Raw genomic sequence first — 125,281 nt, 5'->3', positions numbered from 1 at the left:
GTTTTGTGTTTGGATCGATGGTTAATCTTGCTAATTACGGGCTCACCATAATCTCTTAATCTCTTTGATCGAGTTCAATGTAAAATCCACAATAGTGGGGACTTGCATGCAGTAGGGTTAGTTGTACTGGTAACTAAAATAAAGGTACGTTGTCCGTAGCTATTGTCCGCCGATCAATTAGTTTTTTCAAAATAAGTTATCAATTAGTTCTTTAAGGACGATCCGAAAAATAAACGATTTTGTAATTATATTGTAATGAAAAATGAATATACGTCTAATAAAAGTATCCTTGAAACATGTAAAATGTGTAAGAGAAGTTCGAATACAGTAACATGATGAACGTTCTAATAGTGATGCAGTGCGTCAGCAATATCGCCAGCATTTTGTTGTAATCAGGCTGCTAATCACTATAGTGATAGCATATGAAATGCCCGTATTCCCTTCGATTTAGACACGTCTTGCAGGAAGAATACTAAACAAATCAAATATAAAATATCTAGAAGCATTTGTTTCATAGAACAGAAAAGAGGCAGTGAATTTGGAATTAGTGGTGTAGTGATGATCATAAGAAGGAAATAAACGAACACAATAATTGATACAAACTGTATAAGACTAGCTAGGGTGAGATCTTAAAAGTGAGTTATATTGTATAAGAATATAAGAAAGAGGTCTCGGAGAGGAATTGATTGGTGGCATTTGGGATCCTACTCGACTCCACAGATCCAAAAGAACAAACCTTTTTACACATGGAAAAGCAACAAGTTCAACCATCTTATTGAGAGACTTTGATTCTTTGAGTTGGTTGAATCAAATCTTGTAAGACCATAGCGCATTAGATTGGAAAGTTATTGGGGTACAAAATAAGAGCTGTTTAGTTGACCAACTCAAACTTGCCAAGTGATCACTTAATTTGATGCCCATTCCAAAACAAATGTCAAACCATCTTTTTATTTTTGTCTCTTTTCCAATGTGCTTAGGAGAGATTCACATGTGAGGGAATAGGATTATAGCAAGTACTTTTCTTAGTTTCTATAGCATGAATAAGGTATAGAAGTTGGTATATGTCCTTTATGTTGATAAGTGATATATACTTTTGTTTTCTTTTTAATGGAAAGATGGTGGGATTATGTGAGATATTGTTCAACATTTTTGCCAAATTAGATTGATGACACTCATGACAGAAAATAGGTAATGAGAGTGAATTTTATATAATTATATTTTCAGGTGTCAATACAAGATGTAAAACACTTTATCCTGGCAAGTTTTCAAAAATCTACAACTTTTTTGTACACTGCTTTAGTAGCTACGAGTTTATATGAATGATATATTCGTTGATCGTTCCTATTTTAATTTTTATACAACAATGGGATTAACAGAGTCTTATTACCTCTCTACCACATTGGTTTCGTCTCTAATCCCTCCAATCTAGTGAACATGCCTTAAAGGGGGCGATAAACCAACTTAAAGAACTCTAACTTGAAGTGAAGTAGTTAATGACTGTGTTGAGTTCCATTTGTTAAAATAAAGTTGATACCCTATCCAAAATATCTAGAGAAATAAGTGTAGCAGCCTAGCAGGTAGTAGCAAACCATGAAAATGCATATATGTGGACCTAAAACTCTAAAAGGAATATGTGTTTAGAGATGTGGATGATCGCCCATGATCTTAAGGAATCTTCTTCGGCCCGGCCATACTAAAATTTTGAATTTTTTCTAGTCATTTATAGTTGGTAGGCAATTTTAAATTAAGATTAGAAAATAATAATTCAAATAATTAGATCACTTTACAAATAACTCTTTTGATATGTTCCGAAACAAACTAGCTCATACATGTACAGAAGGTACGGATAAATTGAAAAAGAAACTTAGAAAGAAGTGAGAAAATATAAAAAAAAACTTCGAACTCAAAACTTTGTATAAACATGACTTTGTTTTTTTTTTAATCAAGGAAATAACTTTATAGATAGAAACTCAATAGAGTTGGGTTACAATCATATTGTAACACATCCAGATAACATTCATGGAGTGTTAACAAATTTCTAGAAATTTGTTTTAGCTAGCTTAAGGCCAGAGTGGCCATTACATACCCTTCCGCTGCCATGTACAAACAGAACAAAAAGATGTGGTAGTACCCACGGTGGTACATAGGGATAGGTCCACTCATTTGATGTTTTATGCTTCGCCATTATAGAATAGCTTGAATTCTCTTTTAGTACTACTCTAGAAGATCCAATAGTATCACTGATGCCAAACATACTCGGTTTCGGTTTTAGTAAACCTCCAGGATCCCAAATACGATACCCTAGAGAGTTAGAGTCCACCAATTGGGCCCATAAGATAGCCCGAGTCCAACATAGAGCCTATAGTTGAGTCCACTTCCAAGCCCATCTCCAATTAGGCCCCAAAACTGTGCTATGTTTGGGCACCCAGATTGGTTTGGGCCTGAACACGGACTTGGGCCCCAAAACTGATTTGGGCACCCAACCACAGAAGGGCACCCAATCTGCAGCCTCACCGTCACTGCCTCTCCCATCCGCACACCTCACCGTCGTTGTCGCTAACACTGCACCGTTAGACTTGTGGGTCGGCTCAACGCTCCTCTCCATGATCTGCCTCACAACCTCAGGCAGTAGATTCATAGCAAGACCGACCTGCCATTCCATTGCCGATGTCGTCAATCTTGTTACTGACCCTGCAAGACGCTACACACCGCCTGTCACCACCTTGCCCTCAGTCGACGCATAATGACGCGCCGCCTCATCCATCAAGCTAGGCCAAACGAATCCGACCGGATCTCCATGCCCGGACTGCTGAGACTTGAAGATTCCGTTGTGATCGATCGGAGATTTGAGTCGCCCTCTCCTCGGTCTGATTCGCACACCCGGATCCCAAGTGCGCCAATTCCCGATCTCAATCAGATCTGCCTGGCAATCCCCTTTATTCTCATCGAGTTTCCATGATCGAGGAGTTGGGCATGGTTGAGCGATCGCTGGAAAAAAGCGGCATTGGAGTGTAGGTACTAGACCGCAGAGCGTGGAGAACCAGTCGCCACTTAGGACGGAGACCAGAGACGATCGCCGGAATGGAGAACCATAGCCCGGGCGGCTAGGTTTTGGAGAGAGCCACAGTCTCATTTTAAGTAGTTCTAAAGTACAAACAATTGTTCAAGCCGTATAAACATGACTTTGAATCTTTTATATGGTATTATAATAATCGTTGTATAAAAAACTTGCGCAAAATGGGTCAATAATGATCTCAACTTGTACTTTCACAGGCTAATACAAGCTCCATGTTACAGTTAAAGCACTGTTAGTTAATTCCATACCTTTTTTCTGAGATAATTTGAATTAGCGTTCTTGTTCATTATTAGAAGACCCAGGCCATCTTCCCACATCGATTTTCTACACAGTGGACTGCTACCTTGATCATACTGATCCAAACACACTTGACACCAAAATTGTAATTAACAGCGTCATTTTCTTTCTGCGTATCACCTACGTTAAGTAAACGCCTTTGTTTTGTTAACATTGTCAAAGACAAAAGGTCTAATTATCAATCAAACCCAATTTAACCTCTCCTATCTCTTCACAGCCACCACCTCCAACCCTTCGATCTTCTCTCTACAATGGAAGAACCACACCGGCATTTCCTCTCCAGCCCGTTAATCATTGGCCTTCTCGGCGTCGCAGCCGGAGCCATCATCGTTGCAATATACCACTGCCTAGTCAACAACTGTTGCTTCATCCAAAGCCGCATATCAAGTGCACAACAAAGCGAACAAAGCCAAGTGCTTCCGACTACCAACCACAACAGGACTATGAGCATTCCCACAAACACTTTCCCTGAGCATTTGATCCCGACTTACAGATACACCAAGGAATGCAGAGAGGGAATGTGTGCCGTGTGCTTGTGTGACTTCTCCGATGGCGAGGCGATTAGGGTGCTGCCCCAATGCATGCACTTGTTTCATGTGGGCTGCATTGATATGTGGTTGAACTCGAACACAAATTGCCCCTTATGTCGCACTGACATTATCCCTCGGCGCCAACATGTTACAGTGGAGAGGATCGAACCTATAACCTATTCCGATCCTAACTCAATTTCTCAACCTCCGCTGCAACACGTTGTAATACCAATTTTGGGTGGGATTATCTAGGAGCTAGCTAGACAGATGGTTTCTTGCTGGAGTTTGAAGTTGAACTTGCAATCATGGACATGGATGGCTTCACCATCAAGTTAAGCCGTTTTATGAGTGGGCCTTTGGTTAAAGGAAAACTGGGCCCTATTGTGTAAATGTTTAGTCGATGTATATACTTTTGGTCCTTTCTTTTCTATGCCTTCTTTTCCTAGGCCCTTGTACGTACTCCTTTTTTTTTCTTTTAAATGAAAACTTAACCGAGTGTATTTTATTAAATGAAAAGAAAGTTACTAAGATAATGGAGGTAGGACATGCTTAAAAAACGCAACTATCCTCCTATAGAACACACATTAACGAAACCAAAAATTAGAAAGATCAAACGGTCCTTATTACAATAACTCACCATAAAATCTGGAGTTGAATCCCACCAAGTAAAGCCATCTGATGAATTATCATAGTCAGCAAGAGTATCAACAACTTGATTGCCTTAATGAAAAATATGGCTAGATTTGAAATGCATTTGAGAGATACAATGCAAGCAATTGCTCCACTGCACATGAAGCCTCCCTCCAAGGCACTAGATGAGGAAAACGGAGAAAAATAAGAATACTGGAAGAATCCACCTCCAACCATACATACTTCCTATTCTAACTCAAGCTAGTTCAATAACCTTAATGATCGACCTCTGTAGCCACATAACTAAGGATATCAAGAGTAGAAGAGATTGCACCTAAAACCAACCCTCTGTAGTCTCTATCAACACCACTATAGCTAGCCTGATTAGAGTCCATTTTTCATGCACCATCAGTATTAACTTTGATCCAACCAATAAGGGGAGTTAACCAATTTAATTCAATAATTCGAGACGCCCCACGTGGTCTGCATGTAGCACCTATTCTTTTAATTACAAAAAACTCTTGTAAATTGTTGAACATGCAACTGAAAGACAACCGACTTGAGGCTGCAACATTTCTAGAAATTAAATGGCAAGCTTGTGACACACTAACTTTAATACCATCATAACCAGCTCGGTTTCTACTATTCCAAAGCTCCTTTAAGTTTTTTTTTTATTATTTTGCTCCAAATACAAATATGAGATTTCATTGCAAAAATTATCATTCTCTTTTGAGTTCTTACCACCCAACAATGTACGATAAACTTTTTATGAGAATAAATGTACACTTCTAATCTAAATTAAGCCACTACATTAATATTCTCAACATGTGTTTCTTTTCATTAAAAATTTAATATCGTCCAAATTAGGGTAAAAACATACCTGCAATTACAGTATCTGTAGCGGTGCAATTATGAACATCGAACAATTTGAATACGTGATGCCACAAATTTAGGACCCCTCGATGTGAAATGTAAAAATCTGACTTCGTCCCTACTCATAGTTGCAACCCACCAAACCCTAACCCCCGGTGGCATGTTCTCTTTCTGTCATATTCTATTTTTCACTTGAGCAGCGCCCATCTTCTTCTTCATGGGCTCCTCCAACTATGGTAGCTAAAATGGCATCCTGTTCCCTTTTACCACATTGGAGGATTTTGTTTGAGCCCAAAAGTAATTTTGGCAAGATCCTTTAGTGGATTTAGCACAGCGGGCCGATACCTGCGGCCCAAAAATAAGCCTACTCGGGTTTGGGTTACAGCTTCACCCATTCCGTGATCCATGAGGAAAACGAAACCTTATTGGAATCGGGTAGCGGGGATTGAATAGGAAACTTCAATCAATATCCCTTCTATGACAAGGAACAGTCGAAACCCTAGGTATATATACCAGGTTTCAAGGACGAATATAGGACTCTCTAAAAATTAATCAATCCCAGCGATTACAAAGCCTCCCCGGAGCAAACCTTCAACCTCGTTGAAACCCGGTGACCGCCCGCCAGTCCTAGTCTCTCCATGTTACACCCCACACTTGATATACCTTTTTACCGAGTTACATGAAATTCTTATTGGTTACCGTTCACGATTTTAATTTTAACATTTAGGGGGGGTGGTTAAAAATTGACTTTTTATGAGTTATTAATTTGAGAAAATTTCATTCATGAAAGTTGTAGAGGACGTTAAACCGAGCGCGTGCATATGTGGTACGTAAAAATCGGAGTTCGTATGTGGAAGTTATAGCTTAAAATGTGAAGTTACTGTTCATGGTAACAAAAATATAAATATGGAAAGTTACCACTGTAGGTTTCCATTTTCGGAAACCCGGTAACTCTCCCTCTCTCTTCTCCCCCAACCCCTTCCCCTTTCGGCCCGAACTGGTTACCTCTGATTTCTTCCTCCTCCGGCCGACCCACGACGGAATCCGGCTACCCCCAGGCTCGTCTCCTCCCCCTGGTCACGCTGGTGCCCTTAGTTTTCGACGATTTGGCCGGAAAAGCTCAGATCGAAGCAAAGATTGCTCCGGCTGCAGTTTTGGGATTTCGCCGATTTCCGGCCACCTCCGGCCACCATATTGACATCGAAGGTTTGGTTTTTGATGGTGATCATTTCCCCTAAGGTAGTTCGTTCCAATTTGCATTGTAGAGGTTGAATTGATGATTTTTCATTTCTAGGGTTCTTGAAGCTTCGGGGCTTTCCTTCACCGGCTTGATTCGACCACTTCGAGGTAAAATTGGTTGATGTTGTAGTTGGGAAGTTGATTGGGCTTGTTGTGTAGATGCTAGTGCCGGAGTTTGGTGGTCATCGGAGGAAGTGGCCGCCGGCGCGTGGTCCCCACGCGCCGCCACTGTAGGTAGCGCGTGGTGGCGCGTAGAGCTGTGTTTTAATTGTCGTTTTAATCCCATGTACCCTATAATGATTGTAGAATGTAATGCATGAAGTTTGGTGGAAATCGGAAGATTTACGATTTGAGTTAATTGGTTAACTATTGATTTTCGTGAATTCGATCACCGAATTTCTTTCGAATTCACTTTAGAATTTATTTATCGATGAGAGATTATTGTGGGAGTAAGGATGGATGTTGTGGAGAGTTGAGGAGTTGGATTTTAGGAAAGGGGGGGGATGTTTTGAATTTCCAATTATAAGTATTGTAGAGTTAATTCCGTCCTGTGAATTATATATATATATTTATTTATGAATGTTATTCGTACAGGGCGAGAGGAGTCTTCGTACGAGGAAAATACCGAGCGACGTCAGGATTGAGCATATATTGTGAGTGGACTTTTATTTTTCAAAGAATGATGCATGCATTTATTTAATCGGTTCCGAAGTTATAATTTATTTATCAATTTACTTTCTCGAGCATATGGTTATTTCGGAAACGGTTTTGGTTATTTGATTAATTGAAGATTTTATGGCGTGCGGGGTCACGCCATTGGATTATGCCTATCTTCTCTTATTTATTTATTCCCGATGTGATTTCCGGATTTATACTATTTATTTTATATTTATATTCGGCGATTTGAGACTATAATGAGAATTCGAGGAAGTAAAACTTTATACTTCTTTATACCCTATTTATATTGGGAACTGAGATGATCTTGGCGTGCGGGGTCACGTCTTTATACACTTGGATTCTTATTTTGTGAGATAAGTGGGGAAACTATACAGATTTATTGGCTTTCGACGATCTTCTTTCTCACCATACGCGGGTCATGTGCTTAGGTCTCCTCCTCACTTACTTTGTGTTTGTGAGTGGCAGTGAGGTAGCTTTCTCCTCCTCACGTGGGTGGTAGTCGAGGTAATGTTCTCCTCCTCGCACAATCTATGTGTGAGTGGCAGTCGAGGGTAGGTAGAGCCTGAGAGGCTCCATTCCCGTATGGTGAACTCTCTTTCCCTTATCCTTTTATTGTTGTTATTGACTAGCGGGGCTAGTCGGTTTTTCTTGAACGGAGCTACTCGTGGTTTTCTTAATTATTGCATGCATCGGAAGTTTTATTGAAATAAATGTGGAAAAGCATAAACTCATTTTTCTTTTCAATTATTTATTTTTGTCCACTCACGCTAACGTTTTTATATACTTTTCCCTGGGCCCTTCGGTTTCAAATGCCCAGATTGCAGTATTGCTGCTCGGCGTACGAGAGTGAGCCATAGTGACCGCACCTGCTTCCGTCATCACATTCTGTAGGTTACCTGTTTAGCCTACTGTAATCCTTGTCCATTTACCTTCCTAGAATGCTCTGATTACTATGGGATATGTGACCTAGATTTGTTTGAATTATATTTGAGGTCTATGACCTAACTTTGGTGATTGTGGTATCTTTTACCTTTTGGAGATTGTATGATGTTATTATCTTTGTTATGGGATTTGTTGAATTATGGGAGTAGGGTGGCTCCAGGGGTTGTGGATGGATCTTTAGAAGTGAATTTTGTTTTTCCGCAGGTTATTGGGTTGTCCATTTTTAGGGCAGGTTATGCCGAAATTTTCGGTAAACCTTCTTTAAAAGTGGGTCCCGCAGGGCCACTTCGGATTCCAGGGTGGAATCCGGGGCGGGTCTTGTCACTCCAAGAGCCGATTGTCAGCATCACCAGATCAACCCGGCGACCGTACTTCCAGTCCCAGTCTCCCCAGGAGCCGACTGCGAGCGCAACCGCCACCGTTACTACCAGCGAAGCTAAAGTCACGCTTTAGCGCAACCCGTGCTTTCTCCAAACTTCCCAGTGATTGCTCTGTTTAGTCTACAATACTAAGTATCGATTCGGTGACGCGAAGAGATCACACCCAAAGTTCTTATCCGTAAGGCAGAAAGTCCTTTCCCGGAAGGCTAGAGAAGAACCTTGTGGCGAGGTTGGTGCTCTCCTCGTCCACAAACGCTTGAAGAAGAAGTCAGGTCAAGGGACTACCCCGACGACTGCACCCCACGGTGCTGGCACGCCTGCGCACACGCTCAAAAGAGACAGTTTGCAAGCCAACTGGTTTTTGCGTCAAACAGATTTTTTTAACGTTATAAAGATCGAAACATAACGTAAAACTACGATTCCAACCAGTGGTAATTTACCAACACACATTCTACCATCATCATAATCATCGCGATAATAACTGCAGTAAAACATGGAGCCATCACAACATTAATCTACACTAGTCTTCAAAACCCCACATACCAATAATTTGGCTTTCCAAAACTTCCAAACAAAACACCACCACAGCACAGCCCATTCCAAAAACTTGAATAAAACTCCAAAACCTCCCTCACCCACCTCTTCTGTTCACACACTCTTTCCCTTCCTCTCTCTCTTTCCCATCATGGAGAGCTCACCGGCCATCCTAAACAAACCACCCCCGCCCTTCCCGGCGCCACCGCGCAGTGTCGACTTCTCCGCCCTCGAGTTCATCCTCGGCCTCCTCGCCGTCATCACCGTCCCCGCCTTAATCTACGCTGTCTTCTTCACCGTCAAGTGTCCTCCCAACCTTTTCCGCCATCGACCACGCCGGAGCTCCACCACCGCCCCCGCCGACCCGGCCCATGCCCGGCCCGAGGTGATTTCCGACCTCAAATACCTGAAGGACGCCCACGTCAAGGAAATCGGGACCGAGTGCCCGGTTTGCTTATCGGTCTTTGCCGACGGCGAAGAAGTAAGGCAGCTCAGTGTGTGCAAGCACTCGTTTCATGGCACGTGCATTAACATGTGGCTCAAGGATCACTCGAATTGCCCGATATGCCGCGCTAACATCGCCCTCGATCGGAGTAGTAGTAACAGCAGAACGGCGGCGTCCGGTAGAGAATATCGGGATGATCTGCAACAAGGTTTGCCCGATGCATCCGCCATGGTTTGACACTTAAACCTAAATTATTTTGTTCTTTTGTTCTTTTCTTCTTTTCTTCTTTTGGTTTTGTTGGGTTTGGTGGATGAAGATGATGGCAACATGTGAAGAAGCTGGAAATATTTGTTTTTTTTTTTTTTTTTCTTTTTTAACTTTGTAGTTTCAGAAACTTACCGACAGAGTTGTAGCTGGTGAATGTGATTAGTTTTTACATGAAGGAGAACTGGGTTTGAGAAATGCTGCTAATTAGTAGTACGTAATTAACTCCTAGTTTCTTCAACTTGAAGAAAGTTATCCTCTTCCACTATCATAGATTCAAAGTTGGTTCAGTGAAGTGATCGATATGTATCCGATATAGATATAGATATAGCTCTTTTTGGCTTTTTGTCTCCCTGGTTTTTTTTTTTTTTTTTGAATAAAGGGTGGTGCGGCTGCCCTCAAGCCATCATTAAAGAAACTGTTGAATACAAGGGGGGGACAAAGAACCAAAACTCCCGATTACAATGCGCATCTAGAGAACATCCTGACATACTATCATGAGTCTCTACTGAATAACTGTATTCAACTAAGCACCAACTAGCAAAGAGCGCTCTGATGGCGACTCTATTTGCTTTGACATAGGTCACACAGCGGTGACACGACGGAAAGATAACTAGATCTGCAACTCGATTACAGCTAAGCATAATATCCATATGAGCAGCTTTCCCATCATGTTGCCACTGGACAAAACATCCAGTGACACTAAGTTTCACCCTACCACTAGGCGGCAGCGACCATTTGACCACGCAAGGAACTCGCCGCCTGCCTAGAGCAGACATTTTGCTGTCTCTGGGAGGTTGCGACCATTTGCGAATGTAAGGAACTCACCACCTACCAAGAGCAGACAAGGCACATAGAGTGCAAAAACAGGCACCAAGCCCGACTTGCCCTACACCACTACTGTAGGGACTTATTTTCAACAAAGCAACAACCATAAACAACCAACAGGAAATAAAACAACTGGAAATGAAAAACCACCAGCAAGGCCCAAAAGCAAAAACCCAGCCCAACCACCATCTCACCCAAGGACCCAATCCAGCAGCCCACCACGCCTGCAGCCAACGTCCACACCGCCGCTGCGTGGCATCCCTGTGCCGCCTCACCACCGCGACCCAACGCAGAACACCCAACAACCTGAAAAACGTCAGAAACCAGATCCAAAAACGAGCTAAGCCCTCATCGGGCTGAACACCGCCATGAGAACGAGATCTCCGCCGTCGTACAGATCCCAGATGCCCAAGAACCGCCACAACACGCAGACGGAAAGCTCCATCCCAGCGCTGCACCATGGCAGCCGTCCTCCCTGATCCCAGAAGAGGAGATCAAGGCCGATCAGCCCACTCCGAAATCGAGCCACCACCGCCAGCCCTGGAACACAACACTGCCACCTCCCAGACCGCCGAAACGGAGCCGCCAGAACCCACCGCCACCGTCGACCGCAAATCGGGAAGGCCAGATCTAGATCTGTCTTCCCCACTCGAGATCGGAGGTCTCCCCCCCCCTTCCCTGGACCGCACCTCTGCCATGAAGGCCCGCTCCTACTCACCATCGGAATCCCCTCCCGGGCCAGAACACAGCGGCGAAACGCCGTCCGCGTTCGGCCAGGAGAGAACCGCACACTCGAGGTTTTTTCTCTTTTTTCCGCGCGTGGGGCGCACTTGAGAACTTCTATGAAGCCTTTTTTCCCTGGTTTTCTTTATGTTTGGTAATTATATATCATATATTGAAAAATGAAAGGGAAGAGAAATTGAAGAGTGTTGCTTCTTGAATGGTTTTGATCATATTCTTCATGGAGAAGGAGGAGAACCCATGTTAAGTTTGATAAACCCAGATCGATGGGAAAAGTAGTGAGAGTGCATGTCATCTTTTGAGTTTCTTAATTCGGTGAGAAAGACTTTAGTGGAGTTGGTAAGTAATCATTTTTCTGTAAAATGGTCTTACCTCACATTACACGTAATGATGTTGTTTGTGATTTATTGGTTAAAAGGAAACAAAACCTTGTTTCTTGTGTGGTGCTCAAGTGTTCATGCATGGTGCCACATCCCTTCAATTTGTGCCGAAATTGATGAATTCATTAAGGTGTGATGAGTAAGTCCGAACCATTTTAATTAATTATGAAAATAGGAATACCACCGACTTTATTTTCTCAATTGATCAATTTTCTCCGTTCCAATCCTCTTTGCAGTTCGTGGTTGGAAACTTGGAACTGTTATTTTGTAAATTCTTTTATTAGTTTTTCGTTTAGTTATTTTTTTTTCTTGTCAAAATAATGATGAAAATACAAAGGGTAAGGTGAGAAGTTTACTTGTCCGTGATTAGAACTATTATTTTATTAGTTTTTCGTCTAGTTAATTTCTTTCTCTTTTCAAAACAATGATGAAATACAAATGGTGAGCGGGTGAATTTCTCGACATTAAAATGCATGATTGGTTACAACCCATGCTACTTGAAAAAAAAAAAATATGCAAGGAATTTCACAAAAGGATCATCAATTCCACATGGAGGTCACAATTGGTGGTTTATCATTGTAAAGTTCTTTATTTATGGTTCATGCATAGGTTATGGACTAGTCCCCTACTGTCGACTTTAGCAGATAGGGGAAGCAAGAGTCAAGGAACGTGACATATTCTGTATTTACTATGGGGGGAAATTTCCATTTGTCATCGATCAATCAACACGAATCATCACATATGGGTCCATTGTTTTGTACCAAATCGAAACCTTTTCTCCCGTGTCTTAGTTAGGGTCATCTCGTAATCACAGATATTTTGAATTGCCCCTTGAGTGACTTGGAAGTGTTGGCACTGCTTTGAAATTAAGTATTTTTTACGCAATTTGAGGAAAAGTAAAAAAATGTGATTAACTGTTCCCGAGCCTTCTTCGATTTTTAAGTTGTGTGACTTGAGGTATATTTGAGATTGTTTTTCCAACACTCGGAAACACTTTTGATCAATCCAAAACAGACCCTTAATTAATTAACAGCTGAACACAGACACTTTTGGAACAAAAAGATACAATAAAAAAAGACCTGCGCATCCAGGGAATCGAACCCTGGTCAGTACCGTGGGAGGGTACTATGATACCACTACACCAGATGCGCTTGCTTGTCACATATCACACTGACTAAGTTGTTAAACAATTCCATTAAGAGCAATGAAATATGACATTTTTTTTTTTTTAAATAGAAGTTGAATACATTATATCAATAGGCACAAAGAACAGAGACTACAAATACTTAAAGATAGAAAAAATGACAGGGCAACAATAAAATTCCTATCTAAGCACTGCAACTCATACAAGACAAATAAAACTCGCTTTTTAAAGTAAACCTATAAACAAAGACTAACTCGGTGTTTTATAGGAAAAAATCATCAAACTAGCTCCATCCGCGGGCACGTAATTGTGGTACGAAACTGAATGCTACTTCCTAGTAAACAAATAGGAGTCAAGTCCTCATCCATAAGCTACTTTCACCAGTCCAAGATAATTACCAATTGAATGAAAGATGACAATTGTTCTTTGTTTTTAGAGAATTATACAGCTTTGTTCATAATACCTGAATTTAATATTTGCATTTACGATATTATGAACCGTTTATATAGCAAATAGAAATAAAAGGTGCATGTGTAGATTTAGGGTGGCCATGAGGGGTGTCAAGTGAATCGGTGACCTCCAATTTGTATATTTATTTTACAGATACTATATGTATTATTTTATTAAAACTATATTCGTGAAGCGTAAGATTGGCCTAGCGGTTATGCATGTCAAACCTTTTTGGTCTTTCCATTTCTCATAATAGGTTCGAGCCCAACTTTAGTTACTAGGCTAGAATTTTTTTTCTTTTACATTGCGATTTTAATTTTCTTGGTCTTTAATTCTTTATAACCTATTCAAATATGCTGAGCCAAGCCTCAGTAGCTTGCCTAGAAGTTTTTTTTATTTGTCCAAATACACAACTTATTTACTAATTAGGGATGGCAATGGGGAGGGTAGGGTAAGGGGTTTAAGTTACCATCCCCATATCCGACTTCATTTCCCATCCCCTTACCCGCCCCAATCCCCGTAATAAGATACTGGGGATTCCCCGTCCCCATCCCCATTGGGGATTAGGTCCATGTACCCGCCTCAATCCCCGTTAACAATATTACTAATTTATTATATAAAAAATTCATACAAATAATTATGGATTGTAAAATATGAAGTTAAAATCAAACATTAAAATAAAATAAATTTCTTATTTCAATCAAGGAAAATTGACATGTTGATAAAGATCTTTTATTATAAGAATCTTCCTTTTTTTGAACATATTTATTAACAGAATTTAAATATTGACAAAAAGATGAAGTTTACATAAATATTTATTTATAAATAATATAAAAAAAAATATATATATAATAAATAATATATATATATATATATATACAGATCTTATCTAGAGCGGAGCTCCGCTTTGAAAATTAACGTGTGAAGTTCGAGTTTTGGGTCACTTTTCGGTTGCATATCCACATCTCGACCGTTCAGTTTTTAGGTACTAGTGTATAGATCGTCTCTGCAAATTTTCAGCCAAAATGATGATCGCTAAGGCATTGATAATTGCCTTAAAGCTAGTACGGTTCAGGTTAACAGATTCAGTCCGTCCATTGGTTTAAGCGAGTTAGATACCTTAACGATCATCAATTTGGCTGAAAATTTGCAGAGATGATCTATACACTAGTACCTAAAAACTGAACGGTCGAGATGTGGGTATGCGACAAAAAAGTAGCCCAAAACTCGAACTTCACACGTTAATTTTAAAGCGGAGCTCCGCTCTGGATTGGATCTGTATATATATATATATATATATATATATATTTCAGATAATTCTTATTGGGTGGGTATGGGGATGGGGATCAAAATACCATCCCCGCCCCGTACCCGATTTCAGAATTCGAATACTGAGGATCCCCATCCCCGTTACCCGATTTCCCCGGAATTTCTTCCCGTTAGGGTCGAATACCCGATGGGAATTTTTTCCATCCTTATTACTAATAGAATAAAGTATTACTAGGTATCAAAAAAAAAAAAAACCTACATGAATACTTAATGTTAATTTATACGAGATCATATTCGCTTCAGACCACAGAAATCTCATGACCGGCCATGTGTAGATTGATATGTGGAGCATATGTTAATTATTATAATTTTGTAGGCCTGGGCACGGGCCGAGCCCGTTTTGTATTTCACTGGGCCCGGGACCGAGCCCGAACAGTTCGGGCCGGGCCCATATTACGTTTTCAACATCTAGGGACCGGGAAGGCCCGGACCGTTAACAAACGGGCCGGTCCTTCAGGCTTTTCGGGCCCAACTATGAATTTCTGGAAAAACTATGAATTTCTGGAAAAACAAGCCTGAAACTATGAATTTCTGGAAAAACTATGAATTTCTGGAATGGAGAACTTGTTAAGATGTTAAATCAAATCACAAAGCAGTAAAAACTTCCAGAAAAAGCCATAAATAATCAAATATAAGCCATCACCATCACAATCACATTCAACTTAACAAATCACATTGCCCATTCAACTTAAACTCAACTTAACAAATCACACTGCCAACCAACATCAGAACCAAACTGTCCAAACTCCAAACATAACAAGTTCCAACCAACAAATGTTCCATTGTTCCGAGTTCCAACCAAACCAAACTTAACAACCAAACCAAACAAATAACAAATAACAACCTCATCTCCAAATTGCAGTTGAGCTCCATCTCCAAACAGCGACCCCAACTTGAAAACCATCATGGCAGTAGGCAGCAACTAGTATCACACATAAGCTAATTTCTGCTTTTCTGAACTGCAAGTTGCACACCAAAACAACAAATTAACAGTAGCACACACACACCAAATCAGTAACAAAATCACACCACCAAATCAGTAACAAAATCACACCACATTTACACATTAGTTATCATCATCAGGAACCAAATCAATTTGAATAGATTAACAGTAGCACAGTCACACCAAATCAGTAACAAAATCACACCACATTTACACTATAACCATCAGTAACCAAATGTCCAAATGCTCCCAAACAAAAGAACACGAATTATCACCATCAGTAACCAAATCAATCAGTAACCAAATGTCCAAATCAGTAACTAAAGAACACGAATACCAAATCACACCTTTAGAAGTAGACTTTGCAAATTTTGGAGGCTTCGCAGCAGTACTTGTAGACGGTGCCTGAGTTGTGGTTTTGTCTTGATATTCTGCAAGTTAAAAGAAAAAAAAAAAAGGTTACCAACTGAATAAGTTGTGTAGATAATGAACATTGGTAGTTGAATAATTAAAAACTTACCTTTCTCAATGTCTTCATAGAGTAGCACCTCCTCGATGGTTGGAACATACTCTAGACCTATTATTCCCGGACTCTTAAGCCAATTTTGTAAGCATATAAGGGCTTCAACACTCCTAGGAGTTAAGGAACTCCTGTGTGGATCGATTACTCGCTTGCCTGTGCTAAAGCATGACTCGGAAGCTACTGTGGAGACTTGAATGGCTAGCACATCTTTTGCCACAGCTTGCAAGTTTGGATATTTCGATCCACTGTGCTTCCACCAAGTTAAAATTTCAAAGGTTTCCCCCACTTTAGGCCTCTCGAAGGGATCAATAATATATCGATCAACTTCACACTCCACCACAATTTCATCGCTGTTCTCAAGTTCTTTCGCCCAATTATCCATCATTGCGGCCATCTTGCCACTAGCACCTCTCGTACCAGAATGCCTCGATCCATTGGTGACCTTCTCCTTTTAGTTTGAGGCTGAATTCATTGAAGCTGCATATGTATCAGTCAAGGCTACTAGCAGATCTTTGACCTTTGCTTCCCTCTCTTTAGCTTCAACCTCATCCATGCCCAACTCCGTCTTGCAAATATGAGTGAAATTTCGAAGTTTATACCTAGGATCAAGAACTAAGGCAACCAAAAGAAGCTGATTGACATCATCGATGTTGCCAAAATATTTTTGAAACTTATTCTTCATCTTCACTGCCATCCGACCCATCAACGCTGCTGTTTCATTCTCATAAGCCATTCCAGGCTGCCACAGTCCATCAATCTCACCCTCTATTGCCACAATGTCATGGAAAGCTGATTGGGCAGTAGGCTTCAAAGTTGCACTTATCCTCAATGTAACGTCGTAGAAAACTCGTAAAAACTGGCAGAAAATGGCAGCCCTACCGCCACCAGTCGCCGCACAACCACCAGTCGTCGCACCGACCTCAGTGGATGGATTCGCCGGCACCAACTGATTCCCATAAGTGGCCATTTCGAACAAGATCGAACCTTGAGTCTACTGCCTTCACTTCACAACACATAACGAAGCAACCTTGTCCTGTTATTGATCACCTCCACATTCCACCCACTTCTCAATGCAACCAACCCAATGAGCTGAGCTTCCCCGGACCTCAGACGATGCTCCAAGATGTCGGATAAGAGCCCAGAAGCATAGAACGACCAAAGAGGACAGCGGCTCCGCCGGTACCCCCGACACCCATCAAAACATCAATCCATCAAAACCCATCCAAAACTAAAAACTAAGTATACCTGAAATGTTGGAAAAAGGGATTGGAAATCTGAAATTGGGGATTGGAAATCTGAAATTGGGGGTTTTACTTCTCGTTTTACTGTTTTAGGGTTCGAAGAAAAGAGAGGCAGAGAGATGAGGTCGTGCTAGCTACTAAACGAGTAGGATTGGAAATCTGAAATTGAAATTGGGATTGGAAATCTGAAATTGAAATTGGGATTGGAAATCTGAAATTAGGGTTCGATTTTACTGTTTTAGGGTTCGAAGAAAAGAGAGGCAGAGAGATGAGGACGTGCTAGCTGCTAAACGAGTAGGATTGGAAATCTGAAATTGAAATTGGGATTGGAAATCTGAAATTAGGGTTCGAAGAAAAGAGAGGCAGAGAGTGAGAGAGATGAGGGTTCGAAGAAAAGAATTTCCAGAAAGTGAGAGAGATGAGGTCGTTTCGCTATAGTGGGGGTTCAGGGTTGTTTGAAATTGGGATTTGAAATCTCGTTTTAAGGTTCGAAGAAAATAGAGGCAGAGGCCAGAGAGTGAGAGAGATGAGGTTCGAGGCGGAGAGTGAGAGAGATGAGGGTCCGAGGCGGAGAGTGCGAGAGATGAGGAGTGGGGGTTGTGATCACCTGTGGTCAATTTCACGGTATACTACTATACTCAAATAAATGACCTATCACAGAGGGACATATGGCAGTAATGGGAGTAAGGGCTTATACGGGCTGTAATCCGGGCTTTTACGCATTAGAGATACCAGGCCCGGGACCGGCCCGTTTTATTCATAAACGGTCCGGGCCTCAAATTTTCATCTTTTTTTTTCTCAAAGCCCGGCCCGAACCCGGCGGTCCGGACCAGTCCGGTCCGGTTTTTCGGGTTTTCGGGTCAAAACGCCCAGCCCTATAATTTTGTATGAACTCATATCTTATATAATTAAGCCAATTCTTGAGTTAATGGTTAAATTTTTGAAGTACTATATATGCCCTCACATAATATAAATATTAATAAAATAAATTATTTCTATATGAGGATAAGATAGTCAATAGAGTATATTATATTTGAAAAAATTGCAATACCTCTTATGAAAAAATGAGAAGGTTCTCCAAAATTATGAGAGAAATTGTTGTAACTTTTTTAATTAAAAAAATAAAAAATAAATAAAAGCCAATTGCCCGCACATATTAAGGGTTTAGGCCATCTCCAATAAGGAGGGATATAGGTAACCTTTGGCCCTTTTTGCTAAAAAATGAACTCCAACAAGGGAATGTCTAAAGGGCTAGAGGTGGAGAGGGGGGTGGAGAGAGCTACATTTAGCCCTATGGGTGGCCCTTTAGCCCTTGGTGGGACCCACGGAAATCAGCCCAATTAAGAGGTGTGGTGCAATGCATGGTTTGATCCAATGACCAATAATTAATAACATTTGCAATCCAACGGTATGTAATTAAGCATGACTTAATATTATATATATATATATATATATATATATATATATATATATATATATATATTTTATAAAGATGAATTTTAGTTATATAAATTAGTTTCTTTTAAGTGCATGTATTTTTTAATTTATTTATTTTGTATCATGTTAATGAAGTTTATGTAATATTTTGTATCATTCAATCGGGAATCTACATATTTGCTTCCGAAATGGCACGTGGCACTTAAAACATCTATTCAAAAATGTTATTGTTTGGACCCAAAATGAACATTTTGGCCTGACAAGGCATGTGTTGGAGAAATTGAGCCAATGTCAGTGGCTCAAGCTATATATTGTCGACAAGCTCGAAATATATATTTAGAGGCTAAATAAAGCCTACTATGGAAGCATAGAAGCATGAAAAGTTAACTTTAGCACATTTTCCTACTTCGGCTAGGAGAAACCGAGCTAAACAGAAGGAGCGGCCGCCTGACCAAATAAACTCTAAATGAGCTGAAACTCTGCAGATCCATTCTAGACAGCCCAATGATCATTTCTTATGAAGAGTCCCAGAGCTAGTTTTGAGTTGAAGGCCTTCAAACAATCCGTCCAATTCTCTGCAGAAGCAAAACTGGAAAACTGGACCTGTAAGAGGTCCAGCAGCATTTCCGGCCCAACCACATGGAAGAAAGCTCTGAAATTGGGTCAGCATGATCTAGATTCATAGGGGAACATTTTTTATGAAGACATCATCGCCAGAATCTGAATTTCTGATGGAGATATACATGGAGGAATAAAGGAGCCGAAAGTGCTTCCTTATCTCCCAAATTCATCATTCCTATTAGTGCTCCACCTCCATCTCCACCTCCCTTATCTCCCAAATTCATCAGTCCTATTAGTGCTCCACCTACACCTCCACCTCCCTTATCTCCAATTAGTGCTCCACTTTCATTTGTTTAATGCCAAAGTAGTTGGCATGGTAGCCTATAAATAGAGGTTACATTGAAACACAACAAACACATTCACATTCAACAACAACATCTCTAAGATGATCTAAGTTCTCTCTAGAGCAAACCTCTCTAAGAGCAACTCCTCTCCCTCTCTTTCTCTTTCTCTTAGCGGTGATCACACTCTTAGTCCTAGTCTTCTCAGAAGCCGACTTTCAGTGCCACCAAACCCTCTGTCAACGTGCTTCGGTCCTAGTCTCCTCGGGAGCCGACGGTAGTACCGCGACCACAACGGTTACAGAACCAGCCAAGCAAGGGTAACGCCCTAGCAACCCAGCCAAGCTAAAGTCACGCTTTAGCAAGATCCAACATTTCCCGGTGATTTCGCTCTGCTCGATCTGCAATATTGAGTATCGACTTGTGAACAAGAAGAAACTTCAGCAAAGTCCTCGCCACGAGGCACAAAGAATCCCACGACGAGGTTGGTGCTCTCCTCGTCCACAATTGCTTGAAAGAAGTCAGGTCAAGGGACACCCCCGACGACCGCACCCGAACGGTGCTGGCACGCCCGCGCAAGAAAAGAGACTGTTGACCAGCTGCAGCAAAACTGGAGCCAAACAGTTATCAATAATACAACATAAATACCTCATCCAAATATACATCTTAAAAATTAATTTTTTCCTCAACAATTAATTTTAGTCTAAATTATAATGTTATTAAAATAAAATAAAATCATACAAATTAGAAAACATAATGTAAAATCATAAAATACTTGAAAGGGCTAAAATTTAGCCCTCCCTTACTGGAGATGATTCACTTGTTCATGAATAAACAATAATATTTCTGGGGGCTAAATTATAGCCTGAACCCAATATAGCCCCTCCTTACTGGAGATGGCCTTAGATACTTAAATTAAAATTGCAAGGTTGTTGGCATTTAATAGAAGGGGTAACTCGTTGTCTCGTTCCCAGTGATAAATTCACAAATTAGTCGATTTAAAAAAAATAACACATTGGAAGCCTTTTTTATCAGAGCCAATCTTGAAACGTAATGAAACCTGTAAGTTATGGGTCCACCGCGCTTTCGCTGCGCCACTTGGTTCCATATGTTATTCAAAAGAGTGATTCTTGCGTGGGGCAGCCGCACCGCCACGTGGTGCGGCAGGCCAATCATTCCCCTAGCAGGGGGGTATTTTGGGTATTTCACATTTAAAATCAGGGACAATTTCGGAACAAAGAAAAAAAATTCTGAGATTTGATTGGGCAGCCGCACCGTACACGTGGTGCGGCTACCCGCACCTAAGAATTGGCCTATTCAAAAACCCAATCAGTTAACACTAGAAATAGATTAGGTCCTACGGAAAGGGAAAAAGTCCGAGCGGCAGCAGATCCCAACCGACAATTCAAATTAAAATTTCAACAGGTATGCTTTCCCTCTCCAATAGTCCAATTGGACCATTTCCCACCTGTAAAAAAAAAAAAAAACAGGACCAACCTTCACGCCGACACCACCACCACCTCACCCTCTCCAACCGCCAACCGCCAAAATCACCTAACCCTCTCCGCTTCCTCCGATCCCAGAAAACCCTAATTCCCACACCTCCATGAAACGAACCAGCCACAATCAGCCTCAATGGCTCGTCATTCTAACCGCAACCTCCGCCCTCCTCCTCCTCGCTCTCCTCGCCCTCACCACCACCCACGCCAAGTACTCCTCCTCCGCCGTCCCCGACTTCACCTACGACCACCGCCAATTCCCTAATCCCGACCAGTACTTAGTCGACAGCGACGACGACGACGAGAACTACGGCCTAGGGCTCCCGAGGCTCCCGAGATTCGCTTACCTGATTACCGGTTCTAAAGGTGACGGCCCTCAGCTGAAGCGGCTGCTTCAGGCGGCGTACCACCCGAGAAATTACTACTTGCTCCACCTCGATCTGGAAGCTTCCGACGCCGAGAGGCTCGAGCTCGCCAAGTACGTCAAGTCCGAGAGTGTGATGAACGCGTTTCGGAATGCGATGGTGGTTGGAACCGCGGATTTGGTGACCGCGAAAGGTCCGACGGTGTTGGCGGAGACGCTGCACGCGGTTGCGATCTTGCTCAAGCGGGCTGAGGATTGGGATTGGTTTATTAATCTCAGTGCTTCGGATTATCCACTCATGTCCCAAGATGGTGAGTTTTACTAATTATGGTTCTAATTTGTGAAATTACAGATTGGTTATGTTTGCTAATTATGGTTGTTTTGGGGATTTTAGATTTGTTGCATATATTTTCATACTTGCCAAGGGACCTCAACTTCCTGGAGCACACTAGCAATATTGGGTGGAAAGAGTGAGCATACTCATTTTGGATTCGTATTCTACTATTCTAGTTCTTTGTTTCAGCGTTAGAGTTGGTGTTGGTGTTTATAATTTCTGAATGTTCTTATGCAAATGTTGCAGAAATCAAAGAGCGAGGCCTATTATAATTGATCCGGGTTTGTACCACACTAAGAAATCCGGTGTGTTTTGGGCTAAAGAGAGAAGGTCACTGCCAGCTTCCTTCAAGTTATTCATGGGTACTGCACTTTATCTACATTAAGAATTTTAATGTTCTGCGTTTATTTTAATGCCAGCTAGTATAGTAGTCTTTGCATATCCTTTACAGTTGAGTTTATGAAATTGAGTAAATTCTGTGAGGTAGCAGTGGATGCTGGCTTGTACTGATCGAGTATATACTTGAGAGTGCTAGATTTTAAGCTAAAATCTGAAATATAACATGGAAATAGTTCAACAGATCCCGTAGGTTTTGAGCTAGTGGTTGATATGCTTCAAAAACCGAACAAATTGTGTAACTTGTTTTTGAGCTTTCTGAAGAGCTTCTTTACTTGCATCATTTACCTAGAAAAGATAAGCTTACACAGCTGGAATTTCTTCAAACTATGTGTTAGGTTAGTTTCTTCCAAGAATCAATGTAATTTAGCATTGAGCACTGTTTCTCATGAAACTAGTGATTTCCAAGTTCTTAAGCCATAGGTCCTCTAATTTCATTGCTGACATTTCACAACGATTACCCTGATACTAGGATATTATAAAATGTTGTTGATGGTCATCCTGACTATTCTTTAGACTTTTAACCAGTGCAAGGCTTCAGTCTTGTCATGTTGAACATAGCGTAGTCCTTTGACATCTACTAAACAGAAATGTATACTCGGTTTTGCAATGGAGCATATTGTACCAGTTGGAGAATTTTATTGGAACTGTGGTTATTCTGCATAGTTTCCTCTCTGTGGCTGATGTTGTAGAGCCATTTTACTTTGCAGATCTAAAATGTAAACCTTTCTACTTTCAGGGTCTACAGGGGTGGTGCTGACAAGATCATTCCTTGAGTTCTGTGTTTTGGGATGGGACAATCTACCCCGCACTCTTCTCATGTATTATACCAATTTCCTGTCATCCACAGAGGGCTACTTCCACACTGTTATCTGCAACCATAAGGATTACCAGAACACGACTGTGAATCATGACTTGCATTACATAAGGTGGGATAGCCCTCCAAAGCTAAATCCAGTTAATCTAACACTGGAACATTACAAAGACATCATCCAAGCAGGAGCTCCCTTTGCCAGTCCATTTGTGAGGGATGATCCGGTTCTTGACAAAATTGATGAGGAGCTCTTGAGGAGACCAAGCGGGCATGTTACACCCGGTGGTTGGTGTTTAGGAAGTACAGGTAAAGATAGATGTTCAGTTTATGGGAATCCAGTGGCTGTAAAACCTACTGTTGTTTCAAAGAGACTAGAGAAACTGATTGTGAAACTTCTCGATTCTGAAAATTTCAGGTCCAAGCAGTGTAAATAGTCTTTGCCATGTCTTGTTTCCCTCCTATATCTTGTTTTCTTCAATTTTTTACATGTCATCCTGTACTGTGGCTTATCTTTTGGGACCCTGCTTTTGTCTAATATCTGTGCTAATAAGATGGTGCAGTGCCCATGCACATAGTTGGCTTAAACAAGCTAATCAATAGGAAATTAGGAACAGCTCGTCTATGGTCCAAAACACACTTATGTTTAAGCTTAATCTGATATGTGCAAGAAGAACTCGCATTTGAGGTGTTCCTATCACGCGATAACATGTTATCACAGAGTGAGTCGATGAAAGTTTGAAACCAGGCAACAACCACCAGCTTCATGCAATGGCTATAGAAAAATGACTTTGCCTCGTAGCGTCGGAAAATTGGCATTGCGATAAAAAAAATATATATACTAATGGCTTCGCCCGGGTTCGAACCGGAGACCTTCAGTGTGTTAGACTGACGTGATAACCAACTACACCACGAAACCTTGTTGTACATTTTTGCCTCATTCAATTATTTAACCGTTTGGGTACATGTAAACTTGGGAAGTATTCAGAGTCTCTCTGCCTTTTGATCTTTCATATTCGCGAAAGCGGGAACTCCAAGTCGAATTTATGCGCTGTAATTCTAGGGTTCCCTCCCTTCGTCGCCTCGCTCCTCAGGTCAGATTCTTCACTCTCTCTCTACTTAAACTTAACGCCTCCATTTCGCTTTTACACTCCAAACTTTACCCAACAACTTCCTGCCTCTAATTTCTTGTAATTTACTCATCTTCCATATTTTCATTGCCTTACTCTACAAAATTAGGGTTCTATTTGTTCTAGCAAATTGGGATTTCGCTTGCATTTGTATGCGTTTCTAAGCTCATCTGGTCCTCGGATCCTGACATTGAATTCAAATTTTAATAGTTAAACATACAATGTCAATTAGCTCTAATTTTGCTTAGAAACTATGAGAGATTCGTGAGTATGTGTTGCGAAATGTTATGGTTCGGTATGATCCTTGTAGGACCTTTTGTAATTTCCCATTTAACTTGCAGTTTTCTTCTTTCACTGCCAAGCTTAGCAGCGCTTGTAGACAGTAATGGAGGTTGAGTATTTCGGAGACTCTTTTGGTGAGCTATCTCGGAGAAATTCTAGCCCAATAACTCCTAGGTCAGCTCCGGTGAGCAATGCAGCTGCTTCCGAGAGTGTCCGGAGCTCCTCGAACAGTATGACTTTCCATTGTGACAATACAAGTACACCAGATGTTGACAAGTGAGTACAAGTGCCTGTGTCTCATGTAATTTTGGTTTGTTTTTCATATTCTTGCGATTGCAATACTTCATTAGCCATAGCATACTTTCAGACTTGCTTAGTTAAGTCTAACTTTCACCAGTAGGCTGTATCAAGTGGTACATAAGGCCTTGTTGGCTCATCTCTCTCATTAAGTTTATATATTGTCTGAAATGCTTTCGTTTCTGCGACAGAAATGCAGGAAAGAAGAAAAGAGGTTCAAGATATACAGCTGGAGGTCTACGTCAGTTCAGTGCCATAGGTCAGTAATTTTTATACACAAGTTAAAACTATTTCCTTCTAACATGAATAAGAGAGAAAGGTCTTCCTGCATTTGATCATTCAGCATATGCTTATATAGTTTGTCTATGGGTGTGAAATTAAGAAGCCTATATGTGTAAAAGAGTACTATTTCAAAAACTGTGGTTAGTGAAAATATATTTCTTCTTTTCTTTTCAGTTTGTAGCAAGTTGAAGAGCAAGGGAAGAGCAACATATAATGAGGTATGGTTTCTTTCGTTTGAGGGTAATAATATAGTTTCTTTGCTACAGCATTGTGGAAATAACTAAGCAATCCATTATGTAGCAATTGTTTCTGTGATCAAGTTATTAATCTTTTTCTTTGCTGGTATTGCACATGCGTTCCTTTTACTAGAATCAGTTTGGGGTTTACCTATTTGTATGAAAGTAATATATGTGATTCAAATTTAGAGGTCATTGTTCACAATTGGATTCTGTGTTTTCTTGCCGACAACCAATCCACTGCTGCAGATTAGTTCTTCCTTCTTTGACCATTGAATGTTTTAGCATATGTAATTAATAATAGTGATGTTGTTCAGGTTGCAGATGAGATCATTTCAGAGTTACCTGGAATTTACGGTGAAACAGAAGCTTTGAGTGAGGTTCAACTAGTAAATATAACTATCTACATTGTCATAATCATTGCTATTGTTCCTCAATATTCATTCAATTGTTCTAAAAATGAAATTTCAACTTTTCAGTTTGATGAGAAAAACATACGACGACGAGTATATGATGCATTAAATGTTCTTATGGCAATGGATATCATCACCAAAGAGAAAAAACAAATCCAGTGGAAGGGACTTCCAGATACAAATGTTATTGATCTGGAAGGTATTAAGGTTGGTAGATGTTATTCCTTTTTTATCACATGACATAGAAACATGCTACAAAATTTTGAGATTGGCGTGGTTTGATGATGATTTATTCCTTCCAGGCTCAGCGGGTTAAATTGGTGGGTAGGATTGGTGCAAAAGAGGCTTACTTGAAAGACTTGGAAGAACAAGTAATGAATTTGAAATCCTTGCAGTCGTATAACTGCTGTATAGTTTTTGGATGGATTTTGCTAGTATTTATTTGTGGTCTTGTGGAGTTTCACTGGTGGTTGAATCTTATTCAATCATTGTAGGAAATCTTTGCTAACATGAATTGCATTAAATCTTTACCTGTCAAATTGCAATAACCAATGGCTAGTAATGTGATTGCCCATAAAAAGGGTTAAAAACACAAACACACACACACACACACGTCTGTACTACACATTAAATGAAGAATTTGAAATTGTAGGTGGAGTTTGTTTGATCATTAATCATTTCATTGAAATTTTTTGTTTTATTCTGCCTAGTCAAATAATTCTATTGGCTTATTTTCTCATAGCCAGTATTTCTGTTTTTCTTTTTGTTGGGATCAAAAGATGGCAGATCTCCAGAATTTGATGTTGCGTAATAAGCAGTTGATCAAGAGTGGAAACAGTCGCCACAAAGGATTTTCTTTTCCATTTATACTGGCTCAGGTATATAGATCTTCTTATTGGTTGTTTGCTGGCATTATGATGGTTAGAAATCAATTTTATAGTTCTAATTGAATTCCAGACAATCTTACATTTGAAGCATGCATTTAAATTTTGTTTGCATTATTGATACCAAGTTCAAGACTCATCTCCCCATTCTACTCTTTACCAACTAAGCCAATGGGCAATGGCCAAGAGCTATGGTCCACATTATAAATTCAATTTTATAGCTCTAATTGAATTCCATACAATCTTACATTTGAAGCATATTCATTTAACTTTTGTTTGCTAAGTTCAACTGTTCAAGACTCATCTCCCCATTCTACTCTTTACCAACTAAGCCAATTGGCAATGGCCAAGAGCTATGATCCACATTATCTTGCTTGTGGATTAAGGGAAACTTAGGAACTAGCTTGGTAGACATTTCCAATGAGGCATAGTATATATTTTCATCAGATACTGCTGACCTTTATAAACTTCATTCCTGAACATGTTAATACTGACATAATCTTATTAGGCTTTTCATTATTAAATTGGTTGAAATGTGTTAGAAGTTTATATTAATCCTACTAACAATGATTACCAAGGAGTGTGCTGCATTAACTTGATAATTAGTTGGGCTGAAGGTTAACCCAAGCCTAGGCTGTAGGCTCGTCTGTTAGGTGTAGGAAGGAAGATATCCTCTTTCTCGCTATTGCTTAATTAGGAGCAAGAGATGACCTGTTGCTAGCTAGGATATGCCATCAATCTACCACTTGCTGACAGGTTGCTTGGTTTTTATGCTTTTGCTAAACAGAATTCTGTATCACGTAGAAGAAACATAAGAAACTTTTATCCTCTATGAAATAAGAAAATCTGCTGTTGTCCATTTTCCATTTGGCTGTTGAAGATTTGCCAGAGCAATTTACTAAAATTTAGTCTTACGATAAAACAGTTCAGTTTCCTGCACTCCTGTTGAAATTCTTGGTATTAAACTCAAGTTGGTGGACTAGTAGTTTTGCAAAATTTAGAATCATCTTTTCTTGATTATATGAATACTATTTCAACAGCTTGCTCTCTCATTTTGTCTGAGGTGCATAGCCTAACTTTTCACTATTTGGTTTTTATTTTAGACAAGCAATAATGCTACGGTTGAGATTGAGATTTCTGAAGATATGCAGTTGGTGCACTGTGACTTCAATAGGTATGAGTACTTTACCTGACTACGGAGACACTCTAATGCTGTTCTGCACCATAAATTTCTGACTTGCATGTGTTTGGCAGTACCCCTTTCTCCTTGCACGATGATACTTCCATTCTGAAGCTATTGCGGTGCCACCAATTGCCAGAAAGTAGAAATGTGTCTCAAAGTTCTTCAGTTTACTCGTCTTCAAGTTCTGGCATGGCTTCTGGATGCACCAGACCCTTTCTTTGGAACTCTGAAACAGAAACTCCAAAATGATGAACAGATACCGAGCTGTACAAGAAGGCCATATATGGTACACAAACTACAAAAGAAAAGGAAATTATGATATATTTGTACAAATTATCATGAGTAGTTTTAAGGTTTCAGCAAAAGGCAGTGGTATTTAACATGACCAAAGATTTGGATTTGTCTTATGAGATCATTAACTTTTAGAACCCGTATAGCTAGCATGTATTTGAATATTCAGTTTTGCATATGAGTTTTGTTGCTTTAGAATCGTTATATCAAGAAAAGTAATTAGAATATTACCTTTGTTAATCTTTGTTGCATAAGATGAAGTAAACTACATGTAGAATATTATCACTTTTAAAGTGAGAATAAATTCAATTCTTTTAACTTGTGAGGTAAAACACGATGTTTATCCCTTTCACTAATCTGAAATGGGCGTGGAGGGGGAGTCAATGGAGACCATAAAGTGTATGTAACAAATCAGAAATCTACATATATATCAACTCCATCTCGAACTAAGAGTGTGATTATTGATTTTGGTTGGTATTCTACATCCATGCAAATGTTTTAACTTTTTTTTTTTTTTTTTTTGATCGGGTTAGTTATTAGTAACTCACACACCCATGCAGTGGTATCCCAGCGCTAGGACACCTGCACCGACATTGCGGCGAAAGCCTGGCAAAGCCAGACTAATCTACTGCACCGCAGACGCACGAACCCAAAAGGGTTCCTCAAATCTGCTGGCCACGGGATGGAGCTGGGATTCGAACGCTAGACCTGGGGGTTCCAGACTAGGCCATTCGACCAACACACCACACCACGTGGTTAAAATGTTTTAACTTAGACATATATTTTTCTCTTTTACTAGAAAAGTTTTTAAAAACCTGATAATATTACAATCAAGAATATACAACTAGTCAGTGAGTTGAATTCAAGACATTCCACTTATAAAATAATCACTGATACTACTAGACTAAATGATACTGGATAACTTTGATTGTTTTATAATAAACATATAAAATGGGAAAGATTTTCATTGGACAAGTTAGTAAACTGCAAAATTCCTTTTAAACGGAAGATTTTCACTTTTGACCATGACAGTCATTTCAAGTGAGTGTGAAGGAAATGAGCAGAGATAGAGAGGGGGGGTGTACATAATATTCCCATGCAAAAAAATAAAATAAAGCAGAGTGGGGAAAGGAAGCAGACAGCGGACCGGGCTTAAAGGGTAGGTTCGTTCGGACACTTCGACTGTGCCACTCTTTTCATCACCACCACCACCACCAAAGCTTCACCCTCCCCCATACCCCCCATACATACAAGAACCACCTTTTCTTTTTCATTATCTTAATATTCATTTACAACTATTTACTTAAACATAATCCCATGCATTTCTTTTCCTTAATCTATCACCCATTGATTATTTTCCACCTTACTATATAATTTTAAATCTCAAAATGGGAGTTTGGTCATAAACTACAATATGATTCTATTCCATAACATTAAACTAAACATCAAGCATGGTCTACAACAACTTTTTCCATGCAAAATGAGGGCCACTAATCTCTTTTTCTCAAGCACATAGCACCCACAATGTCAGAGAGAGAGAGAGAAGCTTATTGATTAAGAAAGAAAAAACATCCTCTTCTTAAAACCCTAAAAAGCAATAAAACAAAAAGAGCAGTAAGTCTTAGTGAGGAGGTAATAACACCAACATCATCAACAACCAACTAGATTATTAGTATATAAATACACAAAAGCCCCCTCCTTTATTTTTGCTCCTTCTCCTCTCCTCCTCCTCATCTTTCCCCTTTCTCTTTCTCTTTCTCTCTCACTCACTCTGTGTCTGCAAATTGTTGATGTGATTCTCTCCACTACTAGCTAGCTCAGTATTATCTCCAAAAAACCCCATCAACCTTTACAAAAGAGATAAAAGAATTAAAGGGTGCCACAAGACTACAAGATATAGATCACCATGGTTTTTTCCTCCATTCCAGCTTATCTTGATCCAGCCAACTGGCAACAGGTAATGAATCCGGAGCTAGCTTAATTCTCTTCTTCTTCAATCTTTTTTTTCAAAAGCCAAATATTCCTCTTGCTTTTGTTTTTTTATCATCTAGCTTCTTGAATATACTACAGATATTTGATTTTTGCTTTCTAACAATCTTTGAATATGTTCCTCTTTAATTGCAGCAACCAAGTCCTCATCATCATCATCATCATCACTTACTATCCGGAAGCAGCAACAACAACAACAGCAACAACATCAACAACTCTCAGCTCCATCCGCTTCCGCCTCCCCCACCACCACCGCCTTCAAATCCTGGCGGTGGTGGCAGCGGGCCTGGAGGTGCGGGCTCGATCAGGCCAGGTTCCATGGCTGATCGAGCCCGCATGGCTAACATCCCCATGCCGGAGCCAGCACTCAAATGCCCTCGCTGCGAGTCCACCAACACCAAGTTCTGCTACTTCAACAACTACAGCCTCACGCAGCCCCGCCACTTCTGCAAGACCTGCCGACGCTACTGGACACGTGGCGGCGCGCTGAGGAACGTTCCCGTGGGAGGCGGCTGCAGGAGAAACAAAAGGAGCAGCAAAGGAGGAAGTAGCCGGTCTAAATCTCCAGTCAGCAGCTCGGACCGTCCCACCGGTTCGGCTAGCTCATCCGGTCAAGCAATTCCCTCCAACAGTTCAACTGGAACTGTCGATATGATAGCAGCTGGGTTGAGCCCTCAAATCCCACCACTGCGTTTCATCAACCCTTTCAATGACCACCACTTCGCAGCTAGCGAGAATCTTGGCCTGAACTACGGCATGAACTACGGCGGCGGCGGAGTAGGAGACTTGGGTTTTCAGATAGGGAGCGGCTTAGGTGGAGGAATTACTAGTACTCCCACCGGGTCGCTTTTTGAGCAGCAATGGAGGTTTCAACAGCAAACGCCGTCGTTTCCTTTCTTGAGTGGAGGTTTGGATCCTTCTCCTGGTTTGTTTGAGGGTAGTGGAGTTGAGTTTCCAGGTTATAATCAGGTGCGGCCGAGGCTACTATCGTCCGGTAGCAGTGTTGGGGTTTCTTCGCAAATGGCTTCGGTGAAGACAGAAGATCCTCACCATCAGAATCATCAGCAACAAGAGATGAACTTGTCTAGACATCTGTTGGGGATCCAAGGAGGGAATGATAGTCAGTACTGGATTAACTCCGGTGGGAATGGGAATGGTACTTCAACAACTGCGTGGACTGATCTTTCTGGGTTTAGCTCTACTTCCACTGCCACCAATCATCCACTATAAATTTAGTTTTGAGGTTTTTCCTTGTGTGTCGCAGCTTCAATTAGCTCTAGAAATTAACTCTAAACAAATTAATGGTACTTCCACATCCGACTCGTTGAAAGGGTATGAAGAAATGTGAGGATGGGTGGATGGGTTTACTTTGTTCATCTTCATGATCAAGTAGAAACCCTAGAAATGGTAGGTTTTTCGATGATTTTAATTTGTTTCTTCGCCATTGACGAGCTCAGTTTTTTTTCTTTTTCTTCCTCTTTTCATTCCTTTCTAAATTTAGTTTTAGAAGGCCTTGTATGAGCTTAGCTAGCATGTTTGCAATACTAGTGAGTGTATGAGTTTATGGAATTCAATTTGAATGAGAATATGGAACATGTTTAACAAAAGTGTTGTACTATTCTATGTGTTTGATCATGTGCTAGCTGATTCTCTGCTGGAATTAAAGTTCTTGGCTGGCATTATCATCTGATCCTCAAGTTTATAATATGCTCCAATTATTGCATTTCGATAGAATATTCAATTTGCACATCTTATTACAAGCAAATGACTCCATTTCCTCCAGAATGTTATCAATCTATGCACCGACGTAGAGTTTATTCAAAATCATGGATTCATGGTTCTGTTGCTAAAAATCAATGATTTGTTTAAACACATTGCTAAATATGTTTGATAGATTTTGTCTTTGTTGAAGAATAAATCAATCTCAGTAAAGGATAATTAACATAACTAGAATTGTTAATTATCAATCATCACCTCTAGTAGAAAATGAGGATTTCCATGAAATTTGTAATGAAGTCTTGGTCGAATTGTTAATTATCATCACCTCTAGTAGAAAATGTGTACGTCCATGAAATTTTTAATGAAGTCTTGGTTGATTTTAGGGCAATTAAGGTCATATATACTTCATAGCAGTAGCTACCTGAAGAGTAAAGTATCCAAGTGAGGCGATTTCCTTTCTTGACTTTAAATGATGCCACCATTTAATACTTGAAAAACTCACTAGCTAGCTTAACTAGTATGCATTTAGCTTGCAAGCATATACTATTATATTGTCAAAGCAAAAAGGCCAACTTTGTTTGACAAAAATTACTAATAAAAGGAGCTACCAAGCTTCCAGTCTAAGCAAGCTTAATTAGTGACTACATATCCTTGTGAGTTTTGATTTGTGTCGACCATTCTTTGGAAACTTTGAAGTGTCGTCGTTCTGGCTTACAATGTCTATGACGAACAAAAGGAGTACGCAAGAAAGACCTAGTAGGCCATCCATGTTGTGTTTGCCCTAGTTCTAATTTTAAGAGCTAGCAGGGGACATAAAGAAGCTAGCTCGCTAGAATATTGACTGGGCAGTAATGTTCGATGCAAAGAAAAGCCATAGATTTTGGCAAAATCACCGTCTTAAATCTGTTCCCATTGCAAACTTCAATGAACCACATGCCCTTAGGGAATTGGGATACCCAGTTAAGAAACTGCTTTAATATCTGTTGGACAAAGTGCCATAGATTTCAGTACGTACTTCTCGATCAAACTATTCTGATATCGTTTCCTTTGCTAGCTAGGTTCATTCCATTATGGAAGGACACAGAGAAATTTAGCAGATCAGTTTCCACTAGTCTTTTCTTTTTTGTCTGAAAAATAATGGAGACATATTTATACATCCACCGTGAGTTAAGTGACATCCAACTCTCCAAAAAACCATATCATAGCATGCAAAAATATAATCTTTTATTATAAGTAGCTATAATGCGCATGCATGTATTACTTAAATGATTGATAACCCAATAATTGGAATGAACAGAAATCAGTGATTGGCTTAGGTGCCCGCTGCATGAGACTAAGATATTGTTCCAAATCATTTTGTAATAATAGTAAATGTACTTAAGCCACAAGATGGAATATGTTGAGGCTCTAATCGATGACGATGAGATCATAAGAATCCAGAAGATGATGATTTTGGACAAGTCTCTCAAAAGACGCCAAAACGACACTCAATTCCACACCCACCAAAAATTCTATTCCATTCCATTTCATTACCAAATCATAGAATAGACAGAGCTAGATTGCTTTCCTTTGCTTTGGTCTTCTACTTTCATACTCGCCCACACTTAACAATATTAACCCGACTTTTCTTGTTCGTTGTTGGTTGCGTTTTCTATATATCTCGAGCTTTTTTGTGCAAAGAATATAAACACGTAAATTCCTACTACTCATTTTGTCATAGATTGAAGAGTCAAACAGAGAATATATGTCTCTGAGTCTCTGACCAGTACTACTTCGCTAGCAGACAAATTACTGTTTTGTCAGGTCCCCAAAACCTGACATGGCAGAGAAGATGTGGGTCCCAGTCTCCCAGACTGATTCGATGTATCGTTGGCACGCGCCTCAGAGCTGCGTGCAACTTTCTTTCTCTTGACCTAGCCCTAAGCCCTAGCTTTGCTACTTCTGGGTTCTGAGTTCTAACTTTGCTCTTTGATTTGCTACAATTTCTGACATGACACTGTGCGCTAGTCTAAGTTTCTCAGTGACCCTAACTTTTAACTTGAACTCATCAAGCATGATATCATATATATACACGTATAGATTTGCTTAGCTGGGGTTATTAACATTGAGATTATATATAATATGGCCATTTTACTTAATTGACTACCAATAAAGAATAGTGTTCTGTGTCTATATTATAGATTACTCTGAAAAGAAAATTTGGCAATGATAGTTTGGATTGCATGCATTCTAGTCTGTGATCGATATAGAATAAATGGTTCATCAAGAATAGTATTGGTTGCTTGCAGGTTAAGTATTTAGTGCGCCAGCCTAGACATTGCATTTGTCATTCTAATTTCTTCATCCTATAATTTGCCTACAGAAACTGTGATATTATGCCAAACCATACTTGGTTTTTATATTGATTTGTACAAAATCCAGTGCGCTATAGTATGAAGCATAAGAAATTAGAGCATCTATATATATCTACATATATAACCATCAATAAGTGAAAGGAAATCAATAAAGTTAAATATTGTGACGTACAATTTGACATTCGGACTTAAGATATGCTCTTAGATACAAGAACATTTGAGTTGAATTAGTTGACAACATTACGAATATGTATAAAGTAATGTTATTATAGGGTACGTAGGAATCAATCAATTACATGCGTATATATATGGCCAGACCGGACAGTTGTATACCAAGTTGGTTTAGTTAGTCCCATATTGAAAGAAAGGAATCTATGTAGGGATCGAGAGCGAATTCGGATTTGCTTTTGCAATAACCAATAAAGCATATTCAAAACCACTGTGAAAATAAAAAGAGAAAACTAAAACGCTCTCTCTCTCTCTCTCTCTCTCTGAGACAGTAGTACTCATAGAATAATGATAGCGGAGCCTGTTAGCCTCAACATCTTTCTTGGTTGTGTAGTAATCAGAAAATTGATCAGAGGAATTAGAGTACTTGAATATTACGATCCCGAAATTGAAGATATATAGATTGGAAATTTTGGCATCTTCTTCTCAGTTCTCGATCAGCTGTGAGATATATGAAAAAAGTCGCAGCATGACTGGTCCAATAAGCTGTTGTACGAACAAGTGCTAGCATTAGAAGGAATTACAGGGGCTCAGAAATCCAAGCCAGCAAATATTTGCATCTTTTTACTATATGGTACCAGTATCTGTGCCTTATATTGATGATGACCACATGGGTCTGTGTGATCAGTCATGACATGCGCCCTTCTTTCTTTCTCTCTCTCACACACAAATAACGCAGAGATCGCAGAAGCAGAAGTAGCAGCTTTCGCTTTTAACATGTTCTGTAGCTAACCTTGATTGAATATAAAACATTCATTTTCTAATTGCCGGTTAATCCTGATCATCAACAGGTAGAGAGATCGAAAGAAAGAAAGAGACCGAGATTCCAGGCTCTTGTCTGATAGATATAGACCTATCGACCGCATTCTTCACTATTAGATATAGCTTCCACATGATATACATATGTATAAATCACGCCCATTTAGAAATGCATATGTCAGCTTCGACTAAAACTTGAGGCCATTCAATCAGTGTTGTTTTACCCTTCCGGAACCAATACGTACCCTCTATCATTTTAAGTAGATTCACATCCATTTGAGAAATATAACTGTAAGTGGAGGAGCTTCTTTTTACAGCGTTCGGGCCAGTTTGGTCTTTAGCATAACATTAGATATCTGGTTATACTCATTACTTCCAAAAGTGCATTGAATCTATGAACACATCAAGGCAAATTTCAATCTTTTAGCTAAGTTAGAGTTGAAAAAATGTAGATGGATTAGTGAATACTAATTAAGAAATCTGACTATTGATCAACTGAGGAGTTTCTCTTACAACATTAATTAAGGCCTTTTTTTTTTTTTTGGGTGATTGAACAAGAATTTAATTCATAAGCAAAATTATAATTATAAGGGCCAAAATGTGGCCTCGTTAAAACCTTGCACGAGAACTGCAAATAAAAAAGAATACGACACCCCTAATTAAGACCTATTTGATATCAAGCATAAACTTAGTTATGCAATAAACTCATTAGATTAAAGTTATACGTATTGAATGAATAAATAAAACATTCACTTCGATTTTTGTCCAAGTTGAAGGAAGTAATTGGATGAGTTATAAGAAGTTGACATCTAACGATTTTGAATAGATAAGTTTGTTTATGAATATATCCATCTCCAACCATCCTTCAACTTGCACATGAATAATAAGATAATCTCCATTTTCTTCCTTCAACTTTTTTTTTTTTTTGACAAGATGAAATTTCATTAAACAACCAAACCAACGTACAACGAGGGAAGATTACAACAAAAAAGAAAAGGAAAGAAAATAATGCAACTAAACAGTAAACTAATCAGAAGCAGAAACAACATCAAAGATAAGTACATGAGATAAGGAGGAAGGAGGTTGAATATCCAATCAGCCGGACACATTTTTTTACAAGCCAAACAGGAGGATGTGTCCGGCTAATTAGCCTTCCTTCAACTTAATGAGTAATGAGTTAGCGTATCAAAAATCTTGCTCACCAAATGGCTCCTATAGCTCAAAGTTTATTTTCAAATGATCGATTTGAAGTCACTTTCCCAACATTTCCCAACTTGGGAGGTATAGCTATATATACAAATCGTGTTTATAAGAATCACGATTTAGTGCAGTTTAAAGTTAAAAAATTTTTTGAAATAATTATTGTGGCTGGAAAGTTCAAACAACTTGGGGGGTTTGGCTAACTTGAGGTTTGGGTAGCAAAACGCATGTTTGCTTTCTCATAGAAAATGTTGTTCAACGGATGATCATAATGGTCAGATTCTTATACGTATAGGATTCACTTCATTATGTCTTTATATATTATAAGCTAATGGACTATTTAATTTTGTGTAGTCTTTTGTAAAGTAGGTTGTCTTATACGTGCCTAACAAAATTAATTTTGTCCTTCAATTAGTGTACCTAGAATGGGAAAGGTTGTCCTTCAATATCATAATTTACGTTACCATTCTTGGCGGTGTGGGGTTAAATATAAAATGATAAGCCATTTATATATGCATGGAATGGATGCTTATGTAAGAGAGCACTCACTCTGTTTATGGATTTGTAACCACAGCAAACAAGGGTTTTCTCTTCGTTCACTCATATTTTATATAGAAGTTAAAAGCCTAAAAGCAAAAAGAAAAGAAAATTCTTTTGTTAGTCCAAGCTAGGGCGCGCGGGGAAAACTCTCACTGTCCATGTCACAGAGATGGATCATCTCATAGAAATTAATTGGTGAGTTTTGGTTCTGTGTCTTTTGGCTAAGAGAGGGGGAGTTTTCTATTTACAACCAGATACCAAATTGGCAATCCATTATTAAACTTATAAGTATGGTCACCGACTGTTTTACATCGACTTATAAGTTTAATAATGGATTGCCAATTTAGCATCTGGTTGTAAATAGAAAACTCCCTGGTGACGTTTTACATCGACTTATAAGTTGTAAGGAGTTTATTTCGATTATTTTCTTGAACAAAAAAATAAAATTCTTACCACACTGCTTCGTTACTCTTTAGATTTTTCTTTGCTAGTTTGCTGTTGTGGTCCTGGGCCTTTTTCTGGCCATGGTTAGTACTTTAGGTCCAATAATTTTGGAGGGAAATGATTTGTCATGGTTTCATTTATCCTGTATTTGGTTGGGGTGATCAATTGTTTTCTTGCAAAGTAAGCACTTTAGAAAGGTACTGAGCAAAGTCATAGAGAATAGGCAGATGATTCATGGTGGCGACTAGAGGGTTTTCAATGTTTCAGTTACGTCGACGAGACGGCAAATGCTGTTAATGTATTTGGATTAGATTCATGATCGATTGAGGCTCAGATAGATTCCTTGGTCTCTCTAGTGGCAATCTCTTTCTGTGTGATCTTGATCAGCATCATAGTAACATTGCCAATGTGAATTGAACTTACCAGTCCGAGACAAGCCAAGGATTTGGTAAGATCATGACCAAATCCTATGATTTGTGTTCTTACCATAGTCTCTTCCTTATTTTAGTACGAAGACCAAGAAATTATTGGGAGAGATAGATAAACAGGTTGCTCATTGACTCCTTCTCAATACAAAATTCTCGAGGAACTCCAAATTCAGAAATATACCAAGAGAATTGCTCTTCACTAAATTGTACTCCTAGCCGTCAACTTCTATGAGACACACCGTCGCCAAACTCGGTTTTGGAATTTTTAATTTTATATTTTGATTACAGCATGCCAATCGTGAGACAATAATTTGGGCACGATAAAAAATAATAATAATAATAATATTAATAAATATGAAAGTGAAAAACTTGTTGATTGATGTATAAAAGTGAAATTTGCCCAAAAAATAGTGTGTTCTATTTTTATCAAAGAGGATCAAAGAATTTCACTCCTACCCCAAAAAAATAGTGTGTTATGGCAAGGAACTTATAATATTGGTTTACACTGGCGCATGGTTTTGGACCTATTATCTTGGAAACTGATGCTATGGATGTCCAACGACAACTCATCTCTGAGTTTTCTGCTAACACATCCTTGCTTGGCCGGCTATATGATGATGTAAGGGCTATGGGAGCAGTTCAGGATATTCTTCATGTGAGTCATGTGGGTAGACAAGGAAACTCGGTGGCCCATTTGTTGGCTACCTATGCTTGCTCTATTAGGCAGGCTGAGTTCTTTTTTTCGGTTCCAGCATTTTTACAAGCTGCACTTGCAGCTGATGTTTTGTAATATGTTTAAGTGTTTTTCTTCAATAAATGGCTGACCTTTTTAAATGGCAAGGAACTTGAGTCAAATCGGGCCGAAGTTTAATCTGGATTCAAAATAAAATATCATTGAAAATTTATGTCTCTAAGGGTAACACAACATATGTGGAAAATGTCTCTGTTTTTTTTTTTTGGTCTAAATGTCTCTGCTATTGAAAATCAATTAAATACCTTGAAAAATAACGATAAAAATTAATAATAATAATATTAATAAATATGAAAGTGAAAAACATTATTGATATATGAAAGTGAAAAACTTGATTGATGTATGAAAGTGAAAAACTTGCCCAAAAAATAATGCGTGATGGCAAGGAACTTGAGTCAAATCGGGCCGAAATTTAACCTAGATTCAAAATAAAATATCATTGAAAATTTACGCCTCTAAGGGTAACACAAGACATGTGGAAAATCTCTCTATTTTTTTTTTTTGTCTAAATGTCTCTGTTGTTGAAAATCAATTAAATACCTTGAAAAATAATAATGTGAATTGATAAGTAAGATGTTTTTGGCTTTGATATTCTTTCGCTCAATCTTCATGATTGAAATTGCTTCCACATTTTTGATATTTTAATGCTTTTCGTGATGTATTGAGGTTTTTTTTTTTTTTTTGAATAGAAGTTGATTGTTATTCAATAACCAACAGCCAAATGGCCATAGCTTACAAAACTTACATAAGAATTCCAGCAAGAAAATCCGGTAAAACCTATCCAAGCTAAAGCAAACTAATTAACATCATTGGGAAGCTCACAATTAAGCAAGCCTATCCAAGCATGACAAAGCTTCGCCTCCTACGGAAAAAAATCATTCAACTAGCCCTCACTTGCCAATCACGCAATTGTGGTACAAGCAAGAAACGTCATACAAAAGGCTCATAGAAACTTAATCACACTCACACAGGCTTAAAACCCTTGCCAAAACACCTAAGCAATGTCATGAGAGGCGAACCCCCCAAATGCAGGCCCCTCTAGCCCACTCTCCACCCCAGCATCAGCTGCATCCGGCCCAATCTCCACAAACCCTTGACCCAACTCCATCCCAGACCCAGGCCCACTATCCTCTGACCCATTAGGGTTTCTCAGAAGAGAGTTTCCCGCCGAGATACACTGAGACAGCAGCACAGCACCTGCTGCAATCCTCGCCGCCGCTCCAACCATCGCCCTGCTAAGCCCAGCATCCAGCAGCCCCGCCGGCGAACCCAACATGAACCAGGACCCACCCTCATCTGCCATCAACGCACCATCTCCAGCCGCTGCCGCCAACCTTGACAACGCCGATGAACTCAACCTCGAGCCCACGAACGCCGCCCACAGAGGCAAGGCCGCCACCAATACCAGTCCGACCCCAGCAATGCCCGGCTCTAACTCCGACGCCACTAGATTCTTATCGACCCACAATCCTCCATGAAGAGCAAAGATCGTCGTCCCCTCCCCTTCACGGATCAGATCCTTCAAACTCCTCACACCGGAGATCGCCGCTGATACCACCAGAAGCCTTGCAGGCCTCTCCAGCAACAACCGGCCATACAGATAGAAGAAAGGGACTTCGATAATCTCTCCGCCCCCCATCAGGCTCGTCAAGGCCTCAGCCAACAATGAAGGAGTAGCCGCCGCTCCCTCCTCCACCATCGCAACATAATTCTCGATCAGATTCTCGGTTAGGGAGAAAACCCTAGCAGAGAGAAAAGTCGACATTTTAAAAAAATATGTATGTTATACGTGATGTATTGAGGTTTTATTTTACACCAACGCATAAAAATGTCAATACATTGTTAAATTTTCCCAAAAAGCACTATGTACAAAGAGTTTTTAAAAGAATTGGGCCAAATTGGAAATGAGTCAAAATACAATTTTGTCCAAAAATAAGGTTTCCGAGGTTCATATAAGATATTTTTAATGTGTCTCCATCATAAGAATTTCACTAAATAACATGAAAATGAACCTGGGTTATAAAAGTGAACTTTGCCCAAAAATGCGTGTGCTAATTGACTCAGACCAAAGTTTAACCTGTGTTGAAAATGAAATATCATTGAAAAATGACGTCTCTAAGAGTAATATAAGACGTATGGAAGATGTCTTATGTGTTGAAAATCAATTAAAAACCTGAAAAGTAAAAATGTGAAATGATAAATAAGATGCCTTTCACTTTGACAGTCTTGCGCTCAATCCTCATAAACCACAAACTGATTCCATATGTGATATTTTAATGGTTCTCGTGCTTGTGCTATATTAAGGTCTTATTGCGCCCACGCATATAAATATTCATCAACATAAAAATTCAATTAAAAAAAAAACGGTGTGTCGTAACAAGGAGTTTCGGCTTAAATTGGGTCAAATTCAAAATGGGAGTCAAATCACAATTTTTTTGAAGATGAGGTTTTTGAGGTTCATATAAGACATTTGAAATGTGTCTCAATTGTAGAGATTTCACCGAATAACGTAAAAACAAACCATGAAAATTGCTAAATGAGAAACATTCATGTTCGGGGTTGGGGCTTTAACTTCGATCAATAGAAAAATAATGGTTCCGATAATGTCATTGCATCTTTTAGTACTCCGGCAGAAATAATTACTTGATATAGCAAGTAATTTTGTGTCAAATCGAGCCAAAGTTTAAAGTAGGGTTCAAAACAAAATATCATTGAAATTAGTTCATTTATCTTTTGAATTAATAATGTGTTGTTTGTGAATGGAATTTAACATCAAGTCTAAAAGATAGTCTAATCTTTCCCTACAAACTGAACTTTCTCTACTATCTGGGCCTCTTAACATTTTCGTGAATCTCAATCTATCATACTCAAAATTTAGGAGGTCCAACGTTTCTAAGAAATTGGCGATAGAATGCTTGCAGTCTTGTCCAATTTGTGTTCCAATGATGTCAATTCCAATGCATATCCTCCAGTCTCTACCATCTCTAGTTAACAAACAAATTTTTCATTATCTAGATGCTCTGTAATTGACCACGGGCATTGCTCTTCACAGGAATGCACTCGTAGTTTCATAAATAAAGCTGTCAACTAATCGACCACTAGAAAATCAATAAACACTTTTAAGAGGGTAATTCAGTGACTGATAGCAGAATAATAAGACTAGAACAAATATCCTCTGCATAAAAAACCAAACGGTCTAAAACAGCAATAAAAATTACATTGTCCTTACAATGGTCTAACATTACTTCACCAAATATCCACTGCAAGACAACTACAGTTCAAAATTAAAATCTCCATAAGCTTTAACGACTAGCTCACTTCTTTTTCTCAGTGGCGCCACCACCAGACCTGCAAATGAACCAAAAACAAAGAAACCACATTAACATTGTATGTTTCACTGGAGACAAAGTTGCAATGGAAGAAAACTCTTTGCTCTCACACATATCACAGAGAACTAAAACAATTGACTGACGAAAAAAAAAAAAAGACTCTAAACTGGTGCTCCAAAAATGGTCTCATGGCCTATGAATGACCTCTATTGTAAACAACACATGGAAATATCCGAGTAGCCACTTGGGAAAGGGAAGATTGACTCAGTGGTGGCTATTAAGTTTTTAGGTTCGATTCGGCCAACAAATTTCCTCAACTTTATATCAGAAGAGGGAGCTATGTATCCTCATAGCAACTTCCCATTTCCCACACATATTAAGAAAAAATAGCAATACAAAAACAATTCCATGTTACATTCAACATTAAGAATGAGAGCTTCTGGGTACTAAAAATAAGAGCAAGAGAAAGATGGCTCAGTTCAGCGGGGTTGTCGACACGCAAATTTCTCTAGAAAGAAAAGCCTGCATTCCGGTCTGTTGAGCTTGAAATTATTGAGTCATCACTGCCATTTTCTCTTTGTCCATTCTACTTTTCAAACAAATCTCACAAAGGGGTGGCCATGACTAAACTACTAATGCTCAATAAACCTGATCCACATATTATTATTAATATTGCTCAGCATCTAAACCATTTTGGCCTAACACAAACAACGTATGCTAATCCAAGTAAAATAAACTCCCAATATTAAGCAATCCTAAACAAACAATTATGGAACCTATGAATGACTATCAGCAAATATCAACAAAACAAAAACAGATTCTCATCAAGGAATATAAGTGGAAGAATTCTGACCTCATCTTGCGAAGAACATTGGACATCTCCTCTCTCTTCTTCTTGGCCCTCTTGTGGGTACCCAACTTCCTCTTGGCGACCTTAAGAGCACGCTTGTCCTTACCGACCTTCAAGAGCTCAGTGATCCTCTTCTCATATGGAGCAAACCCAGCAACTTCCCTGATCAGGTTCCTCACAAAGTGGACCCTCTTGCTCGTTTTCTACAAAACCCAAAACCCAGTAAACAAATCACCGAAACAACACAGATTCATATGAACATTTTAGTGTGAAAAGCAGCAAAACTTTGCATACCCCTTTTCTGTCAGAAGGGCGAGGAGCCAATTCACGCTTGGTGGTGACGTGTCCCTTGTTCAATCCGACGAAGAGCCCAGTCTTGGGCTGTGCCGGAGCCATTTCCCTGCAAAAATTATCAAACAAATCGATCAATATGAGCTCGGATTGAATACAAGGAACAGGGGAATCCAAGTTTGGATGTGAGAGATAGATAGGTCACTTTTGATTCTGCTGCTAGATCTTGATCTTCAGAGAGACGGCGGCTCCTCAAGAGTGTAAACTGAAACTAAAACCCTAGTGCCTATGCGCTTTATATACAGTGTGTTTGATCCGTACGACGTCGTGTTGGAGCAGCAATTTTTATTTTGTTTAGGTTTTGCATTGCGGGCTGAATCAGTTAGTTTCTTGGGGTTTTCTTTTCTGAGCCCGGAATATGTATGTGGGCCGGTCCGTTACTTCCCTTGATTGTTGTCAATTGGATTTAACAAGCAAGCAGGTCCATGGTCACAACTCACAAGTCCATTACTTGCTTGTGGTTACTGCAACTTCAACAAATTGAACTAGGGGTCATCATTCGGCCCTTTGGCCCTAAGCTCGCCGACCCAACCCGGCCCTTGCATTAGGGTGGGCCGGCCCGACCCTTTCTCAAATAAAGTAGGGTATGGGCCATATAAAGGAAGCCCGACCCTTTTGAGCCCGCCCAATAAAGTCCCAATAGTTTTTTATTTTTTATTTTTTATTTTTTAAATGAGAGTTTCTATTCATACCTCCTAAATTGGCATTTGGACCTCCTCTTCTAAAATTTGCACAAAACTTCTAATATTGCCCTTTTTGTATCCACACAAATTTTTTCCAATACACATCTACTAGTAATATCTTTTTTCTCATCACCTAAAACCGAGGACATAGCCATGACTTAACACCATTCACCTAGTAAGCTTGGATACTCTTATTGACCTCTTTCTATTTCTTAATTAATCGTGCATTTGGAAAAAACTACAGGAGAACTATTATCAAAATCAATTTCCCTAAACCCAAAACAGGCTAGCAACATAGTCTACTCAAGTAAAAAGAAAAAAAAAAAACCACTACGAAGAGAAACCAAGATAAAAATTGACGTCACCTCCATGAAGTGAAGCAATTAAGCCAAACCAGAAACAAAAAGAATAGGCAATAGTAATTGTTTTCCGATCATTATTTTCTCAATTCTTCTTCTCTATATGTTTTGTTCTTTCTTCCATTTTGCAATCTTTAATATTCTAATCAAAGTTGCCCAATAATCCTCAAATATGGCTGCAAAGAGAATGAGGGAGGGGCAAGGAGGGAGAAGAGAATGTGCATATTTTTTTTAATCTTTTTTATTTTTCATTTTGCTCAGTTTTTTAGAAGGGCAAAGCTGGATTTTAAAACTTCCAAAAATTGCTGGAGGTCCAGATACCATTTTAAGAGGTATGAATAGAACTCTCATTTTAAAATATGTTTCTCTTTTTTCTATAACATACAACGTATCTCTTTCTTTGTAATTGATTTCTTAAGCTTTCTTTTATTTAATTTTTGTTTCCATTGTGAAACAACAATAAATTTTGAGAGATTTAGAGACATAGTTAATTGAATATAACGACCTTAACTAATATTTATAAATATTATAAGTTAATTCCAATATATATGTATGTATGTGTGTGTGTGTGTGTGTGTGTATTAAATATGATCAACAAAAATAATGAGTATTGTATTAAATATATAGTCATTGTGCCGCATTTTGAAAAAACAAAAAAACAATGCATTTCTTTTTGTTAAACAAAATAAGGTCCTTTTCGGCCCATTTCGGTCCTATTTGGCCTATTCAGAAGGCTGGCCCGACCCTGACCTTTCAGTCCTAGCGGCTCGGGCCTTTCGAGCGGGTAAGAGTTAGCATATTTAAGCCCCGACCCTAAATTTTGTTGACTTTGACTAGGCCTAACCCGACCCGACCCTAAACCCTAAAATTTAGGGTAGGGCCGGCCCTAGTCCGGCCCATGATGACCCCTAATCTAAAGCCCCTAGTATTGTTCATAAGGGAGTGAAAATACAGTTTTGCCCTTTGGTTTTCGTGATTTACAGTTTGTCATTCCCAATTGTGATCACCGTTCACCAGAAAGGACAATTTTGCCCCCAGCTTTTGACTGAAATTATAATCCTGCCACATCCTTTCAGTTTAAAAAAAAAAAAAAAATTTAAAGGGAGAACAATTATGTTTTATATTTGTAAATTTCTACAAATCATGAAAAAAGTATATCTTTTATTGTATCTCATTTATTGCTAATTTATTATTAACAAAAAAAAAAATCATATTCTAAGTAGTGCCGATGTTTTTTAGATTGCGAGTATTCATCTATTACATATGAAACTTTGAAAAAAAAAAAACAAACTCACAGTATCGGGCTAGGGCCGGCCCTACCCTAAATAAAATAAAGCTTAAGAAATCAATTACAAAGAAAGAGATCAGTTGTATGTTATAGAAAAAAGAGAAATGTATTTAAAAAATAGAAAAAATAGAAAATTATTATGGTTTAATTAGGTGGGCTTAAAGGACTGGGCCGGGCTTGGCTCCAAAGGGCTCAAACGGGCCGGACCGCCCTAATGCAAGGGCCAGTAGGGCCGAAACCAAAGGACCAAATAATGACCCCTACTTTTGATACATTTCATGAAAGCGGAAAGATAAAACACCCTTAATTTTTGGGTTTGTTTGTCTTTTTCTTTGTTTCCTCGTGATCATGATCATCATTCATCTTTCAAAAGCCATTCATGAAGGTTAGAGTAAATTTTGGATAACCACCTCACATATCAAACTATACACACATCATTGTATACTCTTTAGGTAACTGCATGTATTTAAGTTTAATTTAAGAACTCTTTGTATTTGAAAAATAGATAGGCGCCAACTATTTTTGAAACTGCGGATACCATATACATACGTCTAATTTGCGGCAATGACTTCATTTAATTAGACTCACACTTTATTGAATACAACTCCACGTGTAATTTTTTTTTTTTTTTAAACCATGAGGGCAACATTTTTCATCTCAACGTCATTGTCAAGCTCAATAATTCCAACCACCGACGTCAACAACAATGGTTTGCAAAAGAATGGTGTTTATGGCTGGAAATTATTCTATGCACCGACGGTGTAAGTGATCAAACACTTATAAAATAATCTCAACCCTTGATATTTATTATCAACTTTATTTTTAGGGGAAATGCTCATTTACCCAATTTTAGCTTAAAATTTGCCTACTTACCAAATTAACAGTTTTAAAACCCAAAACATTCTAAGGGATTATTTTCCATTTACCCAATTAATTCTTTTTTTATTATTTTTATTTATTTTTGGGACTTTTTTGCCCTCTCATTCTTTCTCACTTAGAGAGAGAAATCGTCAGATACCTTGCCGGACTCCGGTCACTAGTGGCCGGTTGCCGACTCCGGTGACGGATTCCGGCGACATGTGACCGGAATCCGGCGACCGGTTACCGGAATATGAATTTATTGCCCCCTAATAATACCCAGTAATCATATTATTGCCCCCCAGTAATCATATTATTGTCCCCCAATACTCATATTATTGTCCCCCAATACTCATATTATTGCATCCCAATAATCATATTATTGCCTCCAATAATTATATTATTACCCTCCAGTGAATTGCATAAACTCCCAAAACCAATATGAATACACTACAAGCACAATTGATCAATTTATATGCATATTATTGCCTCCCAATAATCATATTATTGCCTCCCAATAATCATATTATTGCCCCATAATAATCATATCATATCAGTTAATAATTAGTACATTAAGTCACGAATCACAAAAACTACCATACAGATTCTATTCTAGTACATAACTGGCATTAAGACATCATCTTCTGCATATTTTCTTGGTAGCATGTGGCACTGTGGCACTGTGGCCTATGGTGTGACCAAAAAAAAAAAAAATACAGGCTGTGGTCTTCATTCCTCCTCCTTTTCCCACCCACTAACCCCACTATCACCGGACACACTCATTGCTGCCACAGTCCCTGACCCATCAGCCCATTCGCTCCCATGGTTTCCAGCATAACCACTATACCTCCTTGTAATTGAAACCCAGAATCCACATTCTGATCAACAATAAATTGGTCAACCTTCACTTGGATCAAATTTTGATTGGGGATCATCCGATCCAAACCCACATCGGTCTCCTCTTTAGAACCAAACGACTGTTTCCACAATGGCTCTCCTACCGGAAACTAAACCGGAATAGCTGATAAGAACGACGTCACCGACAAAGGCAGCGCCGGTGAGACCTCTGAAGCTTTTCGTAACCGCCTCTCTTCTTCATCATCGTCGTCGTCTTCGTCCAGAAGGGAGCAGCGATTTCCTGCATCACGGAGATCTCCATCCCCAACCGGCCGCCTCATCGATCAACGTCCATTCATCGTCCGACGCAGATGGTGGTGAATTCGCATCTTCGAGACTGATGGTGGTTGGTGGACTCGGCATCTTCGTGGCTTATAGTGGTCGTTGAGAGAGAGAGAGAGAAAGTCTGGGAGGTGAGAGGCTGAGGGGAGTTGAGTGAGAGAGAGAGGAAGGGAATGAGGGCAATTTGTCAAACACTGTTAGATTTGGTAAATGAGGTTAAAAAACTCTTGGTTGAGTAAGAGTGGGCAATTTTTGGCCAAAAATTAGGTAAGTGGTCACTGCCCCTTATTTTTAATAAACAAAAAGTGTATTTAATGCAATCTAACCATTCATTCATGTTGGTGCAAGTGCACGTCGGTGCTTTGAATACTCCCTCTGTTTATGGCTCATCCTCGATCATCGTCAACTTCTCAATTATCTATCAACCAACACTCGTATGGTGATCAAAATCATACACCAAAGGCTGTTGATTTGTTCGTCACACAAAGACAAGAGTGCAAGTATTAGCACAGCCAGCCGTACAAGGCAAGCTAGCTCTACTTCGATCAAGAAGATGGAATAAATATCAAATCTTAATTCCCTCGGATCATGACACCACTCAAGTTCCAATAAACTCATTCTCCTTTCTTCTTCAGGAAGAATGACTCGGGTTGTATTAAAAGTCTTAAGGTACCTTTCAAGCTTTCGGCTAAAATTATTTTACCCTTACAGAAAATGCAGAAGCTTTCGGCTAAAAACAGAAGCCTTCAATTAAGGACCAATTTGGTTAAAGCATGGATTTGCGCTTGATAAAAAAATTTCAAAACCTTTCCCTGCCTCCTTGATTGTTATTTCTTGTTGGCTTATCAATTCAGAGCTGTAGATAATTGACCAAAACACCTAAAAGAAGAGCCTAGAAACTGGGTATAGTAGCGAGTTGGCAACCAGAATGGAAACAACACGTACGAAGAGGTCAAAAGGAAGAAAAAGCATTTGTCCATCCAAGGGAAAACAAAACACACAACTTGATCATCATTCAACTCTCCTTCATAAACAGCAAATACACTTTCATATTACTCATATAATATAGTTCTTTGAATCGGCGAAAATAATAGTGTTTAAATGACTCATTAATTTTAATCGGTTGTGATTGAGAAATTCGCATATATGTATTATCTTAATCATAAAAAAAATCGCTATAAACTTATAACAGCCCCTTTATTCTTGTTGGGGTTTGAAAAATCATATGTCCGTTTTTTTAATATATAATAAACACACACTCTCATTTTTCAATATTTCAAAGTATGTAACTGCTAAAATTTTGTATTTTTTAATATCTATCTATGGCTGCTTTGAGGTTTCAGTTTTTCTACGTATTGACCAAATTCAATTGCAGTCGTTTTTATACACCAAACTTGCTTCTCCAAAACGCAAAGTGACCAAACAAAATATAAAAAAAAAATACACAACTGGACCAAGTCTTAAATAATTCGAAAAACCTGATCGGATGGATAAAATAAAAGAACGGTGACAAATCAACATTCGCGATTCAGTAAACGCGTTGTAATTGTAAAACCCATGTGTGAAATAAAGACTTTTTACGACCAAAATATATAAAAGAAAAATAAAGAGGGATGATAAAGACATATGAAATCTAAAATTTCCGGGAACAAAATATCTGACAGCTGCTGCCCCAAGTCTTGTCACTCAAAGCCTTGCAAGGACGCGCGGTCAGCTGCCCGAAATCTCGGCGGTCAGGGTCCAAACCCCGAGACAAGCAGCGCGCCCATTACTAGTACTAGTACTACTACTACTTTTTGGATTGCGTAATTCCCATCACCACCCACCAATAGAGTGGCAGCAACAATCGCCACTGGACGGTGGCGCGTGAAGGACACTCGAGGCGGCCTTTCCGGGGCGAGACGGGAAATGGGTCAGGGGCTGAGTTGTGGAGAGCCTCGGGAGATTGGTCTGTTTGGGGCTGTGGAAAATGGGGACTTGGAGGTGGTTCAGGATATGGTGGAAGCTGACCCGAGTGTTTTGGACCAGAGAAAAGGTCGTGGCAAGCTTTCTGCTATGCATGTAGCTGCTGCTGGTGGTCAGATCGAGGTGGGTTTTGTTTGGTTTTGATGGTTGGTGTTGAAAGATTCGATCTTTTTTTGATGACCTGATCGAGTTTTGGTTTTTTTTTTGTGGTTGGTTTTGGTGGTGAGTAGGTGCTGTCTATGCTTTTGGATCGGTCTGTTAGTCCGGATGTAGTGAATCGCCATAAGCAGGTGAATGTTTAGATGATAAGACTGGTTTGTTTGGATGGTTTTTGATTGGATTTGGATAGTCTATATTGTATCTGATGGATTGGAACTGTTTTGGGGTGTGATCGGTTTAGACTCCGCTGATGTTGGCTGCAATGCATGGGAATATCACTTGCGTTAGAAAGCTAATCCAAGCAGGAGCAAATGTATGTTCTGTTTTCTTTGTGTGAGTTGTGGTAGTTTTCTTGGTGTAGTTTTTACTTGAATTACTGATCATGGGTTTTATGTGTGCGATTATTAGATATTGATGTTCGATTCCTTCAATGGAAGAACTTGCCTGCATTATGCTGCATATTATGGCCATTCAGACTGCCTCCAAGCCTTTTTATCCGCCGCACAATCCACCACTGTTGCAAATTCTTGGTTGGTTTTGCTTCTCTCTCTTTTTTTTCCTTCTCTCTCTGAAGATTGGTGTTGGTGTTTAATTTACAATTTTACATACTGTGGCACTGGCAGGGGATTTGCAAGATTTGTGAATATTAGAGATGGAGGTGGAGCAACCCCATTGCACTTGGCTGCCCGTCAAAAACGGGCCGAGTGTGTGCATGTTCTTTTGGATAGTGGGGCTCTTGTTTGTGCTTCAACTGGTGGATACAGGTGATTAGAGTTGCTTATTTTCTACTAATGTTGTGGATAATTGGTGATAGTTTGGCAAGAGATTGATGAATCTACCATATCTGCAGCTACCCTGGAAGCACACCACTTCATTTAGCAGCTCGTGCTGGTTCTTTAGATTGCGTCAGAGAGTTGCTTGCTTGGGGAGCAGATCGGCTTCAATTAGACTCATCAGGGTAACCTTCTTTAATTAGATGGTTGAATATTTGCTTCTACATTAATTTATTGGATCTTGCCAAGTTTGAAATACCATGAGATCCATATAAGTCAATACGATTATTTTCAATGGATCGTTGCGCTTGGAGGAGCCAATACGTCAATACATTCCTATTTAGGAGCGGCTCATTTTTTCTTTTTTTCTTTAATGCGTTAGTGCAGTCAGCTAGTTGCTTGCCTGTTTCATATGGCATGTTTGAAAGAATTCGATGTTGGATTTGATATATGGGATGTAAACCTCCTGGAAAAGCCTTTTTCACACTTGATTTTCTACATTGAAAGTTACTTAAGCCAATGTATGTATGCGGGCATCCATACATAATATGACTTTGAGGATATGGAGTTTACTCATTTAAATTTAAATTTTTGATCCCATCTTGTAGATCTATATCCATTAAACCCATACAAGTAACATCCTTCAATTATTAAAGATCTGCTTTAGATAAAGGGCGACTCGATTTTATAGATATGTTGTATAACATTACAAGAAATGATCTCTGCAGGAGAATCCCATACCTGGTTGCTCTGAAGCACAAGCACAGAGCATGTGCTGCGATACTGAACCCTTCATCAGCAGAGCCTCTTGTCTGGCCATCACCTTTGAAGTTTATCAGCGAACTTAATCCAGAGGCTAAAGCTTTGTTGGAGAAGGCTTTAATGGAATCAAACATGGAGAGGGAGAAAGCTATCTTGAAGGAGATAGTCTCCATTCCATCTCCTTTGCATTCAGATGTAGAGGGTGATGATAATGCCTCTGAGGTAAATGTGCCTTCTCTTTCTGCTTACTGTATTATTTTTACTGCTTGAGGGCATAGTTTCCATAATTTGGTTCAATAGAAGGAATTTAAAACCTTTACTGGCAATACACTGTTGGTTTTGGAGTTATTGACATAACTTGAGGAATGCAAGTATATGTCACAGAAAAGAATTTTTGAATGAGCAAACATTTCCATTTTATAACCTGTCATGTGGTAGTGCACTAGAAAAGTCTTAAAAGAATTAATCCATTACATTTGTTTGTCTTGCCAGAAAGGGCATATGTAGATAAACATTTGTTCACCACTCGGTTGTAATGACCTTATGCACTTTGCACAGTTAGAATCAACCATCTTCAATTAAAATATACTAGAGCCAAATCTTTTGGTAATGCATGTACCTTTCTTATTAACCGGTGAAATGTCGAACAGGCTAGCGATGTGGATCTATGCTGCATATGCTTTGACCAGTTATGCACAATTGAGGTTGGACCATGTGGTCATCAAATGTGTGCACATTGCACCCTCGCCCTATGCTGCCACAAGAAGCCCAACCCCTCATCTTTATCTTGCCCTACAGTCCCTGTTTGCCCCTTTTGTCGGACCAGCATCACCCAACTAGTCGTTGCCAATATCAAGGCCAACAACGATGTGGAGGTGGAAATGAGTCCCTCAAAACCAAGGAAATCAAGAAAGTCTAATGTCAGTGAAGGCAGCAGCAGCTTCAAGGGCCTGTCGCCTTTGGGCTCATTTGGAAGATTGGGTGGTCGCAATTCAGGAAGGGTATCTGCTGAATGCAATGAAGACATCAAGCCTTGACAAGTGCAGTTGTGGATTTGTCCTCTCTCTGAACCAGTTTGATAGTCCAGCAGATGGAGCTAGCTATCTTGAATTTGCTTGAGGAGCGAGACCATCACCGGTACGAGCATCCAACTCACCTTTTGGAGGTCTTAAATGCTATGAGCATATGAGAATATGTATGTCCTTCGGCACACCGAGTCTGCAGTTTTCTGCTTTCTTGAGTCTTGTCTAGTCTGCTTTTCTTTCCATTAAAGAAGCAGCAAAACTTCATGGGTTTGTTACCCAATTATAAATATAATTCCATATCATATAAATAAAGTTTCATTTTATCTTCCACCCCAAAAGAGTTCTTTTTTCGAATGACCCTCAAAGGGTTATATTGTTATGTTCATTCTAGTTATGCTTTGCCTCATTGACGTAACCTGAAATTTATAATGCCGTCCTCTTATACTATTGGTTCCGAAATGAATAAATTATGTGAAACAGGTTTAAGCTGCAATTTTCTTTATCTAAGATCACGTGAAGGTGTGGAACTGAGACAATTAGCACTAAATGGAATTGAGCAGCATTTACTAATCAAGAATCGTTTGGTAGACACATCCTTAATCAGAGAGCTTGTTCAGAGTTTAATAGTATAATGTACCTCAAAAGACTATTAACTGACATGAACTCAATGGCAAAGTTCTATAACTTATATTAGATCCTCAAAGAACTAAACGCCTTCCCTTTAAAGTTTAAACAATATCTCAGATGAATTTCAATACATGAAATGAGAAATCCAGTACTCATGAGATAAAAAAAAGAAAATTCCAATGAGCGGTCTTCATTTAATGAGTTGTCCACACAAACATGAAACCAGCAATGGGGTTCTGAATCCGTTTCCATATTCCATTAACTCTCTATTGTTAGATCTTGTTCCACCATTATCTGCACTTTCTGAAGCACCTGAAGCCTGAGCAGCTGCAACTACACCATCCACAAATAGGCTGTTGGCGTCTGAAATCGCCACAGCAGGTGAGAAATCGTCAGGTCCATATTCGATTGGTCTTGGACTCTGATTTCTTCTGTTAATGTTGGTACTTCCTCTTCTTTCTGCCTCAAGAAAGTGACCTAGAGAAGGAGTATTACTCGTATCCACAGCTTCAGGGGTCAGCTTAAAGCAGAGTGAAAACAACCAATGCTTGTATTTGCAACTCTTCTTGTTTTTCGAGGCTTCTATTGTCCTTCTTCCCATGCTGGATCTTCGAGAGAGGTCGAAAATGCTAGATACTCCAATGAGGCTCCCTAGTGTGATGCCATTGTCATGGAATGAAGACCCAGTTGACTGAAACCAGTTACATGAAAGAATCAACAAAACCATACCAACAACACAAATTCTTTGTTCGACTCACAATGAAGTCCGTAGTGACAATGCTCATAAACAAATCCAAGGCAAAAGTAACAACATGTATCAAGATGCTGACCTCTGTATCAAGATCTGAAGAAGCAGTAAAAGTAGGAGAGCCAGTGACCAAAGTACTAAACGAAGCCGAACCGGCAGAGAAATCTCGGCTTCTCATCAACCCAACTCTTGCATTAAGCGGTCGCAATCCCAAAGGCCACCCTTCATCCTATACTCAAAAACCAGTTACAAGGGTTTGCTTACTCTGTACCAATTCAACCAAAGCAAAGTAATGAATGACACACTAGCATTACCTGATTAGCCATAACTTTCTTTCCTCCTAGTCTTTATCTGGGAAAATGAGGCAGACTGAACAATGTACTATATCGAAACTCCGGCGCAATCACTTCACAGAAAGAACCCGCATTTCCACCGACATGACTCTATTTTGTACCTGCAGAATATAAAGAGATGGAGAGAGTAAGAAAAGATCGAAGGAGAGAATATGAAAATATTGAGATAGAGAGATAAACAAGAAAAAGAGTGGAAGTTCTAAAGCAATTTGGCCAACGGCATTGTCCACTTTAAGCACAAAAGATTCACATAAACACAGATTGTGATAGAGATGGAGTGAGATTGACGTCTAACCGTTTAGTGTTTAAAGCATACACTGGTTTTGGAGACACAGAAGATGAAGAGTGAAGACCCTCTTTTATTGATGACCCTCAAATGACCACACTAACCCCTCCATTGAAAGGTTCCTTGCTTCCATTAACAGAGTCTGCAGTTTTGCACATGCCCCATTAGGACCATAACCATTAGTCCATTATATTAGTATAGTAGAATTTCTGCTAAGGCTTTTTGTGCGTGACTATGAATAGTTTATACCAGTCCTGATCACCTGGTCAGCAACTGACCAGGGATCATTTGCTCAATCACCGTCCGATTGAAATCGGACGGATAGTTTATACTGTATACAGGAAAAGTGTACGGATATATATATAGCACTTGGGATTTCATTGGATTAAATCATTTTAGAAACTGAATTTGGATATTAAAATGAATGTACAGAATGCATTAGTAAGTAAATTGAAATTCATGTATTAATTTGTGCTTAATGAATTTAAACGTACAATGAATAATTTGAAATTCATGAATTGCTTCTATTAATTAAATACAATATTGCAATGAAACAAGATCAATGAATCTGTACTTCATTATACATACGAAGGATATCGGATCCTTTTGTGTAAAAGAGATGAAATACTATCTCGTTGTGGTTGAGTTAATTTCAAGAGTTCGAATATCTCTAATAAAATAATCATGATAATCGTGAAGAATATGTAACAAAATAGTGAGGAGGTGAAAAAAGTATTAGGGGGAGAGAAAAGAAAGAAACAGAGGGGCATGAAGGCCAATGGCCTGAAGAATCTGTTACATTAATCATGACGGGTAAAAGAATATAGCAGTTTTGGGCACTATTTTGGTGAACATAAACTGTCTCATCCTGTCTTTTGAGGACCCTTTTTCTTTTTGGTCCACAGGTTCTCTCTGTCCAGTTCAGTCCAATCTGAATCACTATCTAACACAAGCACTTGTATAACAATAATGAGTTTGAAGATCTCTATCATCCAAGTATGGTGCTTCGTATATTAACATAAACATTACCAGACCAAAAATACAAAGAAAGAGTAATTGAATAGAAAATTCTTAACGGATTCTCAATTTGATCCATTTGTTAACTCATTAATATTTTCCTAAAAATATAATTTTACCTTACATTCGACTAGAGTTTGGCCATTTTCTACTGATATTTTTTTGTATGTCCGGCGATTGGCTATAGTTTTTTGTGGTATTCTAGTTATCATTCATTCTTAAGTTGTTTTTCAAGAACTTGATATCCAAACACCCTATACTACAAAGAGAATTCGGCAGCCACCTGACCTTATGAAGAGTCTGGTAGCTATCGAATTCAATGGAGTGTAGTAGCCTGCAACCCGCTACTATACGATCTAAATCTACAAAAACGGAGGGATTAATCAATAATGTATGAAAGAATAATGGTGTAAAGGAGTAATAAGCAAATGCAGAATTTACTTGGAAATTTTGTCAAATATAGAAATTGCCCTGTAGCTATCCGTATTCAAAGGTTCTTACAATTCATTTGACGATATCCTTTGCTTTCTGATTAAATCTGGACAAAGATTTTATTCCAAATTAAGACGACCTCTTCAGTAACAACAAAGCATCTACCATATCCCACTGAATAAGAAAAGCATATGTATATTCGAGCACGATACTTCCACAGTTCCACACAGAAGAAATGTAGCACTAGTACCCAATAAGTAAAAAATCAAACCTCACACATCAAAACCTTTTGAAGTAAATCAGCTTTATAAATTGTATGATTCTCCAACAATGTGAGTAGGACCAAACAGCACATTCCAATGTTCCATTACATCAAATCTCATCTGTTGTGTACTAGCAAGATCAGAAAGCAGTAAATCTAACTACAGTAGCATGATTTGCATCGCTACCCACAAGTATAGAGGTTATACTTTTCGGAAGCTCCAAGTGAAGTTTCACCTTTTTTAGTTGTGTGTATGATTCGATATCTTTCAACTTTTTAAAGGAAAAACTTGCATAATCTCTCAGCTAACAGTATACAGTACAGACCATAAAATCTAATAGAGAAATCTTGGTTGATCATGCATATTGGTGGTCTTGACTTGCACCAGGTCTGTAATCTCCAATTCCTAGCAAGTCCTGCAAATGCGAAGGTACTCAATAATGGAACTGTCAGCACAAAGCCTCCAAAAAGTAGAAAACGAACGAATATTTACGGATCATGCATCATATGTTTGTTGGTTTATTGGCACAAGGAGAAAAAACGAAAATAACATAGATTTAAATCACTCAAGAGCCTGTCCTGTGATAATTTAATTAAATTATTAAGTCTTCTATGTATGGGTTAGCAAATAAAGCCTGGAGGTAAGTAAACAGATAGCACATGCATGGTTCTGACACTTATAAACTAGATTATCTAATACTGTTGTCATGTATCTTAAATTTTACTCCAAAGCGGACAAGAAACCTGTGTGTTTGGTGATCTTCCCAATGGGGAAGCTCTAATTTAACCCTCACAAGTTATCAGAATAAGTCAAAAAAACATCATATCAATACTCAGAAAAGGAAGATGAAACTTGATAATGCATATTTCATTTGTCCTTGATAGAAAGCAAGCTTCAAGACATATGAGAAACAATTCTAAGAAAGCACACATTAAGGGCGCATGCAAGCCATTCATGGCAGCCACTAGAAAGTTTATGGGGTTTTCACATAGCTATACAAAATGTGAATCAAAATCAACTATTTGACATGGTTGAACACTACTACTAGTACTATCCCCCAACTGTTTTTAAACTCTGGATCTTATGTTAATGAAGCTGATCCTAAAGATTACAGGTCTGTCATTTTCAATAAGCTAAATAATATATTTTTTAATTTCCTCATTTTTTCAACATAAAGATTTGCTCATGGAGCAAAGGAAGGTGTGGATCATGAGCTAGGTTTCTTCCAGCAGAGTCTTCAGCGAATGCAAGTTAATCCTACAAAAGCTACTCATCTCAACCACAGTTTCAAAGCCTCACAGATCACTATCCACAGCAACAATCACATGATGAGATATGTTTTGGGCACTGATTTCAAATCAAGCAGACCAATCAAAACAGAGAATAAAGAATCTGATCAAACCCTAAAGTCACTCCACCATTTCTTTGGAGATTGGACTCCACCACAGACATCTGGCTTGATCTTGCACCCTATTCCAAACTTCACAATGGTAATCAGTTTAATTTTCTGTCAAAATTTTCTTTAATTTCCTCTAACTTTAATTAGAATTGTGATATCTTAATTCCTGGTGCAGATGGTTGAAGAAGTCTTTGACTCTCAATTATGGGTACTTTGATCAAGGTCAAAAGAGTACTTGGTGGTGGGTCATTTTCTTTTGTTACATGAATTAGTTGGCTAGGGCCTAGGGGGAGGACTTTTTTTTTTTTTTTTGCTAAAGCTGTAAGAAGGATTTTCTGTCTTTTGTTGTTATAAATGTGTTCTACACTACAGAAAATTGTGAATCAAAAACGACCATAATTTCAATGTTGAACAGCAGGTAGGTACATTAAAGTAACGGAATTTGACAGCTCTTTCCATACTCTCGTAGTCTCATATACATAAAACATTATAGGGATCTAAATGATCTTAGTTGATAGAAGCTACCCTATATTGGTAATCACTAGATGACCATCAAGATAGGTTGAAGCTCTACATGAACAATGCATACAATGTGCAGTTGTGCAGCAATGACATCTAAACTGAGAAGTTAGAATGCGATAATGAAATTCATGACGAACATACACCAAGATATCAGTTCTCCACTATATCAAAAAAATTTAAATAAGAAACATAGGCCTACCGAGGATGCTTTATTTTTCGCCCTGGTCTCTGCTGTACTTGGAATATCATGATTTGGTTTGTTGAATCTCTTCTCACGCCGATCACATGAGCCCCATCCATCCGAGAACCTACCACCCCTATTAACAAGGGAAGCAAACATATTATCAAAATCAGTGATCCTAAATCATGATAAAGTAAGACATGACCATGAATTAGATGACTATCTAATGCTTAGATCCCAAAATTCTTACTGCATGTGTGCCCGAACCACAAACTCTGCACGCAGAACATTTCGACTCTCATCAAACTCAATGCTCTTGTCCTTGATCTCAAAAGAGAGATTGAAGTAAAACGATATCTTCCTCCAACCTGTTCAACACATAATACACCTTATGTTCAATCTAGCATCCCATTCCACATCGCAACAACAACCAGAACCTCCCTCTAAAGCCTTTACCTGACTTTTTGATATAAGTACTCCCATGAATCTTAGTGTAATCAGTTTTCTCCAAGATCTGGTAAATTGACACAAACTAATTAGGCAAAAAATATCTAGGCAATTAATTAATTAGCTCAGAAACCTAAAATTCCTAAAAGGCCAAGCAATTATATTTTCAAATCTAACTGAAATTGAACTAAGAGCACTAATCATATAGTAACACTCACCGCCATAGCTGCATCTTGATACTCCTTAAACAAAGAAACCGAAGGAAACATCCCAGACAAGCTATGCTGCACCGTCTGCACAGGATTATTATCCCTCTCTTCTCTCTGCGGATAGCTAACAGGACTACTAAACCTCCCGATTCCCGGCGACAAATGCGACTCCGGCGAAGCGTACACCGGCGTGGTAGGCGTGCGCGGCACATTTCTGACTACGGCGAGAGAATTGCCGTCGTTTTCTGACCTGGCGATCTTCCTCGGCGGGTGGAAAGCCCAAGGCTCCTCGACGACCTCGCCCTCCGATTTGGAGTCGGATTCGCCGGAGTAGGAGATCCGAGCGGTCTTGAAGAGCTTCTGCGGCGGCGAAGGGTTTGAGATCAGCGGAGACGGCCGCTGGTATTGGATAGCGAGGGGTTGGCGGGATTGGAATTTGGATTTGGAGGAGTGGGAGGCGGCGGCGGAGTCGATCACGGCCCACAAAGCCGCGTCGTCTAGGTCTTTGTCGTCCATGGTTGGAGTAGAGGCTTGGGAGCTTAGGGTTTGGAGGAGAGGCTTGGGCGTTTTTGAAGGAAGAAGATTTGGTTTGGCATTCTGAAGTTGAAGAAAGGTAGAGAGGAAGCTACAGAAGGCGCGAAAATTTTATTTTCGAATTCAATTTGGGGAAGAAGATAAAAGGATAGGATGGTCTTCAGACAAGACTTCCGGAGGAAGATGACTCCATCAGGCCTAGCTATATGGCCCAATCTATACGGCCCACCTGATCTCAGGTCCATTGCTTAACAAGAGAAAAGCTCTATAGGCTATGCTGAGTTGTTGACTCGTGGATGGCTTGCCAATAGACCAGATTTTGATTCGGATTCGATCTAAATCCGTGGTTATTGGACAGATTTAGATTGAAATTTTGATTAGTTGATCCGGTGATGGTTTGAGCTCTAATGATCGTCTTTAGTGTACTTTTTAAGATAAGAGCACTCACATACTTATATTAGTGTTTCTACACGAATGACAAGAGACATGGAGGATATTGAGCATATATAGTATGTAGTTATGTACTAATATTTCCGGATTATCAATGTTCAAATGATAATCATATGACTAGAAATTTTTTAGGATAAGATCGAGTGTAAAACAGTAAATGTCTCACACATCTACATTTTTAGATTACTTTATCTTTAACTCATATTCCTTAGACCTTATTCAATTAAATATTAAATATAAGAGATGGATAGTAAACTTGTCATTTTGATTAGTAATAATTATATCAAAATAATTGTTTTAGGAACAACTTCTTCAAATGTGTCATCGCGGTGTTGTAATCTGCAAGCCTGATACAGTTTACTAACACGCGTCATTTGACTGCAGGGTTGGCACACTTTGCTGACATGTGTCGTTGAATACAAGATCTTGACACAAATTTCTTCTTTTTGAGGCATGTTACACACGGGCAGAGCTAGGATTTTGAAATGTTATATATCTGTTTTGTTTATTGATTTTTATGTGTTGGTTTTGAAGGTATCAATTGGACTGTGTAAGAAAGCTTTGGAGGAGAACATAATCGTGTATCTGGAAACTGGTTGTGGAAAAACCCACATAGCCGTTTTGCTTATGTATGAGCTGCACCTGTTGATCTTGAAACCTCATAAGAGATTAAGAACATACATGTGTTTCTTGCACCTACATTTCTGATGGTTTGGTACGAGTACCACAAGGCTACTGCAATCAAAGAGTACCAAGATCATAAATTTAATTTTATAACAAAGAAATTGTATACGTCAAGCAAGCATATATATCAAAACTTTTAAGAAGTGGGGTCATACCATAATTTGGTAAATCATTGATTCGATTAAAGATGAATGTCAGTATTTTCGAAACTTGTATTTATAATTTGAAATAAAACTTTTTCTTGACTTTCTTCAGATAATCTTCTAAAGTTGCTGCAATAAAACATAGATATATATGTTAGCTCAAAATAAAATAAAAATAAAAAGAAGTAGGAATTTAAATTGCACGTATGAGTTAAAATAATACTGAATTCTCAAATTTCAACGAATTAACTTCTCAATAAGCATGAGTGAAATCTATGAAATTTGAGAATGAATTTTTTATATAACATGAGAAAAGAAGATCGAATACTAAAAGACAATTTAGAGAAATGATCTTTCTTACAATAAGAAAATGTCATGAGGATAAAAACATTTCAGAACACGAAGTATATCAGACGGTGGCCTTAGAATTCTCATTCTCCGATTTTCTCAAATAGCTTATTGTCATCACTCGATTAAACTCGGTTGCATACTCACATAGAATTATGATCCATTTATAGTCGAATTAGAGCGAGAATTTCGATACTTCTTTAGAAATAATTAATAATCGTATCTAGGATTAAAATACCCTTCCTTTCATATTTATAAATTTTGTGAAATATAGATATCGTTTTATTGCATTAACGGTTTTTGAAATTATCCATAATTAATGATATTTTAACGGGTTTTTAGAAAATTCTTTTGAACCAATTCATATATTGACCTTCGGGTCAGCAATTGACTTACCTACCAGTTGCTTTTTTCTAAAGGTAAACATCATGGTCAGCCATCAAGATTACTTGTGTTTGGTATGGTGGTAAGGTAGTAGGGATAGCAATTAATGATATTTTTTATAGGTTTTTAGAAAATTCTTTTGAACCAATCCAAATATTGACTTTAGAGTCAAGCAATTGACTTACCTACCAATTGCTTTTTCTAAGGCCATGTTTGTTTTCCGGAAAGTGGGCATTGGGAAAGGAAACATTTTCCTTTCCTGCGTTTGGGACAACCAAGGAAGGGAAACATTTTCCCAAAGGAAAGGAAAAAGTGAGGGAAATTGGTTCCCTCCCCCCCCTCAGGAAACACTTTCCCAAATGAAAGGAAATTGATTCCTTTCCTTTCTGGTTACCAAACATGGCCTAAAGGTAAACACCAGGGTCAGCCATCGAGATAGCTTGTATTTGGTGTGGTGGTAAGGCAGTAGGGATAACAATGGGATGAGTTGGGGATGGGGATCAGATTAACACGCTCATCCCCAAGTTTATTCTACGCCCCATCCACTCGCCGATCCCCAATAAAAATTATTGAGGATTCCCCATCCCTATTGGGGATAAGGGCTCCATATCCGCCCCGATTTCCAATAAGAACTTAATTATTCAAATTTTTTCTTCTCTTATTTTCTTATTAAGAATTAAAAATTAGAGTTTCTAATTTTTAAATACATATTTAAATGGATCTCAATCTTTATATATATATATATATATATATATATTATTTTTTTTAATATCAAGCTAAACCAATAAAGAAATTGTAGGCACAAAAATATATATTCTTGAATTTAAAAAGAAAGAAGATAAAATAGTATTGGGTAGGTTTAGGACAATATCATCCCCGAGTAAAAACATGGGGGATTTGGGATTCCCATCCTCATTTCCCAATTGTCCCCATATTCCTCCCCCATTAGGATCCGAGATCCAATGGACCCGCCACGATGTCATCCCTATAATGGAGTGACTTCCTATTTGGGAAGTCATGTGTTTGAGCCCCATCAAAGGTGGGGATTAGGAGGAGTTTAAAAAAAAAAAATCATTTCACAAATTTTATTTTCTTCAATCTCGTTCATCTACTCAGTGATTTTTTTACTTAGTTGTGTTCAACTGCCATCTCCAAAACACTAACACACTTAAAGACACTCATTCTCTCTTGATCATAGAGGTTGGGGCTATTGTGTGAGCTTGCACTCTTTCTCTCAAACGATGGCGTTGACGATTCCAACACTGTCTTATTGCGATCAAAGCTTGGCAAGCGGCTAATTGCCAGAGTGCGGTTGCAGACCACGTTTTTGGTGACATTAGTGCCTGCTATTCAGCGATTCGTGGTGCGATGGTTGAGGCGACAGGACCTGAGTCTCTATACATAGAGGCTGGGAGATTCGATTGGATCTGACTCGATGTGGGAATGCTTTTTACGGAAGAAGGCTAAACTGACTAAGAAGAAATAAAAACACTAAAATAAAAATGCTTTATTAAAATCGTGGTTATCAACTTATCGGGCAATAGATTTCCGGAAAAGTGAGACAGATTCAAAATGCATTTTTGGGCTTAAGAATTTTTTTTTTTTTTTTGGTGAAATTTAAGTGGTTCTCACCTCATACAAAAATCAAATGCATAAAATAAAAAAATTAAAAGAAAAATAAAAAAATCAAACCACAATGAAGCTTATAGCGGTAATAAGCGGTGGACAATTAAATGCAACAAGCTCCTCCTGACTTTGAGTTTGTTTTTGAAATCCAACTCCTTTTCCTTACAGTAACTATGCAAATTACTCTTCACCAATAACAATTTAACAACCGGTGTGTTTGTGATCCTCACCTTCTGAAACGCCGTAAGGCACTTCGCTCGAAACGTCGAAACGCCGTACAGGTTTCTGCGTCTCCGTCCCCAACTTCCTCGATCAGATCCACGTCGTCGTTGAGATTCACAGCTTCCTTGCCCGACTCCACAACCAGCACCTTCAATTCGTTGACCGGCCACTCGAAATCTCTGACCTCTTTCTTCAGCGACGTCGTTTCAACCTTCTTCGCGCTGCCGATTCTCGAAGACACATCCGCGAGCAGATTCAGATCCAAGTAATCGTCGAGCTTATAATTCGTCGTTTTCAGCTTCGCCTGCGACGAGTGCTTCTGGATTTGCGCGCGGCGATCTTTCCTGCAGTAAAATTAGGACCGAAATTGGTGATAATTAGATACGAATTTCAAATCGGAGAGCGTGAGGGAGTTAGGGATCGTACGGCGGGGATGATAAGGTTGAGATCGGCGGTGGAGAGGAGGCGGAGGAAGGTCGCATGAGGCGTCTCTGAATGTCATCGACGGTGGCGAGAGGGCTCGAAGGCGAAGAAGCTCTGGCTCTTTTCCTCTCTACCATTTTTGGCGGGTGATTTTGGAATTCAAATTAAGTAAATGTAATAACCGCAAATGCTTTGTCTTTTATAGACTTTAGCCCCAGTAACAGACCCTCGAAAATCTTCAGTACTTCGTTTTCTCGATAGTGGCGTGTGCGGTGTGTGGAGTGTCGTATTAGTATTCGGTGTATGAGGTAGTTTATTACTATCGAAAATTAATTTTATTGATGCAATAATGTATTGTTATACTCAGCAAACTTTTCGCAAAACTATATAAAAAGTAATAGATTGTAATTCACAAATATTTCTGATGATGAACATTTTTTTTTTCTCGATTGATTGGTGATGAGTAGCTTTGACATATGACATTTACAGCAAAATACTTTCTGGCCTGATACAAGAAAGCAACTAGTATACAAGCTAGCATCCATTTTGTGGAAAATGGATAGGTTGTTGTAATCTACAAAACTTTCTGATGATGGGAATGAATGGTTTTGACATCTTCAACAAAATCCCATTCGTGCGGTTTGATGTATTTACTTTGATCCTACTGCACCAAGGCATCTGACATAGTCTGTATACTATATTTTGATCGATGTGAGACCAACAACAGAGTTGAAAACGACCTAGGTAGGACCTCCAAAAAAACTGCCCGGCACCCTTCTTGGTATCCCAAAATTTTGATATGCCCTGATTTCACCTTCCAGAGTGGCTGTCACAATGACCAAGCCCCAAGCTTGGGTTGTTTGGCTCGATTCATGCCCAAACAAAGAGGACCAAGAGGAAGACCAAGATGATGATGCATTGCCAGAAGACATAGAAGGTGAATCGCCACCATACCTAATAGAGGAAGGGTCTGAGCTGAATGACTCGCCAATCCCAGAATCCGTTCGAGAAATTTCAGATGGATCCTGATCTTCTGGTGGGGGAGTTGAAGGTTTCTCCGCTGTCGCATTAGGAGGAGTACTAGGATTAGTGTTTTTCTCCGCTGTTGCACTAGGAGGAGTACTAGGATTAGTGTTTTTCTTTGGAAGAGGTGGCAGGAATCTCTTGCTGTCTCCTCCGTCTTGAGTAGGTGATGCAGTTCCTGAAACTGGCTGTACAGAGGAACGTTTTGAGTGCCTCTTAGAAGAATGCACAGACACAGGCGGGGGAGGGTCACCTTTTATGGTGCCAGGCCATGGGATTGCTACTGAAACATCTTTACACTGAAAATATTCATGAGAAGTGGTGGTGATTGTGCTCTTTTTTCCTGCGGCTGACACTCGAGGCTCTTCACGCTTCCATACATATACATGAGAATCTTCACTGGCACATATAATGTACTTTCCATTGGGAGTGAATGACGCTCCAATTTGACTGCTTGTATTTCGGAAACCTGTTACATATCCATGTATTATTGACCAGAATATTTTGGAAAGGAAATGAAATGGTACTGATCATTTGATTATTATATACCTCTAAACTTATGAGTGACATCTTTACCGTCCACAATCCTAATCCGGGAATCAGCAGATGTGACAAGCATTTCAGATGGATTAATCGGAGAAAACTGTTTAGAGGACGAGAACAATCATTCCAAGGGATTTAAGCAGAAACTGTTAATTGGCAAGGAATCAGAGGGAGGACAGTTACCTGGAAACCGGTGATTTTCTTTGCTTGATTCTTCTTCTTGTTTTTAATATCAATCTGGCCTTCTTGACTTAATTTACAATCTGAATTACGAAACAAGATGAGCCTTATTATGGACTGTCTGTATGAATATATTTAAACTAGAATAAAGTTCTGCAGGGTTGTCCAATGAATATACTATGTATGAAAGACTCGTACCTTCTGCACTGTACATACGACAGTTCCCTTTGTGCGAGCCAATGACGGCAGCCTGCAGTTACAAAAAGGTATACCATAACTATAGGGAAGTGAAACAATTTAGAACCATAAGTTAGTAAGAGTCATAATAAAGTTTTCTAAGTTGATTCGACTTCATATGAAGATTCCAAGCATGCTAAAGAGTACATGAAACCAGAAAAATAACATTGTGAAAAACCATAATAGAATTGAGCTGGACCTGGCCATCTGGAGTATAGCATGCAGCGGTGACCATTTCATGAAGATCAGTCCAGTCCACCACTCTTCGATCAGGTATGTCCCATAATCGAAGCTTCGCATCAAGGGAGCCGCTGAGAAAAACACTGTCGTCCAATGGATTGAACTGTATGCAAGTTACTGCCAGACCGATTCCCATGTTAAACTCAAGAAACCAAAGGAAATTGAAATAAACAAACACCATATATGCATGTATGCTGCATAATATATAGGGTCAAACAACAAAAGCACACAACAGCTGAGCAGTGGTATATAGATGCTTCTTACCATAATCATTGTGGGCAAACATCTTTAAACAACTCTTGGTCACCATATCCCATAATCTAACAGTTTTGTCCATTGAAGATGAAAGCAATAGCTGCATGTCAGATCAAAATTAGCCCAACTTCTTGTTATATCAAAGAACATGCATATACTTTTAATCATAATTGAAATTCTCATAAGGCCAGCTTCTAACTTAACTATAACAAACCACTACATTTCAGCTTTTAAATGCAGGATCATTAGATGGCAAAGATTAGGCAAAAACTGACCTGATCTCTGGACCATGACAGGTCCAGTACTGCATCCAAATGACCTTCGAAAGAGCACACAGGTTTCTCCGAGAGGGCAAACACGAATTCGGGTACATGGACATAGTCAGGAATGGGATTAGTTTTCCTAGAAGAGCCTCCCTTCCCCTTCTTCTTCTTCTCAGAGGAAATTGCAGCTTCAGAGCTAAGACACATTGATCGATCCGGATATGGGGGCACTGAGGAGGGATGCAGCGGGTTCGCATTGCTATCCATGGACATAATCTCACATTCTTGAACTTCCCACACATGAATGACCCTGTCCTCTCCAGCACTAGCAAGAAACCTAGCATCCAAGCTAAACTTGATGGTCCAAATTGAGCCCTCATGAGCCTGAATCTCCTGGCACAAATGCAATGCTGATAGCTCCTTATATGACTTCCCAGTCTGCCTAACTTTGATCCACTCCGAACCAGTCCCCGAATTAGCCTTGCTTGATTTCTGGTCCTGCGGCAGCGGCGGCGGCGGCGACGAGGCGTGTTGATCCTTATCCCCAATTAGTACACTCACAGCACTCCCCACACCTTTTATGCTATTCTTCAAGAGAGCCACCTTTCTCTTGCTCATCCTCAAACTCTTTGACACAAACGAATTGGCTCCTGCCGGTACCTTCCTCTCAATCCCGGCTTCAATGTTGACATTTTGCCGCCGCATCACCTCCTTCACCACCGGCGAGTACCCGACGGACTTCTCAAACTCGTCCATGGTCAATTTCTTCCCCGTTTGGAGATCACTAAACTTGTTCCAACACCCGTTTTGATCGTACTCGTTCACAATGAACTCGGTTCCCGTGTCCAGATTTTTAATCAAGAAGAACGCCCCTAAATTGTTGGTGAACTCCGTCGACAATGCGGCGCTGTTTTGCCTAGATCGGACGGTCTTGGTTCCTCCGTCGCTTTGAGGCGTCGTGGAAAAACACATCTTAGAGCTAGGCGCCGCGATCGCCGACGACGTTCTTGTCAGCCGTTGTTTCGAGACAGTGCCAATTACCTCCTCTTTCCTACGTTTATCGGCCGAGAAAGCTTCGATCTCTCCTTCAGATCTGGACCGTACAAGCATCACCGGCAACGGCGAATTCGAAGCCCCCGGCTCCGGCTCCGGATCGGGATCGGGTTCGGGCGCCGTTTCGGGAACTTGTATCTTTTCCCGAGAGCGAGTAGGGCAACTCGTAACGGCCGGAAAGACGCCGTTTGGGGCTTTATTCGAAACGAGGCGTCTGAAGCTGACGATGTCCTTGCCGCCGTTGGCCAATCCCATGCCCTGCAACAACCGCCTGCGGCGTTCGGAGATCGACCCCGGCGCGGCCATCCAGATGTTGTAGTCCGGCGACATCGGAGGCGACGAGGCGAAGGACGGCTCGGCGGCGGCGGCGGACAAGGCTCGCAGCACCTCGACGTCGTTTCGGACGGAGGAGACGCAGGAGGCGAAGGACATGCGACTGTCGTCGAAGTCCTCATCGTCGGAGGAGGAGGCTTCGAGGTCGATAGGCACGGCGGAGGAGATTCTCTCCCGGGACTCGAAGAAGCGGTCGTCGTCTTCTTCGTCGTGGAGGCCGTCCCAGTTCATAGCGAACGTCCTCTTACGCTCCATCTTCGGCTCCATGATCATCTCGTTGCATTTAGGGTTTCGAATTACAGGGGCGATCGAGCTTTTCTGTGATTGTTCAAAGAAATTGGATTCAGTGATTTTGAGTGAAATGAAAAAGGGATTGTGTGATTGATGAGGGTGGGGAAGAGAAAGTGGAAGAGAGAAAAATGAGGGGGCGGGTGTTAGGTGGTTAATTACCGTTATGTTTGTGGAGGCAAAGAGAAACAGTCAAGAGGGAAGGAGAAGCTTTATTTTAATGGTGGATTTCGCGCGTTATTTTTCATTTCATTCCTTCACGTCTATTATAATATAGAGGGTATTTATTACCACCATTCTATGTATGTCGTTTGCCACTCACTGCTTGCCACGTCACTGTGCTTGGATTCGGTTTTAATGAAGGCCCAAACAAGCACCGGGCTTTGCGAAGTGGAAACCCAAACATAAAGTAGCATTTAAGGTCCTTAACTCCTTAAGTTTGTACCACAAAAGGTACCCCTCTGAAGTTTTTGGATTAGTGAGTTCAACTTAAGTATAGGGGAGGGACATTCTTTCCCTTTTCAAAAAACAAAATAAAATTTAGTGCTCCTTATTCTTTTGACGAGCATACTATAGCTGTCTCTTAATGAGATCTTAATTAATTTTTTACCGTAGTGATATAGCTCGAGTGTTGAATTAGATGACGCATGTCATAGACAGAGTCATGCAGATCCTCTATGCAGACGTTAATTACTTAATTATACTAGGTGGTGATGGTATACATAGTATATATACACAATGTTTGAATTTATAATATTTTCTCTGTACTGTTATATTAATTGGACAGTAGAATCTACACACTAGTGTAGGTATATTCATTTGGAGTGGAGTACTTATGCCACATTTATATTAGGATCGAGTTGGACTTTAGTTATCCCTATTTTGCTACCCCTAAGTCTTCAAAAGATTCATTCCAATGCAAAGTGGCGAGGGATCCTATATCATGGCATTAAAGACAAGAATCATTATGTAATGAGGGTTTTAATTAATCACAAAGTCAATAGGTTTGTTAATTTAAGAAATCAATAATACGACATGTGGTGCAGCCATGTTACTGCAAATCTAACATGATCACCATCAGATGCATACTGGAAATTTGATTATAAAAGAGGGTTCTATTCAAGCGTGCCTTCACCAAATTAAAGTTCCAATAATCGTAGAGACTTAACTTCATCCTCATTGGTGTTTACACTTACACTAATGCTTCAAACAAATGAGATGGACAAATTGGAAATAGTAAAAAATTTCTTACATCACCTGAGATTCTGAGAATGTTCCCTAGCTCTTTGTTCTTTTCGCGTAGATCAGAGATATAAAGCCAAAATAGAATTGTAGTAGTCGATCCCATGTCTATTTAGTAGTTGAGAAACTTGGTGAGCAGATCGTGGAGCATGTTTGCTTAGCTTTATTGGAGAACTAAGTCTTGCTATATTATACAAACCTAACAAGAATTCTATGAGCTAAGCTAAAGGCGTTTGATTGAGGCCTCCCAAACCTTCAAATCGAAACTTGATTAATCAATTATTATCCACTAAAATGTCAAAGTTTCCTTTAATTATATGCCCATACACAAACCTTAGTCCACTATTTGTGTAGTACAACCTTTAATTTGTTGCTTTTATAAAGTTACGTAATAACATTTTATATCTAGTGTATTTCACAAATCGCTTTTTTACTCTTAAGTTTAAGAATTCAAGTAAAATTATATTACGGTATAGATTTAATTACATAAGCATAAGTGTGTAGAGTAGAACTCTTTTAAACCCTAAGCAATGAATAAATAAAAAATGTAACGATATCCCTTAACGATTGTTAAATACACCATTAGTTATTTTCGGGTAGTTTATCTCACATACAATATCAATATCATTGAAGTAAACACATAATTAGACAGTTTTATATGATCATCAAAATATGTACGTGTTTTTTATTTTTTGAGCTTTCGGAATTTCGGATTAGTGTCAAGCTCGTTAGCTCTACATCACAAACATAATTTTTATATTTATTTTGAAAATACATCAAAAACTGAATTTATGCCCATAAGAATCGATTGAAAAGGAAAATTATAGAGTAACAAAAGTTGTTACTTTTAATTAATACTCGGGTATGATTAAGTAATTAACTCTAGAGGAACAGTAACAGTAACAGCTATTTACGGTTTATAAAAAAAACTTAAAAAAGATTAAACTCTATTTAATTAACCAGAAGATCAACTATCCTAACGTTAAAATTGGCTTCTTCGATCCTCTCCATGGGGCCCAAGATCATATAGAATCCAAAGAGACTTCTTCTACGCGACATGAAGAGCAGAAGAATCTTATAGCTAAACATAAAAAACATGAAGGAAGAATCTATTCACACCAGAAAACAATTAAACGTAAAATTCTTCAGAAACTTTATTGCTTTTTATTTCATCATCATCATATCTCAGTCTCTGAGAATCCATTCCCTTTTTTCTTTAGAAAACAGAGAATAACACCTTGAGCACAAAAGAACACACATTATGTCTATCACTCTTTCTTGTTCTGTACTTCATCTTTCACAACTTTACAGCCACCCTCTGGATTGGAGTTTTAACAAAGCTCTCAAGAACAACCAAAAAAGAGAAAAGAAAATAAAAGAAAGAGAAAAAATTTAATTAATTGGGTTAATCGCAGAGTTGCGTATAATTAACTACATTGTTTACCGGAAGACCGGAAAAGTAGTCAGAATCGAACGGTTCAGACGGCGCCATCTGGGCTGGCTTTCTTGATCTTGCAGCGAAAATCGTACTGCGGCGGAAACAGCGCGTCGAATTCTTCTTCCGAGAGCTTAATCTGGATTCTCTTGCGAGAAGAAGCGCTTGGCGAATTAAGCGCTTTTCGTTTCCGCAGGGGTATTCTCGTCTTTTTCGGTGCAGGCGGGCACTCTGTGATCACGGGAATTCTGTGATTCACCGGCGTTCTGAAACCGTCGTTGTCGTGGTCTTCCACTACGACGTTTTCGCTGCCGGATTCCTCTGTGACTGACGAAGACGACGAAGTTTCGGGTGGTCCTGCTTGTCCTTTCTTGGCACCATCTTCCGTCTTGGAAATTTCGAACTTGATCCTGTCGTCTTGGGGAAGAAGACGATTGGGATCCGAAGGGTTAGCGGATTTCGGGTCGGGTTGTTTGGAATCCATGAAAAAAAAAGCTCCGCTCTGAAATTAGAAGAGATAGGGGATCGAGTTAATATATAATAGCGGAAAGAAGAGCGAACCCGGCCAGATAAGAATAGGAGTGTGAAAGATCAAATTCACCTTCTTTTCCTGATTCTATTGGCTTTTGAGAGAGAAGATGAAAGATTGAGTCTTCGAGAGAAAGAGAGAGAGGTAGAGAAGGTGATGGGTTATATGCAAATGGGTTGTTGTTGATGAACTGAGAAGAAGGGAGAGTCTGTATTTAGCAGTAGAGAGAGGACATAATAGCATAACGTCTTTGACATGGTTGTTTGAGGACTACGCTTTCCCCTTTTTTTTTTTTTTTTTTTTAAGTTTCTGATGTAATGTAGAACTTTTTGGTGCATCTATGCACGTGGCATGTTATTTGGGGACCATGGAGAGAAGAGAGAGATTTTCTCGTGGTATTTTGGACCTGAAATATCGAGATGCTTTGTTTACCTAGCAAGCAAGGCCAAACCCTAATAAAATACAATTTTTACTTCTACATAGTGTTTAAGTTAAACCCTAGGTACTCTTTAAAAAAAAAAAAATGAAGAAGAAGAAGATTAAACCTTAGTTGATAAGTTCGGAAGTAAGAATTCTATATTCGTAAAACTCACGAATCATGAATGTAATACAGCTTGAGTCAGTTGTTTTACTTATATGCGTTGAAGTACAATTTTTATAAAATGAAGTTGTATATAAATTCTACCTCCGTTAGAGCAGACAATCGAGTGCATGCATTATATAATTCGGGATGTGATATACAGGTAATAATAGATAGTGAGTACCATTATTTGGTTTTCCATTTTATTTAGGGTTTGAGTTTAGCTCACCTTTAAGACTCCTTAAAGGCTTTTAAACACAGCTTTATAACAGTAACAATATTAGGTAACCTTGTCCATTAAAGCTTGAAGCTATCGCCTCTTTTAGCCACTAAAGCATGACTGAAACCCCCCACAATCTTTCTCACAATAAGCAGGGGGTGGTTGGAACCACCGACTTACAAAGTAGGTTATAACTAATAATAAATAAACTTACCATCATATCATTCCATAACTTCCATTAATATAACCACCTACATGATTCAATTGCTATCTAGCTACTGCATATAGATCGATCACCCCGCTTGAATGGTTCTCACCCTTACAGTGATCTGAGTAATACTTACTAGTATGGTATGCTTCATGACTTGAGTTTGAAAAAAGAAACGTAAAACTTACTAAAAAGAAAAGTAAAACTTACCAAAATTATGGTTCATGAAGCACCAAATATCACTGACCATCCAGGCTATAGGTGGTGATTAACTTTGTGTGGGAATAGATAAGGTAGTAGGTCGCCTAAGCACCTAACCAATTTAGCTCAACTACTTAATTAATTAAGTCCTTGACAATTAACATAATGCTCTTCTACTCTTCATTGATGGAAAGCAACAAGATTCAAATTCAAATCTTAATGCCCAGAATGATATTACTCATATTAGAGCTATCCATTAAGGATCATTAATTAGTCATTCATCGAGTATAAAGATGATGATATTTGGTGGTGCGTGGGTGGCAAAATTAAAACTAATGGTCCATAATCCACAACGTTGATGATGACGTGACATATATGTGGGTTTAGTTCGATACTTAGATCATAGCTCATGTATTGTTGTGTCAAGTTGAGCCTCTAAATGGGCTATGTCTATGTGCTTCATACCTTGGATACGATTGTTGTTAATTATGACGCTGCTCGGGTCTAGTTGGGAGTCGGTTCCAGTAATACACACACACATGCAGTCCTTCTATGCTAAGGAGGTCCAAAAAGTTCATGTTCATTGTTGTAAATTGCAGTTTTGAATGTCTCAACGATCATCAATTTGGCTGAATTTTTGCAGAGATGATCTATACATTAGGACCTAAAAACTGAACGGTTAAGATGTAAATATGTGATCGAAAAGTGACAAAAAACTGGAAATCCGTACCTAAGCTTAGGTAAGAATGTCCTTAGCCAAGAAGGACTGATATATATATATATATATATATATATATATATATATATATATATATATATATATAGGCCCGTTCTGTAGCGGACATCCGCACTTCGCTAAAGTGCGAACGTCGACGCTTCTGCGGCGTTTCAGGCTGCGACGGCTGCTCGGGGCTTGCCGGACGGAGGCCAGAGGCATCCTACACCGTTCTGGGCAGCGATCGAGGTCAAAGGAGATCGAGATTGCAGGTTCTGGGCAGCGACTTGACCTGCAACTGCAAGGTTCTGGGCAGCGCTACAACCTCGTCGCCGGCGACTTCATCCGATTGCAGACTGGTCCGTCCGACCCCTGGCCTCCGTCGCGCCCCGAGCAGAGCTGCAGCGTCGACGTCCGCACTTTAGTGAAAGTACGGACGTCCTCTTTGGAACGCCTCCGTGTGTGTGTGTGTGTGTATATATATATATATATACATATGATAAGAGGAGAACGTCCGCACTGCCCCAAAAGTGCGGACGTCGATGCTTTTGCAGCATTCAGGTGCCGACGGCGGCGCGGGTCTTGCCGGATGGAGGTCATGGGTCAATCTTGTCCTTCTTCTTGCTGGTGGACTCGCCGACTACCAATTTGCAGTCGACCTTGATCAGGCTTGAAGTTTCAGGTGAGGTCGCTGCCCAGAACCTTCGACCTCGATCTCCATGGTGAAGTGGTCTGAGATGCTTCTGGCCTTCGTCCGGCAAGATCCGTGTCTCCGTCGGCGCCTGAACGCTGCAGAAGTATCGACGTCCGCGTTTTTGGGACAGTGCGGACGTCCGTCTCAAAACAAGCTTGTATATATATATATATATATATATATATATATATATATATATAGACACACACACTCATTTTTTTTTTCTGGCTATGCCTATGTCGGATAAGAAATTACGTATTTAGATAGTAACTCTTATATATAATGTCATATTAAGTGGCTCAATCAAAACCAACATCTCACGTTGCCAAAAAAAAAAAAAAAAAACTAATGTGAGGCAACAAATAAAAAAAACTTATCGATACATGCATGAAATGTATTTCGGCTACATGCATGAAGGTGTATGTGATTAAACTAATAAATGATCGATGGATTTCATACATTAATTGTATTGGATTCCTGATGAGTTCTACTGGAGCTGGAGGAACATACTCATTGAAGATTTGTAACCTAGGATTCTCCCCAGCTGAAAGATAGAGAGAGGTTGGGGATTTGGTAACCTTCAGCGGTTAGTGAAAAAGCAAAGTGATTTGGTAACCCTTCCGATTCAAGTTTCAATAAACTCCACTCGCGATATGATATTTTGACGAGAAAACGGTAATCCCGGCATAGCGCGCGCCTTGAGTGTAAGAGCTGGTATGGTTTTCATCATCAAGACATCAAATATTCAAGGAGTTCTTCTACTCACGCTCCTTCGGGTACGTGAAGATGACGCTCTGGTAATTTAAGTTTTGCAATTTGGTCAATAGAAATCCAATGAAATTTGTTCCTCTAACCAATTTGTTCCTCTTCAATCTGTGATTAGAGAGGGTAATGCACACAAAACACTTTACAGTCAAGTTTAATTATATAATAGTGGATGAGCATATGCTTGCTTGATCAAGCTTTTCTATAGTCTTAATCTTACAGGTAAAATTTTAAAAATGATGTTGAAATGACGCGCGTGATGATTATTCACTCTTTAGTTATCTGTAGTATTGCGAGTCTAATAGCTCTATAGAAATTCATACTCTTTGCACTTTGTAGAAGCAAGATCTATGCTCGTTAAATTATTGATTGTATCTTTTTGTATAGATGAATTTTACATAGGTCTCTAATTTATAAGAGATATGATCAATAACGTAACTAATATACTCATTGTATATATAAGAATGAATAGTTGAAATTTCTAAATATCTCTATTTAGTTAGCGTTTTAATTGAGTACTTGTTCGAGTTAGAAGAACTGAAACTTGAAAGAAAAGAGAGAAGGTCGATCACCATGGGAGGTAATAATGAGAGAGGTAGAGTAACGTACAAAGCAAAAGATAAATAAAATTATAACAGTGGTACTGAACACAAACTCGCACGGGATGAGGAATATTGTAGAGTCTGCTAATTGATATGAATGATTTGGCCAACCATCATATCTCGTGTAACACAATCAATCAATCATGTCTTTTCCTTCGACTTGCTCCAGATTCAACGCACAACATGCACCCGTTGTCTAAAATCAAACCCCACGAATCTTCATTGGACTCTGTACTTTTAAATTCAGTCCCTGCCTTCAGCCAAAAAAAAAAAAATTTCGGTCCTGCCTGCATATATTAATTGTTAGAGTACTATGAAAAATAGAGAAAAGCAGGAAAAATAGAGAGAAAGCTGAAGAATTTGATAGATCCAAGGCTTCAATTGTATTGATAGAGTATCAGGTACATGTATTTATACTACAGCACATATATCTAACTTGAGTTGGAAAATCACATTTTTACCCTTAACACCCTCCCTCAAGCTGATGGGAGAGAACCTACCATCAGATTGCATTAGAAAAGACCTAAAGACTTCAGCAACACAGTAACCTGTAATATTAGTTTCAAACTTTCAACCAGGATTAATGAGTGGCAGTGATTGCCATAGCTTCAGAGGATAAGAGGTCTGCCTACAGTTCAATATAGTAGTATCTGGAGGAGTTGCCATAAATGTGGTCACTGGAGCAGAACTTAAAAGGCCATCAACTTCAGATGTGGTAGTAATGGATGTACTTGGAACAATAGCCAATAACAGGGAACCAAGTAAGCCCATCTCAGCATTGTTTGAAGTAGTTGGGGCAGCTGAAACAGAGCCAAATGGACCACCCGAAACATAACCACATGGAACAAATTCAACAAAAGGCTCTGGTACCAGTTTTGCAGATGATACAGAAGTAACTGGAGCACTGGTTGCTTGGCTTGGATTATAGCTTACAGGTGGAGAAGAAGCTTTGGGAGCAGAAACTCTAACATCAACAACAGGGACACAAGCTTGTGCCTTTTGGTCATCCCTTATCTTGTGATCCCCTTTGACTTGATCAAATTTATTGACAGCTGAAACATATGGTTTTTCGGATGCACTGTAACAAGAAACAACATCAGAAAATGGAGAGAGCTCATTATCGCCTGCATTTGAGTTGAAGTTGCCACTGAAAGTTCTTGTATTCTGAGACTGCACCACATTGTGTTGTGACATAGGTCTATGAGAAAAGCTTCCAACATTATTTGCCTATGTCATTCCATTGTCTGAAGTTGTACCAAATTGCTGTGTAAATGAACCATTAGAGCCATTAGTGTGCAAAGCATTGGGGTACTGTAAGTATGCACCATTTCCATTATTATATTGAGCCATAAACCCACATGTAGAAGAAACACCATTGACAACTTGCTGCTGAGGTATAGTAGGCTGAGGCATGGGATATGAAGGATTCACATAACCAATAGTAGGTGAAGTACCATGCATGACATAAGGTGCCTGATTCATAGTAACACAACCATTTATGATTGGAGTACTCTGAAACATATGTTGCGATTCAAAAGGTCCATTATTGTTTATCATTGTAGCACCTTGAAAACTATGTTGAAAGTTGGTACTACCTGGTGTAGATGAGACAGGAGAACCTGAGAAACCCATTGATATATTATGAGAGGAAGGAATTATGAATCCAGTAGATGCAGGTGGCTGAACATAACCCATATGACTCATAGCAACAACATTATGACCATTATAAGCATTTATATGGGTAGTTCCAGTGGATAGACCATAAGTTGCAGGATTGATAAATGCATTTCCAATAGCAATTCCATTATGTGCAATCATGGCTGTAAGAAAAGGCAATGGTAGTGCTTTGTGCTTCAGCACAGGAGCATAAGCAAATGATCTTGATTCTTGAACAATATCAGACTCAGCATCCAATAATATTGTGCGAAGCTCGCTTAGAGATATTGGCATCTGTTGGGCTCTGATGATAGTCTTTATGGTCGCATATTCAACAGGCAATCCATTTAGGATCAGAAACACTATATCGTCATCAGGAATGAAAACTCCAGCAACAGAGAGTTGGTCCCGGACAGTTTTAAAGCGTTCCATATACTTGTCTATACTATCTTTCCCTTTATGAATTTTCTGCATTGAGGTCTGGAGCTCGAAAGCTTTGAACTTTGAAAGTTTAGCATACCTCTCATAAAGCGAAAACCAGACATCTTTTGAGGTTTTGCTCCCAACAATAAAAGAAAGAGCATTAAGGGACAAAGTACCAGCTAGTAATGTCATTAAAGCAGAGTCATTCCTCCTCCAAGCCTTATACTCTTGTGTAAGCTCTTAGGTAATACTACCCTCTTTTGTTATTTTGTATTGTGGAGGACATGGAATAGACCCATCAATGTATCCCATTAGATCACACCCTACCAACATTGACTCGAGCATAAACCTCCAAATTACGTAATTAGTGTCATCCAAGCGAACTGTGATTGCATTACTGAAATTGGATAGTAGAGAAAGCTTTAGCTCATTGTTCTTATACATGATTCAAGGTGGCAAAGGTTGAAACTATGATTCCTTTAATGTAGAAAAGCAGAGAAAATACGAATTCCTATCTTGAATAAGCAGGAGGCAACCTACTCCAAAACCTGGAGTAACTATAATATGGAAGTTAATGAAATATTCATCACAAAACTCAACAACCTTCAATAATTGGCAACAAACTTTATTTGTAATATCTGAGTAGAGTTCTTCAATAGGAGTCCAAAATCAACATATACTCGTCTCACACAAAAATACCCAAATGCAGAATCAAAGAGAATTATCCCAACATTTCAAGACAGTTCCAGTCTTCTTCAATCAAATTTCCACCATGATTCACTTAATATTTGCAAGAATCAACAAATTTCACTAATCTTGATTGGTTTCTTGATGACAGTCTGAACGTCTAGAATTCTAGGTTTTTCCCTTTTATTCAATCTATAACAAATCTCCATGAATAACTTGTTTCAATCAGTAATAGAGTGCTCAAAACACAATCCAAAGCTTCGATGTAGAAATTATCAACAAGTCTCAACAATTTTAACAAAACCCAAAACCAAATCCACGAAGATGAACTTATCTGAAAAAGCTTGAATCACACTTCTGATATGCTTGAATCATAAGCAGAATAGAGACTAAGAATATGAATTTCTTGAACAAACTAGGTCGCTGGCGCGGATTTCCCATCCCAATCGAACCTGGCTCTTGATGCCATGTTAGAGTACTATGAAAAATAGAGAAAAGCAGGAAAAATAGAGAGAAAGCTGAAGAATTTGATAGATCCAAGGCTTCAATTGTATTGATAGAGTATCAGGTACATGTATTTATACTACAGCACATATATCTAACTTGAGTTGGAAAATCACATTTTTACCCTTAACATTAATAAGGCTGCTCACACTGAGAAGTGAGAACATAAGAACCCTAACCAGAATATACCAAGCTATCGGACCCAACTTTTCATATATACTACCAATGCTTCTCAAAGAAGTGAATCTACTGTCATGTATACGCCGGATTGATCGTAGTAACAGAGCCAATTAGAATTTGATATCACGGAGCAAATATTCCTTTAAATGCTTCTCCAAGGCATTTCAAGAAAGAAAACAGAAAAAAATTAATTTGCCGCTTCCGTTTTAGAGAAATTGGTACAAAATTGCATCACTGGTGGCTGCTCGAGTTTAATAAGGAGAGGAGGCTAGGCCAGGTAGTTTTGTGGGGAGATTGATCCAACGTTAACAAGAGTTGCATACTGATACAACATTAATATATTGAAGAAGCGCGTTAATCCATCATTTAGCTTTGTAGTTCTACATACGTTGCTTTACGTACAATACTCGTGTAAGTCAAAATATAAAATATTTGATAAAATATCTCGAATAAACTTTGAAAGAAATTAAACAACGTACAAAATCCGGCAGCTATACGTGATAATTTTGTATGAATGGAAGTATCGTCAAATCAATGTTTGAGAACCTATATGCCTAATATTGATGAGCCTCACTTTTAGATTGGTTGCATCAGTTCTCTTCATTCACCTTCTCACGTTAGAACTCTATCTATATCAGTAGTTCAGTATAATACTCGTAGCCAGCCAGTTGCCTAATTCTCAATCATGAATCATCCACGTGATGGATCTAGTAGCTAGAAGAAATTTGGGACCATGCATAGTTATAAACATTGCATTAGACCTTGAATTGATTCATCCATTGCCAGCTTTTTCAAGATGCCTGGTACTCTGCTGCACAAAAAAGAAGCTTTTCTTTCTTGGAGTACAATGGAAGGGCTATTGGCATTGCCCACTATCTTATGTCTCGCTTCTTCGATGACTCACGCTAGCCCACACGAGCTTTCATGAAAGATCATGATTTTTATGCCGTTCTTGGATCTAGATCTCGAACAAACAAATGTAATCGAATGCAAATCTAACTTTCCATTCTTAAATTTGCCCCCGTATGATTTTTGTTTTGTTTTGAATACACCACTGGTGATGGTGAATTTGTGATGTAGATCCAGTATGGATCAAATGATTATCGTAATTAATGAATTCAAAAAAAAAAAAAAAATCGACTGGATAAAGATTAATTATAATGTATGTGACTTACAGATTCAGAATGACTCCTTATTGAACAAGATTAATTCTAATTTATAGCAAACTACATATACCCCCTTGATAGGATTTCAAAACACAAAAAACTCCACAACATTTGGTTTTGAACATTTAAGGACAAAAGTTTACACTTAAGGACAATATGCTCTCCACTTGCCACATGTCATGAGTTAATTTACTTTTTTACCATTAACTACTTATTTTGACTTGTAATCATTTTATAAGGATTAAATCTTACAAATAAGGACGTGCCACATGTCATGAGTTAATTTACTTTTTTACCCTTAACTACTCATTTTGACTTCTAATCCCTTTATATTACTTCTTTTTTTTTTTCCGAAAATAATCCCTTTATGTTACTTTTTTTTTCCCTGAGAATAATCCGTTTATGTTACTTTTTGCCGCCCCTTAACTACTCCTTTTTACTTCTAATCCATTTATATTAATTTTTTTTTATGAGAATAATCCCTTTATGTTACTTTTTTTTTTTTAGAATAATCCATTTATGTTACTTCTCAAAAGCAAAAAAAAAAATATCTTTCTTCTACACGTTGCTAAGAGAAAGAATCTCATACCTCACTCTCCTACTACTCTCATCTCATCGCCTAATCCTACTATTGCACTCGCTGCACTCATACTCGTCAAGTTCTGCTACTACACTTGTACTCGTGTCCAGTTCTGCTACTCATGTTCTGCTACTGCACTCATCATCGCCTAATCCTGCTACTGCACTCGTCCAATCATGCTACTGCACTCGCTGCACTCATACTCGTCTAGTTCTGCTACTACACTTGTACTCGTGTTCTGCTACTGCACTCGTCATCATCTAATCCTGCTACTGCACTCGTCCAATCCCGCTACTGCACTCATACTCGTCCAGTTCTGCTATTGCACTTGTACTCTTATCCTGCTACTGCACTCGTCATCACTTAATCCTGCTACTACACTCGTCCAATCCTGCTACTGCACTCGCTGCACTCATACTCGTCCAGTTCTGCTACTGCACTTGTACTCTTGTCCTGCTACTGCACTCGTCATCGCTTAATCCTACTACTACACTCGTCCAATCTTGCTACTGCACTCGTTGCACTCATACTCGTCCAGTTCTACTACTGCACTTTTTCCTACGTGCCGGAGCTTTTCTTCTCACTGGTTTTGTTCGATTATTTCTTGTGTCATCACCCTTTTGCACCTCCACACAGTAGCCAATTTGAACCATAAACAATGAATATCATATCATTAACATAAACCATAAACTATAAAGTAGCAGATCAATTCAATTTGAACATTAGCAGATCATATCACTGACAGTAGGTCAGTAGCCGATCATATCAAAGTAAACCACATAACCTTAGTAATACTAAATTCATGAATCTGCTCCTCATGTATATCAAAGTAAACTACAGAACCTTTGTTACGCCCCGAATCAAAATTTTCATATTTAGTTGTTATTAAACGAGGAATGACGATTTTCTATACAAATTATTTAAGTTTCGATATTTTAGGGGGCCTTAAAAGTTGACTTTTTGACTGGGTCAAAATTTGAAAAGTTTTTCTTCATGAAAATCGTAGAGCAAGTTAAATCGAGCGCGTGCATATTTGGTTCGTAAAAATCGGACTTTGTATGCAAAAGTTATAAGCGAAATACAAAAGTTACTATTCATAGTAATTAGTATACATATGGAAAGTTACTGTGGGTAGGTCAGAAACCTCTACCCAGCCACTTTTCTCTCTCTTCTTCCCCGATCTCTCTCTCTCTTTCTCTCTCTCCCCCGCGTCGGCCCTCTCCCGTTTTTCCTTGATTTCTCCAGCATCCGGCAACCAAACGGCGCGCCACCACCCATAAAAGAACCGTCTCTTTCTCCTCTACACGTTGGTACCCGTGGGTCACAGAGATTTGGCCAGAAAACCATCAATTTTGGCCAAAACCGTCACTGTAGCAGTTGTGTTCTCCGGCGAAATTCTCCATTTTCCGGCCACTTCCGGAAGTGAAACCGGTCCTATTAGGAGCGCCTCGAGTCACTGATCATCTTCCCTCAAAGCTTCTAGCTGAAATTCTCACTGTGGAAGGAGAATTTGAAGGATTTCCAAATCGGTGAGTTTGGAAATTGATGAAACTCGGTTTAGGGTTTGGGGTGGTAGTGCCGTAAATTATGATGAAACTCGAGTATTTTAGTCATTTGCCATTAAAATTGGGAATCAGGCTTGATTCATTTGCCTTTTGGGCCTTGGCTCATGTCCTTATTTGTATAAATCTTTTTGCAAGTGGGTTTTCTGTGTTTACATCTTTGGTCATGTGCTACTATGTAATTTTCTAATTTTATCCGCAGCCATCTTTGATTCTAGGATTTACATCAATTAACGTGAGGACGAGCCTATCAATTAACTTCCCTGAGTTCCGAACCCCAATTTGAAAAATAACTGATAAATTTATAATCTATATTAATTAAAGTCTCATATTTAAATGCGTAAAATGAATATCTTTAAGTGCTGTTAAGTTTTGTTTGTAGGTTGCTTTGCTTTTTATTTGGAGAGATTTTGTTTTGCCCCCGTCCCTATTACATTGACATTGTCTCTTTCTAATAAATGGAGGTATGCTTCCTTTAATAAATAAATAAAAAAGGCGTAAAATAAAACTTATGTTAGCACATATTAAATTAGATCAAATGTGTATCGATTCCAAGTGTTGAGACATAGACACATTTAGTTCACCAAAACTTAAACAAAGAAACTAACTTTTACTTGCCGCACTCAAATGACGATGGTGCTGAGGGTTTTAAGTAAAGACACGTTCAATACAATGACGTAACATTTGTAAAGAATTTGAGTGAACTTTTATGATTTATCTCAATGTTTATAAATTGGATTAAATACTTATTACTCCCTATCAAGGTTCTAAAAATCACATAGAACTGTGATGTTTCGAAAGCTGCTAAACCCTAGCCGCCTAAGGGTGGCGTTCCAACCATGGAGACCGGCGCCGGTCTCCCCTCTAAGTGAAGACTTCTTCTTCACACCCTGCTGTTCGAGCGCAATCCTCCAACGTCACTACCTCTTGACAATCACCCATCTTCAACACGCTGGAAATGATCCTTGTCAGAGCAATCTCTTCTCGACGAGCACACTGAGAGCGAAGGTAACCTCTGATGAGATGATCGTTGCAATTGAGGGTTTGCGGCCGAAACGGGGGCGACTCAAAATGGAGGTGTGGAAGAATGGGATTATGAAGACGATGAGGCTAAGGAATTCGATCTCGATCTGGGCTACCGAAATGACTGCCAGGCGGATTGATCAATGGTGGAATATCTGGACCCAGATCGGATCGGACGCGACTCGATGTGAGGCGGTCCGATCTGTGAATGCTGTGCAACGATTAGCTTTATGCCAATCTTTTGGGGGAATGCTGGTTTCGAAGGTAGTGGTCCACGATTGGATTGAGAATCCCGTCGGAGAGGAGCTCCGGTCTGAGAGTACGGCGGCGGGAAGACTGTCATCCCGGGTGCATGATACGACGGAGGTCGTGACGCCGATCAGGTTCGGTGTTGCAGAGTGGATGTCCAACTATGGTGGAGTGCCCAGAGCTTTCTGGAGGCCCAAATCCGTTTGGGCACTGTCATCCAATGGGCTTAGGGTGCCCGAAACGAATAGCAATGTTTTTTGGACGTGGGCTTTTGCATGGACCAATTGGATGGGCTCCTGCTCCCTACTGTTTCGTATTTGGGATCCAGGAGAAGGAAGGAAGACAAAACCCCCAAAGTCAAAGAAGATTGCTGATGCACAAGAATGCTGTTTTTGCTTTCTCTCCAAAGCTCCTAGCCCGACTGTTATGGGCAAGGAGAAAATTTAAGTTTTTTTTATTTTCTAAGCTTTGCCTAATTACTATGTGTTATTTTCATAGTTCTTAGGCTCGCTTTTGAATAAGTGAGCACTGGTTGTCTAATGGGTGGTGCTAGCATACCACGTCCTAGACTTGTCCTAGAGTTGGCAAGGGAAGGTATGTATCCGTGCCATTCTGGCTTGAGTTAAATGAAATTGATGATTTGGTTCAAAAAAAAAAAAAAAGGTTCTAAAAATCACTAGGCGCTAGTCGGGCGGTGGTCAAGGGACTAGCGCCCAGGCGCCTAGGCGGCGCTTAGGCTGTTTTTAATTTTTTTAATTTTTAATTTATTTTTATATCATATAAAAATATATATAAGAGTAGATATAAACTTTAAATGAATATAGGAAGATTTATTATAACTTATAAAAAAGAATAATAAGATATTCTATAAAACTATATTTTATTTTAAGATTCCAGTGTTGAATATAATCAATGAATTAAAGAGGGGAACATAGGGAAGAGTGGAAGATCAATTCATTTACTATCTATTCTCCGTCAAAAAGAAAAGAATATGTGAAAGACAAAAAAAAAAAAGGTTCTCTCTGTTCCTCTTGCTCTCCTCCCCTTCTTTTTTCGCCAGACCAATCTCTTGACCTCCCCTTTCGTCGGCCCTTGCCACCTTCCTTAATAAGCTCTCGAGCCTCCTTTGCGCCACCTTCCTCATAGAAGCTGCCGGGTTGACCTCGAAGGCTTCTCCCTCTTTATCTCCATTCTCTAACAGCTTGATCGAAATCATGAATCTCTCCCTCTCTCCCTCTCTATCTCACGATTTCACTATGGGTTGGAAATTTGAAAGCAGATCTCATTCACTCGAGTACAATATGATCTCATTGAGAATAGAGAAGATCGAATTCGTGATTCTGGAAAAAAATTTCAGTTTTCTAAACCCAAACCGCCCAGATCCGCCTAGCCCTCTAAGTCCGCCCAGATCCGCCTAGACTCGCATAAAACTGCCTAGGCGGCCGCCCAACAGCTCCGATTTTCCATTACTCGAGTCGGAGAGCCGCCGCCCAGCGCCTAGGCGACCTGGGCGGCCGAGTTTTAGAACACTGCTCCCTATACTTTGCCCCATAAAACAGTTTAGTCCAAAATGTTAAAATTAAACAAGTTAGTCCTTATTCTCTCTAATTCTCACACAATAGGTCTAAAATGACTATTTTACCCTTCACTTATTTATTTATTATTATTATTTTTTTTTTTAAAGTTTTATTTGTTTGTTTATTTATTTATTTATTTATTTTTTTTCTGCTTTTCTCTCTCCCTCTCCCCCCTCACTCCTCGGCGTTGATCTCCACACTGGCCAGTATCCACTTGCGACAACCCGGTGGCATTAATCGGATTTGGGGGCTGAGGATCCATCTTCGAGCTTGGATCCGAGCTTCTCAAGTCCATGTAGGTGGAAAAGATGTCATCTTCAGAGCCAAGCTTCTTGGAGCTGTTGGATCGATGGTGGTCGAAGGGATTCTGGAACAGATCCAGGTCATCAGGGATTCGGAAATGGACCTCCGATTGGGCACAGTGGTGGTAGGAGACTAGGAGCCACGAATGGCTTGGAGGTTTTCTGTGTTGGTATGATTGTCCATGATTTCTGTTTCTGTGAGAGAGAGAGAGAGACAGACAGACAGACCTCTGATGCTTATGGCTATTTTTTCCCTGACGAAAGCAAAACCAGTTGTGGCGATCACCGAAGAAGTGGTCGATTTGCTGAAAGAAATCGGACTGAGACAGAGACGGAGGCAGGTGCTGAACTAACACCTTCGTTCTCACCGAGGGGTCCTTCATCGTCGCCTCAATTTTGCATTCAACACACAACAGTCTTGTGAGATTTTGTTCAAGGGTCCATTCACGCTTTCTGGGTCCTCAGTTTCCTATCTCAATTTCAGTTTTTTCTCAAGATTATATTTGGCGACAGAGAATTCTATGAGTTGAGAGAGAGAGAGAGAGAGAGAGAGAGAGAGAGAGAGAGAGAGAGAGAGAGAGAGAGAGAGAGAGAGAGAGAGAGAGAGAGAGAGAGAGAGAGAGAGAGATTAAAAAAAAAGGAAATGAGGGGTAAAATAGTCATTTTAGACCTATTGTGTGAGAATTTGAGGGAATAAAGACTAACCTGTTTAATTTTAAAATTTTGGACTGAACTGTTTTACGGGGCAAAGTACAGGAATAACAAGTATTTAATCCTTATAAATTTTTACAAAGGGTTAATTATGAGTAGAGACGCATTATAAGTAAAGACACGTTCAGTGCAATGACGTAACATTTGTAAAGAATTTGAGTGAACTCTTATGACTTATCTCAATGTTTATAAATTTTGACAAAGGTTACAATGAAATAATATTTCTATAGAATTTCAGTAAACTTTAATGACTTCTCTCGCTGTTTAGAAAATTCACCAATTAATTGACACTCTTTAATTTCATGCTTGATTGATAATAAGGTATTTGATCTTAAGTGATGCTAAGGAGATGAGAACTTTGTTAGTTATGCTAAACTTTCTTAAATGTCACATTTTATCAACCTGTATCTGTGATTGTTTGAAACTAAAATGAACAATGTGAAACAAAGTAATTGATTTTACTTGAATCATTTTTGTTTATCACGTTACAGATAAATCGAACTCCTCTCGTTATCACTTAGGCTAACCCAAAATTATCTTCCCTTGAATCATTTCCACATAGTTTTGTATTCTTCTCCAAATATTTCCCACCATGTCTAATTACCGTAAATTTCCTTGTATTAGGAACCTAACGAGTGTAGTTTGGCTTGTCTATTCGCTATGGTTTTTTTTTTTTTTTTCTATAGCTTATAGGCTCGCTTTTAAGTGAGCGATAAGTTCAAATATAGTTGGTCTATCTTATATGTCACTGTGACACCTCCACGAAACCTTGTTCTGACCATTATTATGTGTCAGCGGGTGGGTATGTAATGACCTTCTTGGCATGAGTTATTATCAATGGAATTACCATTATTTCAAAAAAAGAACAAAATTCATTAATTGGCTATAAATAAAAAGAACAAAATTCACAATTAGGGAAGGGGGTAAGAAAATCCCACCAATAGAACCGGGAGTTGTCAAAGGGACAACTGGATCCACTAGAGGCCCAAATTCGAGCTGACGCGTCGCGTGGACCGTAGATCCAGTACTCAATACTTGGCGAGACCGAATTTGCAGCGCATTTAAGGCGCATTTCATTTCGGGCGGAGTTTCCATTTTCATTTCAATTTCATTTCGATCGCCAATTCATTTCTTTTTCTTGGTTTTATTTTTTCTGTTTCCAATTTGAACCAGACACCCAGAGCCGGAGCCTCTCTCTCTCTCTCTCTCTCTCTCTCTCTCACTCAAACGCGAGCAGCTCAGCCTCAAACGCTCATTCTAGGGTTTCGAAAAGGTGAATCTCCGCGCCGTTTCGATCCGAATTCGTTCATATAATGTGCTCGAAATTTCCACGTTTTGCTTGATTTGAGTGTTCGCCGTTCGGATTTTGTTGTTTTCTGGATGATTTTTGCTACATTCGGTTGGAATCTTGATATTTGTTTCTTCATCGTTTTGATTTTGGTAGATTTGTCTCCTGATCTGGTTGGTTATATGTGATGAGGATTTGGATTCTTGAATTTTTTTTTTCCGGAATAAAAATCCATGAATTAGATGCGTATTTTACTTTTGGTTTGTGATTTTCGCTTGAGATTATGTTAAGTTGGATTTGATGTGTGATATTTGTTAGCTTCAGTTTCTTTTTTATAATGCATCAATGATGATAGGTAGCAATTGCTATGCATCCTTGTGTTTCTGGGAGAGAAATGACCTATTGATATGTGATGACTGATGAATGACCGTTTAAAGTTTGTTTTTGGTTTGTAATTGAATGATTATTTGCTTTCAGGAATAATAGAAGATGGCCGATACCGAGGATATTCAGCCTCTTGTCTGTGATAATGGGACTGGAATGGTCAAGGTATGCAAACGGAATTATGTACCTGCATTTAGGATTGAGTGTAGTACATTTATCTGTATATCTGTTTTAATCATGTGGTTGCTTTGATGTTAGCAAATGGACTTATTTTGATCAAAATCTTGTGTTCTTTTTTAGGCTGGATTTGCTGGAGATGATGCTCCAAGAGCCGTGTTCCCAAGTATTGTTGGTCGCCCCCGTCATACTGGCGTTATGGTTGGCATGGGCCAGAAAGATGCGTATGTTGGGGATGAGGCTCAGTCCAAGCGTGGTATCTTAACTCTGAAATACCCTATTGAGCATGGAATTGTGAGCAATTGGGATGACATGGAGAAGATCTGGCATCATACCTTCTACAATGAACTTCGTGTTGCTCCAGAAGAGCACCCTATTCTTCTTACTGAAGCACCTCTCAATCCTAAGGCAAATCGTGAGAAAATGACCCAGATAATGTTTGAGACCTTCAATGCTCCTGCTATGTATGTTGCCATCCAGGCTGTTCTTTCCCTCTATGCCAGTGGTCGTACAACTGGTAAGTTCTTCAGCCTGCTCAGATTTTGCATTAGCTTTATTCCTTTCCAAGTAATGTACTCTGGCAATTGAATTGAGACCTAAACTAATGGTTTACTTGTAGTAATTTTGTGAATTGAGTTGGGTATCGGAATTGTTTTACTTGGCATGAATTTGGGGTATTGAAGGTTCAGCTTAAAATGTAACAAAGACAAAATTTGGTAGGTGACTGCCTTTTATATGGGAATTTCCAATAGATAAGTAGAGCATCTGCATTCATTTGGAGGTTTTATGATTTTTGGATGAATGTGAAAAATTCACGTTAAGTTTTGATTTTTTAGAATGATACTGAGCCCAGAGAATCATCTTGGTTGTGTAAATCTGTGAGTATTTGATATCATGTTTGATGATGAATATATTGAGTTCGAAGTTCTGAATAAATTAAACTCAACATTGCATGTTTGATCTATCAAATTCAGTATAGAAGTATGTCTGATCAAATTCAATATTTATTTCTTATATATTGTTTCTTATTTTCTATGTGCTTGATTGCAGGTATTGTTCTCGACTCTGGAGATGGTGTCAGTCACACAGTCCCCATTTATGAGGGGTATGCCCTTCCACATGCCATTCTGCGACTTGACCTGGCAGGTCGTGACCTGACTGATGCCCTGATGAAAATCTTGACTGAGCGTGGGTACTCATTTACCACCACAGCTGAACGTGAAATTGTGAGGGACATGAAGGAGAAGTTGGCTTATATTGCTCTTGACTACGAACAAGAATTGGAAACTGCCAAAACCAGCTCTTCTGTTGAGAAAAGCTATGAGTTGCCTGATGGTCAGGTGATCACCATTGGAGCTGAGCGTTTCAGATGCCCAGAAGTCCTCTTCCAGCCATCCATGATTGGCATGGAAGCTGCTGGTATCCATGAGACCACATACAATTCGATAATGAAATGTGATGTTGATATTAGGAAGGATTTGTACGGAAACATCGTACTCAGTGGTGGTTCCACTATGTTTCCTGGAATTGCTGATAGAATGAGTAAGGAAATTACTGCCTTGGCCCCTAGCAGCATGAAGATTAAGGTGGTTGCCCCACCAGAAAGAAAGTACAGTGTGTGGATCGGAGGCTCTATCTTAGCATCCCTCAGTACCTTCCAGCAGGTTTGTTTCCTGATTTGGTGATATGTACTGTGTTTTTGTACAAACTGCCCTTGATAGAGATTGTTAATGAAACATCTGATTTCATTTGTGCAGATGTGGATCGCCAAAGCTGAGTACGATGAATCAGGCCCTTCAATTGTGCACAGAAAATGCTTCTGATTACAATCAAGGATTGGTGGACTTCAGTATCTCTATTTGGAAAGAAAAATGCTGCTTGCATTCTTGTTCTCTGGTTTTGTTGTCCGTTTTTCTTTGCTTTCTATTGTCTTAATGTCTGAACTATTATGACCTTGTAGGCTTACTGCTGGATTATTTTGTAATTCTATTTGAGATGCTTTTATTCTCAGTGGTCATTCGGTAGCATGCTTTCATTCTCACCTTACTTTTGCTTGCTCAGTTTTCTCTGTGATTTGTCCTACTTTGATCTTTGAGTGATTGATTTAGCGGGTTTTTGACACGAAAGAGCTAATTATTAGGATGAAGAATTTGGAAGATACTGTCGTTATTATTTTCAGCAGAAGCAAGTTGGTCTTTGCTGGTTACTTCTACCTAATACTACTCTTGAAAGAATGTGCATGTTGAATGAACCTGCTCTTGTTGCATAACAAGTATGACAGACAATCTTGGTCTGTCAGGCCAGTTTTGTTCTTTCTTCTTTTGAATGATAAGTCAGTAGAAAAAGAAGGATGAACCTGGGTTGCTAAGAGGAGTTCCTTAAATGGGTTCAGAAATGTATAGATTAAATAAATGTCCATTTTGATACATTCTGAAATAGCAGAGAAATTCATCGATGACAATTTGAAGTAAGCCATTCCAAGAGAATTCCCAAGCTTTGGACTTCGAAGACACGATCGAGGTTGAAGCCTAGGACTCTTGATCCCTAGATCATGAATTTATAAGTTTGAGGCCTGAATCAGGGGCGAGTGATAAGATTGCGATGATAGGTCAAGGCCTGAATCACTAGAGTATGTCAAGATTGATTGGTGTCAACAAAACCATAATATGGCTGCAACTGAGTACACTACAGCTCGAGTTCATATTTAGCTTGATTGTGCTTTACTAGTTTACTCTAAAAAGAACAAGTCAATTTGGTATGCTTGACTCGATTAAGCCCAATTGAGAAAACAATTATCTGAGCAGATGAATATGATTTGTAAGCTTAAAATTACTTATGTATCTGATGTACATAATTATGTAGTTCTTTTAAAAAACCAAAAAAAGAAGAAAAGGAAAATGAAAAGTAAGTAATATAGAGTCTAATAGAGTTTTAGGACCTTCACACCAAATTACCGCACGTAAATCTAATGAATACAGTAGTGCATCAAGCGACTGCATAGTCTTCTGATATCTGTCCCTTTAATCCCTCTGTGGATCGCCTCTTTTCTTCTTCTATTCTGGTTCCTGTGTTGGTAACTTGGTATCTAAGGATGTTTTGTATGGCTTAGAGATTTGGGTTGTGGAGATCTTTGGATGGTTCTATGCTACTGTTCTCGCACGAGATTGATTTGGTTGGATTCTAAATTTTCGCCAGCCGATCTGGTGACGTTTTTGTGCCACCATTAGGTTTGGCTGGTGGCAGCCACGTCACTATGCCATCCTTCTTCTGGCAGATCTGCATCTTGGTTGGAGCTTGTAGGGCTATTTGGGTTTGTTTTGTTGGGTTTGTTTCTTTGGACCCGTTTTGGGTCTTTTATTTATAATATATTTCTTTTTGAATAAAAATCCTTCATTCGATCGCAGAAAAAAAAAGAAAAGAAAAAAAGAAGGTAAAAAGAAAAAAGGAGTACCAAATACAAGGCTTTTGTACAGCCTACGGTACGCAACCAATATTTTGTACAGCCTACGGTACGATTGACATCGGATGATTGACAGCTAAGTGATGAAATCTGAGATGAGAGCTGTCAACCGTCCGATCTCAATCGAACGGTGACTGACCAAATAATATTTGGTCAGTAGGTGACCATGAACGGGGCCATATGCACTAAACCGAAAGCAGAGTCAATATTAAGAAACTGGACAAGTCTACAGAGTTTGCAGAGAGGGAGGACTCGCGCCTAAGTAAGTTTACTTCTGCTGATCAACTCAGAAATTCACAATTCGAAATTCGCAGCCGGAGATGTTGTGGGGCACATTTTGCCGTCGCTGAATCCATGGAGCCAATATCACAGCCTTAGGATTTGATTCGGCTTTTACAGTTTACAGAGATAAGATGGGTAGGATAGCTGTGGCAACAATTGTGAGCTTGTGGGTAGTTCCCATCTCAATCCTTGTCAATCACATTGTTCCTGAACCTTACATGGTAAAAAGCCCCTTTTATTAATTCAATGAGAATGCTAATAGTTTCAAAGTTTTGGATATATGTGATTTTGTTGACAAATTTACGCACCCTTAATGTGTAGGATGAGATTTTCCATGTGCCTCAGGCTCAACAGTACTGCAAAGGCAATTTCAGAAGCTGGGATCCCATGATCACAACTCCTCCTGGCCTGTATGTTGTTCTCTAGCATATCGTGATTCTTTTGAAACTTAGTGTTGTTCTAATTGGAAGATAAGACATGGATGTTGATTAGTTTTAGCAAATTTGTTTGTTTTGGTATGATTGATTGAGAACTTGAGGATGATGTTGCATTAGCCAAGATTGAAATGTTTGCACTTTTGAACCTTTGCAGGTACTATCTTTCACTAGCCCATGTTGCTTGTTTGTTGTTTCCAGGCACGTCTTTCGTAAAAGCAGCCTCTTCGTTTTCTGAAGGCTGCTCCACCGCGATTCTTCGCTCCTCGAATGGTGTTTTGGCAGTGGTTTGCAGTGTTCTTGTATATGAGATAATCAGACATTTGAGACCAAATCTTGATGAAAGAAAAGCAACTCTTATTGCAGTAGTTCTAGCTATGTTTCCTCTCCATTGGTTCTTCACGTTTCTCTATTATACAGATGTTGCATCACTTGCTGCAGTGCTTGCTATGTATCTTGCGTGTTTGAAGAAGAGATACTGGTTCAGTGCATTGGTAAGCCGTTATCTCAAGTCTCTTCCATTAGTCACTGTATAATTGTTTGAACATAATGATATGATTCTGAACAACTAAGCATCACCTTAATGGACTTGTTATGTTACATCTAAATGTTTTGTCCGTTTCAACGGTGACTTAGTTTGTATGTTGTTGATGCAGCTTGGTGCCCTGGCAGTCGTTATTCGGCAAACGAATATTGTATGGATACTTTTTGTGTGTTGCAGTGAGGTTATAAATATTACTTTGGCTGGTCAAAGAGATAGGATAGGTGTTGATGACACTGACTTCTCAGTTAGGAAGAATAGTAGGTCAATTCCTAAAAACAGTGTTTCAAACTTGAGGAAACGGAAGGTCAGCAGTTCAGCAGATACTGAGATACATTCAATGCTGACTTCAAGTGTTTCTTCTCAAAGTTGCACATCAGGTTTTGTCTTCACTTGTCTAGTGAACTTTGATTAAGTTTGATGTCATGAGTTTATGTTAATTGGTTATCCCAGTTGATATAATAGACCAACTCCAATTTTTGCTTTTTAAACCAGTTTTTCATTCCCTGCCATGGATGCTTTCTTTCCTCAGTGCTTATTGTAGTGGTATTATATTGCAGGTCTTCTCAATGAAACTAAGGCCATCTTTCAAAAACTGTGGCACATGAAGTTGGAATTTCTGGTTTCTTTTAGTCCTTTTATTATGGTATTTGCAAGCTTTGTTGCTTTTGTTCGTTGGAATGGGAGTGTTGTTCTAGGTAAGCTTCTGTCTTTTTTTTTCCCCCTTGTTTTCAACTATGTAGCAAATGAATTGCCCTTTATTGCTGCTGTATCTTACTGTGTCCACATCTTATTAGGTGCGAAAGAAGCTCATGCAGTTTCTCCACATTTTGCACAGATCATGTATTTTGGTCTGTTTTCTGTTCTTGCTACGGCTCCAACGTACTGTAGTTTCAGTCAAGCTGCAGAGTTATCCCGGTCAAGTTGGAAGAACAAGTCTCTTGGTTTCTCTCAAATTACATTGGCACTAGTTGCTGGCTTCATCTCCATTCATTTTTTCAGGTTAGGCCTATTTAATATTGTTAGCTCAGTGCTTATTGATTTTAATGAGAGGATCTAGCTCAGACCTTGTCACTACTGGCATTCAGTTGGCCTGCTGGTTTGATAAAGCAGTTTTTATCTGTTTATTTTTAGGTTTGCTAGAAATTTATCTATTCTCTCCCATGTCAAGAGCTTTCCTATACTGTTTCCACATCCTGCAGTGAGTTTTATGTTACTATTTCATATGTAGTTCATTTGCTGTTGCAGCATAGCTCATCCCTATCTTCTAGCGGATAACCGGCATTATCCCTTTTATCTTTGGCGGAAGGTCATCAAAGCTCATTGGTCAATGAAGTACCTTCTAGTTCCACTTTATGTTTATTCATGGCTTTCCATCATCACTAGATTGGGTTAGTATACAGATTTTAGTCATTATATCTCACCAAAGTGGATTATGTTTCTTCACTAAGTATGCGTTTTTATTTCACTCTGGTAGGGAAGGTTCAGAGGAAGATATGGGTGCTGGCATTTTTCTTGGCCACTGCTGCGGTTTTGGTCCCAGCGCCACTGATTGAGTTTAGATATTATACTATTCCATTCTTTTTCTTGATACTACATTCTCATATTGATGATTACCAAAGTTGGCTGGTCATGGGGTTTCTGTACACAACTGTAAACGCCTTCACAATGGTGATGTTCTTGTATCGCCCGTTCCATTGGTCCCATGAACCCGGAACACAGAGGTTTATATGGTAGCTAGATATAGAAAGAGAGATGCCAAACGCTTTTTCAGGTCTGTAGAAACAATTTTCAACATAACAGAACACTAACAAGCTTTTTGAAATGGAACATTTGTTACTACTTATCACATAATATTGCTGTGATGCTGTCCCTATCAGAATTCATCACCTATAGCACAATTCTCTATTATCGTTAATATGCTGGTCCAGTTTCTCAGAAGTTGTTCATGAATCAAAATAAAGAGGAAGATCTTCCAACACAAACGAGCCCAACTCCAAAGTACATCGCAAAGCTCTCATCATATTAATATAGTGGACTTTAAAATTTTAAAAGGCCCAAGACATTGGGCCCTTAATGGCTCATCCCCAGAGCCGGCCTGCTAGTTATCATCGACTCAACCCGGTCCGATCCGAAATTGACAATTAGATAAACCGCCTATAATTTCCTGCCAAAAATAGACATTGCCGAGCGTCTCTTTTGACTGTGATGGCGGGGTCAACGGCGAACCTCAGACTCCGCAGCCTTGTATGGTGGAGAAAGTGGGCCAGAAAGGACTGGGCAATCGCCACCTTCGCCTTCACCGTCATCGTCTTCCTTCTCACTCTCATCTCCAACTCTTGGTGCGACGAGCCTGACTCCGCCGTCACCAACCCCTTCGATCCAACCACCGCCGCCGATTTGGTCGACTTGACTCTGCTGCACGACGCCGAACGCAGAGGCGCCCGTACTCAATCTCCTCCCGCCTCAATTTCGATTCTCTCCGCACGAATTGCTACCTCCTAATTCATTTTCCTCTCTTGTTTCCATTGCAGTTTGCTTAGATGGGAGTGCTCCCGGGTACCATTTCCGAAAGGGGTTCGGATCCGGAGCCAAAAATTGGCTGCTTCACATTGAGGTTTTGAGATTCAATCTTATATTCAGTTTCTTTCACTTCGTTTACATGTTTTAATAGTATTTTGAGTATTAAGAATCGGAGAATTGGTGAATGCTTTGTTGTAGGGTGGAGGTTGGTGCAATACAATAGAATCATGTTCTTTGCGGAAAAGGACTGCATTGGGATCTTCCAAGTACATGGATCGTAGGGTTCAGTTTTCCGGGATTTTGAGCTCTCAGCCGTTAGAAAATCCTGGTAATTAAAGCTTAATGTTGTAATCTGAGTCAATGTTGGAGTTGCTAACTAGCTAATTGATGTGTTCTGGTTCTACTTTTGGAGCATTCTGTAGACTTCTTTAACTGGAACAAAGTCAAAATACGGTACTGTGATGGCGCGTCTTTTGCTGGCCACCCCGAAAATGAGCCCAAGGTAAATTTATGTTTGGAGATCATGGAAATTAGCCGAAGGATTTTTTTTTTCTTTGGAGAAACTTAATGGAAGTAAGTTACTTGCTAGATTTAACATTGCCTGTTCTTTTGTTTCGTAGAATGGATCAAAGCTTTACTTTAGGGGACAGCTCATCTGGGAAGCACTTATGGATGAACTCTTGTCAATTGGCTTGTCAAAGGCGAAACAGGTATGTATCTCTGTGGTTACCAGGAATTAAAGTGTAGTTGTTAAAAAGCATGTCTAGAAAATTCTATGCATAATGGGCCAATGGTTATGACTAATACAAGTCAGTGTTTCACTCTCATTTCATGAGCTGATTCTTTCACAATTTTCTTCCACGATATATATAATTTTCAGGCATTCATGTTTAATTGAATAGTGGTCCGGTTTGGCTAATATGTATAAATGAAAATCTTACAGGCACTTCTTTCTGGATGCTCTGCCGGTGGGTTGGCAACTCTTATACACTGTGATGACTTTCGAGGTCTTCTACCTAGGGATTCAACTGTCAAATGCCTTGCTGATGCAGGTTTTTTTCTCGATGAGTATGTTTTATGTGTACTAGTGCCTTGCACCAATATCTTTTTGCTAAACCATTCAGTATGAAATCTTTCTAGGATAATACATTTGTCTGAATTCTTGTAGGGTCATATATTCTTTTCATCTAATATCTCTTTAATCATAAATTTCATAAGATGGTAGTGAAGTTGCTTGATTTTTTATTTTTTAAATTCAATCATCAGGATTCAGGAACCTATCATGCTTTGAATACTTCTCACATACTATCTTCTTTTTTAACCAATTTGAAATGCTTTCCTATCAAGCCACAGTTGGAATTTTCAAAAGTTTTGCATGCTTTTAGAAACTAATTGTTAAGAACATGTGCCTTCGTTTTTTTTTTTTCTTTCTTCTCTCCATCTGTAACGCATCTTCTGTGCTCAGGATAGTGATTGCATAAGATAAATAGATAGATAGATTTTCAGTTCTTTTCTGTTTCTGACATTTCAGGAAAGATGTTAACCGAAACCGGACCATGAGAACTTTTTATCGTGATGTTGTGGTTCTTCAGGTTATGCTCTAATCTTACTGACTTGTGTAATCTTTACTGGTACTCCGTTGTATACTCTTTTGCTAGAAGTAGTTGGTGGAGATAATATGGGATGCCTATCAGTAGTCAAATTATATTTGAATTTTTGAGAGGTGCATCTGCTTGTTTTTATTTGAGAGTCTCACAGATAGTACATGAGACTTCTCATCCACTTTGATTTAATGTAGATGAGCCATATGAAAATTAAGTTCTTTTGTTTTGCTAGATAATCCTTTAACAGTATCTTCATGGGAACTGAGGTTTAGCACAAGACTCATTATTGATATCTCTTGCTTGTTTTGTCATGCTGTCAGGATTTAGCAAAAAGTTTGCACAAGGATTGTGTTGCAAGAAAGGAACCAGCTAAGGTTGGTGTATGTTTCACCAATCAAATTTGAGAGGTCGCTAATTTTCTGCTCAGTATGATACTATGATGCGTACCAGTAATCTCCTATTTTGTGGCAGTGTCTCTTTCCCGAAGAAATTATTAAACACGTTAGCACTCCAGTGTTCCTTGTCAACCCAGCTTATGATTTTTGGCAGGTAAGTTTGCTATGAACCCAACTTTCATTTGCTTGATCAGAATTTGATTTCTCATTCCTTTATTCTTTTATCATTAGATACAACATATCTTGATACCTGAAGCATCAGATCCGCATGGCTACTGGAAAAAGTGCAAGCTCAACATCTATAATTGCAATCCTAGCCAGATTGAAACACTGCAAGGTAATTGGATATGCATATCACGATCACCACATATGTAGCGAAGGCAGGTCATATGACACTCTTAAATGACTACCCTCTCATTCATCTAATAATTTTTAACTGAAGCAGCATTGCAACTACCCATTTCTACATTTTTGTGGATTAATAAACCAGCAAAATTAACAGCCCTGCAAATTGTAATCAGCCGGAAATTTAGTGGGACTGACTGTTCTCGAACCCATGTAACAGATGCACTTTCAACTGACAAATAGGATTTATGCATTGGGAATTTGTAATGGTTGTATGATGAAGCATAATTGTAAACAAAATATTGTGACAATCTAACTTATCAACTTGTTTCATACAGGTTTCCGTCGTTCTATGCTAAATGCACTGAACGAATTCCAGAAAAATAAGGAGGGAGGAACTTTTATAAATTCATGTTTTATTCATTGCCAGACATGGTTTTCAGAGACATGGCATTCACCCAGTTCTCCACGAATAAACCATAAGGTGAGGATCTAGATGAAGGTTTTTTTTGTTAAGTAGAATCTTGTCCCAGGAAGTACTTCATACCTGTAGTGTGTTTCCATATGATTAAGAGAGAGAGAGAGTCCTCAGTCTCCTCCCTCCTTTTATGTTTCCATAGCTCACAATGCTTTTCATAGATTTATTCTTCCATGCTTTGCTCATAATTATGATATATTCGTATGCGAGTTCTGTTCAGCAACTTGAAGCTGACAAACTTTATGACTAAAAAATTGGAACCGGTCAGCAGTTTATTTCTAAAATAAGATATGTCATACACTCATACATCTCTGGTGATTTTATGTTCAGCAGCAACTGAAAGCTTAAACACCCTATTTCAGTATTATGGCACTGAAATATGCTCTTTAATTGTTATTCTTTCTCTTGCCAGAAAAAAAAAAAATTTATTATTCTGTCCTTTTTCTTACGCAAAGTTATCTGATGCATTTGAACATTGATAGACAATTGCAGAGTCTGTGGGTGATTGGTACTTTAATCGAAATGTTGCAAAGCAAATTGACTGCCCATTTCCATGCAATCCCACCTGTTATCATATGAATTTCACTCAATTTTCACGAGGTTGATTGGACTTGAAAATACATCCCACTTATGATTGGCCATTCCCAAGTTTAGACCCCTACGATCTCAGTATACCCTGGTGGAAATATTCCCTCGTTGTCCAGAGCGTGTAGATACTGATAACAAAGGTGTGTAGAAAAGAAGAGTTTATATTTAATATAACGTCTTTAGACCGAGGAGAAAACATTTCTGTATATTTTACATTGCAGAGTCAGTATTAACCAGATGGATGGCATTTGCTTTGAATCTCCTGTACCTTGATTACCTGAAAAGGAATTGTTCTCATTCTGGATTTGTAGCAACTTCTCTGTTTCAACTCTTTTTGGTCAGGCAATGCAGCTTGTAAAGCTCCTCCTACAAATGTCTGATTATATTATTTATTTGAATTTTAGTGCTCTTTATATATCACCGGAAACTCTATCTCCGTCTCTCCGATAGAGGCGACAGGTGGAGCGGTCAATTTTGTAATACCAGGCTGGAGCCAAGGGCAGAACAGTCGATTCTTTTGTCCATTTTCAGAATAAAGGGTTTTAGCATAGTTATAATTTCCCACACCACATGGGAATTACTTTGTGTAAATTACCTATTTGGTCAACTACAGATGGGTTTTTAATTTCTGATAGAAAATGTCTAACTCTAATAATAATAATAATAATAATAATAATAATAAAAGATTACAAAAGATGGATGTAGAAATTACATCATAAATGAAAAATATAACAATAAAATATTGGATATAAAACCTAGCACAGCTATGATTGGATGCACTAACACATTTGAAGACACTAGATGTATACCGGGCCAATTAAACAATTACTAATGGTATGACTGAAACCTAATTAGATTGAACTGAACTAAACATAGGGCTCGATCTACATCAACTGCTCCATTTCCTAACTTAAGTTCTAAGATTCTAGTATGATTCACATTATAAAGTGAAGGGGGACTCAGATTCTTCGGTTTGGATTTCCATGACAAATCCATCCTAAATTCCTAATCTTGTCTTAACCGCTCCGGTTTCTTCCCCGTGTAATATAATGGAAGAACGAAAAGAAGAGTTGGAGAAATCTTGGTCTGCACTAGGGACATTTGAAAGTCACAGTTTGCATGATGCTCATTCCATTACCACTGACCCACTTTCGGGGTTCACAATCGTTCTCAGTTTAATACTCATGCAAGGGTTACTCATTCTGTATCACATTTTTGGACCAAACCAGGAAACTTTGTTTAACATGTACCCTTCGGTTCTCCAAACCTTTACATACTAATCAGCAGATATTTGCAGCGTACCGGGTATGTTACAAAGCTAATGGGGGATAAAAGGTACGAATGAAACAATGAATGTCAAAACCTGCAGCCATCCAACACTTCTTGAGACTGTAATTTGTATTTGCAGTATTTGTGTTTATTCAGAGCGTCGAACTCCATATTCTTCTCTCGAATGAAATAATAATAATGGAAATGTCATCATGGTATCCAAGGGTTTTCCTTGTGGGATGTCAAGCAGTTCGTGGAAGGCCAGTCCTGCAGACCCCAACATGCATATGAGTTAATGTCCCATGAAAATAGTTATAACTGCAATATTCATCTTTCAGTTCTTGATTCAAATAAAAATCTTTCAGTTCTTGATTCAAATGAAATGGGGTATTGTACATTTGTACTTGAGCTTTCTTTGCTGCTCTAAACAACACTTCCTCAATCAGATTTTGTGCAGGATCACCAATTCACCATCAGGAAAGGAAGAGATGAACAACTCTATTTCAGCGACTGCTTCTTCATTGGTGAAGTACTGATAGAGCCCTTCAGAGGACAATAATAAGAGTCACTCTCTCGATCTGAGTTTGTAATGATAAGAGTGATGGTATACATGTGATGCAGGCTAGGGGGCAGTCCCAACATAATTGAGACTAAATATCTCTAACAGTGCATCCTATACTCACACTCACTTTTGTGTTTTGGATTACTAAAACTGTTTGGGCATATGTTTACATCTAAACAGAAAGTGGAATGCATAGTAATTTTAGGGGGGAAAATGTGAATATCACCTCCCTTCTGGTGATATTCAAAAAAAAAAAAAAAAAAAAAGATGCTTACTTGAAGAACTGATGTAGACTTTAGTTATACCTTGCCAAAAGAACTGATAGAACAAAATGACAGATGCTTCCTTGAAGAACTGATGTATGACTTTAGTTATACCTGCCCAGAGAACTGATAGAATAAAGGTTTTCGTTTAATATGTTTGTTCTTTCCTTGATCGACCTTCCCATAAAGCGTTCCTTGATACAACTCACTAGGTCAGCTTCAACCATACTCGAAGAACTTTCGGAGTATATATATGTGTGTGTGTGTGTGATATCACAAACTATCCATATCTACTTGATCAACCTTGATCAGTAGTTCTGTCCCAGAGTTTGTTTCGAAGGGATCTGCTGCGTCTTCATTTCCCAGATTTCTCCTCCTATTAATCCAATCATCTGTAGAAGAAGGCCTATCCAAAACTAAGCCATCCAGGTATAATTCACGGGCGCAAATCTAGTTAGTTAATTATAACGACTCCCTGTATATTTCTTACTTTCTTTCACGCGCATTTTCCTCGTATAAATTCTCCATATATATTTGCAATAAATAAGATAATATGCGGTCAACATTCAGAACGTTGTGGTACTGTACATTGGTCCAAGGAAATTTCAAATTTCCAAGTTATGGCCAGCTCAGCTGAACGGTTTTTCTTTTTGTATTTCAGAAGAAATGAAGAAAATGAAATACTCGTCTGAACGGCTCAATAGATATATCAGGTTCATCGGCTCGATCCTTTAACTAAAGTTTCTTCTTTCTGCTTTCTCATCAAACAGACAATCAGAAACTTTGTCGTAGTCGAGACTTGATAAAGACTTTCGTCTTTTTCTAACTTTTAAGAGCAAATGCACTTATGAATCTAAGGCAATTGTTGATTAATCAGATCCACTATTTGCATGCTAATTCAATAGTATTTAATGAATTTATTTATTTATGAATGAAATTAAACTTATAATTTGATTTATTAATTAACTTTAAATGAAAATAATGGTACACTAATTAATCTAACCATTTAATAGTAACAAAATATTGATTAGAATTTGAGTAGTACCATTTGACAAAATAACTAATAATCTTTTATAAGATTAAGAAAAGGTCAGTGATAGTAAATAACTTAACTATTGTATAATATTTATCAACTCAAGTACTTGCGCGCTTCAATGATTTGAAGGCTTCATTCAAAATTGATTGAGAGGTAGAGGGTTTCACTCTCTTTCTCAGGCAAGTTTTTTCAAAGTTGCCCCACCCAGAGACTGACTAAGAATTGCTCACCTAATCTCCTCTTGCATTCGGTTGACAGCTAAGTGATGAGATTGATCTTCCTTGCTTATCCAAGCCTTTCATAAATATTTTATTATAAAAAATGTTAACTCCGTTAAGCCCTCATTTTCTTTTTAAAACTTAAATTAAAATTAAAAGCTAACTAAAGGAAATAAAAACACCAGTGCCCTCTCCTCGAAGACTCCCCTCCCTCTCCCTCTCCCTCTCTCGTCTCTGCACTCTTGCACACCAAAACAAAAAGTAAAAGACTACACGCTTCTTCTCTTCTCTAATCTTCCATATCCCCTGTGTTATATCCATATATCAGGACGATGGTAAGTAAGAGGAGTTCAAGGTGAAGTGGCTATGAATTGCTGTAAAAATTGAAGGGATATTAACAGAGCACTAGTCTGGGATTTTACTGAGAATTGAGTTGTAGCTCATGGGTAATATCAATTTCACCGCCAAGATTAGAAGAGCATAGTCAAAGGTCGATTAGGCAAGTGAACTGGACATAATTGGAGAGCTAATGATTTGCAATTTTTCTGTTACTCAATTTCTCCAAACTTTGGAATTTTGAATTGGATGAGATCACGAGAGGTTCCTTTCACTTATTCAGGTGATACCTTTCCAGAAATTATTTTCGATGTTTTATTTGAATTTAATGCAAAATTGGGTTGGAAGAGAGGGCAAGCTGGGTTTTGCAGGAAAAAGAGAAGGGAAAAATTGGGTGAAGACGATGACCAGAACCAGATGATGACTCTTTACCATAGTTTATTCACAAGACAAGGAAAATCAACAATTTCATAATTGCTTTTCAGTTCCTCAGTACAGTAACTATTATATACCAGACAAACAGTTTCATGGAAGGAAGAGTGTGGAGGACGACTTGAGAAAGAGGACGTGATGGAGGAGGAGGAGAAAGGAGAGACGGAAGGAAAGTCTTATTCGGTTAATTGTGTATTTGTGTTATTTTTCCAACGTTTTTTTTTTTTTTTCCTTTTTTTCCCTAACAGAGTTAGCTGTGGTTAAGTGAGCTGCCACATGTCAACATAGCAGTGGATGGGACAGAATACTTCCTCCCCTAACTTTCCTTCTTCTGCATTGTCTATATTTTGGGCCTGAGGAGTCTTCTGGGACCTCTTTGGGCTTGTACCTTTAATGACAAGTCCATCTTTCCAAAACTAAAATAAAGGGTGGACATATATAAAAGGCAGTCAAATTCAGCTGTTACCTTACCCATGCTCCTACTGTGCTCTTCAACGGCCTTGGACTGACTGACAAAAAGTGTTGATTATGATATGCATATAGGAGTTAAAGTTCATCAATTCTAGGGAAAGAATTGAACAGACAGCTATAATTTTCTAGATATGGTAGAAAAGCAGAGGTGAGGGTGACTCCAAATTGAAACCTAATTAGGTTGAACTGAACTAAACGTGGGGATATACATCAACTGCTCCATATTCGAAGGTGTCATTTTATTCTAGTATGACTCTGTATGATGCTCATTTACATCATAAAGTGATAGTGTGAGCTCAGATTTTGAGGTTTGGATTTCCATGACAACTCCATCCTATTCTTTGTCTTAACCACTCCGGTTTCTTTCCCTTGTCATGGTAGAAAGAAAAGACGAGTTGGATTTCTCCAAGTCTGGACTTAGGACATTTAGAGTCACAGTTTGCATGATGCTCATTCCACTACCACTGAACCACTTTCAGGTTGACATTGGTCATCAGTTTGTCACTCGTACAAGGGTTACTCATTTTGTATTACATTTTCGGACCAAACCAGGAAACTTTGTTTAACGCCTTTCTGGCTTTCTGTTCTCCAAACCTTTACATACTGATCAATCGGCAGCTATTTGCAGCGTAATGGGTATGTTACAAAGATAATGGGGGATAAAAGGTACAAATGAAACAATGAATGTCAAAACCGGCCATCCAATCCTTCTCGTGACTGTAATTTGTATTTGCAGTATGTTTTATTCAAAGCGATGAACGCCATATTCTTCCCTCGAGTGAAATAATAATAATGGAAATGTCATCATGGTACCGACGACGTTCGCCTTGTGGGATGTCAAGCAGTTCATGGAAGGCCAGTCCTGCAAACCCCAACATGCACATGAGTTAAATGTCCCATGAGAATAGTTACTGCATTCATCTTTCAGTTCTTGGTTATATATAGTACTTACCAGCTTTCTTTGCTGCTCTAAACAACACTTCTTCAATCAGATGTTGTGCAGGGTCACCATCAGGAAAGGAAGAGATGAACAACTCTACTTCGGAGACGGCTTCTCCATCAGAGGACAATATTAAGAGTCTGTCTCTTCACTCTCTTGGTCTGAGTTTGTGGTGATACAGTGATGGTATAGATGTGATGTATGGGGCAGTCCCAATATAATTGAGTCTAAACATCTCTAGCAGTGCATCATTCCATTTTGGCTGCAAAAGAAAAGGTCGGATGTTAAGTTCAAAATGGCCACTCACACTTTTAAATATGAAGAAATTAGACCATGCAACCCAGAACCTCACTCCCACAAGCCCAGGGATGAGCGAGACTCGAACCAAAGAATCTCTTGTGCAAGGCTTTATTTTTCTAAAATGAGATGACACTCCATGTTATCCCATTATTCACAAAAATAATGGACTTTTTATGTGATCTTAGTTCATCGATGTCTCAATTTCATTCTGAATTCAATAATACAGTACTAAGGCAGTAAAGCCTTGTGAAGAGGATCAATTGTTATTCATAAGGCATATATATGGGAGTAGTTGGCATTCATGTTTACTTTGTACTTGAAGCAAATCTTAAGGTTCCTCATTGTCCAACACAAGTTTAAACTAAAAGTACCTGTTTTAGAAAGCCAGCACCAAATGCCCGAGTGACCTTCAAATAACCCTTCACTCTCTTATTCATCACTGCAGTAGCATCATCTGGATGTTCATTCCTTATCCTTCGAACTTCCTGTTAATCAAATCAAAGGGACTTCGGTTAGTCTCATTTCTCAAAAATTTAACCATCAAAACAGAGAACATAACGACAATGTCAAAATACCTCTTTCACACTTGTACTGTGATCCATTGTCAGCTGAACCGAAGTCAAATTGTTTAAACTGTAAAGCTCATCAGCACTAGATGATCGACGTTCGCATAAAGCTTCCTCATTAATCCGTTCCAAGTTTCGCTTGATTTTGGGATCGACTTTCTGAGCTAAAACCGCACGACTATCCTCAACATTCATCAAGTAAACATCATCTCCCTTCATCAACATCACCAGCACACAAGACCCCATCAGAGCCAACTCAGGATTTTCGGTGACCATCTTATCCGCAACATCCAAATAGGCCTCCTCAGTTTTTCTTAACGCCTCCGAAAGAGCCTTGAGAACATCCGAGGGGTTTGCAGCTGCCACACCATTCGACACCTCAAGCTTCACGTTCTCCTTAGTTAACCTATCAAGCTCTGGCCTTTCTCTATCCCATTCACACTTCCATCTCCTCTGACTCTCCTCCCACTTATTATCCATCTCATTACTTTCATTCCTCAAATGCCTGCTCTGTTTTCTATTTGACAACACATTCTCCACTGTACAATTCTCCTTATCAACTCCATCAATGCAGCCAACCTCACTAAAAGAACACGAAACCACATTGGAATCCGATGATTTCAATTCCGTGGATTCGATTTCCAACATGTCACTCCACAGCAACCCCTTGAGCTCCTCATGCACAGCAGAGTAAAGATTAGACAACAAATAATCAGGAGCATCAGGGCCATTAAACCCATCATAAATCCCCACAAACACCCAACCATGCTCATCAGAAACCACAACATGAACTCGATCCTCACCCGCCTTCCCCTGAGCCCACTGAAGATTCTGACTTTCCATTGAGAAATCCCCAATCCCATTCTCATTTCCACTCAAACTCGCATGGCTGCTCAAGTTAGTACTACTCGGATTCAACTCCTCCCCGATTTTCTCCGACTCCGATTCACACTCCTCGAAATCGCTCTTCTTATCATCCTCATCAAGCCATTCCTTCTCTTGGGCTTGTGCTCAAGCACAATTCTCTTTTATCTATTCCGACCAAGTCTTCTGGCACATTAATATATTGGACTTTAAAATTTAAAAGGCCCATGACATTGGGCCATTCCGTTAATGGCTTATGCCCAGAGCCGGCCTGCTAGTTCTCATCGACTCAACCCGATCCGAGCGTAACAGGTAAATAACTTTCCAGCCAAAAATACATAAGACATTGCGGAAAATTGGGGAATGCGGTGTAGGGTGGTGGAGGTTGGTGCAATACAATAGCTTTCCGGAAAACGACTCCATTGGGGTACATGGATCGTCGAGTTCCTTTTTTCGGGATTTTGAGCTCTCAACCGTCAGAAAATCCTGGTATTTAAAGCTTAATTTTGTAATTTGAGTCATTGTGTTTTGATTTTACTTTTGGAGTACTCTCTAGACTTCTTTAACTGGAACAAAGTAAAAATACGGTACTGTGATGGCGCGTCTTTTGCCGGCCACCCCGAAAATGAGGTGAAGGTATATTTTTGTTTGGAGATTTTGTGCCTTGTTTCTGAACTGGTTATAGTTTTTGTATATGGAAGGATTTTTTTTCTTTGGAGAAACGTAATGGAAGTAAGTTACTTGCTAGTTGTAACATTGCCTGTTCTTTTGTTTTGTAGAATGGATCAAAACTTTTCTTTTCTTTTTTTTTTTTTTGGGCAAAGAAAATTCCCAGCACATCTGGGAAGCAATTTTGGTTGAACTCTTGTCAATTGGCTTGTCAAAGTCAAAACAGGTATGTATCTCTGTGGTGACTAGGAATTAAAGCTTGTCTAGAAAAGGGCCAATGGTTATGACTAATACAAGCCAGTGTTTCAGTCTCATTTCATGAGCTGATTCTTTCACAATTTTCTTCTACAATATATAGAATTTACAGGCATTTGTGTGTAATTGAATAGTGGTCCAGTTCTGCTTATATGCATAACTGAAATCTTACAGGCGCTTCTTTCTGGATGCTCAGCCGGCGGGTTGGCAACTCTTATACACTGTGATGACTTTCGAGGTCTTCTACCTAGGGATTCAAGGATTCAACTGTCAAATGTCATGCTGATGCAGGTTTTTTTTTCTTGATGAGTATGTTTTATGTGTACTACAGCCTTGCACCAACATCTTTTAGCTCAACCCTTCAGTATGAAGTCTTTATAGGATAATACATTTATCTGAACTCTTGTACGATCATTGTTCTTTTCATCTAATATCTCTTTAATCATAAATTTCATAAGATGGTAGTGAAGTTGATCTTCTTCTTTTTTTTTTCCTTTTTTTTTTTTTTTTTTGAAGTTGAGTCATCAGGAACCTATCATGCTTTGAATACTTCTCACATACCATCTTCTTTTTTAACCAATTTGAAATGCTTTCCTATCAGGCCACAATTGGAATTTTCAAAGATTTGCATGCTTTTAGGAACTAATTGTTAAGCACATGTGCCTTTTCTTTTCTTTTTTTGCTCCGTCTGTAACGCATCTTCTGTGCTCGGGATATTGATTGCATAAGATAACTAGATAGATAGATTTTCAGTTCTTTTCTGTTTCCGACATTTCAAGAAAGATGTTAACCAAAACCGGACCATGAGAACTTTTTATTGTGATGTTGTGGTTCTTCAGGTTATGCTCTAATCTTACTGCCTTGTGTAAATTTTACTGGTATTCCGTTGTATACTCTTTTGCTAGAAGTAGTTGATGGAGCTAATATGGGATGCCTATCAGTAGTCAAATCATATTTGAATTTTTGAGAGGTGCATCTGCTTGTTTTTATTTGAGTCTCACAGATAGTACGTGAGACTTTTCATCCACTTTGTTTTAATGTAGATGAGCCACATGAAAATTAAAATTAAATTCTTTTGTTTTGCTAGATAATCCTTTAACAGTATCTTCATGGGAACTGAGGCAAGACTCAATATTGATATCTCTTGCTTGTTTTATCATGCTGTCAGGATTTAGCAAAAAGTTTGCACAAGGATTGTGTTGCAAGAAAGGAACCAGCTAAGGTTGGTGTATGTTTCACTGATCAAATTTGAGAGGTCCCTAGTTTTCTGCTCAGTATGATACTATGATGCGTACCAGTAATCTCCTATTATTTTTGTGGCAGTGTCTCTTTCCTGAAAAAATTATTAAACACGTTAGCAGGTGAGGATCTAGATGAAGGATGTTTTTTTTTTTTTTTTTGTTAAGTAGAATCTTGTCCCAGGATCTAGATTAAGAAAGAGAGTCCTCTGTCTCCTCCCTCCTTTTATATTTGTTCAGTCCACTGAGGTTATTGTTGAATGCTTAGCTCATAAAGCTTTTCTTAGATTCGTTCTTCCATGCTTTTGCTCATAATTATGATATTTTCGTATGTGAGTTCTGTTCAGCAACTTGAAGCTGAGACTGAAACTTTATAACAGAAAAAATTGCAACTGGTCAGTAGTTTATTTCTAAAATAAAACATGTTATACATCTCTGGTGGTTTTACCTAATGTATACATGTTTTGATGTTCAACAGCAACTGAAAGCCTAAACACCCTACTTCAATAGTATAGCATCAAAATATGGCTCTTTAGTTGTGTCTCTTGCCAAAAAAAAAAAACATTGTTATTCTGTCATTTTTCTTATGCAAAGTTATCCGACTCATTTGAACTTTGATAGACAATTGCAGAGTCTGTGGGTGATTGGTACTTTAATCGAACTCTTGCAAAGCAAATTGACTGCCCATTTCCATGCAATCCCACCTGTTATCATATGAATTTCACTCAATTTTCACGAGGTTGATTGGGCTCGAGAATACATCCCACTTATGATTGGTCATTCCCAAGTTTAGACCTCTACGATCTCAGTATACCCTGGTGGAAATATTCCCTAGTGGTCCAGAGCCTGTAGATACTGATATGATAACAAAGGTGTGTAGAAAAGAACAGTTTATATTTGATATAACGTCTTTAGAACGAGGAGAAAAAATTTCTGTATATTTTACATTGCAGAGTCAGTGTTAACCAGATGGATGGCATTTGCTTTGAATCTCTTTTGTATCTTGATTAGCTGAAAAGGAATTGTTCCTATACTGGATTTGACCGATTTGTAGCAACTTCTCTGTTTCAACTCTTTTTGGAAAGGCAATGCAGCTTGTAAAGCTTCTCCTACAAATGTCTGGTTATATTATTTATTTGAATATTAGTGCTCTTTATATATCATTTCCCACACCAAATTGGAATTACTTTGTGTAAATTACCAATTTGGTCAACTACAGATTTTTATTTTTTATTTTTTGAATAGAAAATGTCAACTCTATTAATACTAATAATAAGAAAGATTACAAAAGAAATATACGACAATTAAGCATCGGAAATAAGACCTAGCAGAGCTACAACTGGATGCACTAGCGCATATGAAGACGCACCGGATGTATACCGGGTTAATTAAACAATTATAATGGTATGACCAACAATAAAAAGACAATATTCCATCAAAATAACCGGTGATATGATTGATCAAGCATATTCCTCAATAATCGTACCCCAAAAAGAGAACAATGTTCCACCTATATTACCGATAGTATGACCGACCATGAAAGAACAATCTTCTAACAATGTTACTGGTGATGTAACCATCCATGCACTTCCATCGTAACGAAGGGTGGGGATATATGGAAGGCAGTCCTATATGCTCTTCAACAGCCTTGGAAAGATTGACCGTGAAAAGGTGTTGATTATGATATGCATATAAGAGTCAAAGTTCATCAATTCTAGGGAAAGAATTGAGCAGACAGTTATAATTTTCTAGATTTGGTAGAAAAGCAGAGGTGAGGGTGACTTCAAATTGAAACCTAATTAGGTTGAACTGAACTAAACATATATAGGGATCGATCTACATCAACTGCTCCATTTCCTAACATTAAGATTCTGAGGTTTCATTTTATTCTAGTATGACTGTATGATGCTCATTTACATCATAAAGTGAAAGTGAGCTCAGATTCTGAGGTTTGGATTTCCATGACAACTCCATCCTAAATTTCTAATCTTGTCTTAACTGCTCCGGTTTCTTTCCCATGTAATGGAAGAAAGAAAAGAAGAGTTGGGAGAAATCTTAGTCTGGACTTGGGACATTTGAAAGTCACAGTTTGCATCATGCTCATTCCATTACCACTGGACCACTTTCGGATTCACATTCGTTCTGAGATTGCCACTCGTGCAAGGGTTACTCATTTTGTGTCACATTTTCGAACCAAACCAGGAAACTTTGTTTAACACGTACCTTTCGGTTTTCCAAACCTTTACATACTAATCTCAGCAGCTATTTGCAGCGTACTGGGTATGGTACAATTATAATGGGGGATAAAAGGTACAAATGAAACAATGAATGTCAAAACCAGCCATCCAACCCTTGTTGTGACTGTAATTTGTATTTGCAGTATTTGTGTTTATTCAAAGCGTCGAACGCCATATTCTTCTCTCGAGTGAAATAATAATAATGGAAATGTCATCATTCAATACCTTCCCCTTGTGGGGTGTCAAGCAGTTTATGGAAAGTCAGTCCTGTAGACCCCAATATGCACATGAGTAATGTTCCATGAAAATAGTTATAACCGCATTCATCTTTCGAGACAAGTTATGATATTGTTATATTTATCATACACTGATTTTACACATATTTGAACAAAAATTATAATTTATGTAAATCAAAATTACAATATTGAGAACAAAGTTATCACATTCGTTTACACTATTTACATGTAGTTAAACCAAAATTACAACATTAACAACAAATTTGTTCAAAAATTTGTAACAAGGTCGTAGGTGGTGTAATTACCATTAATAGAACTAAGATTACACAAAATAAGACTTACGTTACCACAATGACAACAAATTTGCTGTCACATTTGTAAATGTGAGTATGACATACTGGTATGTACTATAGAAGTACTTTCCTCATCTTTCAGTTCTTGGTTCAAATAAAATGGGGTATAGTACTTGCCAGCTTTCTTTGCTGCTCTAAAACAACACTTCTTCAATCACATTTTGTGCAGGATGCATGTGATGTATATCAGGAAGAGAAGAGATGAACAACTCTACTTTGGAGACTGCTTCTTCATTGGTGAAGTACTGATAGAGCCCATCAGAGGACAATAATAAAAGATTGTCTCTTGTTCTGAGTTTGTGGTGATAGAGTGATGGTATACATGTGATGTAAGGGGCAATCCCAACATAATTGAGTCTAAACATCTCTAGCAGTGCGTCCTATACTTACTCTCACTTTTGTGTTTTGGATTACTAATCACACTCGTTTGTGTGTTTACATCTAAACAGACAGTGGAGTGAATAGAAATTTTAGGGAAAAAAAATGTGAATATCACCTCCCTTTTTGTTATTGCTTCAAAAGAAAAATGACAGATGCTTCAATTAAGCATCTGATGTTAGGTTTTGAAACTTAAACACCATTTTGAGGTTTGGAAAGTAAACTCACCTTAATATGGCTAGCCTCATACTGATAGGAGCATTTCAATGCGACGTACGTCTTAATAGTTAATTCCTCATATTTTGCTTAGTTATTTCCTTTACTTAATCATTTTAAAAGTAGTTTCTATTTTCTAGATACATTAGAATAAATAACAAAGAAATGAGCTTAAAGGCACCTGAGAATGATGTGAGACGTTGGAAATGACAAATAGAAGGCACAAGGGATGCATAAATTAGTTGAAATGAAGAAATAGAGTATTCCTGGTCCAACCAGGAATTCTTGGTCCGACTAGGAATCCCAGTCAAAGTAGGAAACCTGGGTCAACTAGGAAATATGTTCTGAGAAATGAAGAAAAATGGAGAAAATGCAGAGTCCTAGTTGGACTAGGAAACCTACTCCTGCCAGGAAAATGAATCCTAATGACACAAGGAGTCTCAGTTGAACTAGGAAAGCAAAAGAAGATTTCGGAAGGTTCAAGAATATTTCATGTGAAGAGTCCTTGTTTGACTAGGAGTTCTGAAGACATAAGGAGTCCTGATAGGGCTAGGAAACCTGAGAGTACTAGGAGAAAAAACGCACAAAAGGCCAAATCAGGAAATCTGTCTGTGCAAGTTAGTCAACTTCGACAGATCATTGAGAGCAACTCAGAAAGAACTAGATGATGATCTTTATATTGATGGAAAGCCTCGAATGTCTAGTTTTCAGAGCTTTTTACGACCTATCAATATCATTTTTTCTAGAAGAAGTTATGGCCGATTTAGTACAGGAAGGTCAAGCTGCGCGTAAATCTGACTTTTGGCGGGAATTTCTATTTTGAGGCCCAAATCACATCGGGAAGTCCATGGCCGAATTTATGCTTCATATTTCAGATAATATTGCACATATGACGTCCTAGAGGCTTCCAGAAAGGTTTGGCATCATCATTGGAGAGTTTTAAGGGATTACAAAGTCAAAATATAACACGAAACAAGAGACAATTTTGGCTGAATTACTTTTTGATATTTCATTCACCTTACAAGAAGGAATTATATACAAATTACAATTGTGCCTAATAAGACAAGTACTACTCCTAAGGCAAGTAGTAAATCTAATAATACTACAGATATTACAGAATATTACAGATCACATAATATTACAGAATATCTACATAAATAAGGTAAGTATGACTCACACCAACACTCCCCCTCAAGTTGGCGCATACAGATCACGAATGCCCAACTTGCCAAGTGAGTCATGAAAGGCCTTGCTCGATACTGCCTTCGTGAGAACATCAGCTAACTGTTCTTCTGAGTGGACAAACGGAAAAGAGATAAGCTTAGCATCAAGCTTCTCTTTAATGAAATGTCTGTCAACCTCAACATGCTTAGTTCTGTCATGTTGAACTGGGTTGTGAGCAATATCCACCGCTGCCTTATTATCACAATACAAATCCATGGCTCGTTTGGGTTTAAAACCCAAATCACGAAGTAAATTTCTCAACCAAAGTAATTCACAAACTCCATGAGCCATACCTCTATACTCTGCTTCAGCACTTGACCTTGCCACAACCTTTTGTTTCTTACTTCTCCAAGTAACAAGATTACCACCTACAAAAGTGAAGTAACCAGAAGTGGATTTTCTATCTGTAACACAACCTGCCCAATCTGCATCTGTATAACCATTAACATCCAGATGATTATGCTTTGAAAACATCAAGCCTTTTCCAGGTGCAGACTTTAAATACCTCAGAATACGGATCACAGCTTCCATATGAGTTTCACTTGGATTATGCATGAATTGACTCACAACACTAACTGCATATGCAATGTCTGGCCGAGTATGTGAGAGATAAATTAATCTGCCAACTAATCTTTGATAGCGAGATTTCTCTGTAAGAGTTTGATTAGGGTACTCAGCCAGTTTATGATTCTGCTCAATAGGAGTATCAGCAGGTCTACACCCTAGCATTCCTGTCTCTGTCAACAAATCAAGCACATATTTTCTCTGACACAAGAAAATTCCTGAACTCCCCCTGGCGACCTCAATCCCTAAAAAATATTTAAGAGAACCAAGATCTTTCATCTCGAACTCTGATGCAAGTAGATCTTTTAATCTCTCAACCTCCTCTGAATTATCACCAGTAATTATCATATCATCAACATAAATAATCAAGGCAGTTAATTTACCTTCACTGCGTTTCAGAAACAATGTATGGTCAGAGTTGCTCTGCTTGTACCCAAACCGACGCATAGCTTGAGAGAATCTTCCAAACCAAGCTCGTGGTGATTGTTTGAGTCCATACAAGGACTTATTTAACTTACACACAAAACTACCTCTTGTGATTGCCTCATATCCTGGTGGTAGATCCATATAGACTTCTTCAGATAGCTCTCCATGAAGAAAGGCATTCTTTACATCAAACTGTTGCAAAGGCCAATCTAGATTAGCTGCTAGAGACATCAACACTCGAACAGTATTAATCTTTGCTACTGGAGCAAAGGTCTCCTCATAATCCACGCCATATGTTTGAGTATATCCCTTTGCAACAAGTCTTGCCTTATACATGTTCACTGAACCATCTGCATTGTGTTTGATAGTAAACACCCATCTACATCCAACAACTCTCTTTCCTTGTGGAGGTGGCACCAACTCCCAAGTATTATTCTTCTCCAATGCCTCCATCTCTTCATTCATCGCTTGAGACCATTTGGGATCCTTGAGAGCATCCTGCACTTTACTGGGAACACATACAGAGGATATTTGATTCACAAAAGAAGCATGGGATTTGGATAACCGGTGGGTGGATACAAAGTTAGCTATGGCATACTTAGACTTAACATCTAAACTTGGCTCATATTGACGAGGTGGTTTACCACGGGTGGACCTAGGAGGCAAAACATACACACTATCACAATTATCAGAGTTAGAAGAAACACCACTAACCTTAAGATTGGGACGCTCCTCAGGGATTGGTTGACAAGGGTTATCTGTATCTAAGAGGGGTGGAGGAGCTTGGCCTTCTTGAACTGCTAAATTTTGGACTTCATGTTCGCTAGCATTCTCAGATGAAGATTGAACAGGGGAGACCACTGATGGAGAAGGAGAGACTGAGTGATTAGGAGCTTCTTCTTGAAGGGTAGACGATTCGACAATTGTATTTTTTGGTTCGGAACTTGCAACGCTCTGTTCGGCAGTTGCATGATGAAGGGTAGACGATTCAGTAATTGCCTTTTCTGTTTCTGCAGGAGTGTCATTGGCTGAATTTTAATCCCACAAGACTTCTCTTCCAAAAAAGTGTGTTTCTCCCCCTGAAGTGAAGGATTGATGGGAGAAAAATAACATGCATCCTCATAAAAGGTGGCATCCATGGTAACAAAAACTTTCTGTGTAGGAGGATGAAAACACTTGTAGCCCTTCTGATGAACACCATAGCCCACAAATACACACTTTAATGCCCTGGCATCGAGTTTGGACCGTTGATTCTTAGGAACATGGACAAACACAACACACCCAAAGACACGAGCAGGGAGATTAGAAAACGAAGGGACAGACACATGATTTGAAAGGGCAGCATAGGGGGTTTGACACTATGCCAAAAAACGAATCAGACGACATATTTCCAACGACAGCAAAATTTTTAACTGTCGTCTCTTACTAACAGACGACATCAAGAATTTTTCTATTGTGAGACTTTACTTCAGACAACACATTTAGTAGGATAAGTGTGATGTTGTCCGGATTTTCAATTCAGACAACATAAATTTCATTGCTGTTGTCTCTACACCAAATTCAGACAACAGTTATTACTCTGCTGTTGTCTCTATATTTCGATTGAGACAACAGTTAATGTCTGTCTGTTGTGCAAAATGTATTAAGACAGTGCTGGATTTATGATGTTGTATATGTTGTTTATATTTGTTTCATACAATGTCTTCAGACAAGAGTTTATCTTTAGTTATAAACTATGTTGTGTGATGTTGACTTAGATAATGCCTTTACATTTATGTTGTCTGACTTTTCTAACCCTAGCTAGTTGCTAGTTGACTTGGACAAATTAAACACTTGGCCATTATTTCGACAAAAACATACTCGACCTCATCTCCATCAGCTATAGCAGCTCACTCCGCATCTCTCTCACTCAAAATCCACTCGAGCCCTCTGCCATCTCTCAAAATCAATGAAAATTCCTCAAAAGTACTAATTTGAGCCATCTCTCTACTTTGAGCCATCTGCTATCATCGCACTGAAGAGGAAATCCAAGCTTTCAACCGCGATGAGTCACATAAGAGGTTTCAAGATTAACTGTTTTCGAGGTTCTTGAAGACAGATCGAGCGCTCCTTCTTTCAAGCTAGGTACGAATCTTTTGTATTGGTTTGCTAGGGTTTTGCTTGAATTGGAATTGGGGATTAGGGTTTTCTGATGAAATCAATTTTGGGTATATATCTGGTTTAGGGTTGACATGAATTTGGGGATTGGGGATTTCATCGAACTCAAATTGGGGTTTAGGATTTTTATTTTTGAACTGGATTTGGGTATAATGTGTAGTATAGATAAAGTTTCTGATTGGGTGTAGATTGTGATATTCAGTTCGAAGCTTGCTTTTCTTTTGGTATTCTACTTTCTTTTTTTTTCCTTGATACTTATTTGTGTATCATACCATTGACATACCTGCTTTGGTGTTGAAGGTTTGTCTTTACTAGAGAATTTCAATTGCTAGTTGAGAAAGAGAAGAGTAGTGTTGTGGATACTTTGGTACAGTTTCTGCGATTTCTTCAAAGGTAGGAATTCTAGTTCCTTCATTGATTATGAATCTTGTTTAATTTGGGTATGACCTTATTTAATTTCAAAGTTTTCCACTTATGAATCTTATGTTAGTAGTATAAAATCAAGTTCTGGTAGAAATAGAACTTTTGATAAAGATAGTGAGGTTGTTTTTCAATCTTTTGTTAATCAAGCTCTTGGTATTAGTTATTCTTGTTGTCCATAATCCTGTACATGTTTATATTTCTTGAGAACTATACTTTGAAACACTTGGTTAACTTGTGGTACTTTTGGACTGTAAACTGAACTGGTTTGAATCAATGTCAGTTTAATGGTGATGGAGCTACTAGGCTGTTCTTGTATACAAGTTGTTGAAGTTGTGAGCTTCCGTATTTTGGGTATATATTTGCATTGTGTTTTCAAATACTTGTACATAGTTGAGAACTTGATGAGTTATGTTGTCAAAGCTTGGTTCTTTAATGTTCTTGCTAACAAAAAGATGTTGGTTTTGTGCATAATATGTATCCTATGACAATGAGCATTACATGATCAGTTTAGGTATTTGGTAGCCCTAGGCTTTGATATTATTAATGCATCGGGCTAAATGCTCATTTCACAATCTCTTCATCTACCATTTGCTTCATTTACTAATATTTTGGTTTATTGGAAAATCAGAGCAAGCAGTACGTTCACAAACAAGCAAGGAGTATACGTTTTGGAGCTTACGTTTAGGAGAGTAAAAGCAAACAGGTAAGGAAATTGTTTTGGATGTTTGAATTTGTAGCATTATTTTTATGGATATTTGATTCTGGAACCTTATTTTTGATCGATGTTTGGACTTGCTTTCTGTGTTTTGATGGATGTTGTGTAAATGATGATGTGTTATCTGGACCAAATAAATGTTGAGTAAATTTTGATGCTTAAAGCTATGAATTCAATTGGTTTTTGTATTATCTGGTTATTTTTTTATGTTTGCGTTAGGTATGTTGGTTATGTCTTAGGAATCGTACTAAGTTGTTTTTCTGTTTGATTGTAAGATGGATAAATCTTGGATGCATGCTGATAGAAGATCACGGGCATTTGAGTTAGGGGTTGAAGAATTAATTCAGTTTGCATTAGAGAGTGGTTGCAATGTTAATAAACTTTGCTGTCCTTGTATGAATTGTGCACATAGTAAAAGTTTCAAGGCTGGGGTAGTGAAGGATCATCTAGTTGAGTTTGGTATTGATAAAACATACACAAATTGGATATGGCATGGGGAAAATGTGTCAAATGAGAGTGTACCCGAAGAGCATTCTGAAACTGTAGAACAGAATCCCATAGGCATAGGGCAGAATGACTACAGTATGGGGGGGTCCGATGATGAGGAGTTTTCAGAAGACTCCGATGAATTTTTAAGGTTTGTCGAGGATGGTGATAAACCTCTTTACCCTGGTTGTACGCGTTTTACAAAGTTGAATGGACTTGTTAAAACATACAATCTGAAAGCAAAGCATGGGTTAAGTGATGCTTGTTATTCTGACATGTTGATACTCATTGGAATGTTGCTTCCAGAAGGTAATGAAGTCCCAGGGTCTTTCTATGAGGCCAAAAAGACTTTATGTTCATTGGGAATGGAATATGAAAAGATACATGCATGTCCTAATGATTGTATCTTATATAGGGATAGTAATGTTGATGCCACTACCTGCCCTACTTGTGGTCTCTCTAGGTGGAAGTTGGGTAAGAATGAAATAGAGAAAGTAGGGGTTCCGGGGAAGGTTTTGTGGTATTTTCCACCTATACCAAGGTTTAGGAAGATGTTTCAATCAGTAAGTACAGCTAAAAGCTTGACATGGCATGCTGATGAGCGACTAAATGATGGTAAAATGAGGCATCCTGCTGATTCCCCTACTTGGAAGTTAGTGGACGATCAGTGGCCTGCTTTTGGTATAGAGCCTAGGAATTTAAGGCTAGCGCTATCGTCTGACGGTTTCAATCCCTACAGTTCTCTTTCTAGTAGATACTCTTGCTGGCCTGTCATACTAGTGAGCTATAATCTTCCCCCATGGCTCTGCATGAAGAGGAAGTATATGATGCTAACTTTGTTAATCTCTGGACCTAAACAACCTGGAAATGATATTGATGTCTACCTCCAGCCGTTAATAGATGATTTGAAGACTTTGTGGGATGGGGTTCAAGGGGTATATGATAGTTATAGAAGAGATTACTTCACATTGAAAGCAGTACTGTTCTGGACCATTAACGACTTCCCAGCATATGGGAACTTGTCAGGCAGCATTGTGAAAGGTTATAATGCGTGTCCGGTTTGTGTAGAGCATACCAAACCTCATAGGCTGCCTCACGGTCAAAAGATGTCATATCAGCGACATCGAAGATTCTTACCACGTCACCATCCATATCGAAAACAGGCAACTGCTTTCGATAACACTGAAGAGCATGATCCCCCTCCTACTCCATTAAGTGGACAGGAGGTCTTAAAGAGAGTAGAAGGTTTGAAGCGGGTTTATGGTAAAAAGCATCGTCATCCTCCATCTAAGGGTGTTGACGATCAGAATAGACCTTGTTGGAAGAAGCAATCAGTTTTCTTTGAACTTGAGTACTGGAAATTTCTTCCTGTTCGACACATTCTCGATGTCATGCACATTGAGAAGAATATTTGTGATGCATTAATTGGTACATTGTTGAACATTCCTGGGAAAACAAAAGATGGGGTCGCGTCTCGTTTAGATATGGCTTCAATGGGTATAAGAACTGGTCTGCAGCCTATAACGGGGGGAAAAAAGCAGAAGTTACCATTGGCAAGCTGGAATCTGATGCTAGAAGAAAAGAAAATTGTTTGCAATTCTTTTTTTGGTATGAAGCTAGCTGATCGCTTTTGTTCTAATGTGAAGAGTTTAGTGTCCATGGATGATCTGCGACTTGTTGGTATGAAATCACACGATTGTCATGCGCTGCTCCATCACTTACTCCCTATTGCAATTCGTTCAGTATTACAAAAGCCAGTTAGATATGCTATCATTAGATTCTGTCTCTTCTTCAAAGCCATCTGCAGTAAAGTCATAGATGTCGAAAAGCTGAAAAAAATGCAAGCTGACCTTGTTGAAACAGTTTGTGAGCTTGAGAAATTCTTCCCCCCTTCTTTCTTCGATATTATGTTACATCTTTCGGTGCATCTTGTAAGAGAGGTTGAGCTCTGTGGCCCCGTTTTCTTTAGATGGATGTATCCCTTTGAAAGGTACATGAAGACTTTGAAGGGCTATGTAAAGAACCGGAGACATCCAGAAGGTTGCATTGCTGAGTCGTACATCGCTGAAGAAGCAGTGGAGTTTTTAGCAGAACGTAATCTAGATGAACCTACTATTGGACTACCAGTAAGCGACAACTTTGATAATACAGAGACATGTAGACCTTTATCTGGTGCCACAGTGATGAATCCTGATCGGAAGGAGTTGCAGCTAGCACATTTATGTGTCCTGCAGAATACGGATGAAGCAAGGCCTTATTTTGAGTAAGTACGCCTATGTTTTATTTTAAAATATATTGCTTTTGTAGAAATATATGTGTACTCTTTACTAACTGTTTTGCATTTTACATTTCTTTTGCAGTGAACATATGGTATTGTTGAAGCGTCTTTTTCCAAATTTCGAAAAAAATGAGAAGTGGTTAAAGGAGAAGCAGAATAAAACCATTGCTAAATGGATACAAGACAAGGTAAGGGCTATCAGAATCAAATAATTAATCTCCATGGCAGTTTGATGTTCTATTAAATATAAATTCATATTGGAATGATAACAATATTATGTCTTTGCATGCAGGTTGCAGCTGAACTTATGGATCACGAGAATAATGTTTCAGAACATATAAAGTGGATTGCTGATGGTCCTAATCCCGAAGTACCTACATTCAGTGGCTACAAGATAGATGGGGTTAACTTCAGCACCAAGGATCGTGACGATGTCCGTCAAGTTCAATGCAGTGGTGTTTCCTTGTTCGCCAATGCAATGCTAGTCTCTAGTGCTAAGGATAAGAATCCCGTTAATGATGATACAACTTTTTATGGAGTCATTAAAGATATATGGGAGTTAGACTACCATAGTTTTAGGGTACCTATCTTCCATTGTGATTGGGTTGATATTGACAAGGGCATTAGGATAGATGACCTGGGATATACATTAGTCAATTTGAATAGGCTAGGTCATTTCAATGATCCTTTCGTGTTAGGTACACATGTGAAGCAGGTCTGCTACATAGATGACCCTCTTAACGCTAATTGGTCAGTGGTTATAAGATGTCCGGATAGGGATTACCATGGTGGTGATGATGAGGAGGTTGGAATCATTGAACTTGAGGAGGACAATAGCGATGCCACGATGCCAACCATCGATACTACAAATGTAGTTGGTGAACAAACTAGTAGTTACATGCGGGATGGTGACGAAGGAATATGGGTTGATTAATTGATGATTTATGTGTAAAGTAATTGTTTAGTACTATTGTAGCCATTTGGTAATTGGCTTGTTCGATATTTAAATTTGGATTGTGACATTTAATCGCGTCTTGTTTAAATATAAACTGTATTAATTTTTCCTTAACTGTTTTTACTTTAATCTGCCATATTTACTGTGCTTTTATACTGTTTTCTATACTTGTAATCAGTTTTGCTTTGTTGTGCTTTAGATGCTTTAATAATGGTTAACTAACCTATGTGGTTTCTTGGTTATAGGTTATGGCTCCTTCAAAGACAAAGGCTGCCTCTAGAGCAAGGGAAAATATTTTGAAGGCACTAAGAGTGACAAGAGCGAGATCTGCACCTACTGCAGCAACTCCAACTAAATCGAGTGCATCAGAACATAAGCCATCCCCAAACAGAGCAATTTCATTGAATGTCAGAAGGTCAATCGCTAAAAAGAAGCGTAAATCATCAAAGGCAACCAGCCCGATACAAACCGGCTTGAAATTACTGAAGCGTGGCTGTGTTACAATGCATAGGATTGTGAGACGCAAAATACTTGGAATCAAACAAAAAGTCATGTTCAACAAGAAGGGATCGCCTTATGGTGCTGCAGCCAAGGAAATGCAATCATATATCGGGGTGCTAGCACGGACTAAGGCACCAATTTGGAGATCTACTTGGAAGCAGGTGCCAAGAGATCGTAAAAATAAGATTTGGCAATGTGTTGAGGTAACCAACTGACCCCTTCTCATATTCATTAATATAGACTTCATGTTAAGTCATAGACTGATTCCAAGTTTAGATGGCATTTGAGGTACCCCTGGAGGCAAGGAGAATGGTTCTATCTTCAGCTTCACATAAGTGGAGAGAATTCAAGAGCAAGCTGACTACACAGTACATCATCCCACATAAGGATGAACCAGAATTGTTAGAGTATCCCCCAGCTGATTACAACTTCATTGAAAAGGCTCATTGGGACATATTTGTAGCTGATCGCTTGTCAGATGAATTTATGGTACTTTTTTGAATATTTTCATGTTTTCACAATTGTGTTAAAGTAGGGATTCTCGTGTTAATTCTTGCATGAAGTACGCTTATGTATCCTTCTATGTTTTATAGGAAGTGCACAAGGTGCAAAAGAAGAAGAGGGAAAAGAACAAGTACCCTCATCGGATGTCGCGTAAGGGATATGCAAATCTGGAGGCTGAACTGGTAAGATGTATACTCATCGATAATATAATTCCAGCATGTTGATTTTTGGTTAAGGTTGAATTGTTAATTATGTTGGAATCATGTTGTAGTCTGAATCTGTCCCTGAATCGGAATTGGACCGTGCAACAATGTGGATCAAGGCACGGCAGGATAAACATGGTAATTTCAAAGATTCTGAGGTAGAGCAGAAGGCAACTGAAATTGTAAGTAAACTACTACGCTGTGTTGTAGTTGAGCAAAGCCAAAATTTTCACAGATTTATTACAAGATATAAACAATTGTAAATCATAGTACTAATTTTATATTAACAATGTTTTCTTGTTTTAGGACAAGTTGAAGAAGCAGGTGAGTGATGGTGAGGTGACAACTTGTGGCACCGATGATGTATTAACCAAGGCTCTAGGTATCCCTGAGCACCATGGCAGAGTACGTGGTGTGGGAGGTAATATCAACCCTTCGTCTTATTTCAACCTACCTAAGCATAGAAGGAAGACTGTTGAAGAGAGGATTAGGGAAGGCTGCAAGAAATTTATAGAGGAAGAGACCGAAAAAATTGTGGCAAGAGAGAGAGCAATATGGGCTGAGAGGCTAATGAGGGTGGAAGCAAAACTATATGGGACAAGCATTCCCATTGAGTCCCCTCCGACAGGTCACCTTACCAAGGACCTTGGTTCTGGACAAGGTAGTTGCTCCAACTTGAAGGAGAAGACCACAAAGCAAAAGGCTGAGGAGGTTGCTAACCCTGCAAAGAAGCGCTTAGAGTTAGTTGATGACATAGATGAGAAAATAGAAGAACAAAATGGCAGGGGGTTGCTGGTGGAAGTAGAAGCTGGTATAGAAGTAGCAGCTACTTTAGAAGTGGCAGCTGCTATAGAGCATGTTCATGTCGCTCCTATAGAGGTTCGTGCTGCTCCTATTAAGTCGGTTGAAGTTACACAGGAGGTAGATGAACTGCTTGACTGCATAGTTCATAAGGAATATAGCTTATCCTAATTAGTTAACTTGTTCTAGTTAATTTTGTGTCATAAATTTTATTGAAATTTGTGTTTTGCATAACACAGGAACTGAGGCCGTCAGAGTGCAAATTGGCTTTAGGATCAGTAGACAATATTGTTGCCATTGCAAGCGTTGTTGAAGTCCAAGATGATAAGTGCGCCAATCAGACAGTTCATGGTCATCCTTTGGGAGAAGGGAATGTGCGAGTGTCGATCATTCGTCCACTTGTTCCTGAAGCTAAGCTTCCATTCCCAGTCAATGATGAGATAGTGTTTGTCAAAGATGCTGTTGGGACTTATATCGCTTGGCCGAGGGACCTCATACTTCAATCCCCTCCCCAAACTAACAAGGTAAAGTAGCATATATGTACTTTTTGTCTATAATGTAATAATAACTTCAAACTGTTTCCATACAGAAACAACCAAATAAGGCCGCAGGTAAGGGCTCGAAGAAAAGGAAAAGGCAAACAGCTGGTGATGAAGAGGAGTATATTGACTTGAAGAAGCTGCCAAAAGATTACCCTTCACCTTTGAAGTGCTTGTGGTTGTGGGGGAGAGACGCACTAGCCGATGGGAAGACAATCTCTTTCATGCTAACAGATAAAGTATTTGGGATCAATAGGAAGCAATATCTGTATAAGGGAGACATTCATGCATTGTGTACCATGAGTGAACTATCAGGCGGCGTCATCTGCATGTATATGTGGTAAGAATCATTCACGATATTTATATTGTACTACATTGCAAATATTGAATATGAAGGTTGTGTGCTATTGCAGCTATTTGCATGAAGTATTGAAGAAAGCAAAGATGTCGGACATGGTTGGCTTTGTGGACTCTCATCAGATTGGAGCACTTGGATCTGGAAATCCAACGGAAAGGTCGCGTCATTTATCAGTTAGGTTCACAAATGCAAAGAAAGGCCAAATTTTTATGTTGCCATATAATGCAGGGTGAGTTACTTTCTGTAACTTGTCTAATTACAACAATATGTCATTTTAAAAGTCAAGTATCTAAATACAAATACTAAAAACTAGACCTCACTTAATTGATCTGTATAAAATTGTCAGTAAGCATTGGATGTTAACTGTTGTCAACCCGGAGGAAGAAATTATCTACTTCATGGATCCACTAAGGCGTCGACTAGTTGGCGGAGAATGGCAGATCATTGTGGAGAAGTAAGTGTTCAGCGTCTATCATTTTGTTAAAATGCTGGAATCATGATCCTTTTGTGTTTGTATGTTCTTCGATATATTAAAACTTATTGGTGGGTTGTTATATATATTGTTGAAGTGGGATCAAAATTTACAATGCTCAGAGGAATCGATCTGGCCGGAAATCAATAACGTGGCACAATATGGGGGTATGTGTAGTATTCATTGTCTTGTTCAGAATTTTACTTGGTTTTTTGATGGTTAGGTTAGTGCACAATTGAGCTGTTGTAATGTATTGTTTTTAGGGTATTCCGGTGCAACAAGGTGACAAGGATTGTGGGATATTCATCATGCGGTACATGAAGGAAATAGTTCAGGATAAGAATCTAGAATTTGCTTCAAAGGTAAAGACTAGTAATTTTAGCTGGGATGACTTGGTAATAACTTAATTTTCTTGTTCCATGCTGCATCAGTTTGTGTCTTCGCAATTGAGTTTGTAACTTCAGTTTCTGGTTGCTTCATGAATTTTTGATGATCACATTGTAAGTCCTACTGTATTTGTTTCAGTGGCAGCGACGATCAGATCTGGTATACACCCAGAAGGATCTTGATGATGTCAGGTCAGAGTGGGCTAGGTTCGTCATGAAGTATCATGCAACATAGATATCTGGTTGGTAAAGGCGCAGTATTAATGCATGTTTTGGTATTTTGGCTGCTATGTTTTTGGCCTTATAGCTAGGGAAGGTTCAATATGTTTCTGGACAATTAGTATAGGCTAGCTAGGGTTTCTGGCCTTGATGTTTTTGGCCTTAGTTTAGGCAAATGCAGGTGGCATTGATAGACAAGTACAATATCTTTTTGGCCTTTATATATGTGTAAGCAGGCTGATCGAGGATATGTAGTGCTCAGATGATGAAATGGTTTTTCTGTTTAATCAATGGATGTGAATTGGATGTTAATCAATGGATATGTAGTGCTCAGAATGTATGTCATGTCACACTCTCTCAGACAACTGTATTACAAATAAAAACTGTTTTCTAACAATTCTCCAACAATGGGATGTTATAAAATGAAATTAAAAAACTGTTGTCTGAATGTCCTAACTACAATACATTTAAAACACTTACAATTGCCCAACTATGAATAACACAACAACAAAATAGGATGATAAGTTGTTTAAAGTGGAAGAGGACCGCAGTGAATAGGCAAACCACTATTGTATGAAACAAAGAACTCCAACAGAATTTTGACATATTCAATTGACTGACTTGATTAACGAGTACAAAATATTGGAAGGACCATTGTTGGAGTTAGACTAGTACGACATGAAGTCCACGATTTTGAGATAATTCTGTAGTATCAAACAAAAATAAACAATGCTTTCTCCAAAGTTCTGTTGTTTTTCTCCAATTCACACAACAGCTAATCTCAAAATGATGATGTAGAACATTCAAAGGGACAACAGTTTTTACGGAAAACATCTTGTTGAACTTTGCTTCAAAAGTTACTTTTATTGAGACCGCTGCCGACTTAATACAACTTGCACAACGGAGGTAATATATTTTGATGTTGTCCTTTCTGGTATTCAGACAACATTCATGTTAATTCTGGCGCTTGTCTAAATTAGAATCAGACAACAGTTTCGCGCTGTCGT

The 125,281-nt window shown here is 38.9% G+C and overlaps 15 protein-coding genes, 4 non-coding genes and 1 pseudogene across 30 annotated transcripts; 10 read left to right on the top strand and 10 right to left on the bottom strand.

Annotated features, from left to right (window-relative positions):
- Positions 1-9,216: 9,216 nt before the first annotated feature.
- Positions 9,217-10,179, top strand: LOC133721531 (RING-H2 finger protein ATL33). The gene has a single exon (XM_062148174.1). It carries the CDS (start codon positions 9,331-9,333, stop codon positions 9,859-9,861), a length of 531 nt encoding a protein of 176 aa, XP_062004158.1. The 5' UTR covers positions 9,217-9,330; the 3' UTR covers positions 9,862-10,179.
- Positions 10,180-12,917: 2,738 nt separating this feature from the next.
- On the bottom strand, positions 12,918-12,988 carry TRNAG-CCC (transfer RNA glycine (anticodon CCC)). Its single transcript has one exon. It is a non-coding gene; the product is annotated as a tRNA-Gly (tRNA).
- An 8,244-nt stretch (positions 12,989-21,232) lies between these two features.
- LOC133720937 (beta-glucuronosyltransferase GlcAT14C-like) lies at positions 21,233-23,656 on the top strand. The gene is made up of 4 exons (XM_062147429.1): positions 21,233-21,980; positions 22,064-22,139; positions 22,250-22,365; positions 23,139-23,656. Exons 1-4 carry the CDS (start codon positions 21,413-21,415, stop codon positions 23,645-23,647), a joined length of 1,269 nt encoding a protein of 422 aa, XP_062003413.1. The 5' UTR covers positions 21,233-21,412; the 3' UTR covers positions 23,648-23,656.
- A 399-nt stretch (positions 23,657-24,055) lies between these two features.
- Positions 24,056-24,129, bottom strand: TRNAV-AAC (transfer RNA valine (anticodon AAC)). Its single transcript has one exon. It is a non-coding gene; the product is annotated as a tRNA-Val (tRNA).
- Positions 24,118-28,384, top strand: LOC133721990 (transcription factor-like protein DPA). 3 transcript variants are annotated; one of them, XM_062148775.1, is made up of 10 exons: positions 24,118-24,304; positions 24,708-24,898; positions 25,111-25,178; positions 25,376-25,419; positions 25,755-25,817; positions 25,917-26,057; positions 26,153-26,221; positions 26,630-26,728; positions 27,838-27,908; positions 27,989-28,384. In XM_062148775.1, exons 2-10 carry the CDS (start codon positions 24,726-24,728, stop codon positions 28,164-28,166), a joined length of 906 nt encoding a protein of 301 aa, XP_062004759.1. In that variant the 5' UTR covers positions 24,118-24,304; positions 24,708-24,725; the 3' UTR covers positions 28,167-28,384. The 3 variants fall into 3 exon arrangements, with proteins under 3 accessions (XP_062004759.1, XP_062004758.1, XP_062004756.1); XM_062148774.1 differs by having other exon boundaries at positions 24,119-24,304; positions 24,711-24,898; XM_062148772.1 differs by having other exon boundaries at positions 24,120-24,304; positions 24,682-24,898.
- A 1,530-nt stretch (positions 28,385-29,914) lies between these two features.
- Positions 29,915-31,804, top strand: LOC133721221 (dof zinc finger protein DOF2.4-like). The gene is made up of 2 exons (XM_062147771.1): positions 29,915-30,165; positions 30,333-31,804. The coding sequence occupies exons 1-2, from the start codon at positions 30,115-30,117 to the stop codon at positions 31,425-31,427; spliced, it is 1,146 nt and encodes a 381-aa protein (XP_062003755.1). The 5' UTR covers positions 29,915-30,114; the 3' UTR covers positions 31,428-31,804.
- A 9,970-nt stretch (positions 31,805-41,774) lies between these two features.
- LOC133721102 (large ribosomal subunit protein eL36y-like) lies at positions 41,775-43,443 on the bottom strand. The gene is made up of 4 exons (XM_062147626.1): positions 43,296-43,443; positions 43,094-43,199; positions 42,803-43,002; positions 41,775-41,968 (listed from the first exon to the last, which is right to left on the bottom strand). The coding sequence occupies exons 2-4, from the start codon at positions 43,193-43,195 to the stop codon at positions 41,935-41,937; spliced, it is 336 nt and encodes a 111-aa protein (XP_062003610.1). The 5' UTR covers positions 43,196-43,199; positions 43,296-43,443; the 3' UTR covers positions 41,775-41,934.
- Positions 42,210-42,310, bottom strand: LOC133724038 (small nucleolar RNA R30/Z108). Its single transcript, XR_009853454.1, has one exon. It is a non-coding gene; the product is annotated as a small nucleolar RNA R30/Z108 (small nucleolar RNA).
- LOC133723999 (small nucleolar RNA Z107/R87) lies at positions 42,418-42,520 on the bottom strand. The gene has a single exon (XR_009853418.1). It is a non-coding gene; the product is annotated as a small nucleolar RNA Z107/R87 (small nucleolar RNA).
- A 5,813-nt stretch (positions 43,444-49,256) lies between the features above and the next one.
- On the top strand, positions 49,257-52,531 carry LOC133721599 (putative E3 ubiquitin-protein ligase XBAT31). Its single transcript, XM_062148257.1, has 8 exons — positions 49,257-49,605; positions 49,713-49,772; positions 49,883-49,954; positions 50,050-50,171; positions 50,265-50,405; positions 50,492-50,599; positions 51,143-51,398; positions 51,827-52,531. Exons 1-8 carry the CDS (start codon positions 49,426-49,428, stop codon positions 52,211-52,213), a joined length of 1,326 nt encoding a protein of 441 aa, XP_062004241.1. The 5' UTR covers positions 49,257-49,425; the 3' UTR covers positions 52,214-52,531.
- A 345-nt stretch (positions 52,532-52,876) lies between these two features.
- On the bottom strand, positions 52,877-54,378 carry LOC133723613 (uncharacterized). 3 transcript variants are annotated; one of them, XM_062150502.1, is made up of 4 exons: positions 54,246-54,378; positions 53,891-54,030; positions 53,659-53,805; positions 52,877-53,519 (listed from the first exon to the last, which is right to left on the bottom strand). In XM_062150502.1, the coding sequence occupies exons 2-4, from the start codon at positions 53,900-53,902 to the stop codon at positions 53,019-53,021; spliced, it is 660 nt and encodes a 219-aa protein (XP_062006486.1). In that variant the 5' UTR covers positions 53,903-54,030; positions 54,246-54,378; the 3' UTR covers positions 52,877-53,018. The 3 variants fall into 3 exon arrangements, with proteins under 3 accessions (XP_062006486.1, XP_062006484.1, XP_062006485.1); XM_062150500.1 differs by having other exon boundaries at positions 54,225-54,372; XM_062150501.1 differs by lacking the exon at positions 54,246-54,378 and having other exon boundaries at positions 53,891-54,176.
- A 1,586-nt stretch (positions 54,379-55,964) lies between these two features.
- On the bottom strand, positions 55,965-59,344 carry LOC133723344 (uncharacterized). Its single transcript, XM_062150158.1, has 5 exons — positions 58,695-59,344; positions 58,486-58,543; positions 58,280-58,397; positions 58,048-58,165; positions 55,965-56,342 (listed from the first exon to the last, which is right to left on the bottom strand). Exons 1-5 carry the CDS (start codon positions 59,199-59,201, stop codon positions 56,283-56,285), a joined length of 861 nt encoding a protein of 286 aa, XP_062006142.1. The 5' UTR covers positions 59,202-59,344; the 3' UTR covers positions 55,965-56,282.
- A 3,614-nt stretch (positions 59,345-62,958) lies between these two features.
- LOC133723803 (uncharacterized) lies at positions 62,959-63,872 on the bottom strand. The gene is made up of 2 exons (XM_062150668.1): positions 63,503-63,872; positions 62,959-63,420 (listed from the first exon to the last, which is right to left on the bottom strand). Exons 1-2 carry the CDS (start codon positions 63,634-63,636, stop codon positions 63,081-63,083), a joined length of 474 nt encoding a protein of 157 aa, XP_062006652.1. The 5' UTR covers positions 63,637-63,872; the 3' UTR covers positions 62,959-63,080.
- Positions 63,873-63,926: 54 nt separating this feature from the next.
- Positions 63,927-68,129, bottom strand: LOC133723802 (uncharacterized). Its single transcript, XM_062150667.1, has 7 exons — positions 66,253-68,129; positions 65,987-66,077; positions 65,682-65,839; positions 65,444-65,495; positions 65,249-65,328; positions 65,072-65,165; positions 63,927-64,991 (listed from the first exon to the last, which is right to left on the bottom strand). Exons 1-7 carry the CDS (start codon positions 67,897-67,899, stop codon positions 64,240-64,242), a joined length of 2,874 nt encoding a protein of 957 aa, XP_062006651.1. The 5' UTR covers positions 67,900-68,129; the 3' UTR covers positions 63,927-64,239.
- Positions 68,130-86,835: 18,706 nt separating this feature from the next.
- On the top strand, positions 86,836-89,620 carry LOC133720773 (actin). The gene is made up of 5 exons (XM_062147244.1): positions 86,836-86,998; positions 87,491-87,562; positions 87,698-88,091; positions 88,625-89,238; positions 89,332-89,620. The coding sequence occupies exons 2-5, from the start codon at positions 87,503-87,505 to the stop codon at positions 89,395-89,397; spliced, it is 1,134 nt and encodes a 377-aa protein (XP_062003228.1). The 5' UTR covers positions 86,836-86,998; positions 87,491-87,502; the 3' UTR covers positions 89,398-89,620.
- A 1,606-nt stretch (positions 89,621-91,226) lies between these two features.
- LOC133720754 (dol-P-Glc:Glc(2)Man(9)GlcNAc(2)-PP-Dol alpha-1,2-glucosyltransferase) lies at positions 91,227-94,299 on the top strand. The gene is made up of 8 exons (XM_062147221.1): positions 91,227-91,537; positions 91,638-91,726; positions 91,908-92,244; positions 92,407-92,671; positions 92,852-92,989; positions 93,089-93,293; positions 93,540-93,682; positions 93,769-94,299. Exons 1-8 carry the CDS (start codon positions 91,448-91,450, stop codon positions 94,026-94,028), a joined length of 1,527 nt encoding a protein of 508 aa, XP_062003205.1. The 5' UTR covers positions 91,227-91,447; the 3' UTR covers positions 94,029-94,299.
- A 141-nt stretch (positions 94,300-94,440) lies between these two features.
- LOC133720755 (pectin acetylesterase 5-like) lies at positions 94,441-98,863 on the top strand. Its single transcript, XM_062147222.1, has 12 exons — positions 94,441-94,737; positions 94,826-94,908; positions 95,013-95,142; positions 95,237-95,316; positions 95,435-95,524; positions 95,758-95,882; positions 96,346-96,406; positions 96,739-96,792; positions 96,890-96,967; positions 97,045-97,150; positions 97,497-97,642; positions 98,119-98,863. The coding sequence occupies exons 1-12, from the start codon at positions 94,500-94,502 to the stop codon at positions 98,239-98,241; spliced, it is 1,314 nt and encodes a 437-aa protein (XP_062003206.1). The 5' UTR covers positions 94,441-94,499; the 3' UTR covers positions 98,242-98,863.
- A 4,351-nt stretch (positions 98,864-103,214) lies between these two features.
- Positions 103,215-105,723, bottom strand: LOC133722822 (probable protein phosphatase 2C 23; annotated as a pseudogene).
- A 111-nt stretch (positions 105,724-105,834) lies between these two features.
- LOC133722465 (pectin acetylesterase 4-like) lies at positions 105,835-108,724 on the top strand. 6 transcript variants are annotated; one of them, XM_062149353.1, is made up of 6 exons: positions 105,846-105,970; positions 106,261-106,376; positions 106,580-106,696; positions 107,574-107,627; positions 107,729-107,766; positions 108,275-108,724. In XM_062149353.1, exons 1-6 carry the CDS (start codon positions 105,913-105,915, stop codon positions 108,285-108,287), a joined length of 396 nt encoding a protein of 131 aa, XP_062005337.1. In that variant the 5' UTR covers positions 105,846-105,912; the 3' UTR covers positions 108,288-108,724. The 6 variants fall into 6 exon arrangements, 3 of the variants coding, with proteins under 3 accessions (XP_062005337.1, XP_062005336.1, XP_062005338.1); XM_062149352.1 differs by having other exon boundaries at positions 108,265-108,724; XR_009852757.1 differs by having other exon boundaries at positions 106,580-106,714; positions 107,574-107,766; positions 108,265-108,724.
- A 6,301-nt stretch (positions 108,725-115,025) lies between these two features.
- Positions 115,026-124,586, top strand: LOC133720074 (uncharacterized). Of its 3 annotated transcripts, none has more exons than XM_062146262.1 (15): positions 115,030-115,401; positions 115,735-115,827; positions 116,486-116,560; positions 120,537-120,995; positions 121,069-121,281; positions 121,386-121,478; positions 121,568-121,681; positions 121,806-122,378; positions 122,540-122,824; positions 122,890-123,179; positions 123,253-123,426; positions 123,544-123,651; positions 123,767-123,836; positions 123,933-124,031; positions 124,195-124,586. In XM_062146262.1, the coding sequence occupies exons 4-15, from the start codon at positions 120,540-120,542 to the stop codon at positions 124,288-124,290; spliced, it is 2,571 nt and encodes an 856-aa protein (XP_062002246.1). In that variant the 5' UTR covers positions 115,030-115,401; positions 115,735-115,827; positions 116,486-116,560; positions 120,537-120,539; the 3' UTR covers positions 124,291-124,586. The 3 variants fall into 3 exon arrangements, with proteins under 3 accessions (XP_062002243.1, XP_062002246.1, XP_062002244.1); XM_062146260.1 differs by having other exon boundaries at positions 121,806-122,420; XM_062146259.1 differs by lacking the exons at positions 120,537-120,995; positions 121,069-121,281; positions 121,386-121,478; ... (7 more) ...; positions 123,933-124,031; positions 124,195-124,586 and adding exons at positions 116,848-119,321; positions 119,419-119,524; positions 119,629-120,523 and having other exon boundaries at positions 115,026-115,401.
- The last annotated feature ends 695 nt before the right edge of the window (positions 124,587-125,281 follow it).

The sequence above is a fragment of the Rosa rugosa genome, chromosome 7 (genome assembly GCF_958449725.1).
Source record: "Rosa rugosa chromosome 7, drRosRugo1.1, whole genome shotgun sequence".
NCBI lineage: Eukaryota > Viridiplantae > Streptophyta > Magnoliopsida > Rosales > Rosaceae > Rosa > Rosa rugosa.
This window is presented reverse-complemented; position numbering and strand designations above follow the sequence as displayed.

Coding starts and splice junctions, on each gene's coding strand:
- LOC133721531 (XM_062148174.1), top strand. CDS start 9,331: ATGGAGAGCTCACCGGCCATCCTAAACAAACCACCCCCGCCCTTCCCG.
- LOC133720937 (XM_062147429.1), top strand. CDS start 21,413: ATGAAACGAACCAGCCACAATCAGCCTCAATGGCTCGTCATTCTAACC. Junction 21,981..22,063: donor TCCACTCATGTCCCAAGATG/GTGAGTTTTACT, acceptor TGGGGATTTTAG/ATTTGTTGCATATATTTTCA. Junction 22,140..22,249: donor AGCAATATTGGGTGGAAAGA/GTGAGCATACTC, acceptor CAAATGTTGCAG/AAATCAAAGAGCGAGGCCTA.
- LOC133721990 (XM_062148775.1), top strand. CDS start 24,726: ATGGAGGTTGAGTATTTCGGAGACTCTTTTGGTGAGCTATCTCGGAGA. Junction 25,179..25,375: donor ACGTCAGTTCAGTGCCATAG/GTCAGTAATTTT, acceptor TTTTCTTTTCAG/TTTGTAGCAAGTTGAAGAGC. Junction 26,058..26,152: donor TTGATCTGGAAGGTATTAAG/GTTGGTAGATGT, acceptor TATTCCTTCCAG/GCTCAGCGGGTTAAATTGGT.
- LOC133721221 (XM_062147771.1), top strand. CDS start 30,115: ATGGTTTTTTCCTCCATTCCAGCTTATCTTGATCCAGCCAACTGGCAA. Junction 30,166..30,332: donor ATCCAGCCAACTGGCAACAG/GTAATGAATCCG, acceptor CTTTAATTGCAG/CAACCAAGTCCTCATCATCA.
- LOC133721102 (XM_062147626.1), bottom strand. CDS start 43,195: ATGGCTCCGGCACAGCCCAAGACTGGGCTCTTCGTCGGATTGAACAAG. Junction 43,003..43,093: donor GCCCTTCTGACAGAAAAGGG/GTATGCAAAGTT, acceptor TGGGTTTTGTAG/AAAACGAGCAAGAGGGTCCA. Junction 41,969..42,802: donor AATGTTCTTCGCAAGATGAG/GTCAGAATTCTT, acceptor GTTCATTTGCAG/GTCTGGTGGTGGCGCCACTG.
- LOC133721599 (XM_062148257.1), top strand. CDS start 49,426: ATGGGTCAGGGGCTGAGTTGTGGAGAGCCTCGGGAGATTGGTCTGTTT. Junction 49,955..50,049: donor TAATCCAAGCAGGAGCAAAT/GTATGTTCTGTT, acceptor TGCGATTATTAG/ATATTGATGTTCGATTCCTT. Junction 51,399..51,826: donor GTGATGATAATGCCTCTGAG/GTAAATGTGCCT, acceptor AATGTCGAACAG/GCTAGCGATGTGGATCTATG.
- LOC133723613 (XM_062150502.1), bottom strand. Junction 53,520..53,658: donor CTTCAGATCTTGATACAGAG/GTCAGCATCTTG, acceptor AACTGGTTTCAG/TCAACTGGGTCTTCATTCCA.
- LOC133723344 (XM_062150158.1), bottom strand. CDS start 59,201: ATGGACGACAAAGACCTAGACGACGCGGCTTTGTGGGCCGTGATCGAC. Junction 58,398..58,485: donor TACTTATATCAAAAAGTCAG/GTAAAGGCTTTA, acceptor TGTGTTGAACAG/GTTGGAGGAAGATATCGTTT. Junction 56,343..58,047: donor CGAAAAATAAAGCATCCTCG/GTAGGCCTATGT, acceptor TCGCATTTGCAG/GACTTGCTAGGAATTGGAGA.
- LOC133723803 (XM_062150668.1), bottom strand. CDS start 63,636: ATGGTAGAGAGGAAAAGAGCCAGAGCTTCTTCGCCTTCGAGCCCTCTC. Junction 63,421..63,502: donor TCAACCTTATCATCCCCGCC/GTACGATCCCTA, acceptor ATTTTACTGCAG/GAAAGATCGCCGCGCGCAAA.
- LOC133723802 (XM_062150667.1), bottom strand. CDS start 67,899: ATGATCATGGAGCCGAAGATGGAGCGTAAGAGGACGTTCGCTATGAAC. Junction 66,078..66,252: donor TGTCATGGTCCAGAGATCAG/GTCAGTTTTTGC, acceptor TCTGACATGCAG/CTATTGCTTTCATCTTCAAT. Junction 64,992..65,071: donor TGTCACTCATAAGTTTAGAG/GTATATAATAAT, acceptor GATATGTAACAG/GTTTCCGAAATACAAGCAGT.
- LOC133720773 (XM_062147244.1), top strand. CDS start 87,503: ATGGCCGATACCGAGGATATTCAGCCTCTTGTCTGTGATAATGGGACT. Junction 87,563..87,697: donor ATGGGACTGGAATGGTCAAG/GTATGCAAACGG, acceptor GTTCTTTTTTAG/GCTGGATTTGCTGGAGATGA. Junction 89,239..89,331: donor CCCTCAGTACCTTCCAGCAG/GTTTGTTTCCTG, acceptor TCATTTGTGCAG/ATGTGGATCGCCAAAGCTGA.
- LOC133720754 (XM_062147221.1), top strand. CDS start 91,448: ATGGGTAGGATAGCTGTGGCAACAATTGTGAGCTTGTGGGTAGTTCCC. Junction 92,245..92,406: donor GATACTGGTTCAGTGCATTG/GTAAGCCGTTAT, acceptor TTGTTGATGCAG/CTTGGTGCCCTGGCAGTCGT. Junction 93,294..93,539: donor ATCTCCATTCATTTTTTCAG/GTTAGGCCTATT, acceptor TTGCTGTTGCAG/CATAGCTCATCCCTATCTTC.
- LOC133720755 (XM_062147222.1), top strand. CDS start 94,500: ATGGCGGGGTCAACGGCGAACCTCAGACTCCGCAGCCTTGTATGGTGG. Junction 94,738..94,825: donor CGCCGAACGCAGAGGCGCCC/GTACTCAATCTC, acceptor TTTCCATTGCAG/TTTGCTTAGATGGGAGTGCT. Junction 95,883..96,345: donor GCAGGTTTTTTTCTCGATGA/GTATGTTTTATG, acceptor CTGACATTTCAG/GAAAGATGTTAACCGAAACC.
- LOC133722465 (XM_062149352.1), top strand. CDS start 105,913: ATGGATCGTCGAGTTCCTTTTTTCGGGATTTTGAGCTCTCAACCGTCA. Junction 106,697..107,573: donor CAAATGTCATGCTGATGCAG/GTTTTTTTTTCT, acceptor TCATGCTGTCAG/GATTTAGCAAAAAGTTTGCA. Junction 107,628..107,728: donor CAAGAAAGGAACCAGCTAAG/GTTGGTGTATGT, acceptor TTTTTGTGGCAG/TGTCTCTTTCCTGAAAAAAT.
- LOC133720074 (XM_062146259.1), top strand. CDS start 116,848: ATGGATAAATCTTGGATGCATGCTGATAGAAGATCACGGGCATTTGAG. Junction 119,322..119,418: donor GAAGCAAGGCCTTATTTTGA/GTAAGTACGCCT, acceptor TTTCTTTTGCAG/TGAACATATGGTATTGTTGA. Junction 119,525..119,628: donor CTAAATGGATACAAGACAAG/GTAAGGGCTATC, acceptor CTTTGCATGCAG/GTTGCAGCTGAACTTATGGA.